Source organism: Vulpes lagopus, chromosome 3, assembly GCF_018345385.1.
Source record: "Vulpes lagopus strain Blue_001 chromosome 3, ASM1834538v1, whole genome shotgun sequence".
Classification (NCBI taxonomy): domain Eukaryota; kingdom Metazoa; phylum Chordata; class Mammalia; order Carnivora; family Canidae; genus Vulpes; species Vulpes lagopus.
Genome location: NC_054826.1, coordinates 27,627,375 through 27,737,254, shown reverse-complemented (window position 1 = coordinate 27,737,254; position 109,880 = coordinate 27,627,375). Strand labels below are relative to the sequence as shown.

Here is a 109,880-nt window from a genome sequence, read left to right as displayed (position 1 = left end):
GAATTGTTTTCTATTTTAGTACAGACTCTTTCTGGACTGTGGAAATTCTCCTACATAATGTAGTGCACATTCACTAAGATAGCTATCTGCAGCACGTGGGAAAACTGAAAGAACAAATGAATGATAACCAATTGTCTGCCTATACAATTCCACGGCGTTTGGCCCTGCCGGAGTGGCCAGCCTCTGATGAAAACACATTTGTGAGGTTCCCAGATGATCTCCCATGACTGTGATAATTGTCACGTGCCTATTTATTTTTCCCTTGAGAAACTGAATGAGTAAAAAAAAAAAAAAAGATCACAACTAAACAAAAGCATATCAATAACAGGAAACTGTTGGTGAGAAATACCCTGATGTTCCTGTAAATTCACGTCACCAGATTCCCCAGGGACAAAGGTGCATGAACTGCATGGGTAAATAATTATGATTTAATACAGAGACCTTGCAATGCTGTTTACAGTAAAACAACAAAAAAGAATTGTTTCTGGAGGCGCAAATAAGCAAATAATAGAAACACATATCAATATAATCAGGAAGTGGTGATGTTATGTCTAGGTCAGCTACTGAAAACAATCTGTAATCTATCAAAGTATCTCCTTTGCAATTGCAAGCAGTAGAAGGTGGGACCTTAAGAGGAAGAATCATCCCCAGGGTGATTAGAAATCAAGGACAAAAATGGAATATCCATCCTGGAGAATTTCTAAAAAGGTTTCTGCTTTGTGATACCTGTCTGTTTGCAGGGTTTTATTCTCATAGATGATAAGAGAGAGAATTACTCCATATTCTCCTTCCTTAAAAGGATTTCCAACTCGAAAGCTATGTCCACTTGGGCGTGCATGCGCGTAGGTGCATGTGTATCCCAACTATGAAAAGAAGGGAGTGGTGGTACTTCAACTGCTCAATTATGTTAGCCTATTTGAGGCCTTGTAACATCTCTTTTTATTATAAATGATGTTTTTCTCGACAAAGATGGGAAACCCACAATATTCTACTTTTCCTCACAATCTACGTATTATAAAAAAGCATGAAGGCATTTGTCTAGTAGCCTGAAGAGAAACCTAACATTTTGCTGGGAGTTTGGTCTTAGGCAAGAAGGGAAAAAGCCAGCAAGGAGTGAAAGTCTGCATAGAATCCACACCTAAAATCTCTCTGCTTTGCTTGGGTAATAGGATAAAACTCTGCAAGTCTCATTCTCAGGGTCTAAGCAATTTTTAAAATTTACCCAGCTATTCAGCCAAGGGTAATTTCACTGTGATGTACTCTGCTACCATTTCTCCATTCTTAAAAGATTCTGTGGTAGGCAGAATAATGAACCCCCAAGGATATCCCATGCTAGTCTCTGGAAAGTGTGACTACATTACACAACAAGACTACCTTACACAACAAGATAGACTTTGCCGATGAGATTAAATTCAAAACCTTGAGGAGGAAAGATTATTCTGGATTATCAGGATGGGTCCAATATAATTACAAGGGTCTAGGATGCTTGTAAGCATCTGAGAAGAAAATGTGACAGTGGAAGCAAGAGAGAAAGATTTTGCAGATGCTGGTTTTGAAGATGGAGGAAGGGACCACAAGCCAAGGAATTTAGGTGGTTTCCAGATGCCAGAAAAGATAAACAGATTCTCCCTTAGGGTCTCCAGAAGAAATGCAGCCCTGCCAACACCTTGATTTTAGTTCAGTAAAGCTCATTTTGGACTTTTCATGTCCCAAATTGTAAAATAATAAGCTTTTGTTGTTATAAGCCAACAGCTAAATTTGTGATATAGCAGCAATAAGAAATTAACATAGATCTAGGGGATCCCTGGGTGGCTCAGCGGTTTGGCACCTGCCTTTGGCCCAGGGTGCGATCCTGGAGTCCTGGGATCGAGTCCCGCGTCCGGGTCCCAGCATGGAGCCTGCTTCTCCCTCTGTCTGTGTCTCTGCCTCTCTCTCTCTCTCTCTCTCTCTCATAAATAAATAAATAAATCTTTTAAAAAAAAGAAATTAACATAGATCTAAACTGTACTTTTTTATGTCTAATGGCAGTAATAGGTCTGTGAAATTATTTCTCAATTTTATAGTTTTAATACTAGATTATAGGCTGCATGTTGGAATCATTTAGGATACTTAAAAAAAAATACAAAGGCCAAGGTTCCATCCCCAGTAACATAGATTTAGTAAATCTGAAATGGAGGTGATACACTGGTATTTTATGGTGCTGGCAGATGATTCTAATAGTCAGCTAAGAATGAGAACACCATTGTTAGAGGGCTACCTCCTTTACATGATCTCTCGGCTCCTTAAACTCAGGGAATGAGGCTTTCACAATACAAATTACAGGATCATTTTACTATTACCAGCGCAGTAAAAAACAAAAACAAAAGCATAGTCAAATTTCTTTGGTCTTTAACGTTACATTTGATTTTCGTCTCCATCTGAACATAGTAGATGACTGGGAAACAAAGCCCCCTCTGTCTCCACTTCTTCCAATTCTTCTGGGTCTCATTTTCTATTCAGAGGCAGTCAAGGATGACTCCCCCAGCCAGAAGCCCTCACAGCAGTAGTCGTGACACTTACGTAAAAGAGGCATTGAGTGGCATGGAGTATATGGCAGGGATGGTGTCTTGGGATCAAGAGAGTGATACACAGAGAAGAGCCCACTCTCCCCTGAGCTTGTGTATTCCATAAGGGAAAGATGGAACTATGGCTTGGATATTCCTATTGGCCCTGTTTCCAATGAACATAATAGTGGAAAGGAACATGAACTGGTGCCAGGCAAACTGTGCTCTAATCCTGGCCTTGACACTTATATTAATAATACCAGCTCCTCCTCATTGACTACAGGCACTGGACTGAGTATTTCACACAGTGATGATCTCGCTCAATCATCAGACATTTACACCTTCATTTTCTTGGTTCAGTTTTCAAAGAATGGACACTAGTGGTCTCTGGGATCCCTGGATGTTTTGGTCATAAGTAAGAGTCGTAATTTGAGATAATTGAAAATGTACATTATGAACTCTCCCAGACGGTAGAATTTTGTATACTCTACCATTCTCTGATTCTATATACCAGTCACCTTCTGACATCTTGTAACAGTAACTGATTTCTGTTGGGTCTTGTAGTTGTTTGGGTTGAGGAAGGAGAGGAAGGAGTTGAAGCAGCTGGCCCATGATCCATTTTCTCCCCATTACCGGAGGTAGAGTGGAAGGAATAGGGGGATGGCCCCAAGGGAAAGAAAAATAAAGCAGGTAACCTCATTGAATCTCTTTGTCAGCACAGTAACTGGAACTCTGGGAAATAACTAATGGCATTTTCTAGGAGGAGAGTCTTTTTCTGTGGATTAGTCTTAACTGGATGTCTTTGGTTTGTTTAGGGAAACATACCTGGGATCTATGGATTATGAAGCACTGTTCCCTGGAGAATGTCTTATAAGCAACACAATTTTCTTGATTATGAAATGGAGGTACATCATAAATTCTTTACTCCCTGTTATGTAAGGTGACCCATTACTGCACTTAGAGACTTTATCTACCCTGGCCAGAAAGTACACTTCTAGTGTGTGAGAAAGGACCTGGGGAGCCACATGGGATAATCCAACCACCCTCTGCTTTGTCTGTTCTTGCTGAATGCTCATATCCTTGAATTATTAATAAAGTTTGATATTGGGTAAGATGTTTGATTCATGTGAATTTGATTTGAAAATCTAATCCTTTGCGTTACCTCAGTCTCCTATTAGACCGTAAGTTCATGGAAGGCCAGAACTATACACAACTGAATGGGCATGGCATTGTGTCTTTAGTACGGTAGCTGCTCAATAAATAAATAGTGAAGGGCCAATAAAATATAGGAATATAAATTTGTACAGAGAAATGATGCACTTGCCAATACTCTATTATCATACCATTCTTTCTCCTCTGGGCATAATGTCTTTTAAATGTAAATGTAGTTCATTTCCACATAAAACTCAACATTTCTTTATATGAGTGCAATGAAAACTGTGAGATGGTCTGGGCTTTTAAGATTTTTTCCACTTAAATTGAATTATGGGGCTCGTAGACATATTTTGAATGCTGCTTGACCATTTTGGTTCATAGCAGGTCATCAATCAATGGTTGTATCTGGTAGTGCCAATTTTGACTTCTCTCAGCTTTAACCACATTCACCATTTGCAGTTCAAATTGATTTCCACAGAGAAAAAGTAGTTTATATCTTTCCCTACTGAACAAAGCAGCTTGTTCAGGCATGGGATCTCCATGTGTTCCATTGTGGTTATAAGTGTAAATAGGAGGGCATATTCCCCTCTTCACATGGGGCAAAAGCCTGTACATATGAGTTTACATGGGTGTTTGGAGTATTTATAGATGCTATGTGCCTGAAAGCGTCTCCACTATGGATGATAACTGTACTCCAAATAATCAACTCTCCTGTCACTCCTTTATACCAAGGACTTCTTTCTTATTTCTCTAGAAGGAGTATCTGTAATCACTCAAGTATAATCTAAAAATGGCAACTTAAAAATACAATGGCTTGTTGGCAGAAGAATAGGTAATGTCTCTTTGGACCTTTCCCTAAAGGCCGACATTTACACAGACTCTGATGCAGGCATTTTTTTCTCGGCAGTGATTCCAGGAATATGGGAGGAGGAAGGGGAGAAGGCCAGACAATGAAGAGAGAAAAGTCATTAAGAATTGTATTAAAGAGAATCACTACTGTTGGCAACTCCAGTTGAAGTTGAAAATCCTGTAAGAAAATTCAAGAAATGCACATTAGGACTATTCCTTTGGGACCAGATGCTTATGCCCTGAGACCCACCCTTTTGTGGCTGAGGGTTTCCTCTGAGGGAGTTTAATCCCTGGACCACCCAGGACACCTGTGCATGAATTAAATAAGCTCCTAAGGCACAGGAGAAAGATCCGAGCAGAGGGTAGCAGGATAGAAGTGCCAGATATGGACATAATGAGCAAGACTGCCCACTGCAACTGCAGGGAAACTCAAGGTGGGGTCTGCCTCATTTGGTTCATCTTGTGATCTAGAACAAAAGTGTGAAAGAACAGAGCAGAGATCGGGTATGAGTTGTTTTGGGGAGAGGAGATGGAATGAGGGAGGGAAATGTGAACAAAGTTGGAATAATAGTCCTCGAAGACAGTTGAAGTGAGTTTTCAAAGTCCACAGCTCTAGCTTAAGAACGCCGGGGAGACAGAAGGAAACTGGAGGACATGCTTCGAAACTGGGGTAGAACCTGTCCTGATCCTCTCAGTCCTTCTGCACTTTGGGGATCCTGTCAACATAATGAGAGAGTAGGGCTGCTCTCCCTGGTCTCATCACTCATCATTAGCCTGCAAGTTCCTCAGCGCTCTCTTCCTTGGACTGTTGGGTATATCTGTGTGGGTGTGAGGCCAAGTGTACAAGACCCACCTTTCCATAGCGTGCTGAGCATGGGCACAGCTGCAAAACTGGCTGCCATTCACAACCCCCTTGCTCTCTGTCACCTAGCTCTTAAACTTTCAGGATGATCTGAGCCCCATAGATGTTTTCTCCCAGCAAGCCTATAGTGTTTTATTTGTACTAATATAGTTTTATTTCATTGTGACTTGTATCTCCTTTCTGTTGGATTCCTGGTTTAGGCTTCTACCCAAATTCTACCCAGGCCTTCACATTCTCCTGCTTAAAATGTAGCTGTGGCCTCGTAATCTGTCTACCTGCCTTCCACTTCCCCTCTTCCAACTTTTCTTACCTACTCTCTACTCCATCAACAGATTAACCTTTTCCTAGCAGATCTCAAATCACTCTACATTCCTGCTCAAAAGTATTTGGTGGCTTTTTTAGTGAAAACCAATCTCAGCACAATTTTCAAGCCTAGAAATCAAGTTTTTTTTTCATAAAATGGCCCCAGCCCAACCATATTATGTTTCCCATTATGTCCTACTGTTAACACCACATTAGAAGTTGCAATAGGCCTCCAGGCTACTTACTCACAGTCTGCAGACTTTGTTCAGTTTGTCTTAAATTACTAATTTAAATTGCTGATTAAGATTGTTAATTATTACTCATTTAAATTACTGATTAAATTACTGCTTGTCTTAAATTACTAATTAATTGTTCACATTTAGACACTGAGGCATTTTGGGGCACCTGAGTGGCACACTTGATTAGGTGACTGACTCTTGGTTTCAGCTCAGGACCTGATCTCAATGTCTTGAGATCAAGCCCTGCATCAGGCTCCTGCTTAGCATGGAATCTTAAAAGACTCTCTCTCCCTTTTCCCCTCTCCTTTGCTCACTCTCTCTCCCAAACAAATAAATCTTAAAAAAAAAAAAAAAAAGAACACATTGAGGTTTCTCTCCCTCTCTCTCTCTCTCTCTCTCAGACACACACACAGATGTAGGTTTCTAGCTTCTGAAACATTGAAAAATCTGGCAATACTAGGTCCATACCTCTGCAAGGCCATCATCAGCTGGATCTTAGTAGTGGCTATCACTTTTAGATCATCAAGAGAACCCCAGCATCTCCCAGGCCCCTACCCACACATGTCACTTGTTTATATAACCTACTAAGCCTCTAAGGGCACTTGTGTCCCCAACTCTAAACATGCCCCAATTCCATGCTCAACTGCTTAATTCCTTGTTCTCCATGTAAGCCCTCACTTTTTGAGCAAATGCTGTCAGTGCTCAGCCCATAACTCCTTGACACTCATCATTGCCTTAGATATCAGTGACTCTCTACAGAAGTCATTGTGACTCTGCTGGAGGGATTCTCTGACTAGGAGCACCATCAGCCTACACAGAGAGCAGGCCTAAAGCCAAAGAGTTGATGCCACCAAGAGCAGCCCACAAGCAATGGCAATGAAAGTGAATGGAAGTGAAAGCCCACTTTTTCACCCTTCAGCAGGTGAGCCTGTGTGGTATGTTCTATGCAGTATGCAGTCTCCCAAGGTTTCCAGGGAGATCAGTGGCCACAGAGGTAACCTGCTCATGGGACTCATTTGAATGGGTTTCTTTCCCTTTCCTCTCTGACTTCCTCTCTTTTCTACTGAGCTTCTTGTGATCACCTCCCAAATTAACCATTGTATTCAAATCCTTGTCTAAAGATTTGCTTCTGGGGGAACCCGGCTAAGGTGCTTTTCTGCACTAACCCTCTGTCACCCTAGTCCTTGCTAGAATGAACCTCTGTTTTCCCTTATTCCACAAACTCCACTCCTTTTCCATACCCCACCATCACTCTGAGTTGGACTCAAATGTTTCCTCAGCCATGAACATTTCCCTGATCCCTTTATTCCCAATTTGCTTTCCCACTTCTTTCTCTGAATCCCACAAAGCACTAGGCTTAATGTTTTTCTAATGGTCCTTTTTTATCTATATCTTCATAACTTGTGTCACTATCCAATTTATTCATTTTGTCAATCATTCCTTATACAATGCTTCATGTCCCCTCTTCCTTAACTGTCTCTTGTTCCAGAGAGTAGTCAGCTCTGTGAGGGCTGGGAGCAGCTCTGTGAGGGCTGGGAGTGCCTTTCATACTGGTACGCCAACTGGATCTTTCCTCATGCTCATTCCAATCTGCCTAGTCTTCAGCTGTGGGATTTCCCTGTGGGCTACTAAGCATGGAAGGCTCATGAACTTTGCTTCATAATGATGCAATCACAACCTAGAAGTGAGGAAAGTGAATCTTTGGCAAATGGAATACAAGAGCCAGTGAATCAACTACCTATCTTTCCTCCCTTGAATCAACTGTCTGTGATGTTATAAGGCTTCTAAGAGGATGATCCAGTGGTATTGCTTATCAGTCTCATTTAATAGCCACTAAATTGGTGACACAGATTGTGCATTGCCTCTTCTTTCTTCCCTGTGAGTCTCCCTTGTCTCTTACTACTGCTCTCCGGGCTTATGCTCCCTAATATTGTAGTAACATAAAGCCTTTGCCTCAAGACTCTGATTTCTGAGTCCTCAGGCTAAGACATCTATCATCTTGTTGACAAATACAGACAGTTCTTTGAGGGAAGGAAAAATGACTAAAGCTCAGTAAGAAAACTGAAACTCCTGGTGTTTTTAACATGCCTTATTCTCACACTCTGTTCCTCAGCTCAGTGGTAGCCTTGGGAGCCACAGCCTGCACACCTGGTACCGGATGGAACAGAATAAAGCCTGAGCTCTTTCAAAGCCTCGTTCCCAAAGAACTGCTACTGTTTGATTTGTCTGGTGGTGCCCCCGGATACCCCAACCACAATACTTCCTTTATTTGACCTGACTTGAGAGCCTCCCTAAGACTAAAAACTTTTCCCTGGGATCATTTTTTGACAACATTTGAGGCTAAGTACAGCTATTTCACAGCTGCCCTGAGATGATGGGTGACAGTTGAGACAAATCATAAACAAAAGCTTAAAAGGACATGTTGAAGAACAAAGTATCCATAGGTGCACTGAAACGCCCCAATGTATTCCTGGAAACCTAGATGACCATGTGCATATGTGGGGCTGTGTGCATACTCATGAGTGACACTTGGAGGCCCCAAGCTCTCACCTCTGGTTGACTCTGAGGCTCTTCCTACATAGGAAGTGAAGTAATCTTCAAGGCAGGGTTGTAAACTCAATGTCCATTGCATGGCCCAACATGTACACAGGGCTCCACAGCAAAGACTGCAAGATTTTATTAGTTCCCTGCATTTAAGAAAATCTCTGTCCGATCATTAGCCAATTATAAAGCTGAGTAGAGACTTCAGTGATAACACATAACAAAAAACATATATTTTACAGAATTAGGAAAAGTCACTGAATAAACAAGAACTATAATAGGCAGCAACAGATGGGGGGGGGGGGGCGGGGAGTGGATCTGATGTCCAGAGTTGTCACATTACATTATTTGAAACATCCAGGTTTCGACAAAATTTCTAAGACATGCAGAGACAAGAAAGCCTGACCCATACACAGAAAAAGAGAAAGAAAAAAAGAAAGAAAGAGCAATCAATTGCAACTCTCCTTTTGAAAGAGGAAGAAAAGCTGGTTGCCCCCCAATTTCAATCTTTTGAGTATCAACCAATTATCTCAGGAAGAGAAAGGGGAAGGTCTCTTCCCTGGAATGCAAGCAAGTGTTTGGCTCCTGAGGAGGTAAGTTTTATTACCCTATGAGTGAGAGCCTATGCCTTTAGATATGATACCCTTTAATTTCCAAAATGTGTCTTTTAACTCAGGTTTTAGTTTCTTTTGCTTGGAAAGTCCTAAGAGCGCAGAAAAGGAAAATATTTCCTCTACCATATCACACTCAGGCCAAGATGAGGGTCACCAAAAGAATGTCTTACAGGACATAATAATTGGATGATCTTACTTCTTGGCTTGCCTCAACAATAACCGGTTATGCCCCTTTTAGCTCAATTAATGCTTGTCAATGATTTGTTAGTGCCTACTTTCACCAGCAAAATCATCCCAGGGTGATGATTAGTTATGCCATCACCTGACCTAAAACCCCACTGGTGCCCTTTACACATGGAAGGATGAAGGAAAGCCAGAGGGAAGGGGATGGAGCCTGTGGGTCCTGACTAATTCGTCAGCTGAGTGAGTCACACATTCACAGACCCTGATGTTTCACTTTACACAGCCAGTATTTCAAACTTGACCCTGTACTTCCATGTCAATTAATAAAATGAGCTGCTCATGAAATAACTGTGCCATTTTGAATGGAATAAGTCACAAAGTAAGGGAAGTCTAAAGTTCAGGAAATTATAGAAGGTAGATAAGCTTCAGCCAAAGACAATAACAAAGGAAATAGCACAAAATAGCATAGAAATGAACCCGCCCTGAATCACAGGTAAGAAGAAAAAAATAGCCCTTGGTCCATTTCAGAGATGTGAGACAGAGGGGAAAAAATGGTCCCAGAAGAGTTTGGCTTTTAGGGAAGCCCAAGAGTCAGTGAGTTTTGACTCTGACCTGTATTTTTCCTCAGGAAACACTTTGATATTAATGATGCAGTGGAGGGATATTAGATTCTTTGTATTATCTGAGCTAAGCTCCGGTGTTGTTGAATCCTGAGGGGCAAGCCTTCTGTTCGTCAGGAGTGGAATGATCTAAAGTTGAGGAGCTTATCCCAAAGCTTTCTTGTCCATGGATTTCCTTCATAGATGCCTAAAGGCTTATTGGGGCAACATCTCTGTGAGGCTCTTACTAATCTTCTTTGCCTCCTGGTTTCTCAAGCATTTTACCCAGACATCTACTGTAGATCGGTCATATTTAATTGTTTATATATAGCATCTACCTCATGCACTTACGGGAACAGGGGCTGGATATTATTCACCATGGTAATATCTCAACATTTGGCCTCAAAATATGTCAAATACAGCTTGTTAAAATGAAACAAAAGTAGTAAAATGATCTTATGCCTCTGTTTCCAGACATTTGTGTGCCTTTGTGCCAGAATGGTGCATCTAAGCCTTTAATGTAGCAATGTCTACCTCACACCTGCTTCCATTAGCAGTCCACCGCTAGGAGATAGTGGCTTAAATTTGCAAGCAAAGAAAGCCTGGAGACGAGACATAAAGAAAAGGAAGACCCAGCTGTTAACTTCTCTCTGTTTGACCTTAGACATTTCTTTAGACATCTGTTTTGGGATAACAAGATAGTGGAGAACTCTGAATCCAGCTATTAGATTCTTTACCCACACATACTCCTTTACCTTTTTATTCAATCACGCATGTGAAACAAGTCCAGAAGTACTAGATGACATGCTGCCACAGAAAGCCATCCAATTTTGTCAATACCTAAAAGATGGAAAATGAGTCACAGAGTTGTTGCTTGGAGGTGAGCCACTCACTCAAGATGACTGGTGTTGGACTGTTGGGATAGCCCAAAATAAATTTACTTGGATTGTTTGTCACAATGAGGAGCCTTCCTGGCCAATGTATCCTGCATGAGATCTCCATTCTGTAGATAGCTTTTTCTGTATGGCAGTGAAAATAGTTGTCACTGCCTCTGGGATGACCTGATTCCAGCAGAAAGAGAGTTTCCTACTCTGTGTCCACATATCAATGCCAAAACAGCTCTAATTATCTCTGATCAATGGCCCTATTCCTTGACCAATTATGGTTTCTAAGGTGATGAAATGGTGTGGTTTAGTGGTTACAAGTATGGATTCTCAAGCCAGACTGTCTGGATTCAAATTAGGCTGTATCATTTTCTATCTGGAATATTTTAGACTGGTTACTTAACCTCCTTATGTCTCCATTTATTCGTATGTAAAATGGGAATAATCAACAATACATTCTGCATTACTGCGAGGAGCAAATGAGTTAATATGTAGAGTTAGAACAGTCCCTAGGAGAGCAAGCACTTACACATTAGCCCAACTGGGTCATCTGTTACTGTGGCTAAGAATGTGTCTATGCTAAGAGATGTTGTAATTGAAACACCAAAAACAGAAATGTATTTGCAGTTTTCAAATTACTTTTTATATCTATTTTCTCATCTGATTCTTGCCTCAGTCTTGCAAAGAGGTCATAGAGGACACAGACCACACAATTAGTAAACAGCAGTGATGAATCATGAACCCAGAACCTAGGAGCTTTCTAAGATACCCTAAGTGATATGGATACCACCAGAGAGGTGGTGAGTACAGGCGCAGGCTGGCCTGAGCAGCTTGATAATGCACTGGATAATACAACACTTTGCAATCTGTGATTTGAAGTAGTTCTCAGGAAATTATTTACTGGATGCTGCAATGCACGTAGCATTCTCTCTACTTCAGGGAGCTGACATGTAGAGGCACTCAGCACCATACTTCCTATCTGCTATGGTGCTCATTGGTTTGATGTTTGGGTGGCTATGGTGTTTGATCTTTGGGGATATTACTCAGTGTTTGTAAGTTTACATAAAGAGTCTCATTAACTCAGTAGCACAAACAGGTTGCAAATACAAAATTATCTGGGCTTACAATATAATCCCTAATTCAAATGAAACTTTGCCATCTCTTTTTTTATGAATCTGAATGTGCTGATTAATATCGTTTCATTTACACATAGTATCAGGAGTCTTTTAGCAAGCCAATATAACTACAAGTTAGAGTCGAGAAGTTGGGCACCTGACACAGATTTGATTCTTTGTTTTTGTTTTGAGTATCAGATTGATTGTCCTTTAGGATACATGAAAACAAATAAACTTAAAATACCAAAAAAGGTTAATATGCTCAGAGTGGGCATTAATTTTGGGCATGAGGAATGGGGAAAGTTGCTTGTAGACAAGGTCTTAAAGCTGTATGATGACAGGAAGTGTGGCAGAGAGTCTACATAAAGAAGCTGTCACTTCCTTCCCTGCTCACACATGCTGCTCCATCCACCAAGAGATGGGGTCCATTTCCCCTTCATTTGAGTATGAGCCAATCTTGTGACTTATGTTGACCAATAGAATGGGCTAAAGAATGCTTAGTTGATTCTAGGCCTACCTTTAAAGATCTCAGCAACTTTTCTTTCCCTCAGGAAGCCAGAAGCCATGCTGTAAAGAAGTGGACTAGATTACCAAAGGAGGAGTGATTGTGGGGAAAGAAGCCACATGAAGGATCACGAAGGTATCATATATGGTCACATGTCTTGTATGTGTAAGTGAAGTCTTGTTGGGCTGTGTAGCCCAGTCTGGCTGCCACCTAGAGGCAGCTGAGTCAGTGACACCAGCCAATGCCTGTGGAGCAGCCAAGCAAGTCCTAACTCAATATCTGACTCACAGGATTGTGAGAAAGAATAAATCATTGTTTTAGCCAGTGTGTACTGAGGTGGTTTGTTACAAGTCATGAGATCTTTCAGAAACGTGGAGTATCCCTCAGTAGCCCCTGAAGGGAACTCAACCTGGTCTATACTCTTGACATGAATTCCAGAATGATGATGAAAGGAAAGTTAATCAACACAGAAAAATGTTTCAGAAGGATAGTAGTACTTTCAAAGATGAAGCCTTAGGAGTTACAGCCTCTGCCCATGTTTCTCTTCTGAAACAGTATCTTCTGATCACTGGATAATGGCATTTGCTGAGTCCACTGAAGTGAATCCAAAAAATCTTCATTCAATTCTATTTAAAAAGTACAGAATAGGCCTCTTCTTTGTACCAAATTCTCTCCTAGGAACTGGAGGCACAGTACTGGACATAGGGACAAGGCCTCTGCTCCAATGGAGCACAGATTCCAATAGAGGAGCCTGAGAAGAAATTACAAATATGGTGTTCTAGAAGGCACAAGGAGCAAAAAGTGGGAAGGTTTCTGTGAGGAAGTCCATTATAGGTTGGTACTGGATGAGGAGTAGAATCTGGCAAGGTGCAGGGGTGAAGGGAGGGAGGCGAAGGGGCAGGCGAGGGCCAGGCAGGGGCAGCAAGAGCAACAGAGACTGTCACCCAGCTGAGGAAGAGTGAGACCCAGCTCTCCAGAGCAGAGGCTGTTGTCACACAGTCTTGCACAGGTTTGCCGCACCGTGTGGCCATTCCATATCCTCCATGTTCTCATTCTCCTTCCAGAATCAAAGCCTATTCAGGAGCTGGAAATGATTGTGTGGGGATATCCTTTCTTTCTAGTTCAGTCCTTTTTCCCTTCCAGATGTAGGTCCTGTCCCAATTCTCTCAGCACCTCAGGTGACTTGGTTTGCCCATTTAGGCGGATCCGTGGGCTCTGTCCACAGTGACCCTATGAGCAGTTGGCTGTTTGGCCTGGTACTTACACTCCCATTGTTTCCCTCAGCTCAGTCTCCTCCTTGAATCAGCACAAGTGGATTCATTCTCATTCTCTCTCTGTCTTTCTCTCTGTCTCTCTCATTCCCTTTACACACACACACAAACACACACACACTGGTGACAGCAATATCTTTTCAAGAGAAGAGTTTGTGCTCTTCTTTTTCTTCATAAACCATTATGGTTCTCCTCTGGAAAGGTCATAGCTCTCTGGAATTTCTTTTCTCCCAGAGTCATCAAACATGAACTCGACCACTTACCCAAGATTATGAATCAATAGGTCACCTTTCTTATCTGAGATTCAGTTTCATCACTTATAAACCAGTAAAGAAAAAAAAAACCTGCCCCTCAGAGTTATGATGAGGAATAAATGGATTCATACTCATGAAAATACTATTCAGATGTTATCTCATCACTCTTTCTGGGCAGGGAATCCAAAGTAGCCTGTGTCTGATGACAGCATGAATCATGTTGGAAAGGTTAAAATAACAACTATGAGGTAACACATCAGGCAGATGGAAGCTGATCTCTGTGAAAAGCAGCTTCAGCCTCAGGCAACAATTCTAGATTAGTTAGTGAACATCTAAATGCTAGGGGCACTGGACAGTATGCTTGCTGGGTGGTCAGAATAGCACCGTACAGACAGTGGGAATTTAATGAATATATTCTGCTTCTGTGGCTGTTGATGATGGTGGCAATGATGATGATCCTATCACAGATCATCACATGTACGGAGACTGGTGCACAGAATTGATGCTGACAATTGCAAAGATTTCGCCTGGTAATGATGCTCCCTGAGGTCTTCTCATGTCTAGATTCAATGATGAGTGGGCAATTATTTTTCACTGGTCTGGCTCTACTCTTTGGCTTTCCAATTTATTGCCTGGCTGCAGAGCTAATCAGCAGATATTTGTAGCGGAGTCTTGCTGCTTGGCTGAACACTAGGCCTGACAGCTGGGTCTGGAGGACCACGGGCAATTAGTCACACAGTTTTCTTTCAATGAACCAATTTTCCAGGGACTCATGATGGGCTGATGTCTTCTGAAATAACCTTGTGGGTTTGGACAGAGGACAATGGGCCCACATTTCATGATTCAAGACACACGACCACCTTGACGGTAAAAAGTTCCAGGCAAATAGCCAGAAGATTTTTAGGAGAAAGCTAGAGGAAACAGGATATCACTGCATCATCAAGTGATACAAACCTGTTGTCTTTTAAATATCTCTGGTGACATTTAAAGCTCCTGGAGAGAGTACATTGAGTTTTCTCTGCCAGGGTACAAGTTAGTGAGCTACTGCTATATTTCAATAAATTAACTCATGCTCTGATGACAGTTCACATCTAGAGGTCAGTTTGATTCCTGCCTTATTTTAAAGTAACTCTTGTTTCTCAAGGGGGTACAGTAGGGCAGCAGTGATAATAAAATAATAATCCCTGTATCAGCCTCCACAAGCAAAGTCACCAGATCCTTAGTTGTGTCTGCTGCCACAGACGGAAAAATAATTCTCTTTTTTTTTCCCCTGGGCATCGGTGATCTGACACGTCATCAGTAATGGTTAATACCTCTCCCTCCTAACTTTTTCACCCTTATTGGGCTTTCCAGTCTCTGGGAGATGAAGCTGCTTTGTACCTTGACCAACAGGTGGTCTAGGAGTCAGTGGATAGGCTTATGTTCCAGCTCAGTGACGTGGCCTTGGGTGTGACCACGCACCCAGCCCCCTGTGCCAAGGTTGGTTCTCTGTTTACATTTTTGCCCTTGGCTGTCTCACAGCTAAAGCTATTAGTCTGCATCAATAATTCAATAGGCATTCAACTAATATTTAGTGACTGCTCACCACATGCCAAGCATCATTCTTAGTGTTTGCTGAAACACACACACACACACACACACACACACACACACACACACACACAGCTTCTAGTGTCAGGAGAGGGATAATAAACAATTAACAGTAATTTAGTAAGCAAAGAAAATATGCAGGATGTCAGAGTGTGATAAGCCCTGGGGAGAAAAAACAAAAAAACAGGGCAAGGAGAGTCAGTTCGGGGTAGGGTTACTGTCACTTGGAAGTGAAGGGTTGCAGGAGGCCTTACCCAGAAAATGACATTTGAGCAAAGTCCTCCAGCAGGCAGGGGAGTGAACCATCGGGATGAGCGGGATGAGCGGAAGGAGAGGCTCTCAGCAGGAGAAGCAGCCCGGACAGAGGCCCAGGCTGTGGGTGGGCCTGGCTGACTTATAGTGTAGACCGGAGGCTGGTGCTGCTGGAGCTGGGTCAGAGGGAATGGGGTGCTGGAGGGCAAGGTCTGAGGGTGATGACAGGGCTTCTGCCCATCAGGTGGGGTCAAGCAGGCTTCTATGAGGATTCGGACTTTTACTCGGAGTGTGGAGGGAGGCCATAGCCAGGCTCTAGCAAAGGCACAAACTGAATGACATCTTAGAAGGATGACGTTGCCTACGGGTCGGGGGTGAGCCGGGGGTGCAAAACCTGAAACAGCCAAACCAGTTCAGAAGCATCTCTGATAATCAGGACCAAAAGCACTGGTGGCCCAGACCAGTTAGTGTGGTATGAGAGGAAATGAAACGAAGTGAAATTCAGGATAGTTTTTAAGTCCCGGCCAGCAGGATGGGCAAACACACATCTCCAGTTGGTTTGTCTCACCACCATCAGCCCCATGATTTTAACTCCATCTGGAATGTCATTGTAATGCTCCAAGTATGTCAGGCCCCAACCCCCTCCCACTCTAACCACCTCTCCTCTGAATATTTTTTTTTCCTGGACCTATATAGAATCAATCACATGTAAGTCTTTCTTGCTTTCACATATACTAGTCGATAATTCTAGATTTTTTTCGGCATCACCATTTGAATCCATACTTCCTTTCCAGCCCTACTGCCATAATTGTAGTTAGACTTCTCTATCTCCCTCTAGAAGATTCAATTCCTCATGTACGGAGTACCAGTGATGGGCAAGGCCCTGCTGGAAATGCAAGGAGGAGTTGGCTGCAATCCCAGCTCTCCAGGTGGCTGGCTAATAATGAGACGAGACCACAGTGAGATGGGAAGCCTCCAACTGGTCCCACAGCAGCACCCACAGGGCTTAGAGCCCAGCCCCCTGATCGGACCAGGGAGGGGAGGGCTTGCACCACCCACAAAGTCTGAGCTTGGGAGGAGGGCTGGAGCCACATCTCATCACTATTCCTCCCCAGCTCTGGCTCAGTGCTTGCTTGGGCTGCAGCTTCAAATCCCACAGCCATTTTCCCAGAAAGACAAGTCTCAGTGTAGTGAAAGGATCATAATCTTTGAATCATATACTCAGAACTTGCATCTCGGTTCTACCACTCTTTCACTCTAGGCCTAAAGGAGTTGCTTAATTCGCTCCAAGCAAGACTCCTGGAGTTTAAAGATAATAAATATATGGGCAGCCCGGGTGGCTCAGCGGTTTAGCGCCACCTTCGGCCCAGGGCGTGAGCCTGGAGTCCAGGGATCGAGTCCAATGAGTCCAGGGATTGAGTCCAATGTCGGGCTCCCTGCATGGAGCCTGCTTCTCCCTCTGCCTGTGTCTCTGCCTCATTCTCTTTCTGTGTCTCTCATGAATGAATAAATAAAAATCTTTAAAAATAAATAAATAAATAAATAAATAATAAAGATAATAAATATGAAGTGGCCATGTTCATGGAGTCAGCATTTGATAAACAATAATGAATATTGGATGCCAGGTTTTCCCCTCTCCTGATTAACCTTTACAATACTATTAGATTCATTTTCCTAAAATACAACTCTTGAGTTGTTATATTACTTGCAGGATAATTTACCTTCAAAGAAAAAGCCTCGAGGGTAGAGAATTTAATATGTGTGTGTTTTAATACTCATTATTGAGGTATAGTTGGTACACAAGGTTCTATTAGTCTCAGGTGTACCACATGGTGATTTGACAATTCTATTCAGTACCCAGTGTTCCCCAGGATAAGTACAGTCATCATCCATTACCATAGAACATTATTACAATATTATTGACTATATTCCCTATGCTTTGTGACTTATTTATGGTGTGTGTGTGTGTGTGTGTGTGTGTGTGTATGACAGTGGAATTTTACTTAGCCATAAAAAAGGATGAGATTTTGCCATTTACAACAACACAGAGGCACCTAAAGGGCATCAGGTAAAGGAAATAAGTCAGCTGGAGAAAGACAAACACCACACAATTCACTTATATATGGAATCTAAAAAACGAAAAGAGACTCATAAATACTGAGTGTGGGGGACTGGGCGAACTAGGTGGAGGAGATAAAGAAGAACTATGGTCCAGTATGTGTGTGTTTTTAAACTTGAATCCATATCTCTTTTCAAGTCTTTAACACCCTCAAGCCTTTTCACTAATAGAGATCAACTTCTTTTTCTTTAAAGACAAGCAAATGGAAGGAAACCTTTTTTTATCTTCTTATTTCTCTTTAGATAACTCAGTAAATTTGAAAACATTAATTATGTGTCTGATATGTTCCTGGGCTGGGCAATAGGAATTATAAAGATAGGGTATTTGTTCCTTGTTTTGGGGGGTCTTATAGTCCAGCAGGGAAAGCTGGATTCATATATGAAATGATTAGAGCAACATAATGGCAGAAGAAAATTTAAGAAATGAAATGATCATTTGGAAAAACAAAGAAAGCACCATGGAAGGCACGGACGTTGCACTGAGCACCAAGGATCGACTAGATTGGGTAAGGTGGGAAGGCAGGGAAAGGAAATTCCAATTGGGATCGATGCTGCCCTATTCCGTTCTCTTTAACAGATATCTCTGTTCTGGTCTACTTCCCTATGGAGTGTCTCATTCTGAAGATTCTGCATGAACACTGATACACTTTCTTGAATTTGAAAATGCACTCTAGAGGCTTCGTATACTCTCTCCCGCGGGAGCCCTCTACAGCAGCTAGTCTGGGAATCTTGGCCTTCTATCTAATTTTCCACTAGTCCCTGCTGAAATAGGACCTGCGACAGGCAGACAGTACCTGATAAGGAAGCCGAGGTCACATAGCAGCTTTTCTTCTCTCTGGGAGTCTTCAAGCCCCCAAGTAAAGCAGTTTTCCCCCATGGAACCCAAACGGTTTCAGTTTCCACTTTAAAATCAGAAGGCTCCTATTATGCAATTTGTTCCCACTATTTTTCTCACTTGCCATTGGAATGTTGATCTTAGGCAACTGTCTCTTCTACAAAAATACACAGGGCATCTTTTAACACAGTATCCCTTTTTATTTCATTTGGCTGGGTAAAGGCAGCTTTGTAAAAGGGAATTTAGAACTTGTCAACTGGATCTTGGTTAATCCCACTTGAGTCTAAAGAGACTAGATTACTGTTTCCCTTCCGTTTCCTAGAAGTGAGACCTAAATTCAGTCTTATTTCATAGAACTCTTTGGATATAGATTGCATCCAAAGACAGCACTTTAAAGTAGCAGAAAGTTCTTTTCTTAAAACCTGATGGCGCCCTCAAGTGGCACATCCCATTTCAAGATCCCAAATCTAATGACAGCCCTTTCAGAAGCTTTGTTCCTTAGAAATTGGAGAGATTATTTTTCTAACAATCAAAATTACCGGATAGGGTTATTAACTTTTAAGATGACTACCCAAATTCTCCCTTATTAGTCGTTGATCCCTGGAGCACTTGAGATATTCCTTGCTACCTGCTGCCACGAGGACAAAACTTTCAGAGGCATACACAGATGCTGCAGAGCATGGTGAACAGTCTCCTGGGAAGGATGAAGTTGTTCCTATAACTAAGAGATTCATGCTCAGCTGATGTTTGAATAACATATTTTACCTAGAAAAAAATAAGTAAGTGCTTTGAAGCTAAGCATAGTGCAGACCTCTTCCTCCTACACATACAATCTCAAGAAGCCACAGTGATTTATACTTTACAGGGTGGCAAATCATGCTTCATTCTTTGGTTTCCGCTGAAGTGTCAGTGGTCAAGTTACTGGTAGGATGAAAGAACCACTCTAGTCATTATTTTTGACGGCTGACTTTGAACATAAAATCTTTGAAGCATTCTAAGTAGACGCTTTCACAGCTTCCCACAGATTGGCCAGTCATCCACCAGACCTCTTCACAACCCCCAGCACAGTAGGAATGAGGCAGCTGATATGAGAGACAGGAAGTCAGGGGCCATGGCTGGACAGTTCAATTTCTGTTGCATGGGTGTTTTATCAGTCACTTGAATAAAAAATTTAGCCCTCTAGAGGCTGGGAAGTACTGCACCGCACCCCCCTCCATCCAACAGGCTGGGTGGTTTGATCAGAAGTCAGCAGAAACCTAGCTTGGCAAATGTGGACATGATCTATGGACTGGGAGAACAAACAGCTCCACTCAACATCAGCCAGAGAAGAACCTAGAATGAGTCTCAGGCTTACACTTGCCCAATAATTTTGGTGTTTTATACACTTCACGTAAGGATCAAAGCAATTACCCAGGGGCTTAAAAACTACAGAAATAAGAAAGAAAAGCTCTAATAAAGCCCCTTCATTGTTTTGAGAATGGATGATCAACTTCAATAGGATGTCATAGAGATTTATGCTCAAGTAAGGATGTTGTCCGTTGGTTTCATAGACACCAGAAGGAGATTGATATTGTTGCTAAGCTCATTAATATTCCTAGGAGAGTAATGAAGATATCACTCTGCTGGTTTGGGGAGTACAAGCCCCCACACTGATTTGGTGTGTTTAGTTGGCACAAAAGATAAAGATGTCCCTGGTTTTCATGCTCCTTTTTTTTTTTTTTGTAAAGATTTTATTTATTTATTCATGAGAGACACAGAAAGAAGCAAATACATAGGCAGAGAGAGAAGCAGGCTCACTGCAAGGAGCCCGGGATCACACATTGAGCCAAAGGCAGATGCTCAACCACTGAGCCACCCAGGTATCCCTTCATGCTCCCTCTTCAGGAAAAGGAACTTTGTACCTTTCTCTTGCCCCACAAAACTATTTCCCTAAAGTTAACAGACTGGGGAATTGAAGGAGTTTCATCATGAGGAGAGAAGCCTCACACTCCATGCTTTTACATAAATTCATGCGCATGGAGGAGACGACAGTACCTGTCAAGGATAGGACTCCCTTCCAGCTCTTCCACTGGCATTGAGCAGACAGTGGGGGAAAGATTGAGACCTGGAGACACACATTGGATTTAGGCTCCTGAGATTCACAATAGACACTGGAGGGTGCTCATGGGACTTAGACTCACCATTAATCACTTCCCTGCAGCACCAGGACTGCAGGACTTCTAGCCATACAGGTGCAGCTCCACATATAACAGGGTTTCTCAACATCTGCAGGCATTACCCAGTTAAACCCTAGATCCAGGGCTTCCAGGCTATGATATAGGTGTTTATCCCACTTTCTGCCTCTGCACCAGCCTATGCTCTCTCTTCAGAGCCTTCTCCTCCAGCTCTGCCAAAAAGTACAGACTTTTAGGAGGTGAGGCATTTTGTCCACTAATTTACACTAAGATTTGTCCTTCATCTTGGAATGCTTCATCACATTGTCATACTGAGGAGTATGTGCATTTGAATTGAGAGAATTGCCTGAAAGAGGGAGTGGTTTAAATGAATCTCTAACAGTAGAATTCCAGGTACCATGGAATCTATAAAACGGGGATATTAATAGTACTTATCTTATAAAGTTATAGTGTGGATTAAATGAGTAAAGCACTTATAACAGCATCTGGCAAAAAGCAAACACTCTCAAAATACTAATTTTTGTTGTTATTATTACTAATTTTTTTTATCAGTCCAAGAGACATGTTAGAAAGAGGTAGGCTAGCTTACAACCTGAACCAACTTCCCATTAAACTATTTTTGTCTCCACAATCTGACCTGCATGCCTTTTCTAGATACCCGGAATAGACTCACCCAGGAGCAGATCTCCATGTGAAAAATTAAGCCACCTTGAAATTGTCCCTCTGGAGTCACTTTTGAATATTCTACCTGGGAATCCAAAAATCATTGAATGAGTGAATAAATAAACTATAGAGAAAAGGGAAACAAAAATTTGAGAAGCACCTACCCTCTGCAAGGTGCCATGAGGCTATCTAAAATATTAGACCTATCTGTGTGCTTTATAGTAACGATGTGGGCACTCAAATCATCAGGAAGCAGCAGAGCGAATGACAGTGGAGGAGCGGTTAAGGCGGACTGTATGGCATGACAGGAGGAGTGACCCCCACACAGCAGTTTGCTGCAGAAGGCATGTGACTGGTTGGGGAAAGAATGCACTGAGACTTTATTTTCGGGCCCTGGGGTGTGATTGTGTAACCAGGAAGCCACGGCCCCTCAATCACAGAATCCCATACCCACCGCAGTGGGAGTTATTCATGTACCATTTGCGCAGGAGCATTTTTAGGATGTGAAACCCCAAACTCACACAAAGACCAAACAGCCTTTTCTGAACCTTCCAGTCATGCATACAGCATTCATGTTCTCTATTGTTTCTGAGAACTGCTCCATGGAGGGTAAATGAACTAAATCACAAGTTTTGCTGAGCCAGAGAAATAGGAGCCTCGTGAAAGTGCACACTGTTGCCTAATGTTCTCTGTTCCTTCCTATTCAAGCGGAGAAGTGTGTTGAAGATCTGTGTGCCTGTGTGCATGTGAGAGAGTGAGAGAGAGAGAAAGAGAGAGAGAAAGAGACAAAGAGAGGAGGGGGAAAGGAGGGAGTTACAAGAGAGAAATAGAGAAACAGAAATTGACAGCTAGTTGCTGTCAAGGAAGGTGAGAGCTACCCATGAGTGAGGGCCTTAAGTGGCAGCACTAGAGTCAATGTCATATTGTCCTTAGATTAATTTATTTTAGAATAACTTGAACTACAACTTTTTTGTACAAGTTCACTGTGAGCTTCATACGAGAGGTGATTAGTAGTTTTTGAAAATCACAGGGTTAGGGGATCCCTGGGTGGCGCAGTGGTTTGGCGTCTGCCTTTGGCCCAGGGCGCGATCCTGGAGACCCGGGATCGAATCCCATGTCGGGCTCCCGGTACATGGAGCCTGCTTCTCCCTCTGCCTGTGTCTCTGCCTCTCTCTCTCTCTGTGACTATCATAAATTTAAAAAAAAAAAAAAAAAGTATTTGAAAATCACAGGGTTATTAGTTATGCAGAATACTAAACAGAAATCTAAACCCCAGAAGTCGATTTCAGGGCACTTAAAGTATTCTTATTGAAATAAAACCTTTTAAAAAGGTTATTTTTAAACCTTTTATTTTAAACCATGCTAATTATTATTATTATTATTAAAAGGTTTTATTTCATGCTAATTATTATTTCATGCATGCTAATTAGCATAAGGGATGTCAGATAATTATGTGTTAAGTTTCATGGTGTGAGATAGAGTTTGATTTGGATTCTCTATAAGACTCGCTGTCCTTGAGGGCAACTGGGGAGCTCAGTGGTTGAGTGTCTGCCTTTGGCTCAGATCATGATCCCGGAGTCCTGGGATTGAGGACTCTGGGCTCCCTGCAGGGAGCCTGCTTCTCCCTTTGCCTGTGTCTCTGCCTCTCTCTCTCTCTCTGTGTGTCTTTCATGAATAAATAAACTAAATCTTTTAAAATTCTTTTTAAAAAGGTTCACTGTCCTTGAATGAACAGTGTTTAAAATTCTGCAAAGCCCAGGATTTTAATAATTGGTTTCCAGATCTAAAATCTCTTTGGACCTCCTTCCGAGGGCTATAAGGAGGGCTTTATCACTGGACTTAACTGTAAAGATGGGTGCCCATTCACCTTGGAACAGGCTTTCATGTGAGGGTGGCTGTGTGACCAGGGCAGACATGGGGCCTCTTCTCCCCTACACAGGCTATGGGACTGAATTGTGACTTTGGGTGGAATTTGTCCCTTTCATTATCCCACCACCTGGTATTGGGTTATGATGAAGGTGGTGTCTATCCACCCTGTACCCCTACTTAGAACCACCGAAAGATCAGCTTCCAATACTTACCAAAAGAGAACCAGACATTTGCTGATGGTCAAATAAATTTACACCCATTTTCACAGTGTAAGCAGCCCTTCGATGGTGGTTCAGGGGACAGGGTGCTGCTCAAGAGTTCTCATTTGAATGTCTCTTGAGAAACCAGGCTTCATGAGGAAGGGGATCCCGCACGTTCTGTGAAGTGAATAATGGAGTGAGTCACCACCAGGAGGATCTCTCCAATCCTAAAAGTTTCAATAAGGAGGCACAGGGCAGCTTTCCCCCAGAACACACACTGTGTGTGGGTCCCAGCTGGCTCCTGGATACTGTTTCATTAGGTGACATTTTCCAAGCACCTGTGGATGCTCTAGCAGAGTACGTGGCCCAGTACAGCAGGTACGGGACCCAGTGCAGCATGACACCTCAGGGCCTTGGTTTTAGAGAGACTTGGCTTTTAGTCCTAACTCTTACTAGTAGACAGAGGGAGATTCGTCGCTCATCTCATAAGTTCTTTAGTCGCATTTCCCCCTAGATATGTGTCTTTCCCTCTTGTGATGTTAAAAACAGAAGCATCGCCCAATTCCTAATAGGAAGGAGAGATGGGAGGGCTAGAAGCTAGAGGAAGGCAGAGAAATGCAGATACATCATGAAGGTGTCACTTGGATTACCTCCTCTCAGTTTCAGCAACTGTTCTGGCACCCATGTGGCCACAAGGGTCTTCGGTGCTGCTGGTATTTTTGGGCTCACCGGGAATCTATTTTGGGCTAAAGGAAGCACCTGCTACCTCCCTGAGTCTCTGGAGCTGACTCTTAGAGGAAATAGAAGAAAATTTTCCACTGACTCCTATCTGTTTAACTTTCTTCCATCATTTTAAGGTCTTGCTCACCAACACTCTGAGAGAACAGTCCTTGAAGTGGCCAAGGCTGATCTCTATTTCCCAATGGGAAATCTCAGCTCCTATCTTCAGCATAGGTTTTCATTATGAGAAGTCATGAAGACAGCAGAGGAACAGAAAGGTCCCATGGGAGCAGGGGCAGGGCTGGCATTTTGGGGTAAGAGGAGGCATACTTCACTGATGTCTAAATTTTTCCTGGGGTCCCTGGGTTCTGCTGCAGAAGGAATTCCTGGCTCTCAAGTATTCTCCCATGAAATCAATAAACTGGCAACTCCAAATTGAAGAAAAGACTTCAAATTCATCCCTTCATCAAATATGTATTGAGTACCTGCTATGTGTCAGCCACTGTTTCAGATCCTCGGGATAGCCCACAGAGATGATGGTGACAAGTGTTGGGGAGCAGTAGCTCTGCAGTGAAGCAGGCTGATTCAGGTCACGTTTATTTATTTATTTTTTAAGACTATCTATTTATTCATAAAAGATGCAGAGAGAGAGGCAGAGATATAGGCAGAGAGAGAAGTAGCTCCCAGCAGGGCGCCTGACTCAATCCCAGGACCCCAAGATCATGCTCTGAGCCAAAGGCAGACACTCAACCACTGAGCCACCCAGGTGTCCCGGGTCATGTTAGAAGGAGAGAATCTGGGATATGAGGAACAGAGACTAATGATGAAGGCTGATTCCTAAGGTTGGACTTGAACCACTGAGTACATGTGGCTTTAGTTACAGAGATGAGGGAGGACCAGGTTTGGGGGCACAAGTGAAGGCTCCTATATTCATCATATTAATTTTGAGATGCCTATTTGATCTCTGAGAGAGGAGGCAAGTAAACTTTCCTTATGCAGCTCCAGGCTGCTATTGCAAAATACCATTGACTGGGTGTCTCACAAGATACACAAGTATTTCTCACATTTCTGGAAGCTGGGAAAGCCCAAGATCAAGGTGCCAGCAGATCTGGAGCCTGATCAGGACTTGCTTTCTGGTTTGCAGACAGCCCTCTTCTATCCACACATGGCTGAGAGCAGAGATAGGAGGACAAGCTTTCAGGTTCTTCATAAGTGCACTAGTCCTATCACGAGGGCTCCACCCTCATGTCCTAAGCAACTCCTCAATTCCCCTCCTCCTAATACCATCACACTGAGGAATAGGATTTCAACACACGAATGGGGCCAGGGGTGGGCACAAGCATTCAGCCCACAGCAAGGCTTTAGGCAACAAGAATAAGGCTGAAACCCAGGGGGAGTTTCAGAACTAGAGATAGGAATTTGGGAGTTATTTCCATGTAATGCTTCAAACCAGGATGGAAAAGAGTTTGCAGAGGGAGAAGAAAAGAGGAGGCAGGGCTGACCTCTGGGGCTTATATTCCTCCTCTCTCAGCACAAGGAACCAGCAAAGGAGGCCATGAAGATGTAACTATGGAAGCAGCAGCCCAACCAGGAGCCTGTGCTGTACAGAAGCCAAGAACGGTCAATGATTCAAGGAGGGAATCATCAACTTGAATGCCCCCAGAGGTAGGATATTATGAGAACAGAGACATGCCGTTGTGTAATCACTGGTGAGCATGATGCAAATAGATGTTGGAGAGCAGGGATGAGGAGGCCAGGTAAGAGTTGGCCAAAGAGTTTCCTTTTACTGTTATAGGAAGGGAGGCGTGTTCAGCTATAGAAACAGGATGAAATTTGGAGTCAGAAGACCAAATCCTAGGATCAAGGATCAGTACTCATGGATGTATTTTGAGCAAATACTGTTCCACATCTCAGCATCAATCTGCAACAATGATGCCTGCTCCACAGGGTTCTGGTTTTTGTTTTTAAATATTAATATCCTTTTTTTACAGCCTTGATCTCAGAAACTGAGCATAGCTTTCCTGCCCAACAAGAATTTTCCCATGTGGGAAACAGGCAACTCCTCTACTTATAACAAGATTTAGTTACTCTCTTAGAATATCTCCCCAATTTGATCATGAGGACTTATCAAAATTCTCTGAAGACAGACATTGTGTTAATACTCTTAGTAACCTACTCATTCATTTATTTATTCACTTAAAAACTCATTATGGCCCAAGAATGGTTATAGACACTGGAGTTGTTGCAATGCCCAAACCAAGTCCCTGCCGCATGGAGTTCACATTATAGCGTGGGAAGACAGACAATAAACAAAGACACATGTATATCAGGTGCAGAGATAGGTGTTATGGAGAAAAATAAAGCAGGTTAAGTGGGATGAGGAGTTATTTTCCAAAGGTGACCAATTAAAGGATGTTTCAGCAGAGACCTGCAGGCAGTGAGGGACTAGCCATGAAGACACAGGAGTATCACAAGCAGAGGAAACGGGGAGTGTCAAGCCCCTGAGGAGGAGATGTACTTAGGGTAATTGTCTAGTGCAGAGTTGACTTTTCCTTATCACTCCACTCCAGACATATCTGGTGTCTTGTTCTTTAGAGCTTCAGGTTTCACAAACTGCTACTTAGGGGAAAGAAACAGAGCTTAGTAAAATGATAGGTTGCTGGAGTTTGACTAGGAAGCATTGTAATCTCTTTAAAAAGCCCACAATTGCCACTCCTTCCATGTGGCCTTTTGATGTTTGCTAATTTAGGGCTACCATATTTCCCATCCTCTGGCGATCCCTAGATTTCCCCTCCCTTGCCAATCTCAAGGTCCCTCTACCTCTGTCCGTGTTTCACAGAAATCCCACATCCCTCCTTTTGCATAAGGGCCACTCTCAGGTAGTGGTAGTTGGGGTCCCTCTTAGTTGTAAAACAAAGTTTTAACTTTGATGTGTTAAGGATCTGGGCTGCCGTATTTGCTGAACTTCTAGGCACTTCCCTCCTTCCTCCTTTCAGCAGTGAAATCTTCATGTAAATTCTAAGGCCATCTCCTTTTCCATAGAGGAGTAAACAAGGGGGAAGGGTGGAAGGTTGGAGGTGAACACATGTTATATGGGCCTTTGTAAATCCCTAAAATCATAAACTTTTGTGGTCTCCTTACTTGTATGTAGGTCACAGAAGCAGTATTGATGGATGTCATTGTCCTCATGCTACTCACTTGTTAGACTTTAAGATCTAATGAACACCTAGCCTTCTACTTCAACTTTTCTACCTAGGAAAGTGCCAACATTGGGTCAATATTATACTTCACCTCCTCTGTATCTGATGCAGAAGTTTGCACTAAGGAGAAAAGAATACAGGCTGATGAAAGATCAGTCTTTCACTCTCTCTCTCTTAAATATATACTGATCCAACTGGGACGCTATATTGATAGAATGGTTACTATAAATAATTAAACCGTGAAAATAGACATATACCAGGACTGTCCTGGACATACCAGGAGTAACATCAATGTACAGACAAGCAATTTTATATTACCAAAGTGATATAGGAAAGTCGAAGGGCATCCATTGTAGAAAGGCTCCACCTTTGCTGTTTTCCTGTTGGGCCCTGTTTACTCATTTTCTATATTTTACCTTGCATCTAGGCAAAAACCACTATGTTTCCACTCAAGGGAGGAAGCAAGAAAGTTAATCATTCTCTGAGTTTCTCCTAAACCCCAAACATCTGATAACATCCAAGAAGAGTTAAGTCCCAAATATATTTCAGGACTTTAGCTTCAAATAAACTCCAGTTAACATTGGCATCAGTGACCCCTACCTTCGAAGATTTATAAAATAACACCTATTGTTCACCTGTCACTCTGATCAGAGTTCACCTATCTCCGATCAGACCCGACCTTCGATTCCTGAAGGAACACGTACCCTGGACCTCCTTCCAGTATAAATCTCTAGCCCCAAGTGACGAAGAGACTCATTCTGCTTTCCTTTCTCAGTCTCCCAGGTACTCCATCTGCTATTCTCTGTCACTCAAGCGATGCACTTTTTCACTTTTCACTTTTTCTGTTTTCACTGTTCACTGAACACTTTTCACTGTTTTCACTTTTCACTGTTTTCATTTTTTCTGGCTCGAGTTTGATTTCTATCCCGCATGAACCCAGGGAGCTTCTTGGCTGGTCCTGTGGGAGCCCTCTCTGGGTCCTTAGCTCCAGCCTGCCTGCATTGAAAGGAAAGGGAATGAGGATCAAACCAAGGATAATTCTAAGCCCTTCTGGCCTGTACTTAGCAGACACCTTTCATCCCATCTCATAGAAAAGATTGAGGCTACCAAGATCAATTCTCCTGCTCTGACCTAGACACTTGCCATATGCCTAAATTCATCTTCCCTTCCTCTCTCTCTCTCTCTCTCTCTCTCTTTTTTTCTTCCCTTCCTCTCTTTTTGTTCAGGACCAATCTGTACTTGTGTCTGGATCCCATTTCCTCCTGCCTCTTCCAGGGCTCACCTCTAGCGTCCTCTCTCCTGGGATCTTCCTTCTCTTCTTTTCGATTTCTCCCCACCTAAGAGCAAGCTCAAGTTCTAAAAAGACCTTTCCTGATATTATGTTCCCTTCATTCCTACTCTTCGGTCAAAACACTTAGAGCGTAAAAAAAAAAAAAAAAAAAAAAAACACTTAGAGCGTGATCCATACATGATGTCCCTTCTTTGTGTCCCATCCACTCAGGGCACTATAATTTCTGTCTCCCACTGAGTTATTAGAACTACGCTCATCAAAATTAGCTTTATCTAAGTGGCCAAAACCACTGGATGGTTTTCATCTTTATCTTACTTGATTTTTTTTTTATGCCTTTAGCACAGTTGAGCATTTGTAATAAACATTCTTGGCTTCTTCAATCCCCTATGCAACTAGAACCCCCCGCCCCCCGCCCTTGGCATCTTTCTCAAACTATTCCTATGTGGTGTCCTCCAGAGTCACTGGTGACTATGAACTATACCAGAGGAAGATATGAAATACTTGGCCATTTCTACTTCCTGCAGGTGGCACCAGAGACATAGGATCACAGGCAGGTGGGAGGAGAAGGGGCTGTGCAAAAGTTGGTATCACTCTTCATTGCTGCCTTGAAAATAGTGCTCTGGATCTGGAGTGGAGGAGCCACGTGGCCTAGGGGTCTCCTTAGGGCAAGTTTATCTTTCAAGGCTCACCAGTTGTGGGTGGAGGTAGGATTGAGTCACATGTATAGCTTGCATAAGGGGGAGGCCAAATGTAGCAGTAAATAGTCTTTGGAAAGCAGAGTTCAACAATTTAAAAATCAATTTTTTTCTTCTAAGATAGCCAAAAATGGTTACTCGTGGTTTCTTATGTTTCTTTAACTAGGGTTACCAGAACACAGCTTTGCATTAGAAATGCAAGTTCGGCAGAAATGTGTCTTCCCTAATGAGGCCTGGTGCCTATTGGTATTGTGTCTGAGTCCCTGGGGCTGTTCAGTGGGGGGTGGTGGCACTCTCTGATTTTCCAGTTGCTGAGAAGTCCACAGGCCTCCTGTGGACATTTAAAGTGGCCATAAACTACCCTGGAGCTTTGGGACTCAGCAACAGGGCTTCCACATGGGGCCTGACTCTACACAGGCCCTGTGGGTGGGTTTGTGGGGAGAGCTTCCCACTTAGAGCTGGCTGTGTGGACCCGTTGTCACTTGGTGGGTAACTTTACATCAAAGCCTGTGGCCTGATGGAGCCTTGATTCTGAATGAAGCTAAGCAGAAAATGGTGTAGTTGGAAGCAGAGGATTTACCACTTGTGGGAAGGTTACAAGAATTCCATTGTGGCTACAGACAAGAGTCAGCTTTGTGTGTTCTGAAAGGCCTCTGTAAAAGTCCATTTGTTCAAGGCAACATGGAATGTCAGAGCTGGCAGGGACCTCAGAGACCAGCTAACCCAACCTTCTTGTTCTTTTTAATATAGGTTTCAAAATGCAGACTGTGGCTGGACCCTTATAATTGCATCCAGTCGCGTGACTTCAAAATTTTTTTACATTCCCTTCGATGTTAAGCTATTTGTTACTGACAGTCAAACAAACAATGCCAGCCAGGTAAAACATGGGGATTTCTGAAGCTAAATTCTTTATACTGACTGCTTCCAGGACATCTCTCATTTCTTTATTAACCCATGGCCAGCTGATTTCTGTCCTCACTCTCTATAAAAACAGTTTTCAAGGCCTTTGGGTACCCCTTCCTCTTGGGTTCTTATGCCATCTCCACTGACCCATGCTTCAGAGTCTACCTCAATAACTAAAAAGGGCCTCTGCTCACCTCATGTTCATCATCTATGGCCTTCTGTTCTAGTTAAAATCCCTTTAGAGGGGTTCTGTTCCTTGCAAGCAAACTAATATGGGGGAGTATTATTTTTTTAATGAAACAAATCCCTGCATCCCTCCACACCCATCTATTTCTTTTTTCCCTTGGTCTCTGTATGTCTTTGAACTGAATCATTCAAGGAGAGGATAGCTCACTTTGCTTAAAGGTAGGAATAGTTAGCAATCCAAAATGCTGCCTCCCATCATATACAAAGCACATTATGTAGATGGTCTCATTTAACCTAGAAATATCCATATGGAAGTAGATACTACACCATGTTCATATTTTTCAAATGATAAAACAGAGGCATATAGGTTAAATAGCTTGCCTTGCTGAGCACTGGAGCTGGGATTTGAACCTCTCACTACTCACCAGCAGAGGTTATAGAACCTACATGAAAAGCTGCCTTCACATGTTATCAAATTGCTGCTCAGATGTGTTATCCTTCTTCTCCCCTCCTTACAGTTACTATTTAAACTTGGGCTAGGGGTTCTTTGACCTCCTGGGCTAAAAAGGGCTGAATGAGCATAGGTCCTGACAGTCAGACTGGCCCAATTCCAGTCTCAAGGTTTCCAAGCCTCCCCTGCCAACTACTGGCAAACATGCCTCAGCTTCCACATTATGAACTGTGGGTTCACTTCTGACGTAGAATCTCCCATAAAGTGTTTATCTTCCTACAACCAAGGAAGAGCAAAAAACATTTGCCCTTTCCCACTTGGAGGAATGTCCCTTCTACTCAGAACAGCTATCCTGAAACAGTCACCTTGGGCTTGGCAGAGCTGTCCTCTGGCCTGGAAGGGAGACTCTGAGTGCGCCCCAGGCTACTATGGTATGTGAGTGTGGCATTAGTTTTGTGGGTTTGGCAAGGTAGGAAGTGACCTCTTGGTTGCTGGAGGTCTTTGGTTTGGCTGGAATCTCTCTGTCCCCCTTATGCAGTTCTGCTCTTTGAGAAATTCAGAATCCTTGACAGAGGTCCTTACTTTCCTCAGGCAGCTTTCTAGAACTCGGAGAATTTAATCTCTGCAGCAAACTAACAAGGTTGCATTTGCCCCTTCTTTCTGTTGACTTCCCAGGAGATTTCAAGCATCCTGAGATGTTCTTTTAAAAGCTGGTGTTCCTGAAGTTAGCAGTGACTTCTCAGAGTCCACCTCATTTCCGAATATCAACCCTGCTGGGGTCACAGTCATTGCCTCAAAGAAATTGGTGCAAATTAGTCACCTTTAAACTAATCTGGGAGTAGGTTCCATGAGAGTTATTAGCCTTCCTGCATAGGCTCCTTAATATGGCAAATACAAATTCCAGTCTACATCTCAGATTTGCAAGAATGATAACTTTATTTTTCAATAATCAAACTCATACTTTTATATCCTATTCCGCTGAGTGACTAGCCTCTATCTTGATCTATGCAGTGTTTCTTCTCAACACCCAGCAGGCTGAGAGGAATAGAGTTTCCTGCCCTGGGAGAGCAGGATAATCAGAGAGAAGCAGTCAGAATGGTGGCATTGATGGATCTAAAGAAAGACAGGGCCCCATGGAAGTAGTACAATCCCTATATGTAGATTTATGAGCCTCAGGAAGATAGTAAAACACCAGGAGAGAAAATGTCTGTGGTGAGTCTTGGCAGCCAAGGCCTTACTCAGCCTTATAATGAGTTCTACACCAGACTGGCTGAGAACATTCAGAATGGCTGGGGAAAAACAGAAGTTTCTGACAGAGCCATTCATGTGGGAGTGAGACTCTTTCTATGGAGCCTCTATGGACTCACATCCAAAGCCCACACGGGGTGATGAATGTCTCAGAAGTCACACCCACAAGGGCACTGAACTGCAGGTAACCCCCACACCTCTTCCTTCAGCTCTCTGTGATGCCTTGGCATGACATATGTCCCACAAGACTTCAGTACAACTTGGGGAGGGAGATGCAGGAGCAAAAATCTCAATTGACTGAGGCACAATTTTGCGTCCACCACAAATTGGGAGGTCAAAAGGGAAAGCTAGTTGAGTTTGGGAAAAATATAGAAATATGATCATTCATGCACACCTGAATTTGTGAAGCTAGAGTTGTATACAAGCTCTAGTAGAGTGTGGATTTATCAAAAGAATTCAAAAGAATCTCATGGAAACAAAATTCTGGAGGTATAGCTGGGCTTCACGGGAATGAGAACGCCACTAGCAGCTACTGCAGGTGGCTCTGACTGTCCCTCATAATCAGCTTTACTCTGGGACATGGTACCAATGTCCCCTCTGCAAAGGCTGAGACAGAGGCAGGTGGCTTTCTCTCTGGACTCCTAATCCCTATTTCTCCATAACATTGGTGGACATGGGGTAGCCCCGGTGGCGCAGCGGTTTAGCGTCACCTGCAGCCCGGGGTGTGATACTGGGGACCCGGGATCGAGTCCCCCGTCAGGCTCCCTGCATGGAGCCTGCTTCTCCCTTTGCCTCTCTCTCTCAATAAATAAATAAATAAATAAATAAATAAATAAATAAATAAACAAATCTTAAAAACAAAACATTGGTGGACATGGGTCTTTGGTTGGTGCTCACTAAGGAGCCATCTCCGAGCCTCGTATTGGCTCTGTGACTGCTATGAAAATCATTGCATCCTTAGTGCCTCCCGGTTGAAAGTTTTGAGAGGGTATCACCTCTGACATTCTTGCCAGTTTGCCAGTGTAATGCCCTTTAGGTCAGGAACCCACCCTGCTTCAAGTCCGTGGGGTCGGAAGGTGAGGAATCAGTAAATCGGACATCAAACCAGTCATCAGAAGTAGATGGGTTGGAAAGTTTCAGAGAAGAGGGTCTTAGGCCCAGAGGCCTGGCCCAATCTCTAATTTCCCTTTGTTAAAATTATTGCTGCACGTGCCTTATATCCCTCTCTACCTTATAACATCTGTGAAAGTAGAAGTTCTGATTCATTTGTGTATGCACCATGACATCTTTGTGTGCCTTTGGCATTTGGGAGAATTCAATGAATATTTGGTGAATGAGTATACATCTCTCTCCTCTTAGCCCTCTATTTCTCTATATTCATTCTCTATTCTTTATACTTTTTTTTCCTAGTGGACAGTGTCCAGGTTAAAACCCAAATAGAATAATTCTCATTGCTGAGGAGTAATAGGTGAGTGCCAGCCAAAATGACTAGATTTGAGTGTGACCCTTATGCAGATGGATTTCCTGACCAGACACTATAAAGAAACATCCTTTGCATCACCATATCTGTAATTGGGCTTTCCCTGACAACTGAACATCTTAATTTCTCATTATTTTAGAGCTGTCTTAACTGCTATGGAAATTGGCTGGAGACCACTTTCAATGTTTGAAGCATTTAAGTGATAGATTACAGCTAATTTAAAGAAGAGGAAGAAGTGGCACTCTGCAGAAGATCACTCCTAGTCTCTTTCTGACACTTGAAATGATTTTTCTAAATTAAAAGCTTCAAGTTTATTAACAATCATTGCCTTTGATTTGAGTAAAGAAATCCAAATATTTCAAGTTTCTCTGTGAGCTAAGTAAAAGAGGTCTATTTAAATGGCAGGGCTGTCCTGATGCCAATGATGACAAATGAGAATCATAAAATTTTGGGCCTGGAGTTTACATTTAATCCAACCCTTCCATTTTATAGGGGAGGACACTGAAATTGTTAATAAGGTTTGTGATTGTCACCCTGCTAGAATCAGAGCTAGAATTCCCACCCACCGGGTCCAGGGTTCTTCAACCTCAAAAAAATCAGAACTGCTATGGGCAGTGGGATAATGCTAGAAATTAATAACATGTTGTGATTTGTGATTTATAGTAAGAAATAAATAATTGTCTTAATTTTTTACTTGTCCTAAAAGTCTTGAAAGTTCCTAGGTGATGAGAATGATAAAATGTATCCCTTTTGTTATGTTAATGAGGTGACTTTTGGAAAGCCCCAGGTAACCCTAAAGCTAGTGGCTGGTTGCCAGGGGAACTGATCATGTGATTAGATGGTAGGACCTTTCAGTCTCAGCCCCAGACCTCCAAGGAGGGGAAGGAAGGCCAGAAATTGAGTTCAATCACTAATGGCCAATGATTTCAGGAATCATGCTTATGTAATGAAGCCTCCACTGAAAACCAAAAGGAAGGGTTTGGAGAGTTTCCAGGTTGGTGAACTGGAACGTTTCCATGTGCCACTGGGCAGGGCCCCAAACTCCACCAGGACAGAAACTCCTTTGTGACCTTGCCTTATATATCTCTTCACCTGCATCTTCATTTCTATAACAAGTTGCAAGTTCAAGGTGATTCCTACAAGTTGATTCTTTCAAGTTCTCTCTGTATAGCTGGGGTACCGGAGTACAAGAGTCCGTGGCCCCAGGGGTCCCAGAAAGACCAGGTTCAGCCACTCACCACTGACAAAATCTGAAGGCAGAGAAATGAGTAGTGGTGAAATCAGAAAGGAATTTATTTCAGTGAGGCCAATGCCGAGAAGACAGTGGATTAGTGTTCCAAAGACAATCTCCAACGGCTGAAAATACTTTCCAGTGTATTTAAGGAAAAATGTGGGACAAAGATCGGGTGGGTTTGCACAGGTGGGCAGTAAAAGTCTGGTTAATCATTGTCTTGGAGTCCATCACAAGGAGTCTTGCTGGCTCAGGGCAGTCCTCACTGTTTGAGGGGGAAGTGTCGGTTGCCATCAGGGAATACTTTGCCCACAGGGTCTTTGGAAGGAGACTCAAATCAATTAGAAAGTTTGAGGTCAAAATGGAGGTAGTTGGAGACCTCTTTCATGTGCACTAAGTAAAACAGTCCCTTCATATCCTTTAACATCTTTTGTAATTGAACAGGTTCAGGATAGGCCCTCCTCCCCAACCCTCCCTCCACCCCATGTGCCATTTTGACATGTAGATTATTTTGAGCTGAAGGCATTCGAGATCCTGCAGGTTCAAGAGATACTTCTGCTTCTCCCTTAACCGCATAGAAGAATCTAAATTGGGCTTTTTTTTCCAGAGTAAGAGTTACAAACAGAGGTAAATTTTATCTGAGTCACCCATCTGTACAGTAGGGCAAACATGTAATTACCAAATATCTGCTTTTCTTATCAGGAATCATGAAATGCATTCCTTTCCTCCGAAATCCCAGACCCCCTACCCCTTTCTCCTTAGTTCAGAATGACAAACACTTCATTTTGCCTGTCTTTGGAATTTTCCGTCTCTATGTGGACTCCGTATATGTAAGCCTATTAATTTGAATTTCTCCTGTTAATCTGTCTCATATCAATTTGATTCTTAGTCCAGTTAGAAGGGCCTTTGAGGGAGCAGGAATTCTTATTTCCCAACATAATAAACCAGAATTTAGTGAGTAAACCCATTTCCTGAGTCCTGTGAGCCACTCTAGCAAATTAATTGATCCCGAGTAGGGGGTCATGGGAGTCTCTGATTTATAACCAGTCAGAAGGTCACGTAGCAATCTGGACCTGTGATTGGCATCTTTAGTGGATGGCAGTCTTGTGTGACTGAGCCTTTAACCTGTGGAATCTCATGTAGCTAGTGCCAGAATTGAGTCCAGCTGAACCCAGCTGGTGTCAGAGTATGCCTGGTGGTGGGGGAAAAAAAAAAAAACCACATGTTGACATCGGTATCAGAATTGTTACATGGATAGCATGAACAGTCTTATCAGTATATATGGCTAAGCTCATGGAAGGAAAATGAGACAGTCCTCCATCCTGAAGGAAAGATAAAAATGACTCATTTTCAGGACTGTGTATCTCTCCAGGGATGCTCAGAAATTAGCCAGAGAAGCCCAGCGGACCTGCCTGGGCCCCAAGGTGGAATGAACCAGTCACCGCGCTCAACAATCAATCCTCACGAGCTAGGTAAACCACACAACCACTAACTAGTACCCAAGCTGGGATCTTCACTCGGATCTCTTAAAGTACCAAGCCTGGGCTCTTAAGCAGAGGTGACATTTGAGTAGAGTCTCCTTGGTGCACACCGGGGCCTCTCTGGGGAATCTTGCTCTGCACCACCCGTATTTTAAATGTCTGTGAATACCTGAGCCTGCCAGGAGAAATTCTGCATGCCTGGACCAGTCTGAGCTGAACTGGCCTTTCAGCCCCAGGCCGACTTATATGATCAACTTCATCTCCAGCTCTTTGGCAGGATAGTGCCAGCCAGGTGGGGTGGCAAAAAGTAGGGTGCAGTTCCCCTAGAGAAGTAGGATAAAGCTGCTAGGAGCATGGGGGGGGGGTACTGTTGAGCAGATGAAATGTGTCTGCTCAAGATTCAACAAATTACAGATTGCTGACAAAAAAGTCAAAGTTGGATTCTACGCTTAAAAAACAAAACAAAACTATTACAGAACTAAAAAAGGGAAAGGAAGGGGATATGAAGTCATCCTTAATTTTATTAGGAACAAAGTATCACTAGCATTGATTGCCCATGTAGCACATTCCTTGGCATTTTATTTTGTCAAACACCAGTGTTGCAGAGAACACAGCCAGGGAAACTCACCCGGCAGGGAAGTCCATCTAGAAGGCCCTTGGCTCTTATTGATCAAACCCTGTTGTTGCCGGATCCTGCTCAAGTCCACGTTACCAGAAACCTCATACCCGAGTGGAGGCTCTTCCTGTCTCGGAGCATGCGTGCGCCCCTAATCAGAAGGTGTGTATCTGCACACGACTCCTGGGCCTCGATTCATTCCTCTGATAGAGCCTCCAAAAAATTCAATGAAGAAACTTGAGGGATCGTCCTTTAAATACAAATGAGGTTCACATTTGATAAGGAATGATGGTGCCATCTTATCACCTCCCACTCTTGGTCGTTCATCCACCCCGCATTTGCTGGTGCCGACGCGCCAGGTGTACATTGAAGATACAGCAATAAGCCCAACAACCAGCCCCCCGCCCTCCTGGATGGAGCTCAGTCGGGGCCGGGGAACCCGCTGCCTCAAGGCCCAGGTAGGGTCCCACCCCCTCCAGCAATCCTTCCCCGGCCTTCCTGGGTCACCGTCTCCGGCCAGCACATCTCACCCTACCGGCTGGGCGGGGACCACCCACCCCCCGCCCTGGGCGCCGGGCCCCGCGCCCCGCGCCCCGCTCCCGCCCGGTTTGGTAGGCGGCCCCGGAGGAAGCCCGGCCCCGGCTGGCGCTGGCGGCGCTGGCGGCCGCGGGGAGCAGACGGCTCTCCCCGCCCCGGCCCAGCCCCCGCGCAGGCGTCGGGCTGTGGGCGGGGCAGTGGGCGGGGCAGTGGGCGGGGCCGCGGGCGCAGACGGCTCTCCCGGCCCAGTCCCCGCGCGGGCGTCCGGCCCGTGGGCGTGGCCTCGGAGCGGGCAGTGGGCGGGGCCTCGGGGGCGGGGCGGTGGGCGGGCCCGAGGGGCGGGGCTACGGGCGGGGCCGCGGGGCGGAGGCGGGCCGGCGCAGGTGGCTGGGCGGCCGCCGGGGAGCGAGCGCGGGCGCCGGGCCGCCGCGGCGGGATGGGGCGGCTCGGGGCCCGCCGCCTCGTCCTGCTCGCCGCCTGCCTGGGGCTCTGCGGGGCGCGCGGGGCGCTCGGAGGTACGCGCCTGCCTTCCCCGTCCCGGGCCCCTCCCCGGCCGCGCGGCGCCCGCCAGCGGAGGGTGGGGGGGCCGGGACCCCGGGGCTCGGGGAAGCCGCGCGGCGACCGGAAGGGACCCCAGGCCGGGCGTTCCTGGGCTGGGCGGCGGGAGGAGACGGCTCTGCCCTGCGCGGGGGTGGGCGCCGCCTCGGGAAGCTTCCAGCTCCCGGCCCCCTCCCCGCGCGGCGCGGCCCGCCAGGTCCGGGGAGCCCCGGGGAGCCCGGGGGTGGGCCTGCCCCCGAAGGCCGCGCGGCCCTCGCCGCCCATCGGGGTTTCAGAGTTGGGCTCTTGGTCGCGCTCGGGCGGGCGGAGGAACGCGAGCGGCCGGCCTCCCTGCTGAGCCGTGCACCCTGCCCTCCCGGGCCCGGGGACGGGTACTCGGCTGCGCCCGACCCGCCGGCCTTCGGGGCCTTAAACTGGTCCCGGGACTTCTCGGGTCCGGGCCTGGCCTGTGTTCTCCAAGTACCGCCACAAGCCCACCCACATTTTCTGATTTATTGGGAATGGCGCTTTCCAAAAGTCGAGGATTACTAATAAAAGCATACTTAATTGTGTACGACTCTTTACAGAGTCCTGCACGTGGGCCTTCTCGTCCTCTGTGGCTCCTTGAAATTTAATTTAGTTCAATTAAAGACTTCCTTTGATGCTTTTTTTTTTGTTTTAAGATAAAACATTCTTAATCAACGGCCTTATATCTCTTTGTAGGATTCGGATTAAATCCTGAACACTTATTTACTTCATTTTAGGCATAGAGTAGACAGTGCCATTGCGGCCTACACCGCCTGATTTCACCAGGAGCCTGAGTAATGTTGCAGCCACGATGGCATCTGTAGTATGGACACTTGACTCTTAGCCCAGCTGCTCAGGGTCTTACTGCAGTTCCCCCAGCTCTGCTGCCACCCTGCCGTATGTGGGCCCTTCCTAGCTCTTTCTCCTGATTCCTTCCTGGCCGGAAGGGTCGATTAGGCCGGGAACTGCAGGTCTGGGGCTTTGATGTGGCTTTGAGAGAGAAGATTCCAGTTGCAGAACAGGGAGATCTGGGAGCACAGTGAATGGTACTGATTGGGTGGTGATCCATGATGGACCAGCAATCCAGTAGTGCTCAGTATAGGGTGATGGCAAGTCCAGAACCTTAGAGTCAGAAGGACTAGGGCTTCGACCTGGGTGCTGTCATATGTTCTCAGAGTGGCTTTGGGAAAGTGACTTTTCCCTATCTAGTCTTAAATCTGTAGAATTGAAATAATAACTTCTGCAGAGAGGCTTGAATACAATAACTGTATAAGACTTCCTTACAGCCAGACAACTACGCAGTAGTGCTCATTTCCCTCCTTTTCTACTCATTAGCCTCTCTCCTCGTCATCTGTGCAATTACCTTGGGTATGAGGCTAAGAAGCCTATGGATTAGATACTTCTCATTGAGGGGTCCAGGATGTGGATAGGGAAGGTTTCTTGGATAAAGAATTCCATGGCATACATAGCAGATCCCCCTTATCCATGAGAGATACGCTCCAAGACCCCCAGTGGATGCCTGAAATCACAGATAGTACCAAACCCTATATGTACTATGTTTTTTTTTTACTATACTACATACTATAATAAAGTCTATTTTGTAAATTAGGCATAATAAGAGATCAACAACAATAAAATAGGACAATTATAAAAATGTACTATATTAAAAGTTATATGAATGTGGTCTCACTCTCTCAAGATACCTCATACTGCATTCATCCTTCTCATTGTGCTGTGAGATGGGAAAGGGTCTATGTGATGAGATGAACCAGGCAAATGGCGTAGGCATTGTGACGTAGCTTTGGGCTGCTATTACTCTTCTAAAGATAGGTCAGAAGGAGGATCATCTGTTTCTGGACAATGATTGACCATAGGTAACTGAAATCATAGATAAGGAAAAACTACAGTACTTTTAACATATATACTGTTCCTCACCCATGGCTCTTTTTTTTTTTTTTTAAGATTTATTCATTTATTCATGACAGACACAGAGAGAGAGAGAGAGAGAGGCAAAGACAAAGGCAGAGAAGAAAGCAGGCTTCCCTCAGGGAGCCTGATGCGGGACTCAATCCCGGATCCTGGGATCACCACCTGAGCCAAAGGCAGGCTCCCAACTGCTGAGCCACCCAGATGTCCCACCCATGGCTCTAATTGCAACACAAATATTGGATGCTGAGGTCTTATCAAAAGCTACTTTGGGACGCTTTGAAGAATATCTTCTTGACTAGCTAGATGTGTTATCTGATTTTAGTTTTCTTTCTTCCTTGGATGATTCAGGCTGTTGCTTTGAATAAATCTAATTGTCAAGCATAGGTGAACTCTGTTCTTGGTGTTTGAGGGACATCGGGTGATGTGTCCTCAGCTTGGAGAGTCTCACCAAACAGGGAGCCACTTTGCCTGGTAAACAGATCCTGTCTCAATAAGAATATCCTTAGCATACACCCTCCGCACATCCCTATTTGCAAATCAAATATCAATACTACTATCACTAACCACTTTCTCAAGGTACAACATGTACTTAGCACTAGACCCATGTTGTCCATAGTTCAATGTCTCATTTTTGGCTCCCTTCTTATCAGATCCCATTAGAATATTATTGCTTTGACCTTGTACCAGCGCTGATGAAAAGCCTGAACAGGAAGAGAAGTGCCAGCACTTCCAGTTCCTTTTGCATTTACTGGTCCTCGCATTATTTCTATGTATTTTTAAGCTATGGCTGATTTGCAGGAATTTGAAAAAGCAATGGATCCTGTAAGAGAGGATTTGTTTAGTTAAGGTGAGATAACACAACTGTAAACCCCGTTGGCCAGGCAGATCCATGCGTGGTGTGTCACTGAATGGGAAAGACAGTTCTACAACCTTCTGGGTTGTAGAATTCGCACTGCTCCCTTGGGGCGACTTGTGTACCTAGCAGGTGAGACACATGGCTGGGCTCACATGGGCGACTGAGGCAGGATGCCCATCAATCTGTAAATTAGAGAAGAATAAAGAATTCTTATTTTTTTAGATTCTTATTTTTTTAGATGAAGGTAACCTGTGAATTTGTAATATTTTCTCCTGACTCCACAGTGAATGTCTTGGCACCCCACTTTGCCATTTCTGTTTTTTTTTTTCCACTTTGCCATTTCTACCTGAAGCTGTGATGCCCAAACCCAAATGCTCACCATGGCCAGTGTGTCATGGTGAGCCAAGCAACAGCTGGTGTGGCAGGAGCTGCCAATGAGTGGTGGACCCCGGAGCTGGGACATCCAACCCCACTCATGGCTGCTGTGCTATGGGTATCAATAGGTCCCAGGATGGCCCGATCAGCTGACTCATGTGGGGAAGCCCAGAAGTTCAGGTGTTTGATTAAAATCTCCTTTCTTTAAAATATCTTAATTTAATATTTTTATTATATTAGAAATAGAGCTGCACCTGCCTTACAAACTCAACCAAACTCATAACCTCTGCTTCTGGGGACTTTCCCAGTGCTACGGCTTTATTCGGCTCCATCTTCCCAGCACTTAGTACAGTACCTACAAATGACAGGTGCTCAATCAATCCGAGCACCTGAAGGACAGAACACAGTTGGGGACCAGAGAAGACAGAATGACAGCTCCCCAGGGAAGTTCACATCGTGATTCCCAAAATAGACTATGTTGCTTTACATGGCAAAAGGGACTTTGCAGCTGTGATCCAATTAAGGATTTTGAGATGAGGGATTACATGGGATCATCTGTGTGGGCCCTAAGCAAACACGAAGTGTTAAAAAAGGGAGAAAATCTGCTGGAAGCAGAGGTTGGAGTGACATGATTGCTGGCGGGGGCCACAAGCCAAGAAATGTGGCAGTCTCTTACAAGTTACAAAAGGCCAGGAAACAGATTCTCCCCTCCAGCTGCCAGGAAAAAAACACAGCCCTGCAGACACCTTGATTTTAGCTCAGCAAGACCTATTTTTGGACTACTAGCCTCCAGAATTGTACAGCAGTAAATCTGTGTCATATGAAGCCATTACATTTGCGGTAATTTGGTGCAGCAGCAATAGGGGTTAAGAGTGGGAGAGTAAACAGATTTGCACAAGGGCCACATGTGTCCAAGATAGGACATAGGTACTATGTCATGAAGAGGGAGTTTTCAGCTCAGTCAGTACCCAGCTAGGGACTAGGGCTGATTCCCCGCTTCATTCCAGGGGTGCTATGGGAAGCTACAGAGTCCACAGGAATAGCTCCCGCTGGAGTGATGCGGGACACAGTCTACTTGACCCTATGCAGCAGGCATGAGGTAGAGAATGCCCCACCAGGAGAAGCTTGGTAAGTGCTGCTTTGCCCTTTGCCACCTGAGCAGTTGGCATGGCATGTTTGGAGGATGAATGAATGAAAAGTGAGAAGGTGTTGGGTCCTGTTCTATAAGAAGAGTAGAAGAGTTGCAGGGCCACAGATCACTTGGGTCCCACCTAGAAACCCAAGACAGGCATCTTCATGGTGGCCCTGGGCCCACTACCAGTCCTTTCCCGCCCTCCTACAGTGCCAGCAACACATTTAACAGAGATGTGGTGCCAGAGGCCCCTGTGGTCCCCCAGCCCACTAAACAACAGCCCATCCCTGCAGCCATGGAGCAGACACCTCCTCACTCATTGACTTTGTGTCCCAACTTCTATGTTAGTGGACCTGAGGTTTGTGGGAGAGACTCTTAGAGTTTCCCTCATTGGGGTTTGCTTCTAATGGACAAAGGAGGTTGGGCCTCTCGGGCAGGTTAGGTGTTTGTGCTGAGTTATTCCATACCTGGAAGTTTTCTTTCTCAGAGTGTTCTGGATGGTTAGCTATCTCTTGAATAAATGTTTGATTTGGTTTGGTTTGATAAAGCATGCAACGTCAGTGCCACAGTTAAATACTATAGATATTCCTCAGAGCAGATTTGTGAAGTAAAAATGTGGCTTTCCTTTCCAAGTGCTGTGACTCCACTCACATGGTCAGCATGAGGAAGGGCTGCTTTATAATGCTGGCCCTCCTCCTAGCACCTCGTCTTAGACCTTTATATGATGCCAATGCGGTAGCAGAGAAGTTCGTTTTTGTGGTTTTATATTTTAACTTTTAAAATAAGCTTCTATGCTTATGATATATCGTCTGTAGAATACATTTCAAAGAAACGCAATGCATAAAAGGTACAGCGTAAAATTGTTGATAATGGGGCAGCCTGGGTGGCTCAGCGGTTTAGCACCGCCTTTGGCCCAGGGGCTGATTCTGGAGACCCAGGATCGAGTACCATGTCAGGCTCCCTGCATGGAGCCTGCTTCTCTCTCTGCCTCTTCTCTCTCTCTCTCTCTCTCTGTCTCTCATGAATAAATGAATAAAATCTTTAAAAAAAAAATTGCCGACAGTGTTATATTATGAAAAGGCAGCTGTAGTTTCCCAGGAAAGCAAACAGTTCCGAAATCTCTTTCTTGGGAATACTTTCCTAATTACTTTCTATCTCACTCTTGCTTTGCCCTCACACAGTCACCAGGCCAATCTTTCTAAAATCCAGAACTGATGTGTCTTCTCCCAACTAAAAACTGTATCTTCCCCATTGTGTGAAGAAGGAGATGCAACCTTTTTGAAGTGGTTTGTAAGACTCCCCTGCCCCTGTCAGTCGGTCCCTGACCATGAGGATCCAGTGGGCCAGTCAGCCATTTTCTCCCCAAACGTTCATTGAAAATCTCTAGTCATATATGTGCCAACAGAACAAAGCAAAACAAAACGAAGCTTCCCTCCTAGGAACCCTCTCTCCATAAGTGGATACCTAGCCAGAAACCTGGAAATTCATCTAGATTGCCCCTGTGTCTTCCTCTTCTCCCTCCTAGACAGTCCAGCTTTTAAAATCTGTTGAACCCACCCACCTACTTCTTCCCCTGCCTGCCTCCCTCATTGGGTGCCTCCTATGTGCCAGACACTCTTGTAGGTGCCAAGGATTGAGCAGAGACCAAGACTAGTAAAGCCTCCTGCCCTCAAAACCTCACATTCTCTTTGGGATGGTATGGGAGTGGAGCTGGATAATAATCCAGGAAACAAAGAAGGAAGGTAACTGGAGCTGACAATAAGGCCCTTGAAAGTTTAAACTGAAAGTTCAGGGAAGGCCTTTCAGCCCTCTGACCATTTGTCCCCTGCCCCCTCATACCTCTGCAGCTGCCACCCTACCCTCGCTGCTCCCCCCTCACACTGTGCTTGGCCAGACTGGACCTTTGGTTTCCTTGCCTCCTATCTCCCCTCATTTTTTCTCCTCTTGCTCTTTCCTATTCCTCACTGGGTCTTTCTGGAAGCCCCTCAGTCCATCCCCCTTGACCTGGCTGAGTCCCTCTGTAGTGCTCTCTGTTTCCCAGGTACTAAGCCACTGTAGTTGCTTGATTGGCTGTCTATGTCCTTCACCTTTGAATCCTTATATCTGTGGTATATTTGGTATATTTGTGGACAGCATAAGTACATGTAGGGTGGGCCACTGAAATCTGCTAGAGAGAGACACTTGATAGGCACAGTGCTCCTTCTTGCATACCCCCGCAGGGCCCCAAACAAGCTACTGTTGTAACAACTTTCTAACAGTGCCTGGATCAGGCATACTCTTCTTTTTGATCAGCTTTCTCTTCTGATAGACTGGAAGGCCCCTTAGTCTCAGTAATTTCTTACCTCCAACTCCTGATAGTACCTGGCACATAGTAGGTGCTCAGTAAGCCATAAACCAAAATACCCCCAAACAAGGAAAACCAAAATCAAACAAAATAAAATCCAAGGAGATGTAGTTTGGAAAAAGAAATGTGAACCATTTCTAAGGTAGATAAAATGAGTCCATTAATCACCCCCGTGGGAGAAATTATAGAGGAATAGAAATGCTTACTTTCCCTGAAAAGTCTTTTACCTACCTTATTGCCAAACTTGGCTTCCATTCAATCATTTCACCTTTTTACATGAGCACATAAAACCAGGACGTTGCTCTGATTTCTGTTCACCTTGGCTTGCCCTACCCATGTAATACTGAAATTACACCTTTTCCTTTGCTGCAGGTGGAGATCACCTTTCTTTTTCTAGGACCCAGTTTTTCTTGTGCTTCGATTCGCTTCTTACTGTTATTTTGAGGTGCTTCACTAGGAGCCATAAAAGTTGAGGTCAGTTTGGAGATGTGTGAGGACATAACTGGTCGTAGGCTGTCACACCGGAACCTGCTTCCTTGTTTGTTCCCTGAGGCAATGGAAATTTCTAGCCACCAGCTGATCCTGGAATTGATTTAGTGCCAGGGAGGTGAACTGTGGGAAAATATAATATTACTTAGTCATTCTCAGCAGTAGATTTAATGATTTAGAAAACATTTCCTGGTTTTGAGAGCTTAACAATACAGCCTCTACGTCTGTCAAAAATCAGAGTGGGGGGTATTCAGTAACCGGAAGGCCAGGAGAATACATACACTACATAGGATTTGTAAAGACTTGTTTCGTCTTTCTGACCTAATGGCTACATTCTCGTTTTACCGAATTATTAATGGTAGTTTTTAACTAGAGAAGCATGCTTATACCTACGTGAGAAAGTTTGTAGAGATCATATTCATCTCTGTATCAGCTTCTTGTCTTGGTGAAAACACAGGATCGGAGGTGGGGAATGCTTGGTTTTTGTCTTAGCTCTGTTTTGAACTAACTGTTGATGGTACATGAGTCCGTAAGCCTCCCTAGGCCTGAGTTTACTCAACTATAAAGTGAGGGCCTCCTAGGTTCATATAGTTTGGTTCAAAAAATGCTTGTTTGCTACTGCTACTCATCTTAGATTGGGTTCCCTAAGGAAAGTGGCATAGGCAAGGATTCTTGTGCAAATAAATTGCTGAGTGAGGTGACCAGGAGAGAGCTGGAAGGAAGGAGAGAAGCATGATACCAAACAAAGATCTAGTTTTAGCTGATCTATTCTCAGTCTGATCCCAGAGAAAACTCTAGAATATGAATGGCAACACAGAGCTCTACACATTTTAAATGTCTGTCTCAATCAGTCATTGGTTATAGGTTCCCCTCTAGGGCAGGGGGTGTAACTTCACTGAAATTCCTGGATAACACAGTGAAACAGCTGAAGGATGGGTATACCAGCTTGTTAAAAGGGATCTCAGTGGGCTACCAACAGAACCTATTAGGCACCTGTGGCCAGGCACTGTGCTAGGTATTGGAGAGGGAAAGATTAAAAAAAGAGAGAGAGATGGTTCCTTATCATAGGAAACTCATGGAATAGTCCAGGAGATAGATGAATAAGCAAGTAAGTTCAGTACAACATGGTGAATGCTGGAATAAAAGAATATTCAGAGTGTTGTAGGAATTCAGGAAGGATTCAGGAAGCAGAATCTAAGATGGAGATAATCATGCTGGAGCTTTATTGAGGATTGTTCTTAGGATCAACATTTGCTCTCAGACGCAGATATTATACTCCTGGAGACCCAGCAGGAGGTGTTTAAAGATCTATAATTTTAAGACCTTTAGAAGTAAAAATCTTTCTTTTGAAGTCTTGGAGGATAGAACCTCACTCCAGAAAAGTATTGCTTCTGAGCTAGTGATTCAATTGTACCTCCGTAAGGTTGTCCCAACACTCTGTCAGGTCCTATCATATATAATAGATGTAATATATGTTAGGACATTGGATCCTATGATCTTAGGTCCATTACTACACCTTCCTTGGATAAAGGGCATGTCTTTGGTTGGTGTGATGTTATTTGGCCTCCTTTATTAGTGGATTAAACACTCCATGAGCTCTTCATATAGGGGTTCTATCTGAGGCAACAAAGTCAAATATATACCCAGAATATGTGTTTATTTTATTTTTTGAAATGAACACTGACTGGCCTTTCTGAGGAAGGATTTCACTGAAGTCAGCTCAACATGAAGTGGACAGTTGGCCTCTCTTCAAGGGATAGTAGCATGTTGGGCATTCAGCAGTAGCAGTAGCTAGGAAAGCCTTGGCAAGAGGGAGCCCAGACTATTGGTTGCATATATAGTTTCAACACTGCCATCATGGCTACCTCTTTGTACCAACATATGGGGCGTAGATGACAGAGGCTGGCTGATGTAAACAGACCAAGTCACTCTATCTGCCTGGTTGTTTGACGCATATTCTGTGGTAGATGTTTTCTGGTGGGCATTAACATGCAGTATAAAGATCTTCCCACTTCCTGTGTCAATCCCAGACCTCCATATTCCTACTTTTTCAATCTTTTGCCTCCTAGGTTCTTGACCATCTGGCCAGGCCATTTGCTGCTCTCTATCAGCCTTCATTTATTTGAACCTCAGTCCACTTCTCTCTGTGCGCAAAGTGGATGGTTAAGGTGTTCTACCCAAAGTTCTTCTATCTGCTGGGAGGACTTTTTCTTACTAGTGTTTTCCATGACCACCACTAAGAGGAGCTATGGTGCAGCTGGAGTCTATTTTCATCATGAAGCCATATGATGAAGCTGACTCATCTATGAGCCATGCTCAGGTGTTTTGTTTCTCCATCAGCTGGTACCACAGGATTCGCCCATGCAGCCATATGCATGAGCTGAGGAAAGGTGCTGGCATAAAAATGGTAATGACATGGGGCTCGGGGCTACCATCTTGCGCACTTGCTTGTGCCTTCTGGTCCTATTTATGTTCAATCCTGAAGTACCACTTTCATCTTTTTCATCCATCTGTCATGGTAATCTGTTGTGTCTGTCTCACAGTGGGTTGTTGCAATTTCTGTGCATCCAGGAGCCACTTTAGCAGAGAGTTCACACCATTTCTGGTAGTCTTTGCCAGAGTGTTCTATCCTATATCCTTGGAGAGTGATCCCAAACCTATAGACTCTTTCTTATCCAACGTCATGCTTTGCCCCTTGATCAGCTATCCTGAGTCATATGTGTACTCTGGCAGCTACAGGTAGTAGAATACACATGGAGAGGTCCTGTGGCTACAGTAGGCTCTAGTCCTTTACCACCCGTATCAAGCCCCACATGTCCTCACACAGGTTGTGACTTACTTTTGGTTTTGGTCTAGCGGCCAGGAGGCCAGGTGAAGAGATGGGGATGTATCTTCAGAGGTCAAATGCTGCTTGTGGGGAGAATCCTCTGCCACCTCTTAAGCAAGGGGCATGCCAGCCTTCGTAGGGGAATAGGCCACTTCTGTAGGCTAAGAGGGTTCAGAGGGATCTAGGGACCCAAGGTATTTGAACGCATCAACCTAGATGTCTCTAATTCCTTATGTCAAGGATCCATTCTTTCCCAACCAGGGCCTTAGCTTTGTCAGAGCAAGCCTAACAAAGATGGGACTTTAACTCTATTTGTAGTTGACTAGTCTAATGATTAATTCCTGGATAGGAGTCTTATCTTCCACTGGCTTCCGGCTGTAGGAAAGGAAGACTATATGCTACCAGGCAAGCCCTCTTGCTTTTATACTTAGCTTGTAATTGTCAACTAATCTCGCCTAGCTTTTCCTTATCTTTTTTCAAAGCTTCATTCAAATTTAGCAATACACACCCAGTTCCATAGTCCTCATAGCTGCTATTTGCCCTGTATTTTTCATAGCTTGATCTTTGTTGGCTGGCTAATGTGTTCCCTTCTGCTTTTATACCAGTTCACCACCAGTGGTTTGGGATTATCCCTGTGACAGGGCAAGAAGCAGGATTTGGGTACATGGAAAAGTAGACTTCCAATTCAGTTTCAACAGAAGCCTCGACCACTTTCTGAGAGTTCTGAGGAGAAACTGGCCCATCAAAGCTGTTTTGAATTGGGGCAAGAGAACACTGAGCTTTTGTTCCCTGACATTGAATCTGTGGGATACTTCAGGAACCATTTGTGGCCTTGGGCAAGGCAGTTTTCCTCAGCAGGATCAATCCCTGAAGGGAGATGACACTCTAAAGTGGGATTGTCATTGTGTCATAAATTTACTAATTTATACTCCTTTTGAAAATTTTTCCCTAGCATCTTTTTATGGTGAAAGCTATGTGGAGCTCAACATCATAGAAGTTTCATCTGAGTTATCTCTTCAATTAAAATTTCAAACCAGCAAACCACAGGGATTACTTTTTCTTGCAGCTGGAAAGAATGACTACTGTATAATAGAACTGCTATCAGGAAACTTACGGGTAAGATTTTCTTAAATCTTTAAAAATGTGTAAATATTCAATTACTAGAGGAAAAACCATGAGAGAGAGAGAGAACAAAATCGCTATCCATTTGATTAGTGTTATTTTATTAGAATAAAATCACATGCCATGTGAAAAGTTGGGATCTCCTCCAATTTTACCAGCATGCCTGAAATATTCTGACTCCGAATTTTTAAACCTCATTGATGTAGTCCATACATTATGTGGAAAGTGGTTTCAAGTCCAAGTTTCTCTCTCTCTCTCTCTCTCTCTCTCTGTGGGTGGCCCTGTTTTTGCAATAAAATGCTATGAGATGAGATTGATTAATTGTGATTCTTCCTCTTTCAGGTGAGGGTGAATTTTGGTGCAGGCGAACAAGTACTCCTTTCTGAGCAAAGACTTCGTATGGATGACCTGGTTTGGCACTTAGTGGAACTGTACTGTTTTAAAAACAGTATCTCTCTGGTTATCGACAAACATTATGAGACAACTGGCCAGATCGCTGGTGGGATGCACAATTTGCACTTTCAACATGGAATCTATATAGCAGGCCATGGTGGACTTGATGTCGCTTACCTAGATGGAGAGCTCCCCAATTTCCGCGGGTGTATGGAGGATGTGGTATTTAACCAGAGGGAGATCCTTGCATCCCTTAGATCTTACCCTAGTTTTAAGAAGGTTTATGAGGTGTCACTAGGATGCAGTGATGAATTTTTTGCCGGGGAGGATGAAGCCATCAATTTCTTTAGCTCCAGATCCTATGTCACCTTCCCAGAATGGAGGGTGCAAGGGGAAGGGCTGTTGGAATTTGCTTTGCAGACTGCAACTCCACAAGCTTTGCTTTTATTTCAGTCAGGAAGAGAAGGAAATTTTGTTGCTTTGGAAATAGTTAATGGTCTGTTGAAGGCTCACGTAGGAAGGAGCAAGAGTAATACCCAGCTCTCTTCTTTTAGCTTAGTTAGTGACAACAAGTGGCATGTTATTCAACTCAAATTCACTGGAGGGTATCTGGACCTGATGGTGGATGAGCAAGTGGTAAGAACACCGCTGCCTTTGCAAAGCAAGTCATTTGTCTCAGAAGGCCCCCTCTTTGTGGGAGGTCTTGATAACCGTAAGGGAGAAGAAGTTAAGAAGTTGGAACTGGCCTCCGTGCCCAGGAAAGCTGCTCGAGGAATCTCTTTCAAAGGGTGCTTAAGAGGCTTGGAGGTCAACTCAGAAAAGAAAGCATTGAAGAGTGCCCTTGTGTCCAAAGATATAGCTGTTGGGTGTAAAGTGCAGAGTAGTGATAATGAAAACCCTTTCATTACGACAACAGAATACCTGCATCCATCAGAAGTTCCCCTTTCCACTGTAGTCCCTGAGGCAAGCAAGCCTTTTATTCACCATGCGAGTAGCTATTTCTTGAGTCTGAATAACTTGGAGGTCCAAGAAGGTGGGCGAGCCTTTCTGGAACAAAGGCATATGAAAGTGGATGTGGCATCCGAAGATTTGGGTATCCATCATTCTCAAATACTATTTAAAATAGAGGAAATGCCCCTGCATGGGTTCCTTCAAATCGATGTTTCCCCTGCGCTGGGAATGGAGAAGGCTTTTACTATGTTAGATTTGGGGCAAGGAAAAGTTTGGTATGTCCATGATGGTTCAGAAGAACCTAGGGATTTTTTCACATTTTCAGTCTCTTCCAACAGCAAGAAGGAAATGCCATTACGTCTGCAAGGACATGTGCCATATGTGTTTAACATTACTGTCCTTCCAGTGAATGATCCCCCGTACCTGAAGCTCCCTGAAGGAAACATGCTTCTCCTGTTTGAGAATTCTAAGAAACGACTGACTCCGAATATCATACATGTGTCAGACCCTGACACAGATCCTTTGAGTCTTAGTTTCTCTGTGCTTGGCAACTTCAATTTAGATGCTGGGTTTTTAGAAAACACCAATCATCCTGGGAAAGCCATCAATAGTTTTACGCATGGGGATTTAAGAGATGGCAACATTTTCTATGTGCACAGAGGTCATCGGAACTCCCGGATCCTTCTGCGAGCAAGCGATGGAGAGCTGGTTAGCAATACGGTAGTGTTACGGGTCATGGCTGTTCCTTGGGACTTTGAAGTGGTCATTAGAACCGGTGCAGTCGTCCAGCAGGGTGGCGCGGTTCTGATTACACAGAGTGACTTGTCGGTGGAGGTTAATGGTGAACCCCACGAGATGGAGACCCGCTATGCTATCACTCATCCACCCCAATTTGGCCAGATTCAGCGGCAGGGATCAAGTGGTGAATGGAAACAAGTTAGTACCTTTTCTCAGCATTCCATCAATCGGGGTCGGGTCCGGTACCATAGTACATTTAGAGGATTACAGCTAGAAAATATTACAGATCACTTTAAATTTAAAGTTAACATAGAAGGAAAAATCAGTGAAGAGCTGATGTTTCCTATTACCGTCCACTGGCTTAAGTTTATACTTCTGAAAAATGTTCCTCTCAAGGTCAATAAAATAAGCAGACAAATACTGAACTCTGATCATTTGCAGGCTGTGACAGAGGGTGTGGACGTAACTCAGAGAGAACTGCATTTTAAGTTACTGACCCCACCTAAGAAAGGAAAATTGCTAGTTGGCAATACAATTCTAAAAACAAACTCCATCTTCAGCCAACAAAACATTTCAGACTCTAAGATAAGTTATGAGCCACAGGAGAGGCTCAGGGAAGACACACAAGATACCTTTAGGTTCTTGATTGTTGTGAAGCACATAGAATCAAAAGATTATACTTTCAGAATAAACTTTGAAGCAAATAAGACACGCATTATTGTAACTAACAAAGGATTATTTGTAAAAGAAGGAGAAGAGAAATTAATTACAAAATCAGAATTATTTGCTCAAACACTGGACAATCGGACCTTCCAATATAAAATCATCAGGAGTCCTCAACATGGAAAGCTGAAACTGGTTAACTTCTCAGATCCTCTGGGAAGTCATGACAGTATCACTGAGTTCACTGATCAAGACTTAGAGGGTGAGCGACTGATGTATGTCCATGATGACTCCGAGACTCAGTATGATGAATTCCTCCTTGTGGCCTCCACTGCAGGACCAGGCCAGGAAGGAGTGGTCAGGCATCTTGACACAGAACATTTATCCATAGAAATCAAAGTTGCCATTTCTGTAGAGTTAAGGAATGATGAGAAACCAGTGCGTGTGGTAGATAAGGTCTTTCATGTCGTGAGGAATGGCCAGCGCCTACTGACCCTGGCAGATCTCTGTTACCATGACCCAGACTCAGATTTTGATGATGGGCAGTTGCTCTACACCCGACGGGGCATCCCAAATGGGGACTTGGTGAGAGCCAGTGATCCCACTCAGAAACTCTACCAGTTCAGGCAAGATGACCTGCGCGAAGGGCGAGTGCTCTTCAGGCATAAGGGTGCCGACTCCGCCCGCTTTGTGCTGTTTGTGACAGATGGTGTCCATTACACATCATCCCTTCTTGAGGTCACTGTGTCAGACCCTTCCATCCAGATAGCCAACAACACGGGCCTGGTTGTACAAAGAGGAGAGGGCAGCAGCCTCACAGCATCTAACCTCAGTGTTACCACAAACCAAGATGTTAGAACAGACCATGAGATTGAATTCCACATGCTGCAGCCCCCAAAGCATGGCAGAGTGCTGGTCAACCACTCAGTGTCCCACACATTTTCCCAGCATGACCTGAAGCAAGGACATGTGATTTATAGGCATGATGGCAGTGGCAACTCCGATATGTTCAACCTGAGAGTGAAAGTTAAAGAGATCTATGTAGAAGTGAGCGTCTACGTACAAGTGTACTCAGAAAGTCACCAACATCACACCCAAATTCTGCTCATCAAGACCCTTGTAGTTGAAGAAGGAAAACCAGTAAAACTGAGTCGAGGAAGACTCCAGGTAGGTAGTTGTCCAAGTATTCTTTCCCTCCCAGAGTAATCTGCATCTAAGAGCTATTTTTGTGTTGATTTTACTTTGGTATTGAGAATTACTTTTTTCTAAATGTAAATGCCATCGAAAAGAAAAGCTGGAAGGTTTCATGATTTCGACACTGCTAATTTCCCTATAGTTGGTAATGGAATATAAGTAATACTAAGCCTTATGTTAAAGCCGACTACACCCCAGCACACAAGTAAATATGTTTGTTTAGTGTAGGATGAACTGGGAATGAGGAGATGATGCACATATTATAGCAAATTAAGAGATATTTACTTTTTTATCATTTTTTATAGAAATACTGTCAATATTTCATTTGATCTAAGTTACATTTGTTGTGATAAAGCAGGGTATAAAAATTTAGAGCAACTTAATCATAATCATAAAAAGGATCCCTAAAACAGCAGAGGATGCTGTCTTACACAGTTAATTTCCTTAGCTCTGAATATGGCGTCATTTTGTTTCCTAAAATTGATGGATAAAATTGACCCAGACCAGTGGAATGCCAGGGGGGAGACCTTACACCAGAAGCTACCTGGTTTCCTGAGGCTCCTACTTAGAAACTTCCAGCAGGCAAACCTTTGCTGTTCACAGTTAGAAGAGAGTGTTCATTTTAGGGTAATCCTGTACAGGGTATGTAAACTGTGATTCATGACAACTGGCCACAAATATGGGCTATGCTGAATCTACCCTCAGGACTACAAAGGAGTTTACTTGTTTGCTGAATGCAGCCAATAACACTGAGAAGAAATTAACTCAAATCAGGAGCAGTTTACTAAATGAGTTTGTCTAAGGAAATGAGGGGCTTACCAATATTTCTCAATTCTTTTTTAGGAACTTGGAGAGTTTATGTTTCACCACAAGGGGGCATGTGTAGGTCAGTGACTATAAATCAGTTACAATGACAGTTTTGACATGGATTTTGCTGAATCAATAAATTAAATATATTATTGAAATACTGAGCTAGTTAAAATGGAAGAGGAAAAACTTTCCTATAAAGTCTTGCAATTTTAGTGATTCAGCTTCTGCTTCTTCAACCATCTTTTATTCTTTCTTCTTATACCATTTTGTTTCTTTCACTTCATCTTGCTGAGTCCTGGGTGTCTTGCTGCTGTGAATAATGCCTTGTTAACGCATTAGTAGCTATTCAAGTGTTGTTGACCCTTACTTTTCTTTGCAACCGTGGCTGAATGCAAATATTGACATGGTCACCAGGCTAAATGCAAATATTGACATAGTCACCAGAACAGACCCTGGCTGAAACTCTGAATCAACCCTGATTGTAACTTAAGCCATTTGTAGATGTTAATAGAGAACAATTTGGTTCATCAAGGGTCTTGACTCTTCCAACTGTTGACATGTTCTTCTTTTTGTGTCTGTGTGCTGTGTATGTGAACTCAAGGCTGTCCACGAAGATAATATTCCTTCAGAGGCAATGTTCACCGTCAGAATTCCGCCAATGCATGGATACCTCCAGAAATCTTTACCAGAAGAAGGCAGCTTGGGTGGAGATGCAAAGTCCCCTCTGACTTTTACACAACAGGATATTGATGATGGGGATATCTTTTATGTTCAGACAGTTCCTGGCCAACAACAGGACCGTTTTTTACTGGATGTGGTGAATGGTTTCCAAGCTGTGAATGGAATTGAGATCTTAGTGGATATTGTCCCTAAGCAGATTCCTCTGGAGGTACAAAATTTCACAGTCCAAGAAGGTGGCTCCAAAACACTTCTGGAGGACTATCTCAAAATTCCAAACAAATATTTTGAGGGAGTTGACTGTGAATTTGTTCTCCTCAAACCACCAAAACATGGTTATGTTGAAAATTCTAATTTTCCAAGAGTAAAGCTAATGAAGTTTACCAGGAAACAGGTAATAATTCTCAGTTAATACTTTTGGGTATGTGGGATAAGAGAAAAAAAGTGCGATTTATTATTTACATTAGTGGACTGAGGAGTGATGAGACTTGAAAGGGTATCTAGTTTAACCTTTTAATAGATGCTAGAAGCCCCTTTTATGGTAATTCCATAAAGAGATCACCTAGCCATTGCTTAAATATATTCAGTGATAGAGAATTCACTACTTCATGCAATGGGTACTTCCAGTTCTAAAATACTTCAACTGCTAGAAAGTTCTTTCTGTTGCCCTGAAGTCTGCCACTTAGACACTTCTCCAAAGTCCTGGTTCACAGAACAAGTCATACCTCCTTTTCTAAAAGCTCTTTAAATATTTGAAAGAAAAAGTTATCAAGTTCCCTTGGATTATAACTTCTTTAGGTTAAACATCTCTAGGTTCTCCTACTTTTGCTCACGTCATAGATATCTAGCCTCTGCATCATCCTAGCTGCCCATTGCTAGAGGAGCTCCACACTTCACTGTCCCACTCAGAATGTTACACCTAATATTTAACACAGACACACTTTAGTCATTAGTGGATTTACTCATTTATTCATTCCATTAGTCAATCAACAGATGCCATGCTCCTTGTAAACATAGTGATATCAGTGGCTAAATGGCCCAGGCCCTACAATCAAGCACTGGATACAACTTCCAATCTAATGTTCAGTGTAAAATAACCAATCAACTCTAGGCTGCTATCATATTTCTTTGCTTTGGGCTAGGTTGGTATTATTTTGAGACTTAGCTTTCTTATCATGAATAAAAGAATGATTTCTATTACTTTCTAGGTATTGAAAGTAACTTGCTACCATTTACTTTATAAGCTCCAAGGAATATGCACTCTTCAGGTTGGAAGCCATTACCAACCACCTGGCATCTCTGGGTATCTTTGTTCAGTTAGCTGTAAACCTATGTGGGCTGCTTTATTTTGCTTGTAAGGATTTCATCTTAAAAATGGACTTGAATCGATTTGCTAAGCCCTTCTTCTGTTCAAGTTGCTGTGCAAGGTCGCCATGATAAGGAGCCATATTCCTTGCCCTTAGGAGATCTTGGCCTAGGGCAAGGGCCAAGAGAGAAGAGCAAGTGAACAGGGCGGGGGATGGGGGGTGGATTAGGCACACAAGCTTTAATATTAGTTCACCCTTCTGTTGCTTCACAGAGCATTCTCACAGTGGTGCTAAGAAGTGCAGAGTTGGCACATCTGACTCTAATTAAAGAGAATAGGGAAGACCTCACAGAGGGAATAACGTTTTAGCAAGATTTGAGGAAAGAAAGAGCAGGAAGGTAACAGAGAAGAAACAGAAAAGAAAAAAGCAACATGAGCAAAGGAACAGCATGACCAAGGATATAAAGGCATTAAAGTGAATGGGTTTGGGGCCTGGGAAATAGCCCACAAGACTTGCAGGTGGGCTTAGGAGCCATAGTAAGAACTAGGGCCAGACTGTGGAGAGTCTTGAATTATATGTTGAGAGGGTTAGACTGAACCAGGGGGCATTAGGGAGCTGTTGGGAGAAGCAGGGTATCCTTAGGGCAGGAAACAACCTTGGAAATCAGTGCTTTTCTACTGGGGACTCAGGTAAGGTGATCCTTTAGTGACTTCCTATAGGCATCTCTTCATCATGGCTTCCATCTGAAAGGTGGGACAAACCATCCAAGATGACTACTTGCTCCGGGGCAAGTTCAGTTCAATACTGTTTACCTCAGATACGCTAGGTAAGAGACTGAGCACTAAATTTTAGTCCTGTCCTGGTCAATTTATTGTTGATTGTGCTTTATGAGAAGTGTGCATTTAGAATGGTTGCTTGAAATCTGTATGTCAAGTATATGTATTCCCTCAAGGATCCATGTTATTGTGTAGCCTTATTCACAGTTAAGGTCATGTGTCCCTGCTCTTCCAGATGACCCCTTTACACTTTCTCTTCCTATATGACTAAGGTCTCCAGGTTTTGAGACATCATTGTTTACACGTAAAGTGGCACTAACCCCTAACAACTAGTAGCCTTAGTGTTCAGTGGCTTGAGGAGCCCTTGGCCATGTTTGCCATTCATTCATTCAGCAAATAGTTTTTGAGTATCTATTATGTGCCAGGCATGCCAGCTTTAGGTACTGGAGATACAGTGGTGAACAAACCCAGCAATAATCTGTGCCCTGATGCCCAGGTAGGAGAAAGAAGGAGGCAGAGAGAGGCAACAGATAAAATAAGTGAAATAAATGGCATGTTGAGTGAAGATTTAGTGCCATGGAGAAAAAATAAAGCAAGAAAGGGAGCTGGGAAGCGCTGGGGCCTTCAGTGATGTGTATGTGTGTGTTCAGTTTCAAATCAAGTGGTCGGGGGAGGTCCCATGGAGAAGGCAGCTTCTGAGCAGACACCTGGAGGAAGCAATGGATGGGTGAGCCACGTAGACCTGGAGGGAGAGCATTTAGGCAGAGAGAAGAGCAAGTGAACAGCTGTGTGGGGAGCAACAAGGGGTTTAGTGTGACTGGACTGCATGCTATGGGAGGAGAGCTGTACATGAGGTTTGGGAGGTCCAGCACGGGAGGGACTTCAACTTCACCTTTGACCCTGAGTGAGATGGGGAGCAAGGAGAGAGGGAGAAGGTGGGTAGAGGGATGACACAGTGTGCCCCGAACATGATTGGTGATAGGGGACTGAGTACTTTTCAATCTTTCAAGATTTTCTACAAATCTGTTACATCTTTTCATTTTAAGTCAGCAGACATTTTTCTAGTGTTAGAAGTCTAGGAACAGGCAAATTCCCACCAAATCTTCTCTTTGCCTTGATATTAATGCATATTAAAAGGCATGTAATTTGGGGGAGTGCCGCTCCTTTGAAAAAATTATGTATTTCTCCAGGAAAGATATTGAGGAGGCAACTTGTATTAAATACTATGTTCCTAAGGCATTTTAGGCACAAATTCCCTCATTTTTTTTTTTTTATCAATACCATCTTCTGCATTTATTTTCAAGTAGCTTAAAACAGCATGTTTCAGAACTTGTGGTTAGGCCTATGGTCTGGAATTCCTCTGCTCACAGAACTCCAAAGAAATTCTCAGCACCTGTGTACAAATGGCCACAATTTTCCCTTGAGACTCTTCGTGAACTTTTCAACTCTTGTCAGAAACACCTCTGAGAGATCAAAAGTATTTGCTCAAAGGAAGTGCACCATAGGAACCGGCAAAGTTGAACTGTTAAAATTTTTGGCAGTATTTTATCAAAACAAACACAACCCCAGAGGCTTTTTCAGAAGTTCAACTACTCCTGTTGGGCTTTGGAAGTTCTCTGCCATTTTATGTTTGGGTCACAGACTCACTGAAGCCAAGTTCCCTTCTAGCTTTAAAATTCTCTTGGTCTCTAATTATGATCCTGTGCTCTTCAGTATTTTCTATCACAACCTTAAAGACATGAAAGGCATTCTGATCAAATTTGTGGCTATTACAAATCCAAGAGGAATAGTTAATTCACTTGATGACCATTTCAGAACAAAAATTAGAAAATGAAATCTAACAGGGATAAAAGTAAATGTTTGCATTTGGGTTATTACAGTAAGGGAAATCTGCTTTGATAGAAAATTTGATTTTGACATATATCATTATGTCTACCGAGATGTATGGTAGTTATGGATATCATCTGTCATGAGATGCACCAAAAAATTATTCCGTTCTGAAGGAGGAGGAATAGGATTAGGACATAGCATATAGTCTCTCATACAAAGAACAGTTAGGGAATAATGCATGCTTAGTTCAGAAAAGATAAGTCTGGAGAAACTTCATAGTTCCCCTGGTCCAGATGTCTCCAAACAACAGAAGTTGAGCAAGTGGGTAGAAGCTTCAGAGCTAAACCTAAAATTCTGAATTGTCTAACAAAGTAATCCACAACTTCAAAAATTAGTCACTGTAAATAAACAAGTAGAGTCTAACTTTTAGTGGATAATCTTCCTTTGGAAGAACAGCTGGGTTGTATCACTTACCTACAGCACATTTTAGTATTAGAGTTAGTCTTTGACTCAGGTCTCCTGATTACCAGTGCAATGGTCTCTTTCCTGCCCTATGTGCTGTGTCACTCCATTTCTCCTTAAACTTATTCCTAGGATGGGCATCACTTCATAAAAACTATCCCGTCCATCACAATTTCCACTCTGATGGTCAGAATCAAACCTCACAGGATAAATACATGCTTCTGTGTTTTAGAGAGACATTAAAATTAGGATTATAGCAATTTATTCATGTTTTAAAATCACATTTCAGTAAGTTGGTGATTTTTGTTGCTGGTGGTTATAGGTGGAAAATGAATTGATTTATTATGTGCATGATGATAGTGAGGAGCTTCTCGACAATTTCACCGTCTTTGCAAATAGCTCAGAGCTTGGAAAACAGAGCTTGCCCCAAACTCTTTTTGTAACTGTGGAATCGGTAAATGATGAGGCTCCAGTAATAACAGTCAACAAAATCCTTCAGGTAAGTGCTCTGTGCTTTTGGATTTATCATAAAAACATTAGGGCTACCAATTTGATTTTCTTTTATATTATTTCTAATGTTAAATAATAAGACATATGATTATGTATGTATGGTTAACATATTCCTACTGGTTTTAAATAAATGTTAGTTGTTACCAGGGCATTCTGTTGGATAACTGTTGGGAGATGATGAATCCCAATGAGTTACTGTTGTGTTATATTTCGTGAGTGGGTGTCATTCACACTATATTCCCCGAGGCATGGCCTTTTCTAGTTAGGGTGGGAAGGGAGAATCAGCTTCCCAGTATTGAATGTGTGACCTTGGGCAAGTTATTTAATCCTTCAGTGTGCTCTCATCAAGAGGATGGGAAATGGAGACAGAGTTGTGAGTAGTAAGAGATAAAATGATGTAAAACTCTCCCACAGTTCCTGAAATGTGGTTGGGATTCAATAAATGGTAGCATGATTACCGAAAAACTCTAAGGCTATGCTAGTAATAGTGTTTTTTTTTTTAAAACCTCACTATACAATCATGTGACAGTATTTTTGCTGTATCTGGGAACTTCCATCACCCTTCACTCTTTTTGAAAATCCCCTGGGGGTGCGTCTTAGGCACTCATAGATAAATATGTTTTGGCTGTCACATGGTGTCCACCATTTGGCTCCTGTCCTGATCTGGCGCCCTAAAGCAATGTTTGCTGCTTGATGCACAGAAGTTCTTCTGCTTCTGGCTCTTATGGCAGGCACCATTTCCTCCTACACCAGCACTACCAATGTCAATGCTAGTGAACTCATTTGTGCCGGTTTACGCTGAAGTATCCCAAAGTTTTCATTCAGCAGGTTTTCTTGGTCTTAAATCACTCCTTACTGTCCCTTCTCCTAAAGAGTTGGGCATGAATTTGTTGTTCTGGCCCAGAGAATAAAATTATGGCTATTAAAATAGTAAGTGCTCAAAAAATAATTGTTAGCTATCGTTGTGTGCCAGTAACACTCTAAGGGCTTATAATTCACTGAGATATGTGCTACCATTTCCCTCGTTGGACAGATGAGGAGATTGCATGACAGCTGAATGACAGGCTGAGGACAGACAGAGTGACAGCACAGGAGCCTGATGGCCTGTTCATGCCTCTTTTCATACTATTCAGCAATGACAGACACATAGTAAACAAGAAATATTTGTTGAAGGGATGAGCAAATGAAAAGATAAACTGTCAAGACCCCCAATAGTGGCTCATCTTTCAGAGACCAGGTGTGTGCCTTGGCTCTTTCTTCCTTTAGTACAGCTGCATTTCCAAAAGGATCCTTGGCCCCTTGCACATTTAAGCCCCTAGGGAACTCATTCGTTAGGTATGCCCAGACATGGGCATCTGAAGGTGTTCACTTTGAAATTTGGCAGAGACAGATCTTCCCACATATGTATTTGACAACTTCTGCCTTCTTTATGCCACTTGTGAGAGTAAATAGTTAATAATAAATTCTTTAGAAGTTCAGAGGAAATTAGGTAGTCAGAAGAGATGTGGAAGAGGTGAACATGAATAGAGCTCATCGGGGGCTAATCTAACTAGACAATTTTATGTTGTTAAACATGTAAACATGCTGGGTTTTAAAAAAATCTGTTCTTATTTGCTCAAAATAATTGGATTTAGGAATAGCCTTTTTAGTGCTTTGTGTCATTTCACAGCTTGGTTCATTATTCAGCCTCTATATTTTAGGTGAAAAACCAGTGGTGTTTATACCTTCAGAACTCATCACTTTATCTTTAGTTTACTCTACAGTCACTCTCTGGGAATGGGATGTTCTAACTGGTCACATTTGTAGGCCTACAGGTTCTTGTTGTGTTCATATCTACTGAGCTCATTCTCAGCAAAGCGATCAGAGAACTAGGTTGCTGGCTAGAGTGAGGGATCAGAGGGGTCAATGATTATTCAGCATAGTTATAAACATTTATGTTTATTATGTGCTTATGGAGTACTATCCTGAGCATCTTCCAGAAGTGGTATCATTTTCACAACCCTACAAAGCAACTGCTGTTATTAATGTGCTCATTAAATGGGAGCACTGAGGCCCAGAGCAGCACCAACGGAAGGTGTAGAAAGTCTGTCTCACCACCCACCACACCACATAGAGTGTGGTGGGTGGTGAGACAGCATCCATCCATGTGACCACTCTGCATCCATGTGATCAGAGGCATCTATCCATGTGACCACTCTGCATCCATGTGATCAGAGGCTGTCTTTATTAGGAAGAAAAAAAAAACCCCAAAGCTGTTGTGTCTCTTGCTCCTGCTAAAGTGGATTTCATGGAATAGGTCCACAGCAGTTGTATTGACACAAATGTATTCACCCAACAACCTCAGCAGAGGATTTCGGCATTTTGCTGTATGGTGCAAAACTGCACGATGAGAAAGATTCAGGGGAGGGTCCCAAATTCCAGACAGATACAGGAGAAGATGTGGAGCTGGCTGAGGAAGCAGAAGACCAGAAAATAAAGTAGGGAACTCTTAGGCTTCCTTCTGCAAAGGATCGAAGCCCTATTGTGGGTTTGGCTTTCATTTCTCAGATGCCATTAATTATAAGATGCATCATCAGTTTAATAATAGCTTTATTATATTGAAATATTCCTGTCAATTTAAGATATTCAGAACATTGAGTTGTGAGAGGAAAAACGTGTATACTGGTCTTTATCTCTGTCTTCCCTTTAAATGAGGGAAATACAGTCTCTGCCAAGAACCTTGAGCTTGCTCAGGTAGTTGATCCACATACTCTCCCCACTATCCTTGATTCCAGAGGGCTTCTCTCAAGAAAAAAAGGAAGATTTGCTGGGGGGGAAGGGCCATTTCCTTTATGCTTGCCTTCTTTCCTGGGAAGCCTGGGTCCAGGCCAGGAGGGTGCAACTTCCCAGTTTCAGTGGATGCGGCCATTTGACTCTGGCTCTTTCTGAGTTTATTCATTTATTTATCTTGTAAGTCCCTCATTCTTTGCCTTAAAAGTTTTAAATTAAAGGTAGAAGACCGGAGTTCAAGGTTTGTAAATTGCCCAGCTTAAGCAAAATTTCTCTGAACATCGTCTTCAACAGCAAAACCATGCTTGAGTTGTGGATTGGTGTATGTGTGTGTGTGTGTGTGTGTGTGTGTGTATGTAAAGAGATAGATGATAGATAGATAGATAGATAGATAGATAGATAGATAGATAGTTGTATTTATTATGAGGAATTGGCTCATGTGATTATGGAGGTGTGCAAGTTCCAAGATCTATAGGGTTAGTCAGCAGGCTAGAGACCCAGGAGAGCCAATGGTTTAGTTCCCATATGAAGATCAATAAGAAGAGCTGATGTCCCAGTTCAAAGGCAGTCAGACAGAAGAGAATTCTCTTTATTTGCAGGAGGATCAGAGTTTTGTTGTTGTTGTTGTTCTACTTAGGCCTTCAACTAATGTATGGGGCTCACCTACGTGAGAGAGAGTAATCTCCTTTACTCAGTCAACTGATTTAAATATTAATCTTATCCAAAAACATTCTCATAAGAATACCCAGGATAATGTTTAACCAAATATATGGGTACCCATGGCCTAGACAACTTGACACATAAAATTAACCACCATAGTCTTGAGATTCTATGCTGTCTTTGACTTTTCAAACAGAATTTTCTCAAGACCTTCAGATTATCCTATATGACCACCCACTCTCTTTTCTTGTCATCAGAGCTTCAAGCAAGTGGCAAGAAGGATTATCTCAGTCTACTTGGGAAAAAGCAATTGGGAACATAGACGGTAGACCAGCTGATAGCATCTCAGACTCTGGATAGGAGTTCAAAGGCAGATACCTGAATGCTAACCATTCTATGCTAGCATTTCAAATATATTTCTTTCTGCTGAAGTACTTTAAACAACATTTCATTAAGCCAGAGAACTTGTGGCTGGCTGGTCTCCAGAGTCATTCAGTGGTACAGGAAACCATTTCCGTCATGACAGACTGGGGTTAGATCAACTCTGGCGAATCCTTTGCATTTTACTCTAAAATATATTCTACTGAGTACTTTTGTATTCAAGCATCACCAGAAATTTTCGTGCATACCAGATCAAATGTATTTGTGTCCACAAGGGGGCTTCATTTTCCTGTTTTTTGACTTTGGCTTCCAACACTGTGCGTTTTGTTTTGTTGTTGTCTTTTATACCAAAAATAGAATCATTTGTTTATTTCTGATAACCACTTGTCATCACTAAAAAGAGCTTCAAGAACTAGGGGCAGTGGAAGAATTAAAGCAGCAGAGCTTGAGTCTTTGACAGAAGGCCCAGAAGGGACAGATAGTGGGATAGTAACTATAAACATTTCACATCCCTCATATGAGACTCAAAACAAAGGTCTGGGTTTTTAAACATTAGAAGCATAGTTAGGATTCTATTGGATTATAATTAGGTTTCTAAATCCCATTGACCTTCTGTTTAAGTTAAAGGCAAATTTTTAAAAATGTGTTCCAATTAATGGGCTATTTTTTTTTTTTTCAGATATCTAATCCTTAAACCCTTATTTCTTGGGCTTTGGATTACTTTTAATTCTGCACTCAAGTTTGGGACCTTTGTTTTTCTTTTCCCCATCTATCTGAAGTTGCTATTACCAATGACTGGGCATTAAATCAATTCTCCCCCAAAGCAGCAGGGCTGTTCATTGAACTAAATTTGGTTTGAGTGGAAATAAAGACCTGAAGTTACAAGGTCTTGTTTTGAGTGGCAGGTTTTCCACTTGGTTTGAAAGATGGTATATTCCAGAGGCAAGAGGGGGCAAAAGCAGAGTTGCACAGAAGAGTAGCTGCAGTGGAAAACATGCTTTATCCAGCTTTTGTGTGCACGGTACTGGAAAAAATGAGTATCTACGAGTCACGAGAAGAGAATGGCAGTACATTTCCAAATCAGCTTGAGTTCTTAAAGAAAGGAAAATGAGATAAATGGATAGATTTTAAAATGTAAAAAGTGAAAAAGTAGAATCAAGGCCTTGGAATTGTGTTAAATAGTCCAATTGTATATTTTAGAAACACTGTAGCCTTGCCATGGATTAACTGAAAACCAAAACCTTATAATTTGAACATTAGGTTGATTAGCATTTCTGGTACCTATTAAAAAAACCGATGTCCTTAGAGTTTAAGGCTGAAAAATCATTAATGGCCGTATTCCAAAAGCCAAAATATAGGAGCATCCACCGAGAATACAATCATGAAATTCACTCCAAATTATGGAGAGATGCTGTGAGATGAACATGTTAATTAACAGTACATGTTACAGAATGGCTCCAATAATGGTAATCATGATACTCAAAATGACTTTTAAGTAATATTTAAAAAATCATATTTATCTTCAGAACCAAATCTGATGAAGAAGATGGATAACATAGAGCTAGTATTTATTGAATTCCTACTAATGCCAGGTGAAGCTTGTTCTAAGTACTTTACACATGTTAAATCATTCATTATACATAATAATTCTATCATTCCTAGTTTACTAATGAGGAAATTAAGGCTCAGGGAAATTAAGAAATGTGTCCAAGGTTTCATTGCTAATGTGGTGTATCATGCCTCATATGAAAATGTAGGAATCTTAATGCATTTTCCGATATTCCTTTCTCAAATTCTGTTTAGTTATTAGATAATGGGTGAGCATGAATTAAGATATTTCACAAACTCCCTATGTTTCTAAGAAAACAGCCTCTTAGACCGGAGAGATATCTATTAAATCACTGAGGACTGAATTTCTAAACAAGTTGGTAACAAGCATAGATGTTAAGGCTCTAGTCAGAGAGCAAAGAATGACATAAGCTGAAAAATATGCATGGTGTTTCTATAGGGAAGACATTTATAAATACAGATAGAAATGTGAAAATTTAGGTAGTGATAATGCCACCCATTTTTAGTTAGTGAAATACCATGTGACTGTATGACTATAGAAACTGAAAACAGCCTTATTCCATCAAATGTGATTTGATGTCTAAATAAGCATTTTCATCTCAACACATTCACAACTGAACTCCTGATCTTCTCAGATCCACCCTCTCTGCAGCTCTCCTCATTTCAGTCGATGGTAACTCTGTCTTTTTAGGTGTTGAGGTCCCAACCATGGAGTCATCTTTTTCCTTTCCTTCTTCCACACCTCACCCAGAATTTGACCACTTCTTACCACCTCAACAGTTTCCAGCCACTCTCTTCTTTCATCTCTCTCCAGGATTATTGTAGTCACTTCCTAACTGGTCTTCCTGCTTCTATCTCTGCCTTCCCATGGTTTATTCTTGATACAGAAGCCACAGGGCTTTGTTAAGACCAAGCCTCCTCACCTAAAGCTTTATGATGATTCCCCATTGCACTTAAGTAAAAACCAAAGTTCTTACATTGGCCATGAAGATGCTGCAGGATTTGACTTTTCATTACATTTTTGACTCATCTTCTTTTCCTTCTTATCTTACTTGCTCTGCTCCTGCCGTACTGACTTCTTGCTGCTCTTCAAACTCCCACCTTAGGGCTGTTCCCTCTCCCTGGATGTTCTTTCCCCAGATATCCACGTGGCCCCTCCTTCACCACCTCCTGATTTTTCTCCAGATGAGCCTCTGATTTACATTCTTCCACTCCTGAGTCCCTTATTTAGCTTTATTTTTTTAGTGCCCATAACCTTCTAACTGACTACATAGTTCATTTCTTTATTATGCCTTTGTTTCTTCCCTGTACTCCTTCATCCCCTCCTGCTGGAACGCAGGCTCCATGAGAATAGGACTCTGTTTTGTTCACTGATGGATTGCAAACACCTAGAACATTGCCTGGAACATAGTAGATGCTCAATAAATGATGAATTGTGGAACTAGGATATTTAGGCAAGGTAAATAGATCTTTAAATGTAATTGGAAAATAGAGACTATTACTCAGAAATAATTGCAGATGAGCTATCAGCACAGCAGACCTTGCAAGGCCATAGACACCAGATATGTGTTTTCCTGCAAGATTGGTAAAATAAAGGAAAATTTTTAAAATGTGCAATGTGTATTTTCCCTCAAATACTTAAAAGGTGATGAAATCATTACTTCTTAAAACAATGAATAGAAATCCTTAAATCAACCCCCTGAGGTAGTTTCTACAATGATCTGATATTCCATGTAGAGTCTATTCTTATGCTTCCATGCTTAGCATGGGCCAGGCATACAGAAGGTGGTTAGTTACCATCAGCTTTTATTGTTATTATACTTTATTAAAAATGCACTTTAAATCATTACTTTTGAATAAATAATTATGAGCATTATTTCTTATTGGGACCTCATAAACCTCATAAATTAAACAAACACTACAGCATGCCCTGAATTTCATCTGGTATTTAACTATATGCCTGTTTTGAATTAAGAATCCTCATGTTTTAAACACTCTGGTGAATTGCTTTAGGTTCTAAATCTCTGTGCAAGAGGCCAGAGTAGCATAGCTCTCAGGTTTGCTGATATGATATGATTGGAATTGGTCTTTGCAAAATCTGTGCTTCTTTCCTTTTTTAAGGTGTGGGCTAATTCTGTCACTGAGATTACCAGAGGTGACCTCTGTGCAGAAGATAAGGACTCTTCCCCGCAGGACCTCACCTACTGGGTCACTCCACCCAGCAACGGGCATTTGGCTCTCCAGTCCTTTCCTGGCCAAAGCATCCAGAACTTCACCCAGGCTCAAATCAACAAGGGCCAGCTCATATTTGTACACACTGGTATGTCATGGAGAAAAGTAACAAGAAACTAAAATGTGTTTCAGAGGTTAACATGATCATCAAAACTAGTAGTTGCTGACTTGAAAACCACAAGCCATCAAAAAGCTTTCTGGGGTCTGTAATTTTTTTTTAAGTGGCATGTTGTAGTCAGGCTAATGATAGCAAACATCTGAGAGTACCTATAACTCGCACATGGCTTACTCACATGGCCATGTAAGGTCTATGCTCAAGTGTAACGTTCCCAGAGAGCCTTTTCCTGACCACTCATTAAAACAGCATCTCTTCTCTCTCCCTCTGCATCCCTTATGGACTTCCCACCGCTGTAGTATGGATTGCTTTGTTTGTTTGTTGTCTGTCTTCCATACTAGACTGTACAAGAGCAGGATCTTTGTTTTGTTTGCTCTGGTATCCTCAGCACCTCAAAGAGTGACGAGAACAAGTAGGTGCTTAATAAAAATGTGTTGAAAGAAGGAAATAATTCTGAGTACCTTTTATGTGCCAGGTCATGTTCCAGATGCTAGGGGTACTTGAGTGAACAAAACAAGCATATTTATTAAACACATGAATGCATGAATAAACAAATGAATGAATATAGCTGTGATTCTAAGAGACTCTGTCATTAGAAGGCTTTTTTTTTTCTTCCTTCTGTTAATCAGTAAGCCAAAGAGCTACTGTAAACCTGAGGAAGGGGTGATCTAGTCTGGCTTTGTTTCTGGGCTGCCCCTGTCTCTGGACAGAGAAGGGAAGGAACCCATTCCCAGGCTGCAGGGGCGGATGGGAGGGTGCATGTGCCAGGGGGCATGAGGGGAAAGCAAGGAGGCATAGCTGGTCAGCCATTTTTATTAACTTCTTTGAAAATATAGTAAAGAAAATGAAGATTAAAAAATCTTCTCAATTCAAATCTAGTGATTTCCTGATATCTTTGCAGTTGATGCAAAGAATCCCCAAATAATTTGAAAATAATTCACTATGTGAATGCTCTCAGCTAGTGATTCCAACTTGTGGCCTGGGGACTTGCAGGGTTAATTTTATTGCAGTGAGATACTAAATCTACCCACATATCTACTGAAGCCTTGTTTCTAGACTAGATGATCTTTTCCATGGATGTATGTCCTCATTTTCTAAATGTGTACACATGTGCTGATTAATAAAACACAATTCATTTAAAGAGGATTTAAAGAGGTACTGAATTAATAGGAAGTTTCCTCCAATTATGTGTGGTTTTGATTATTAGATATCAACAATCCAAGTATTATTAGATGAGGGCCTAGAAGGGTTTTTATTTTTTGAAGGATTATCCTATTTTCAAAATGGAGAGAACTGCTCTGAAGACTCCCCCCAAGGAGAGTTTCAGATTTCTACAGTGATGCAGTTTGCAAGAAAAAGGAATCCTCGCTCAGGCACATGCTGGCACCAGGGGAGGTGCAGTCACATGACTCAATTTCTGTTACACACATTTACTCTGCAGAAGTCCTCTGAGCCACGTGAAGCAATGATCCCATTTTAGAGATGAAGAAACTGAGGCTCAAAACGATGTAAGCTATGCTGACCCTAAAGCTGGGCTTTCTCCATGGGCTGCCCCCCCACTGAAGTATAAAGCAGGTTACAGAAGTACACTTATTATTTGTGGGACTAAAATGAAAATTAGCTCTCTGGATTTATTTGTCAACTACCAGGTCCATGTTCAGTTTTGGCTGGTAGAGAAAATAATTTCACCTAAAAAAGGCAGGAAAGAGAGTTAAAGACAAGCTCTTTGAGAGTCAATCGATTACATTTTCTAAATGGCTGTAGAGGCAGTAATGGCTCTCAGAGTGTCTGGAGTCCCACCACAGATGAGGCTGTTGCTGAGACCAGCTGGTTCTCCTTGCTGCATCTGTCCATCACGAGCCCCAAACAAAGGCCTACATTTAATTAGTCTCCCTGACCATTTATATTTGCAAAGTGCTCTACCGTTAATCTAATTCATTTTTCACCTAACAACCTAAATAGGTTGATAAGGCCAAGATGTGGGAGTCTGTGTGATTGAAGGCTGCCCTTTGCAAAGTACTGTCAGAAAGATCTGAGGTTGTGCAACAGAAAATCTACAGGTCTCCCCTACTTTCATGTTTCCCTCCTTTCTTCTCTTTAGTCATAGTGTGACAGTGTGGGCATTTCCAGGCTTTTATTCTAGGATGTATTTTGATAGGATTCCTTTTGATTCAGTTTCCCCACTATTTCTGGATTCATGAAATGTTGAAAGTGCCTAGTGGCAGAAAGCATTCTCTCCCTAATTTCATGTTTCATTAAATACAACTTTCAAAGTGCTATTTCTAGTAAAAACAAGCAAGCAGACAAAATTTGATTGTGGGACCCTGTTCGAAATTAGGCAGACTCAGAATTTACTCTCTCTCTTTTTTTAAAAGAAAACGATGACTTTTGAGTGCATCGGGAAAATGTTTTAAAGTCTGTAATCTTTTTTTGTGAGGACTCGGAACTCTGGGCGTGTGTAGATAACAGAAACTGGAGAGGCTGTCAAGCCATCGACCAGTCTTTTATTAAATTGTGTTATTAAGGGAGTACTTGTACGTAATTGCAAAGTCTGACCCTGCCTTCTTTGTTTCTTGCCACATGTCCCTGAGGGCAACAAAGAGGACATTTCTACCCATTACATGATGCAAAGACCTGTGGGCCTCCAGATTTACTGCTGGCTGAACATTTTCAAAGGGCGATGGGAATGCGAACATCAGGCTCTCTACATTGTGAGCTTGCCTGGTGCTTTGTGAGTCAGACTGGTAAAGTACTCCTGGGAACAGGATCGATAGGGGGCCCGTCTCAATTTCTGTTACACACATAAGTTAATTTATAACTTTATTGATATCACGAATCCTATGACAGAAGTGTGAAAGTACAATTTTCTTCTAGCCGGAATTTAACAAAAGCCGGCCTGGATCTTTCCCTACTTTTTATCACCTCAGCAGAAAACAGCTAGTTCGAGTTCAGTGAATAATTAGAAATTATTTGGAGGCAGGGGCTAAGTGTTATTTACTTCCCTCCTGTTTTTGTTTTTGTTTTTTTAAGATTTCATTTATTTATTTGAGAGAGAAAAAGAGAACATGAATTGGGGGGTTTGGGGAGAGGGAGAAGCAGACTCCCCATTGAGCAGGGAGCCCAATAAGATGTGGGGCTCAATCCCAGGATTCTGAGATCATGACCTGAGCAGAAGGCAGATGCTTAACTGACTGAGCCACAAGACACCCCAACTTCCCCCTAGTTTTGGTTTTTGGTATTATTAAGTAAGCACAATCAATATTTCAGAAATGGTATATGTGTGCGTGTTTGTGTTTGTGTGTGTGTACACACACCACATGCATGTGTTACATTTGCTGGTGTAAATTGATTCCAAAATAATAAAATGCAGGTGATGTATATGTTTAAAAATATTTTTAAAAATTTTTTGCAGGTAATGTCTTTGCTTTCTTTTATTAGGTCACAAGGAGGGGGAAAGGGGGTTGGGAAGAGCATGCATTTTAGACCTTTATTAACGTTCTTTTAACTTCACATGCTGGCGGTGCTTGGTTTGGTGAGCTCAGTGACTCTATTAACACATTCTCCAGTTGATAGGTGTTGTTCTGCAGGGGGATCAGGTAGGTGGGAGAGAGGGCAAAAATGGGTGGTTTCTGCAGAACACCCCAAGTGACCAGAGTGTAATTCTTCTTTTGAAGGAGCCATGTCAGGAGGCTTTAATTTTCAGGTTACTGATGGTTTGAACTTTGCACCACGACAAATTTTTAGCATCACTGCTCGAGCCCTGACTCTTAGCTTAGAAGTAAACCGAGGATTGAGCATCTTTCCAGGTAAGATTTTAACTTGACTGCATTTGGGGAGAAGTGGTTTTCAATTTATTTAGAAAGTTCTACCTGCATGGTAAAAAGTATCATCGTTTCCTATAGAGTGATCCTAACAACAGTTACAAAGTCCCAGAAAGAGTCCTCTCTGCAGGAATTCAGCAAAAGCAAGGCTGGCTCTGTCCACCCGCCCCTTTTCCCTCCCTTGTTCATCCAGAGAGGGTGTGCTGGTAAAGAGCCATGGGACAGGAGTCCTCACAGCAGCCATGATCCATGTGCACTTTTCCCCTACTCTCTCCAAGGGTCCTTGATGAAGCAAGGAGAGCCAGGTTCTGCAGTGATCGTCTAGATCTTGGAATTTCTTTTTCTGAATATAAAAACCCTGTGCATCAGGGGCTGTGAGGGATTTCATTGAGTGCTGGCCCTTAGAACCCTGAAGCCTCTGGACTGTTGGTTACCAAGAATCTCAGCTTGGCTGAGATGGAAAAATCAAAGTGAGCATTGCTGGCTCAATACCCTCCTTGCAGGGATAGGGAAAAATTTACCCAATGGCAGAGGTAATAAAAAAGAATGACAAACATTTAAGCTTGTTATTTAGAAAAAAAATGTACTGAGGTAGACCAAACAGAAAATAATAAAATTTATGTTACAGTTAAAAAAAAAAGGGGTCTTTACAGAGTGACTTGTTTACTTGATATGCATTACCAGTAAAACATAGATGGAGAGAGATAGTAATAACTTAATGAGTTATGGTTATTCTGTGGTCACTCAGGCCAGTTACTCGCAACCAGGAAGCTTCTAAAAATAGCCATGTCTGAGCCTCACCTTACCGCAGTTGAACGCGAGCCTCTGCAATAGGGGCTGGCCATCATTATATTTTTTTAAGTTCCAGGTGGTTCTGAAATACAGCCAGGATTGAGATCCATGGGACTGGGCATGGTACTAGTCTTTTATTAGTGACACGTATGTGAGGGAGGTGATATATTTACAGGAAGCTGGCAGGATTTGTGGTTTAGAAAGATGATGTCATTTGGCTGTATGATCGGTAAATGGTGGATAAAGCTCACATACTTCTAAGGAAGACCTAGAGAAAAGTCATTGTAACTTTAACAGAAACATAGTTTTTTTTGTTGTTGTTTTTTGGTTTTTGTTTTTTTAGGAGAAATGTTGCCATTCTTAGTTGCCTTAAGCACTTGAGTTCAAGAAAAGAAATCTTATTAAAATCCAATTAAAGATACATTAACCCAGATTCTTCTACTCCAAAATCTTTTTATATTCCATAATTTGTCTCTGGGAATAGCTGTGATGTTTCCATCGATTTCTGTAAGGCAACGAGGGTGCCATTTAGTGTTTAAAAATAAGCAAATTACTATACCCTAGTAATCTGAAAAATGTAGTAATCTACTGGAAAAAAATGTTCTTAAAATCAGAGTAAATCTGGTTCCTGCAAAAGATAAAATACTTTCCATCTATTCTGGCTAAACTTTGGTATAGTAATTCTTGACAGTTGTGTTAGATTGAAGGGGAGTTATAGCCACTGCAGCTTAGAAGTTTTGTGTTTCTGGCATCTCTTTTACTGAATATTAGTTTAGCAAGAAAAATATATGAAAATGGCCCAAATTCTCTTGTCACCTTTGTGGAACTATGCAAAATATATAGTTTTAATAGCCCTCTGTTTAGTATTTGGACCCAGCCCCAAGTGTGCGGTTCCTTTTCCCTACCAAAATGCACTCCACCCATCCTGACCTGGCCCCACTGGCTCTGCGAATCCTGCACCAGAACTTGCGTGTTATCCTCACACAAAGCAAGGGCTCCTTTTTCCAAGCTTCCCCCTAACTAGCACCTGAGGTCTGTTATTCTTGGTTTCCATGTTGGCCTCCATCCCCAGGCTGTGACTTATTTCCAGCTCCAGTTTCTGGCCAGTAGGAAGGAAGATGGATTTTCTTTCTTTTCTTTTCTTTTTTTAAGATTTTATTTATTTGACAGAGAGAGAGAGAGCATGAGCAGGAGGAGGAGCAGAGGCAGAGGCAGAGGGAGAATGGGAGGCAGAGGCTCCCAATGGGTAGGGAGCCTGATGTGGGGCTCGATCCCAGGACCCTAAGATTATGACCTGAGCTGAAGGCAGACACTGAACTGACAGAGCCACCCAGGTGCCCCGGAAGATGAATTTTCATGTACATTTCCATTATGTGGCTGTTAGGGCTGATAAAATATCCATTTGGGTGGGTGTGGAAATGACTACTGCAGAATCACAGATTTTAGAGTTGGAATGGACCTTATGGGTCGCTCGGTCCAGTTGTCCTCGGTGTTTTGCTTATCCTAATGTCCCAAGTGGTGGGGGCCCCACTCTGTTCTGCATCAGAAGTCCCCAATGTGGGTGTGATTCTGATGACCACATCTCCTCCTCTCTCCAGGGACACAAGTGAGCCTTGCTCAGCTGGCTTCTACAGTAGCCACTGGAGGATGTTGGTCCCTGCTGCTGTGTAAAGTTGTGGGGGGATGATAACAGATGCCCCACTCTCCATTTTCCCTCAGGACCGCCCCCTCCCCATCATGACAGGTCCTGCGGGGAGTAGGCTCTGAGTGACCTCTGCCTCCCTCATCTATTAGGTGGTACTTTGGCTGAGAGGGAAGGGGGGCACAGAGTCTGACTCCAGGTGTCAGCTGTCAGCTACTGTGGCTCTTGCACACTCCAGTTGATCTATTTGTTCTGAAATACCAGGGAAACCGTATTGCTTTTTATAGAACAATAGATTTTATAGAACCATAATAGCAGGAAATCTATTCCTGTTATAGAATGGACATCCAGATACTATTAATAACTGTGTTTTTATTGTGTTTTACATTTTCATTTACTGCATTGGATTGTTTTAAGGATTTAAATGAAATAATGTATATTCAAGTAAGTTGCATCATCCCTATTTGGCATGATGCAACGTTGATAGAAAACACGGGCTCAGACAGCTTCAGAGTCATATAACTAACAGGAATCATAAGCCCCAAGACCAAGTGCCAATTCCAACTCCAACCTCAAATCTTGTGCTGGAATCATAGCAGCTTCTCTCCTTTATGGACATGCCTGTGTTCCAGGGCTGTCTCAATTTAGAATACCAGTTCTCTGACAATGCAGCCATCATCTTTATTTTGTCTCCTTGATATTATTGATGGATTGATATATACAACCAGGAAAATATGCATAGCAGTTTAATAAACAGCAATGATGGTGTAGAAATTTTGTATGTTTTTCACTCTCTTGGAGTAGGAAAATATTGCAACCCAGCATCAGTCAACTTTTGTTTTTACTCACACTGATCCCATACCAGTTGGACTTTTTCCACCAGCCTGGCAGACTTTGGCCGGGCTGTTTTGCCTTCCTCGTGGACTTAGTCTTAAAAAGTGGCCCTGACTTGAGACCTGGAAGAATTTGTAGGGTGAGCCAAAATACTTAGAAGAATACTTAACGGGTGGATATTTTAAGGTTAACCAGAGCTTCTGCGCCCTGCCAAACCTGAAAGTCATTTTTTAACTCAAGTTATTTTAAAGTAGGAAGGACTGCAGTTCTAAATGAACTCTTTTTGTGTGTGAACTAGGAAAATAATGTCTACTCAATGTATATTTTCATTTTGTTATTGTGTGTGTATATATATATGTATCCATAAATGCACATACACACATATGTGCACACAGATACACACACCTTCGTTCTACTTCTTCCTGCAAAATTTATTCCCCAGGAAATTTTATAACCAGTTTTTCACCTTGAATGCTACCATCAGATGGGTTTATTTATCTTTAGTTGTGACATGTTAGAACATATTGTGGCCTTAGGACCTAGTTTTCCTGCATATCCAAATGGTACTTGGCTCTTTTACAAAAAATGTTGAGGAGGGGTTGACCTTGAGAGACAAGCTAGTCTAGAATATAAGCTTACACAGTAGCTGATCAGTGAAGGGTATTCAGAGCCGACTGTGTCACTTCAATCCCCTTGGGGTTCAGGCATGCTATAGAGGGAATCACATCTCACTGATGGGCCATCTGTCCTTTGTGGTGGGAATTGAGGGAGACAAGAAGCAGAAGGAAATCACAGTGTGTTGTTAGAGTTTAGAGCAGAGATTTATAAAACCTTTTAGTTGGCTAGTCTTGCAACACTGATTTGAATACTGTTAAGACTTAGTGGGAGATAAGACCTGTGAGAAAAGATTGTCGATGCTTAAGGAAAAACTTAAAGGCTTACTAATTGGGGAATCAAGAGACTTATCCTCAAGAGTACACTAACCATGCAAAACATATGCTAAGGATCCAGTGAGTGGTATAGACTGGGTGAGCCACACAAGTTTGGGGCAGGGTGGGGCATAATTTCCCATAGACTGCAACAGTCAGCAAGAGCTTGTTGGCCAGGCAGGTCTTGAGCTGTCCTTGCAGAACCAATAGCAATTCAATAATGGTGACAAAGAGGGGTGAGCATACCAGATAATACAGTATGGCTGCAGTGGTAAGGACCAGGGAAGAGGTTTGGCAGCATGTTCAGCAGGTGGAGAGGAAAATCTATTAGATTGGTTGAATGATTCATCACGTTTCCTAGCTCAGTTATCCTTCCAGCCCTGAGCTTAAAGTAGTACGGTATAGACAATGTAGTGTCAACTTTAAAAATACACATTTAGGAGTCAGGGAGACCTACATTTGACCATTAGGCAAATTGTTTAACATCTCTGAGACTTGCTATCCCTTCTTAGTGAGGAAACAAATCTGCATTTGTTAGGATTATCATGATATCCAAAAGGAATGGCAAGACTCTCTGTGCTGTTTCCTAGTGTATCTCTACTCCTCATTAGGACTTGTCACCGACCAACACTTGATAATGTCCATTGAAGAAATGAGCAAAGCCTCCTATGCTAGTGACCCTGAAACTCTTGCTGTCATGGAGGTGATTGTTTTTCATGAAACAAACATAATAGGATATAAGTATGTTTGAGAAATGCTGTATTTAAAAGAAGAATAAAGTAGATTTCTTTACTCCAGGACTTAGAGTCTTTAACATGCTGATTTGCTTTTCAAATCTCCAAGAGGTGCATATGGAGTGAGGGCTTGCCAAACAGATATGGTTATGAGCCCTTTTATTAACACACTCCTTGTAGGATGGTTATTTTATGGATATACAGTTAGGTGGCACCTTAGAGAAACCCTTCGTAAATTAAGTGCCTGGAGCTTAGTGATGAAACTATAAATGCTTGGATAAACTGAAGTGGGTTGGGGGGGAAATGATGTTTGGCTTTCTGTGAATTGGCCTAAACGATAAAAGATACTCATCAGGCAGCTACAGCTTGGAGCCAGCTTGTCTTGTTGACTTAGCATGCCCAGATGACTGATGAATAGGACTTAAACCCTAGAAACCCTCCTAGGTTAAATAGCCGGACAAGGGAATGAGGGGTTGGTGTACCCTGACTGAGGAAAAAAAGCACTTTTGGCCTGGAACATCTCTGGTCAGTCCTCTCCCCCAAAAGGCTAGGACAAATTAAATGATATTATTCTATTTTTTAAAAAAGATTTTATTTATTTATTCATGAAAGACACACAAAGAGAGAGGGAAGCAGAGACACAGGCAGAGGGAGCAGGCTCCATGCAGGGAGCCCAATATGGGACTCGATCCCGGGACCCCAGGATCACACCCTGGGCCAAAGGCAGGAGCTAAACCGCTGAGCCACCCAAGGTTCCCTAAATTATATTATTCTAAAGAAAGAGTCCCTCCCATCCCCTACCTGCCAAAGGTAGCCCTGGACAGGGAGGAATAAGTGAGAAGTTAGAGTCCTTTATAAGAAGGAAATAAGAAGGCATAGTGGGACAAGGTCTAAAAAAAGCTGAAGATAGAGAAATTTGGATGTCCAAAGAGTGCATACATAAAAACATGATTCACCTGACAGGATGAGGGAGCCCTACGTTGGCAGGTAACAAAGAATGGGTGTTAGTTTTGACTTTATGTAACACTGGCTGAGGGTACAGAATAATTCCCCTTGGCCTCCCCAGGTGACCTTGGATCCTGGGCCCCCAGCTCCAGAAGCTGAAAGAGGGCTGTGACATGTTATTGTATTTTATAATATTCGCAACCTGCAGGGGATTGGGGGAGGGGAAAACACTGATCCTTCACCACAGAGCAGTTGAGAACCACTGCTCTAACCCACATGTCCCCAACCCTCTCTAGCTTTTCGTTGCCACATTTGGTGGCATTAGCACACAGACTCATGTGTTCCTGGTTCTTCCTTCCTTGGCATTTGCACAACCCCTTCCCTCCCCACAATGTCCTTGTGACCTGCCTATCTGGGGTCCCCTGGAGATGTTTCATGCTTGCTTAAGAGCCACAGTGTCCTCCAGATGCCCACAGATGGGCACTCCATGGAGCACCTGCAGCTACATCAGGTCAGGGTGAGTTTGTCCTCCCAGGGCGGGGCACTGTCCCCTGTTCTTTCAGGGCACACAGCCAGTTCCCCTTCCTGCACTCTGAGCCAAGTCCAGTGCCACACACACTGGCATTGCCTCTTTTCTCTGGGGATCAGTGGGCCATCCAGGACTGGGCAGGGACTGAAGAACCCATCTTATCTGATTTTCCTCCTTCATCTCCAGCTCCAGGAGCAAATCACATCCTTAAATAGATGCCTTGGGGATCACCAGCCCCTCCCAGCACAATTTCGAGTTAGAGCTAGCCAGTCCCCAAATGTTATCATGTGTCTTCCAGAATTTTCAAGGGTCTATAAGAACATTTTGTTAACCGGCAGCCTTCATATGCTTCATACTTAAGTGCGTGTTTTAATCTTCATTTAGGTTCCATGAAACCCCTTTCATCTGGTGACCTGAGAGCTGTGACCAATGACGCAGACAGCAAAGGAAACAGAACTGTAACTTTTACGGTTATAAGTGCCCCTAGACTGGGGAGGTTGGTGCGAGTAAATTCTGATAACAGCACAGAGGATGTTTCCGTGTTCACACAGAATCTGGTGAGTCCTGACATCCGTGGGCAGGGCTGGGTGGCCCTGCAGGGTGGCCCCTTACTTGTCCTCATCCTGCTAAGCCCAGCTGACGTGCCCCTTTGCCCAGGCAATGACTCATTTCAGCTGTGCTGGTTTTCAAACCAGACACTTTGCAGTGAGCACAGGATGACACAATTGTCAGAAAACTCTAAGCAAATTCGAACTCTGGGTCTAATAAGTGAAAAAGAATCCTTTTATCATGAAGACAGATTTAAAAGGAAACCCACATTATAAGGAAAAGGAGGGAAACTGAGTGGGGAAAAATTAAAGAGGGAGACAAACCATGAGAGACTCCTAACTCTGGGAAACAAAGGGTTGCGGAAGGGGAGGAGGGTAAGGGATGGGGTAACTGGGTGAACACTTCTTGGGATGAGCACTGAGTGTTATACTATCTGTTGGCAAGTTGAATTTAAATAAAAATATTAAAAACAAAAAAATTTAAAAAAAAAATAAAAGGAAACCCAAAGCCAAGGTGCAGGAGTAAATCCTGCAGGATATGTCTGGGTACATTTAGATTTAATATGTAAAGTTATATACATTATTTAGCATAGTATAGTTATGTATATATATACACATAACTCTGTATGTGTGTGTGTATTTAATGTGTATCCAGAACCATCTGTTTTAGACTTCACTAGCGTTTTACCACCACCACCACCATCCACATATCTTTTTATTTAAATGGATAAGCCTTCAAGCCTTTTGATATATATATATTTTTTTTCTTTTGCATCCTAGGAATGTGACTGGCTGGGTTTGTTTGCTTACATGTGATTTCATTTTTCTAGAAAGTCTGTGTTCCCAAATGATCTTTTTGGGATCATATTCAAAAATTCTTAGTTCTAATTCTAATTAATTCTAATTCTTGCTTGCCATTCAGCCTTCTTTTTCCATTCTTAAACAGTGTGTACATGGATTTGATTGATGATTTGGCTGTGGCTTTACATTTTAAGGAATAAAAAACATTCCAAAGTCAAGTTTAGAAGAAATAGCAAGAGTGAACCACATGTCTGCCTTTGACCTTCAAGCCATTTCTCTCCTATGTGATGTAGCAAAGCTGAATTTGGCTTTTGCCTTGCAATTAATTGCGTTTGTCTGTGATGCCTTTAAGGGACCAGATCATGAGGCTAGCAAAAGCTCTGAATGTAGCACTGAAAAGAGGAAGTATGAATTCTCTAGTTTACAGATGCACTCTGGAAGGAAGAAAAAATAAATTAGGATGAAAACTATTTTCTGTGAGAAGTTTAGTGTGCCCAAGGGCATCAAAACCTGTCCAGAGTCAGTGTGCATTTTGGATAATGACAAGAATGATATCAGCTCTATAAAGATGCCTTGGCTCTGACCCTAGTTCTTTAAAAAACAAAACAAAACAAACAAAACCCCACTTTTTTCTAAGAAGGTGATCATTTCAAGGATTAGTTTCCACTGCAAACATATAATATTTTAGATGAATATGATCTAACTAAGCTTTAGTGAATATGGTAGCCAGGATCTACTAGTTTATGCTGCAGTTACCAACAACTCCCAAACCTCAATGGCTTAAGATAACAAAAGTTGATTTTTCACTTATACTGTATATGGGCTGTGGAGAGGCTATGGGTCTGCTCTATATCTTGCCTTCATTCCAGGACCCAAGGTCAAAGGACAGCCCCTCTCTTGGGCACTGGCTGTTTTTGCAGCAGAGGAAAAAGAATTGAGGTTAGAACCACATGATGACTCTTAGAGTTTGTGCTCAGATGTGCCATGTATCATTTATGCTCACATCTCATTGACTAAAGAAAGTCACGTGAGCAAGTCTGCTGTCAGTGGAGTGGGGAAGGACACTCATCTCACAGACAGGAGACCCTGAATAATTGGAACCATGGAACAATCTACCACAGTGAGCTAGCCTGGTAATCTGAACACTCTTTGTAATACATTTTCCTCTGAAAACAAACCACTTCTATAATACCACACAATTATAAACAGGAATTAAGACCCCAAACTAGGGTGCTTGGATGGCTCAGTTGGTGAAGCATCTGCCTTCAGCTCAGGTCACGATCCCAGAGTCCTGGGATTGAGTCCTGCATCAGGTTCCCTGCTCAGTGGGGAATCTACTCCCCTCCCCTCTCTAATCCTTCCAGTGTTCATGCTTGCTTTTTTTTTTTTCCCTCTCTCTCTGTCTCAAATAAATAAATAAAATCTTTAAAACCCCAAACTAGTTATAAGGCTCTAGGGCAGGCAATAAAAGTCTTGAGTGATTAAAATCCAATTATCTTAAGATTTTATTTTTCCTCTCATTATTCCTTCCACCTTAAGAACCAGGAGGCAAGTGTCAAGAAAATGTATTAGCAATGGCAGGTATTGGCTGGGCGAGTGAGGTGTTAGGTTGGAGCTCAGGGCTGGAAGAGACCTGCAGAGGGGTGTCTGGGATCAGGATCCTTGGGCCCAACTGTTGGTCTTTCCTGTGGAGATAGGGGGAGGCTGGTTTGAAAGTGCAGGCTGAGCAGTGCCACAAATCAGGTGTGGTGTAGAAGGAGGTCCATCCTTCTCGAATGGACCAGGTTTGTGGCTCTTCTCAACACACAGGGCCTTTCTCCTACAAGGCCAGAAGCCACCATACCAGCAGCCCAGCCTAGTGCTTTTGTCTCAAAGGACAAAGGCAAGCTTCTTTTATTATCACAAGGCACCAGACTGTATATCAGACCTTTTATGAAATTACACTCCTGGACGTGACAAGTCCTGTGTCTTAAAGCATCATCTAAGATATAGTTAGAGTCTGTAGATATTCAGCTCAGTAGCCCACACTCTCCTCTATGCCTGTGGTGTGAGTGTGAAGCCAACACCTCACTTAGGAATCAGGAGCCCTGTTGCTGCTCCTTGATCTCCTGCTGACTGCTGGTGGCTCAGGACAAGTCCCTTGGCCTCTAAAATCAGACCTGGATTAGCTCTGTGAGTTAGAGCAAGTTACATATCTTTTAAGCCCCAGTTTTCTAATCTGTAAAATGAGGAAAACAGTAGTAATGATAATTGAAGCCATTTTGAACATTCACCATGTCCCAAGTGCTGTCTTAAACTTTCTTCTTTACTACTCATCATCTTACAGGCTGGGAACCTAAAGCACAGGAAAGCTAAGCAACCTGCCCACAGCTACACAACTCAGGGGCAGCAGAATCTGGATTTGAACCTAGGGCCTCTGATGCCAAGTCATGCTCCTATCTACCAGGCTTTCCTTTCTTCTAGGAGCTTGTGTATGGATTAACATGGATAATGGATGCAAAATGCCTAGCACATTGCTCCCCATGCAGCATGAACTAAATGCTAGCTAAGGCTGCTGATACTATCTTTTTGTTCTTAGAAATGTGAGAGGTTCCTTTCCTCTCCCAGTAGCCAAAAGACTGGTTTCACAGGAGAAAGCAATTTTTCTGGGACACCAGAATTGGCTGCCATGTTTATCCTAATGTGCTACAGTGATTTAATGAATGGAAATGAGGTCATTAGAAGAGAATGACATTTGCCTGCCACCCCATAACCCAATTACTGTTTCCCTTTGGGGAAAAGCCCCTGGTGTTCTGGAACATACTTCCCTTAGTGATGATGAGAGCAGGGGGCTGATGAAACGTCGGGTCCTCATGCCTGGGGTGAAGCATTTCGACCTTGAGCAGAACATAGGCTGGGAGGCAGAATGAGGCCCCAGGGCTAGGGGCGAGGAGGCTCCAAAGATCCCATCCCAGCGGCCAGAGCGAGGAGGACCCACTGAAAAGACTCTTCCCTAGAGCAGCTGCTGTGGTGACCTTTTGCAGGATATATTTTGCAATATGTGTTTGACTAAATGCCTCTGAATAAATGTCATTGAAATACCCTAACTACCCCTCCACTTTAGTAGTCATAAAACACATCAATAATGTGAGGAGAGGAAAGAGTATGCTGAGAAAACTCTGTAAAGCTAGAAACCAAGTGCTAACTCTGACTGTTTCCGTGTGTGTGTGTGTGTCTCTGAGTATGAAAATAACATGTGCTTCTTGTCAAAATAAAATTAGAAAAGATTAAAGCAGTGCATTTATTTTTTTTGTTTTTTTTAAGCAGTGCATTTATATTGGAGAAAAACGGTATCATCAATAAATTCAGTACAACCGACATTAATCTGAAGACATTCCGATCGTGTTTAGCTTGTGTGTTCAAAAACACAGTTTTATTTGTGACTTGGGAAGAGAAAGAAGCTTATTATTTATTTTCCTAGCTTTCCCATTTCCAGATCTTCTCTCCTTTTTCATATGCAAATGGAATGTAAATCTTTTCCTAAAATCTGCAATTTTATGGCCTCCTGTCTGAATAGAACCCTGGTTGCCATTTCTTTAGGGCTCGGATTTACTACCCAGCAGCTCCAGAACAATTTGGGACATAAAAGAAGTGGTAGAGGCAGACTTTGGAGGTGATGAAGATAATCAAAACCTTTTCTCCGGAATTACTTAACGAAGACATTTATTGAGCATGTACTACGTGCTTTGATCAGCCCTCTTCAGTCTGGTTGGTGGAAAGAGATATGACTCAGGCAGGAATCAAGTTCAATTTTAGGAGTTGGAACTATTCAGCCATGTTCATGTAATCAAATGGCTTTGAATGCTTTTTGGCATTCTACACCAGTTTTCCTAAACTCAGATATTTCTAATTTCAGTTAGACAATGACCTAAGTGTCCAACTGGGAGGATGTTTTAGGCAGTTGATGGTTGAGTTTGCTTTCACACCTTTACCTTAAAAGATGAAATTGTTTCCAGCCCTCTACCACCCTCAGTGGGGAGGCAAAGCCATTGTATCATTTTGCACATAACCCATACCTTTTCTTACTTTTTTTGATGGATAAAGAAAAATGACCATTTAAATCATTGACTCTAGATGGTTATAGCTTGTGAGAGAAACCTAGATACTCCATCATGCTTAATATCATACACTGGCAAAATAATTGTAGGAATGCATTTGTTATGTTATAGCTCAAAATATTTTCTTATCTCAGAATAAATTCACTATTTTTTAAACCATCCCACATCAACCTACCAAGATCGTCAAGTAACATTCTTGTTTCTCACAATCATATCCCATCTCCCTAAATGGGAAAAGCTAAATCATGAAATTTGTGCTGAAAATCTTATACCCTAAATAAATAAACACATGCAGACACAGAGAAGGTGAATCATCAAATTTATGAAATGAGAACTTTTACATATTGAGACTTATCATTCATTTCAGAAGAATGTGTGAACAAAGTATGATTTGAATTCCATAAAGCACTCCAAGTAGAGCACAGGGCTAATTGAGTGATTTCCATTCCAGTGAATGTTTAGATCATTTGGAATCATTAAAAAGCAAAGTGTTCTGGTTTTGAGGTTTCTGATGTCTGGCCTTTTTGCTTTTCCATAAAGCCAGTAACTGCATTTAAGCCACTGTGCCATTGTGGAGGGAAGACCATCCATCTTCGTTAATGTTACTGCAACACAACAAACCCAGCTTTCCAGGGCCACACTTAGAAAATAATACAATGCATTCTACGCTGTGAATTTTGTCCAGTTACCTCTTCTCCTGGAGTCTAAGTTTGTTGCTCAAGGTAACACTGACATTTTAAGAAATTGCAAGCACATTTCCCATAGGATAGAAATTAATTTATTACAACTTAATGGAGAGCAAATGGGATCATTAAACTTGGGCCCTTTCATTTTCTAAGCAGAGAAGGATCAGTGTTTTTGTGTGAATGATCACATTTGCCCTCCTTGTCCCCCCTCCCCCTCAATTTCTTAGGGTCTCTTCAGTAGCAAGCTCCGTGGCAACTAGACTCAGTAGTCATTTTGGACATTTCTTACCAGTGTTTCATTTTGGCAATTTTGGTTTTGCAGTTGCAGCTCACTGAATTATGTGCATATTTTCCATGTGTAGAAATATTCAGTTGTCATTTACTCACCTAGTCATTGTTCAGACTGGAATTTGGCTCATGGGTCCTGGCCCAAAGGGTTTGAATAACCAGAATGTTTCTTTTTTCTTAGAACTTTTGGCTTTCTTTGAAAAAGCAGGTACAACTAATTCCCATTTCCATGAGAGTGGTTTATCTTTTCTCTTTGTATTAATTTCCTATGGCTGCTCTAATAACTTGCCACAAACTGGTGGCTGAATGCAACAGAAATGTATTTTCTCATAATTCTAGAGGCCAGAAGTTGGGACTCCATTTTCACTAGGCTGAAATCTAGGTGTCAGCAGGGTTGTTCTCCCTCTGGAGGCTCTAAGGGGGAATTCCTTCCTTGCCTTTTGAAGCTTCTGGTAGCTGCCAGCATTTCTTAGTATGTGCCTTTATCATTCCAATCTCTGTCTCTATAGTTGCTTTCCTTTATCCTCTTTCATTTGTGTGGAATATCCCTCTGCCTTCCTCTGGTAGGGATGTCTGTGATCACACTTAAAGCCCCCCGGATAGCCCAGGGTAATTTCCAATATCAGGATCTTTAATCAGATCTGCCAAGGCTTTGACAAAGAAGGTAATATTCACAGGTTCAAGGGATTTGGATCTGATATTGGGGAAGGGGGCATTTTGGCCGTCTACAAAACAGCAAGATGTCCCGTACTACCTCCTGCTGTTTCCTAATAAATCACCTTTTCTATGATCTCATTTGGTAGTTTTATTAAAGGTTTCCCTGCTTGTAATGGCATAAAGCCCATGAGAATCAATGTTTACTTCTATAAAAATGTGAACTTGGACTTTTCTGTCGAGTAGGGTTATAGATGGCTATATTGCTAGGCCCTTTAAAAGATTTCTGATCTAGCATTTTTATGTGGAGATTGACTCCATCATGGAGGAGCATGGGTAGTATTTGGACCTGGTTTTCAGTTGCCCATTTCTAGGAAGAGATTTCCAAGAAGCACCATTTAGGAACTTAGGCCTTCTAAAATACCTTTTCTATCCATTTCCATTAAGGAGAATCTTTTCTAAGACTTAACCCAGTTTCACTTTATTTAGCATTATACCTGGGTACCCTTTAAGCTGTCACTACCTGGGCTGGCTGGCCCAGACTTCTGACCTCTTCTGGGAACCTTGAGTCCTCCAGCCCCGGCTGCTTTCTGTACTGATGGTACCAGTCCTGGTAAAAGTAAGAAAGGGCATGTAAAAAGGAGTCATTTATCTGAACTTATCTTTCAGGAGCACAGGACCTTATTGTCTTCCAAATCTTAGTTTATAGGACTTTTTGGTTAACCCATATGGAACCTTTACCTTTTTGAATTTTTTGGCTTTCTTCAGTCTTCTTTCTCCATGAATAATATCTGCCTAAGATAGAGTTTCTGGCCAGCTCTGGTTCCCTTGCTTCTTCTGGACAATAATTGTCCTGTGTAGAGACTGGGACCTTTAACAAAGCCATCATGTTGTGGAGAATCAAGTGACTGGACTGCTTATCTCCCTGTCTCTCTCCCTTTTTCACCTGACTCCAAGATAATTTGATTACTCTCTTCTCCAGTGGGAATTTCAAAGCTGTGATTGACTTTTAAGCCCCACCATGGGAGAGATCAGTGTAAAAGACTTATGCTCTGATTTTCTTAGCTGAATTTGACAATTTTATTCTCTTAACACTCAGTCTTGTCCACGTGTACTTTTGTGAATCTACAGTATCTACACGGTTTTAGGGAAAAAAGTATCAGATTCCATGTCATGGCTGACTCCAAGCTTGGTGTATCAGAGCTCCCACTTCACCCCTGGGTTCATCCAAGGCACTCATAATGACTCTTTGTAATATTTCAATGTTTAAGAATTTTATCTTGACAAAAAGAGAGTGAGAGAAAAAACTATATCTTGCCCACCCCCACAAAAATATCTGAAGAACACTGAGATTTGTGTAAAATCATGCAGTCAAACAATGAGAAACTTTAAAAATGCCTTCAGGGGACACCTGGATGGCTCAGCGGTTGAGCGGTTGGCTCAGAGTGTGATCCTGGAGTCCTGGGATCCAGTCTCACATCGGGCTTCCTGCATGGAGCCTGCTTCTCCCTCTGCCTATGTCTCTGCTTCTCTCTGTGTGTCTCTCATGAATAAATAAATAAAATATATTTTTTAAATGCCTTCAGGTTTAAAAAGCTTAGCTTGAATAAAATGGACATCTGCCAGTCACCTTGGGGCCAGAAAGGAATTACCTTCAGCCTTGATCCAGGTGGAAGCTCCTTTCCCCCTCAATCTACCTTCTTTTTTCTAAGGTCCTATGAGACATTTGTACCTGATATACAATGACAATAGTATAAAAGAAAATATACAATACATTTTCTCTTTAACTTTACTTTTGTAATAAATACAGCATATAAAATGACCTCTTTCTTTGAATGCTTACAAGCTCTGGCCAATAGTGATTGTGTCCTAGCCAGGCCAGACCACAAAATGGCATTTGTCTTCCCTAGCTATACCTACCAACTGACTTTTAGCATTACTAAACTCCTTGAAGTTGGAGCACATAATCTTGTGAATTTCTTAGTTGCCTAGAATCTCATTGAGCTTTCCATAATGAAGGAACAGTGCAGTAGGAAAAACATGAATTCTGGAGTTACATGGGACTAGATTAAAAACTGAGCTCTCCCATTCATTGGCTATGAGTGAATTATTTACATTTTCTGAACCTCAGGGTTTTTTTTTTTTTTTAAATCTGTCAAGTGTATATAATAAGGCCCCTAAAGTAAAATGAGTTACATAAAATGCCTTGCAGAGTGTCTGGCACATATTTAGGGCTCAGCAAAAGGTATTGGTTGTGTTTTTGTTAAATCAATGGGTAAGAAATGTCTTGGATTGCCTTATTCCTACAGCTTCATGATATAAACATACTTTATAATTAAATTTTGTAAAGCACTTTTTAAGTAACTTATTCATTAAACAAATATTTATTGAAATGTCAAGTATAGGATGGTGAACTAATACTTATTTACAAAGCAACTGGAAGTAAGCTTCTAGAGTATGTGCCAAAATTCCAGCCTAACTATTTCTTGGTTTTATAAGAAAAGATTTATTTTATTAGGCATATTCTAGAAATTTCTAATTGCTTAATATTTTCATGCCATGATCCTTTTAAAAAATAAGTATAGCCTTCCATCTTAACTGGAATCCTCTGATGTCCTAATAAGGAATTGATTAGTGAGGACTTAGATGCTTTCCTAAAAGACTTAGAAATGCCCAGGGTTTGAACATTAATATGGCAAAAGACTAATTAGGTTAAATGCATATTTACAAGTGAGATGTTATTCTGTATTTTAATGCAGAAATGGAGGGTCAGGGAGATTAAATGACTGGCATAAAAGCCACAGAACTGGCTTTTTATAAAACACCTTTTCTCAAATTTCACAAGTTGTTTCAATGAATATCCTCTGGAAGAATATCCTAAAGAAAAAAATCCACAGCATAAAACAGGATTTAGTTTTCAGGTGTCATTGGTCTGCTTTAACCTGAAAGCATCCTGCAGTCACACTGACTTTTGTGACGTGGCCATTTTTTGAGGAGAACAGGCCAGTCATTTATAGAATGTTCCTCAGCTTGGTTTTATTGGACATTTCATCACAGTCTTATTCAGGTTGTGCATTTTGGCAGGTCTGACATGAGAGATGCTGAGCTCTCCTCCAGCCTCAAGTCAGGAAGCACTGATGCTCACTCCACCCTGTCACTGATGATGTCTCCATTTAGTCAGGTGCTATCTTTCAGGTTTCTCCTTGGCAAACTTACTATTTTCCTTTTCTCAATTAAGTATTTTGTGAGGGAATACTTTGAAACTATTTAACTACTCTGTTTTTCATCACAACTAAAGTAAGCAATCATTTTAGGATTCTTACCTGTGAAATATTTATTACCGGTGTGATTGACAAATGGTGATTTTTCTCATTCTGTTTTTCCTTCCACATTTACTAGCTGGAATTCTGCAAAATTTAATTTTCTTTTAAAAAAATTTTTATTTATTTATTTAAGAGAGTGATTGAGAGAGCACAAGGCGGGGGAGGGGCAGAGTGAGAGGGAGAAGCAGACTCCCTGCTAAGCAGGAAGCCTAATGTGGTGCTTAATTGATCCCAGGACTCGGAGATCATGACCTGAGCCAAAGGCAGCCACTTAACTGACTGAGCCACCCAGGCGGCCCCAAATTTTAATATATAATGACATTCCAAAAAGACTCCATCTGTAAAAGAGAAAATATCTGGGCTAATCTAAATCCATGGGAAATAAAAACCTCTTCTCTCCTCTCTCCATAATCTCTGAGCCCAGGTATCCAGTAAGTGGCTTATCTATCTATATTTAATGCAGTAGAAATATGCAGAGCTGTTGGAAATTGTTCTAGGGCCACTTTCTATTTGAGGTAACAAAATTCCTAATCCTGTCTGAGATCCTTTTCTTCTGAGGTTTACCTTACACTTTTTCCCTTAAAGTCTTGGTCTTGTTCTCCCTTTATCAGCCCTCTCTAACCACGCACACAAACACACACACAGACACACACACACACACACACCTTAGAACCTGGTCTTATTTTATTATTTTTTTCAAGTAGGCTCCATGCCCAGTATGGAGCCCCACTTGGGGCTAAAACTCATGACTCTAAGACCTGAGCTGAAATGTAAAAAAAAAAAAAAAAGATGCTCAACTGATGGAGCCACCCAAGTGCCCCTAGAACCTGATTCTTAAAGCTCTCTTTCTTTAAACATTAAAGACTCTATTCACCTAAAAGCTCCTTCAGGGCATGGCTGCCAAGTTGACATTCCACAGACACACTCATTCCCTTTTGCTTCTAGCTCAGCACTTTCAATTATGTACTGTTTAGTCTTGAAGCTCAGACACTCAAGATGAATCTAATTTGATTCTCTCACTCTCCAGCATAAAATGAGTCAATAAGGTATTCACAATTTCTCACTTTTGTAATGACTTCAAAAACAGAACTTATAGCAGACCTCTCTTTCAGGAGTCTTCCAAAGTACACAGCTATGATCAGGGCTCCTTTCCAATTAATTTCCTTCAGATTTCTGACTTTCATCTCAACTGTTCTCATCTTTGAGAAGCATTCTTTCCCTGAGACAATTACTATTCATCCTGTAGACATCAGAAGATCCTTAGATTATTCCAATAATTATATTTTTCAGAGAAGTTAATTTTTACTTAACCCAAAGAAGCAAAGGACAAGATTGGCTGCTTTCAAGAAAATTTTTCCTTTTAATCAGTAGACTATGTTACTTTTAATATTAAGAAGCTGGATGTCTCTTGTCTTATAATATTATGCCTCTCTCAAGCAGAATGGGAACCTTTGGAAACCATTCTCCAATCCAAAATCCATGGCACAGTTATTTATTTCTAGGAAGAGGAATACATTTATGATGAATATTTTATCGTAAATCTTTAGCTGAGAATAGAAATAGTATAACTGCTAAATAAAACTGACTTATTTCCCAGAAACTTCTAGAGCATCAAGTTACTAGTCAGTACCAGAAATTATCTTTGGGGAAACCAATTTTTTATGAATGACCTTGCTTCTTTATGAAGAAATGTGGAGAAACGATACTTTCTTCTTCCCATTTAAAATCCCCAAATGACAGCATTTCCTTGCCTTACCCTTGAATAGGAAAGGAACAAAAAACTTGCCAACAGCTTTTGGACACTGTGGAAATAGGAAGCTCATATTTTGTAAAGCTCACTAGATCAGAAGCTTTTCTAGAACTCTGATTCTAGGCTTATCCATTGTACCAGTATTGAGCCAGAGTGATACATCACCAAACTTTTGTTAGTTAATACAATATTTCCAAATACTGACTGATGAAATAGACTCAACTGCTCTGTAAATTATATGATAATTTATTCTAGGCATTTTTGACGGACACAGATACCTTGAAAAAACCTACCTCTAAGTTCAGATACTATAATAGAAGGCAGGTCAGAGAAAGATGTAACCTACAGGAATGAAAAGATTAGATATTTTTTTCTCTAGCCTTCTCTTCTGTGGTTCGAGATTGAGAACTTTCAATCACTGTTGTTAGAGAAAGGACTACTCATATGGTATCTGGACAACAAAATACTGGGTGAAGCCCATCTCCATCAGTTGAGCTAGAAAAGACATTCATTGGCAAGAGACATCAGGGACTTAGATCAAATCTTGAAAAATACCCTAAGCAAGATGGGGAAATTTGAACATCAATGAGAATAACAACTGCAATGGAATGAAGTACATCATATGCTAAAACTCATAAGTTTATAATGATCCCAAAACAAAACAAAAACCAATGGGTATATTTGGATCATGGAGCCAGGGGACTAATTTTTCCAAAAATTAGTATAAAGAGAAAGAATCAAGTACTTATCCTGTCTTTTCTGCATACACTGTACTTCAGTTTAGCCAAATAGCTGATGAGGGAAAATTCTTCTTTGTAGAAGGATTCCAGAAAAGAATGAAGAAGAAATGATTAAAAATATCAATGCCTTGCCACTGCAAAAAATAAGGAACTTAAGCAGTCATCTCAATGACTCTGTAAAACTATCAGATGATAAGGGTGATGGGGAACTTAAAAATAGATGGATCAATGTGGCAGAACTCGAATTCACCTATTAATCCTAACATTTTCAAAAAAGGAGCAGCCTTGCAATGAGATGCAGAGGAAATATATAATATAACCTGAAAAACATTTTTAAAAAAACCTAAATCTGATTCTTATTACATTTCTAGATTTAACTCCTAGTGTATTGGAAATATAGAGGGCAGAGGAACATGTTAAACAATACCATTGGGATTCAAGCAGCAAAATCTAGAATATAGGAAGCTCTATAAGACAAATGACCCAATATCTTCAATAAATAAATCACAAGAAAAAAATTACGAGAAAGGGAACCTACAGACTAAGAGATACCTATGAGAAGCATCAAACAAATGTGACATGGGGACTTCTAAAGATCCTGACTCAAACAAAGCAACTATGTCAAAAAACAAACAAACAAACAAACAAAAAACCCTCACATATACTAGGTCATCGGAGATACTTAAATACTAATTGGATATTTGATGATATTAAGTAATTATTGATAATATTTATATGTGATAATGATATTGTGATTATATTTTTAAAAGAGCCATCTTTGGAGCACCTAGGTGGCTCAGTGGTTGAGCATCAGTTTAGGTCATAATCCCAGGGTCCTGGGATAGAGTCCCACATCAGGCTCCCCACAGGGGACCTGCTTCTCCTTCTGTTTATTTATTTATTTTTTCTCCCTCTGTTTATGTCTCCACCTCTCTCTCTGAGTCTCTCATAAATAAATAAAGTCTTTTTTTAAAAAGAGCCATCTTTGTCAGTATTTACTATAACATTTACAGATAAAATGGTGTTTGGTTGGCTTCAAAATATGCTGTTGAGCAGAATGTGGGTAGGAGTATTATATGAAATAGGATTGGTTATAAGTTGATAGTTTTTAAAATTATCAGACAGGCAAATGAAGGTTCATTATATACTTTCTAAACTATACGTACCATAGCCTTCATCATCTCAAAATCATTGTGCTTTTCTTTCTCTGATAAATAAACTATTTTTGCAATAGAACACTGAAGTTTGACAAACTTAAGTTACCACATTGTTAGTGTTCTTGTGTTTGCATAGATATGTGCACAATTTGGGCAGGAGAATAAACCCTGAAAAGACTTGTATCTTCTTCAGTTAGGATACGTGTTGTCCTCCTATTATCCCTGAAGCCAGGGGCTGATTTTTCTTCCTGTCTATACAGGTCAGTGAACAGCTCATATTATACCAACATGTGGACCGTGAAAACACTGGCTGGACTGCAGAAGACTCTTTCACGTTTACGACATCCTCTCCGCCAGCAGCTCTAAGCCCTGAGGAGTTTCATATTACTATTTCATATGAAGTTACAGAACCAGGTCGGCAGAGTCGTCTGCTTGCAAATACAGGTAAAGCCATCAAAAGACATGGGTCAGTGGCTTATCTATAATTATTAAAGTAGGGACAATTTGGAAGTAAGTATTCCTTGATTAATTGGAAATGCCACGATATCATAACAATGCCACGATAGCAACCTTTGAAATAAAACTTATTTGGTTATAAAATTTATTTCTTTATATGTGCTCTTTCTCTGGGCCTCTTCGCTTTCCTCTCATAAGCTTTAATAGTAGTAGTTGGGGGAAAGATGAAAAATTAGCTCTAAAGAATTTCACTTGGAGACTTTACCATGCCTATGACTGAAAACCACCTATAGAAAATGAAAATAACAAATAAGTCAAGTTCCTTCATGAAAAGGGATATTGAAAGCTGCACCTGTTTCCATGGCAAGAGGAAGTCCAGTAGTAGGTAAGTTAAGAAATTAACATTCTATGGATGAATCTCAGGATTTTGAAATGCTCTTGCCTGAAATATTGATTTAATAGTTAGGATATGTATACTTAAAATATAATTTGTTATATGCTGTGGGTGGGTAACAGTGCTAATTCAGGTCCTTGAACAACCAAGACGTTTATAGTAATCCATTGGGATATGGAAATTTGAGAGAGAAAGAGCTTTATAGGTGTCATCCCAAAGTTCTAATGAAATGCCACTTTGTTCTTTATATTTACACTTTTACAGGAGCTTTTGTCAAGGAGGGAGGCAAAGTTCTCATTGACCAATCTAATTTAGATGCTTCCAACCTCTTACTGAAGTTGCCCAAATCTCAGCGATCTTCCTATGAAATCTGGTTCCAGGTTATATCTCTTCCTCATCATGGAACCATTATCGTTGGAGAGAGGAATATTACCAAAGGAAAACCCAATTTCTCCCAGTATATAGTTAATAAATTTGGAATCATATACCTTCATGATGACTCTGAATCACTGGCTGATAATTTTACTTTTGCCGTTTGGCCAAAACAAAAGAGCAAGTCCACCACCAAGCCGGAGACTGACTTCCTTGAAGAGATGTTTAACATCACTATCTCTCCTGTTAATGACCAGGCGCCAGAAATAAAGACAAAAGGGCTTCGGTTGAAAGTTCTGCAGGGAAATAGTTTGGTTGTAGGACCTGAAAACCTAAGAGTGGAAGATCTAGACAGCCCTCCAGAGGAGATCAGATATATGATCATCCGTAATCCTAATAATGGCTTTTTGGCAATGACTCACCATCCAGACATACCTATTCACCATTTCACGCAAGCCGACATTGATAACTCTCAGGTATGGTTTGTACAAGATGGAAGCCCATCCTCAGGTGTGTTTTACTTTAGTGTGACCGATGGCCAACACCGCCCACTCTATAAGCTCTTCCACCTGGATGTCATCCCCATCTCCATCACCCTTGTGAACCTCACTGACCTACTTCTCCCACAAGGCCAGACAACTGTCCCCATCACCAATATTCACTTGTCAGCAACGACCAATGGGAGAAGCCCCCAAATCACTTACAAGATGACATGGCCCCTCCAACATGGGCATCTGCTCATTGAAAACCAGATGGTCATCAGCTTTGGGCAGGAAGATCTGTATTCAGGGAGACTATTTTACCATATGACAAATCTCACTGCCTCAGAGGACCAGCTATATTTCTCACTATTTACATCAGAAAGCAACTTGACTGGACAAATGCTGAACATCAGAGTGCAGCCTTTACTGTGCGTTATGTCAAACCTGACAGTTACCAACAGAGAGGTTTATCATCTGAAAAGAAAGGACCTTGATGCTACTGAGCTTGCTAATAGGACTAACAGTGATCCCAAATTTGAAGTGATAGCATCCCCTGCTCATGGAAGACTTGTACGAAGAGTAGGCCAAGGCATGGTAATAGAAAACACTACTCTATTCACTCAGAGCGACATTGACCAAGGGTTGTTGATGCTTCATCCATATGCCAACCTAACAGGCATCGATATGCTAAATGACTCCTTCACCTTCTTGCTCAAGGCAGACCATGTACAGCCAGCAATAGGTTATCTTCCCTTCACCATAGTGCCACCTGACACCCTCTGTCTGCAAACCTTTACCCCTGATGTTTCTTTATTGGCTACTTCAGATAATCTTGTGACTTCAGATCATTCTCAAGAGAAGCCCATGGTTTCCTCGGGACCCACAGCAAAGACAGAAACTCTGGGGAAGCTGACCCAGACCATGCAGCAGGAAGCAGATCCATGGGGACAACACCATGGTGAAGAGCCTACTCTGGATGGCAAGACTTCTCTAACCAGGGTCATTTGGCCACCAGACACCACCAGTGCCAGTCCTGGGGCACCCACCAAGCCCAGGGAGAATAGTTATCCTCTAATGGTCATTGTACCCTTGGCTATGGTGGTCTTCCTGCTGATAGTAACTGCAGTGGCCTTGTGGGTCTGGCTGCTGGGCCAGAAGGTAGAAAAGACAAAACCTCTTATCAAGCCCCAGACCAGTCTGGAACCTACAACCCCAAGTCCTAGGCCAGAAAGGAGCATAACTGTACCCACTGTCACAGTGACACCCCTTCTAAAAAGCTCCAGCAGTCCCCCAGTCAGTCTTTTCAGGGACCCACAAAGTGAGCAAATAGCTTCTCCAGCTACTGAGCCAGTGGAGAAATGTGCTCCTTGGGAGACATGGATGAATCTGGATCCTGATATGGTCAACCTCTGCCGACAAACCAACCCAACACTGAAGCACAACCAGTATTGGGTGTAGACTAAGTGCTCTTGTCCTTGACTGACCACTTACTGTACTGGGATAGACACAGAAATGTTGGGATGTGATACAAAGGCAAAGATGTTGGTTGGATCAACTGAGAAAAGTCTGGCCCTGCCAGTCACTCAGTGCTCAGTTATGGCCCCATGGCTAGAGGTGGACGAGTGTTTATTGTAACTCATACAACACTCATCTGATGGGCTCTCCACAATGAACTTTGCCTCCTTCTGGACCTGACTCTGAGTATAAGATTTTGTCAATTTTTGAACCCTTTATCAAGGTGCTACCAAACATGCTGGTCCAACTAGGAGCAGCAGTATTAACTTGGGTGCTAGAATTAATGGAGGAAGGCTTTGAATATTTTTCAGTAAGGATTCACTCTCTCTAAGTGAGTCAGCAAGAAAATATAGGAATTGTATCAGCAAGCAGAAAAGGTAACTTATCAAATCAGCAAGTTTGCTTCTTGTGTATTTCTGTAATGTCTTTTCCTCCGTGGAGTCTCTAGACTTGACTTCCCATGGCAGGAAATGGTGCTCTAGATAGTAGGACAATCTGACTCCCTTTGAAAGCATTCACTGAGCATATTGTGTTTCCTCAAGAGGCTTTGTCTATTCTGATTTGCAAAAACACATGTGTAGTACAAATATGATTTGAAACCTTAATGAATAGAAAAGTCTGTTAAATGTTTTGTGATGCCTCAATTTGGCTTAACTTTATAATGAATTGAAAAAAATGGCAAATTTGTATTTGACTTCTCTGGTTGAGCCTACTATTGGCAGATTCAAGCTTCAGTTTCTATAGTTGTAAAATGAAGATACCAGAACTAATATTAGTTAAGAGTGCTTTGGGTTGCAAATCACGAGACATTTGCTATGAATGGTTTAGATTGGGGATTGGCAAACTTTATCCATTCAGGGCCACGTAGTAAATATTTTAGACTTTGAGGGTCCCATATGTCTGTTTATTTTTAACAACCTTTGTTTCTTAACAACCTTTTAAAAATATAAAAAACAATTCCCAGTTCCTGCATTTGACCTGTAAATCACAGTTTGCCAACTATTGATTTGGCTAAACAATAAAAGTGTTGAATTATTTCAGCTAATAAGCAGCCTGAGGTGGACATTCCAAGGCTGATTCAGTGCTTCAAAGATGTCATCAAGCACTGAAGCCCTTTTGTTCCTTCTGCCCTACCTTCCTCAAGCTGTTGTGCATTTCATTTTTTTTTGTTTGTTTGTTTGTTTTGCTTAGTTCCTTGGGATTATGAGGGGCTGCTAATGTTCCTAGCAGTACCATCACATTCAAAGACAGACATTCTAGTGGGGAAAAAAAACAGATATGGCAAAAAGACTTTTTTTTAGAGAGGATCTTATTATCTTATTTATTTATTTATTTTTTAATCTTGTAAGGGGAGGCCTTCTCAAACATTTCCCCCTTTTATGTCTCAATCTAGAATGGGGAAATGGACAAAAGGGAATGGAATTCTCATGACTAATGATCTCTCCTGGGGCTGGGAGAAGATTCTGCTATGTCAGAGATCAGTGGATGAGCCCACCATATAGTTACAATAGGATTTGCTAAAATAGTCTTCAAATATGAAATACTTGGGAAATAAGAATTTTGATCTTTCAAATGGATGTCTACTTTAATGTCTCCTTTTCATATTTTAATGATTTTCTAAAAGCCAGTGGCTAGTGTTTCTAGGGTGGAAGGAAGAATTGCCCCTGGAAGGGGGCCATTTGGCAGGGTCTGAAGACATTTTTGGTTTTCACAACAGGTGCAGTTGGCATCCAACAAACAAAACTGGAGGGAAGACTCATTTCTTTATATTCCTTGATAAAAGAAAAGATTTTACCTTGTACTAACAGGTGGAATACATCAGGAGACAATAAAAGAAGGGAGGTAGGATATTTACAAAGGTAAAGATGAGGTTGAGGTCAAAGGGTCCCCAGAAGTCGAATGCCTCTGATAATGTTCCATGTGGACAAGAATTTTTTCTCATCCTTTCCCTTTTCTGCTCCTCTAGGTTGCTTTTCTGTCCCAACCCAGTTTTAACTGCTCTTTGTGGAAACAGACTTCATAATCTGAAATATGAAATAATCTGAAATATGAAAGCATAGCATACTTGGGCCTAGAAATAACTACCCATGTACTAGATCCCTGGCTCTAACGCTATGGACAGCTGGTACTAAGGAAAACTTCTCTTCTCCCTAAAGTGATTTTTTTTCCTGTCTTTCTGTATTCCTGAGTTATATGTAGCCCCTTTTAAGTGTTTTCGTACTTGACCCTTTTAGAAAGGAGGAGGACTGAGAATCTTAACCCAAGGTTGATTTGATCACTAGATCACTATGCAACTCAAAATTATTCTTAAGCTTGTTCTAAGCAGCAGAGTATTCTGAAGGAACAGAATAGCAGTGTGTACTTGAGTCTGCACGCAGAAAGGTAAGGTTAAGGAACATCTTTGCATCCAGTAAGAGGATTTTGTTTTTTCTTAGCTGGGCAAGGAGAATGCCTGTTCTTTGTGGAAGAGCCAGATATAGTTGGCTCTATGACCAGGTTGGCCTCTTCCTTGCTTTGACTATAAGATCTGTGAAGTTAAGATTACCAGCCTGGCCAAACAAAAAAGTCCAATTTCCCCTTCTCTTTTTCCTTTTAATTCTGCAACTTTATACAAATAAAATTAGTGTCTGTGTTGGAATGAAACAGACACTGATGCTTTGAAATGATAATGCACATTGTGAGTGTGCGTGCTAGAGCAGGAACATCAGCATGAGATCCAGATGTCAAAACTCAGTAATTAGTTGAGTAATTAATATAGAACTTGGGAAGTTTTCTTCCAGAACATCTAGAATATTCTTCTGATTTACAGATGGATTCAATTAAAAAAAAATGCCTACCATTTGGTGCTGGCTCAAATATAAAACTAAACAAAAAGCTTTGGCAAATCCTTGTTTAGTGTTGAAAATTAAAGTTTTGGGAATTGAAAATCAATTTGAAATGGTTTCTCCCATACACAGAGCTACAACTGCATAGTCTCTGTCATAATGAATTCAGTACCACTTAACAGGTGGCCAGACCATTAATAAGTGGATACCAAAGGTTAATGTCAGAAGAATGGCTGATTTTTGCTTAAAAGAAAGTATACCTTGGGATGGGCTGGGAGTGAAGGGTCTAACACTTTTCCATATCTGTAGGCATTGACAAATTCTAATCTTTCAGGGACCCTGGTCAAACACCTGGTGCGCTTCCTTAGAGTCCTTCATTAATTAGGTGGTGTGGGACAGGTGCTATCCCTACTCTCTGGTTTTTCAGATTTCCAGGACTGTAGTACAGACACATGTGGAGGGTGGATGTAGGTAATGGAAGGTGATGGAACAAATCAGATGATATTCCCTAAGTTTGACAATGGGACTGTGCTATGCACCTCTTGTATGTTTCAGTAGCATTGTTATCAATAATGAGTTTGATGTTGGCCATGTATAGGGACAGATGTCGGGTTGAAAGTGGGCATGGAGTCTACTGTGAGGCATACTCAGTGATGGAACCTTTGGCTTGGAAGCTGAAGAACACCACTGGCTGCTTGACAGAGGCCTGGAAGAGGCTACATTCTCATAACGATTGGCCAACATTTATTAGGCACCTACTGTATGTGAGCAGTACTAGATACTATTCCTAGATACTGAAGATGCAAGATGTGGTCCTGAAAGAATCTTTCTGGTCTGTTTCCTCTAGTGGGTTCTTCCAGAATCACACAGGGAGTGCCAGGAGAGAGGATGGTATAGGAAAAGATGTACAAAAAGAACTAGAGGTCAAGAAAGGGCTTTGTGTTTTCACTTGAAGCGCTTTTAAGCCAGTACTGCCCATCCAGCAGTATAGTGAGAATGAGGGAGCTTGCTGACCCACTAAGCACCACCTGGTACCATCTGTCTCTCTAGGTGCCCCACCAGGCCCAGTGACACTGCATCTGCTTTGGACCCTGGCTCTCGGCTTCTAAGCGGTGTGGCTTTGAGTAACATATTCAGCATCTCTGAATTTCAGTTTCCTCGGCCAAAAATTGGGGATAATATTAGCACCTACCTACCTGTTTGGGTTTTGTTAGGATTTAGTGATGTTAATATCATCATCATCATCATCATCGCCATTGTCATCATTCATCTTCATCTTTGTACAATGTTCTCAGTGCATCAGGCACTATACTAACTGCCACAAAAAATTGTCTTACCTACAGTTTTAATGCATTTTAAAAGAATTACTGGGTTCTTTAAAGGGTGCCTCAGTGGCAGGCTGAGACCTCAAACTCTTGGTTTCAGCTTCACATCATGATCCTAAGGGTTGTGAGATTGAGCTCTACATCAGGCTCCAAGCTCAGAATGGAGTCTGCTTGTCCCTCTCTCTCTGCTTCTCCCACTCATGCTTTTTCTCTCTCTAAAATAAGTAAATCTAAAAAAAAAAAAAAGTAAATCTTTTAATTAATTAATTAATTAAAGAACTAGTACATTAAATCACTTAAGTAAACCAGAGGCTATTCATATTCTACCCGAAGCAGCAGGTTACTGGTAGTAGAATTTCAGTGGGTGATTTAAGGATAGATGACGTATTCTTTAGAGGAGCTTCCCAAATGCTCATGTTCCACTGGGCAGGGAATCTTTCCCCTTCGTCCTTGGATGGAGCTTTGGCAAGAAAATGGATGAAAGAAAGAGCATGCCAGGAACACTTGCAAGGGCCAGCCCGGAGCTCAGGGGTTTTGATGGTTCTCTATCTTATATGGGGTGCTGAACTTATGATGAAAAACCCTGCTTTGTTCTCTTCCTGTCCCAACAGGTTCAAAACCCTACATCAATCAGGCCTTTGATTTTAAACCTATATCCCTTCTCCCACCTCCCATCCCATTATTCTCAGTCATTCATAGACCAGTGATTTTCTTTTTAAGTCCAGGACAAGGATTGCCACTTAAAAATATTAATATCATACCTTACCAAAGGTAAGGTACCTTACCAAAATAAAAAGTGCTATTTACCATCACTATAATTTCATTTCTTAAGGAAAAAGTCTTATAATAAAGAACCTTATGGGGGAAAAAATAAACAGCTTTATGAAAAATTTTCTCCTTTGCCCAGATTTGACCATGGCTTGGAAAAACTCAGCACACACCAGCAGAGTCACGAACCCCCATTGAGGCTTCACTTATAGTTACGTGGCCAGAGCTGACGGAGAGACAGGGAAGAGAGCTCCTCGATGTTGGTGTTTCTTCGGAAGATGTGGTCAGGTGTCCCTGGGATGTGTGTGTGTCTGTGTGTCTGTGTGTCTGTGTGTGTGAGGTGAGATGAGGTGAGGCATGGGGATGAGGAGTAACTTGCTATTTAAGAGTCCAGACAAGGCCAGCTCCTGGGCATATGCAACCAGTGCAGCCACACAGGGCTCAGGAGGACTCTGGGCTTGGCTTAAGGCTCTGCTGTAACCATCTTGAAATTCCAATAATTTTTTAACAAAGCGCTCACATTTTTATGCCTCACTGGGCCCTGCTAATTCTGTAGCTGATCCTGAGATGTCACAGAACCTAGTGGATGATTGCATCAGACATCTCTTAAGCATTGCTTCAAATTCTCTCAACTTGGCTTCTTCCTCCAGCTACGACTGTGGCTACCAGTTCTGAGCATATGTACAGCTGCCAATGAATGTACAGTGTTCCCCAAGTCCCTTTGTCCCCATGCCTGTGGGAACCTGTGCTTGCACAACCCAGAAGTGAGAGTTACTTCCCCACTTACTGCCCTTACCCAGCAGCAAAGAGAAGCTGAGGAATAAATACTTCTTTTTTTCAACCCAGGGGTAAACAGTTCTAAGATGCATTCTGTGAGGCTTCTCAGAATGTCCTAAAGATTAAAGACAAATCAAGACAAATCACATGGTTGTGTGGACATTCTTCCTCCCTATGTATTAACCCTCGCTCCTGTTCCCACTCACAGATGAGCCTTTGCTGTTAAGGAAACCCAGGCTAGGACAATAGGCTAAAATCTAATTCTCCTTGTATCATGTGCGCTGGGACTATGAGCCCTGCTGCTAGGGGTCCACTGCCTCATGGTTCTTGCAGGACCTTTAGGAACAGTTAATTCTGGGTTACTTACCTTGAGGCCTGCACCCAGTGGGATCCCTTTGGTCACACAGCCCAGGTCTACTGGGACACTGCTGTCTGCTGGGAGCCAGGAGGCCTTGTAGTAGTGGCACACCCTAACCCGAGGCTGTTTTGGGATCAACCAAAGAGGAGCCAGGGCTTTACCAAACCACCATCTAGTTAAAAATCTCATGCTTCATTGTAGGTTCTCTGCTGGTTGTGTTGGGTTTAAAAAACAATAACTCATTAACCACAACTTTTAGCAAGACCAAATTTACTGCATTTTGTAATATTTGAGAAATGGTCTGCATTTCATTTCAGCACTGCTCATGGCTCCTCAAAGTAAAGACTACCTCCGCGCTTGTTTTGGTAAGGCTTTATTGAAATATTATTTACATACCAAATAATCCACTCAGGATGTACAATTCAATAGTTTTTAGTATTTTCATGGAGCTGTGCAATCATGTACATGGCCATTTGTACATCTTCTTTAAAGAAATGTCTATTTTTTAAATTTAAATTCAATTTGCCAACATATAGTATAACATTCAGTTATACTGAATGTCATCTGAAGGTCATCACATCACCTGCTCTGCTTAATGCCTGTCACCCAGTTACCCCATCCCCCCACCCACCTCCATTTCTACAACCCTTTGTTTGTTTCCCAGAGTCAGGAGTCTCTCATGGTATGTCTTGCTCTCTAATTTTTCTTCACTCAGTTCCCCCCTTCCTTTATGGTCCCTTTCACTATTTCTTACATTATTCATATGAGTGAAAGGAAACATCTATTGAGATCCTTTGTCCATCTTAAAAATTGAGTTATTTGCTGTAAGAGTTATTTACATATCATGGATAGTAATCCTTGTCAGATATGATACTCAAAATTTTTCTCCCATTTTGTGGGTTGTCCTTTCACTTTTTTGTTGATGTCCTATAAAACACAGACCATTTTAATTGTGATGTCTATCTATTTTTTTCTCTTGTTACTTGTATTTTTGGTCTTGTATCTAAGAAACCAACTCCTAATCCAAAGTCATAAAAATGTAGGTCTCCACTTTCTTTTAAGACTTTATAGCTTTAGGTATAAAATTCTCTCTTTGATTCATTTTAAGTTAATTTTAATATATGGTGTCTATGGTATGAAGTAGGAGCCCAAGATCGTTCTATTGTGTGTGGCTAATTAGTTGTCTCAAGACTGTTTGTTGAAAAGACTGTTCTTTCTCCCATTTAATTGTCTTTACTCCTGTATCAAAAATGAGTTGACCATAAATGTGAGAAATTATTTCTGTGCTGTCAGTTCTATTCCATTGATTATCTATATATGTATCATATATCACATTTATGTCATATATATATTACATGTAATATATATACACACACATACACACACACACACACAGTCATACCAGTACCACTTTATTTTGATTACTGTAACTTTGCAGTAACTTTTGAAATTGGGAAGTGAGTTCTCCAGCCTTGTTCTTCTTTCTCAAGATAGCTTTGGCTGTTCTGGGCTCCTTTAATTTCCATACAAACTTTAAAATCAGCTTGTCAATTTCTGCAAGGAAGGCAGCAAAGATTTTGAAAGAGATTGCATTGAATCTGTAGATAAATTTGAGGACTACTGTATCTTTTTTAAAAAATTATTCATTCATTTATTTATTTTCAGTATAGTTAACATACAGTGTTGTATTAGTTTCAGGTGTACGATACTGTGACTCAACAATTCTATACATTACTCAGTGCTCATCATGATATGCATATTCTTTAATTCCCATCAGCTATTTCACCTACCTTCCATCTGGCAACCATAAGTTTGTTCTCTGTATTTTAGAGTCTATTTTTTGGTTTGTCTCTTTTTTCCTTTCTTCATTTGTTTTGTTTCTTAAATTCCACATATGAGTGAAATGACATGGCATTTGTCTTTCTCTGACTGACTTATTTCATTTAGCATTATACCCCCTAGGTCCATCTATGTCATTGCAAATGATGAGATTTTGTTCATTTTATGGTTGAGTAATGGTGAGTCTTCTGGTCCATGAATATGGGATGTCTTTTCATTTATTTAGGTCTTTTTAAAATTTTTCCCCTAATAATGTTTTGTTGTTTTCAGTGTACAAGTCGTGCATTTCTTTTGTTAAATTTATTTCTAAATATTTCGTTCTTGGTGATGCTATTGTAAATTGAATTATTTTCTTAATTTTTGTTTTGTTTACTGCTAGTGTACAGAAATACGACTGATCTTTGTATATTGATTTTGTAACCTGCAAGTTTGTAGCAGCATTTTTATTTTGTTTCTTAGTGGATTCTTCAGGATTTTCTATGTACAAGATTATTTCAGTTGCAAATACAGATAGTTTTATTTCCTTCTTTCTAAACTAGATCCTTTTTATTTCATTTTCTTTCCTAATTACCCTTGCTAGAATCTCCAGTACAATGTTGAATAGGAGTGGTGAGAATGGACTTCCTTGTCTTGTTCTTGATCTTAGGGAGAAAGCTTCACTGTCTTGTCATTAGGTTATTGCTAATTGTAGGTTTTTTTGTGGATGCCTTTTATCAGGTTAAGGACATCTCCTTCTGTTCTTAGTTTGTTGAGTGTTTTCATCAGGAAAGGAATTGAGTTTTGTCACATTTTTTTCCTGAATCTATTGAGATGATCATGTGGTTCTGTACTTTATTCTACTGGTATGATATATTACATTAATTGATTTTTTTTTTTTAGATATTTAACCAACCAATCTTGCTTGGTCATAGTATATAATCTTTTATATATGTTGCTGGATTCAGTTTGCTAATGTTTTTTGAAGATTTTGCATTCTGTTAGCACTCTTGTTATAAGCTTCTCATTTCAGGGGAATGAGCTCAAAGAGAAGAATGTATATTGAATGGAAATCAAACAAGTTTTATCTGAGAAGGTTTTTTTTTTAAAGATTTTATTTATTTATTTGAAAGAGAGGGGAGTGAGAGAGAGCACAAGCTGGAGGAGGGGCAAGGGGAGAGGGAAAAGCAGATTCCGCACTGAATAAGGAGCCTGGTGCAGGACTCAATCCCAGGACCTTGGGATCATGACCTGACCTGAAGGCAGATGCTTAACCAACTGAGCCAACCAGGTACCCTAGGAAGGTTGGCTTTATTGTGGAATGGAAATAGAATGAGTTGGGGCATTTGAAATGTTTGAACCTGTAAAGAGAAGCAGAAATATTTCATCTTGGTTTTGTGCACAGATCATATTTGGAAAGATAACTGGCATTTGAGTAGGCCTCTGGGACAGGAAAATCCACTAGAACTATACTGGAGAAGTTGACCATGCATTGTTCCACCTTAGGAGGCTATGTCTGCTGCTGGCCCTATCCCAGCTCACCCCAGATGATTGTTGAAGTTTAGGTCATTCCAGCAAGTGGGAAGAGCCAGAGGGATCATACAAGCTTTGTTTCCTTTGAAGATGGATATCCAAGCATCACAGGATGTTAAAAGGGAAGATTTGACAAAAACACCAAGTCAAGAGATGCCACAGCTGGATGTAAAAGGCTTTGCTATGCTAAAATATTTTCAAAAGAAATGACAGAAAACAGGCCAGATGACTCTTAAACTCCTCCTCCACATTCTTGGTGGAAGAGTCAGGAATTGGAAACAGGTAAAGAAGAATTTTAGAGCAGTTGTTTTGTTTGTTTGTTTTTGTGTGTTGTTTTGTTTTGTTTTGTTTTTGTCATGAGTCCTACCCCTTTTCTTCCTTTAAGAAAAGGGATGGAAGTGTCTGAACTTTTAACTTAAGCTTAGGGAAAGGGGCTTCAAGAGATCTACATTGAGCTTAATATATGTTCCCTGCACCTGAGGAGCACAGAATAGTCTAAAGTGTGAGTTGTTCCTGGAGATTCAATGAAACAGTTGTTTTGATGATACAATGAAGAGATACCCATGACAGGAGGGAGGTGAGCCCTTCCAGAGTCTGTCAGGTCAATACATGAGTGACTAGAAGTGGATCCAGAGAGCAAGCTGGCATAAGGTCATCTTAGGGCCAATCAAGAGGGTGGCCTAGAGACTTAAGACTTAAGCAGAGAGAGAAGCTGAGGAACTCCTAGATTTCTAGAAAATGAGGGGGGAAAGGAAGTGACCAGCCAGGAACACTTGCATTTTGCCCTGCCAAGGAATTGCAGTTAAGAGGGAAACGAACTAGGGGTGGTGGAAGGGGAGGAGGGCGGGTGGTGGAGGGGAATGGGTGACGGGCACTGAGGTAGACACTTGACGGGATGAGCACTGGGTGTTTTTCTGTATGTTGGTAAATTTAACACCAATAAAAATTAATTAAAAAAAAAAAAGAGATCTCCAAAAATCTTTGAAGAGCCATGTCAAATTCATGAGAAAAGTCACTTTAGGCTTGTGCAAAAACAGAGATTACAAATTCTGACTTTACAGGTAAGTAGGAACGTTTCCTGGAGAGGCTGAAACATGATTAGTCAGAAGAAGAGATGTGAGAGAAGAGCTACCCTTTTCTTCCTTGACTTGAGGCCCAAATCAGAGGAGGGGAAGAAGGCTCAACTTAGAAGCAAATTTGAAATTTTGACTAATATATAAGGCTGACATTTTAATGCTAATCTGAAATTGTAATTTGTGACTTGAAATGACCCTAGAATTGTGTGTATGGCCCAAGAGTGACTAGAAAATTCTTGAGAACTTCCCATACCTGACTGAAAACATAGTAGACACGGACCCGCATAGTTGATTGAAAGGGTCAGTGGAAGACAAAAATAAAGTTGTTTTCTTCTTATACTTTATGTACTGTTTGTTCAACATAACTTTTTTGTGAGAATGATGAATTTCTGTTTATCAGAATCTCACCTCCACTACAGGGCTGAGTGCTGAATGCTGTTTAATTTTATTCCAAATCTGATTTCACTACAATACTGCCTGTCTACCTTCTTCTTCCTCCAAAAGGCCTTGTCTGATCGCTCCAGTTAGAAGATCTCAGTCCCTTAATGGACATTTATCCTTCTTTCTGGCTGTTAAGCATACTTATGACTGGGAAATCTCCTATTTTTTGAGGTAGAGCTCTCTCTTCCAGATACAGAAGCTGAAATGTCAGATACTCAAGTCCCAACCTTCCTGCAGCTAGCGTGCAAACATAGCCACCCCTGGGAGGAAGCAGGTGCTGTCCCAAGTCCACCAGCTTTCCTGCTTAACACACTGTGACACCTGATGGTAGCAGAAGTGACATCTAGTTTCGAAGGCAGCGATGACAGATAAGGGCCCAGTTTGTGGTGTTGGTGGTGAAGCCTGTAGTGTCTGCACCCAGCATGGGCTACATAGTCTTTGTTGGTCCAGTTCTTTGGGCCAAACACTGTGGGTCTGGCAACAGTTCCTGGCTCTGTAGCCACCATAACTGGTCCTCTGGTACTCCTGGAGATTCAGTGAACTTCTCAGTTGTCTTTTTTTTTTCCTTAAATAATTATAAATTTTCAAAAAAAGTTACAGAGATAGTACAGAGAGTCCTCATGAATCCTCATCCAGCTTCTCCTTATGTTAATATCTTATATAACCGTGATACATTTATCAAAATTAAGAAACTACCATTGGGTGTGGCATTATTATCTAAGCTACATACTTCATTTGGATTTCACCAGCTTTTCCACTAATGTCTCCTTTCAATTTTTCCAGGATACAAATCAGGATATCACTTTGTCATTGGTTGTCATGTCTTTTCTGTCTCCCCTCATCTGTGACAATGGCTTATAGTCTTTCTTTGTTTTCTAAGAGGACTGATCAGTTATTTATCAAATGTCCCTCTAGTTGGACTTATTGGGTTTTTTTTTTTCATTTTTTTGACAGGAGTTAGGAATTTCAAAGCAAAAATACCACAGAAGTTAAGTGTCTTTTCCCTTCAAGGGGTCACTATCAGAGGGTACATGAAATCTACATGACTTGTCACTGGCAATGTTCACCTTGATCAATGGTTATAGTGTCATCTGCCAGGTTTCTCCACTCTAGAGTCATTATTTTTCCCCCTTTTTTTAAAAGATTTTATTTATTTATTTATTCATGAGAGACACACAGAGAGAGGCAGAGACACAGGCAGAGGGAGAAGCAGGCTCCATGCAGGGAGCCCGATGTGGGACTCGATCCCGGCCCTGGGCCGAAGGCAGATGCTCAACCACTGAGCCACCCAGGCATCCCTATTTTTCCTCTTTTTATTCTATTTGTTAGAAGGGAGTCACCAAGTGCAGCCCACACTTAAGAGGAGGGAAGTTAAGTTCTATTGACTGAAGGAGGAAGATCTTCATATATTATGTGGAATTCTTCTGAAAGGAAGATTCGTCCTTTCTCCTCCATCTATGTATTTATTCATTTCTCAATCAAGCACAACAATAGAGCATTTGTTAGTAAATTTCGGGGAAAATTTCTTAGAGTCCAATGGCAGGAAGGAATAGCCAGCATGACAGAGTTTGCACAGATATTAGAAGCCGAGACAAGAGACCACATGGAGAAAACAAGAAAGATGTTCTCTGCGGTCTGCTCTGTTATATCAGCAATGAACTGGCTTCTGCCGCAAAGCACTTAGTTTTACTTTCCTCATGGCTTCAAATAGCCGAAGCCTCTAGAAGGCCTAAGTCTCTCCCTGCTGCCCGTGCCGTGTGACTGTTGCTGTATGGCATAACATCATTTGATGACAACTGGGGGTTACCTGGCTCCAATTCTCAAGAGGAAGAAACTTGTTTTCTCAGCCTAGCCTATGGATGCATTGCTCCTGGGCCGGGTGTCTGCTGGAATGCAGTTAGCTGTGGCTGTGATGGGGTGGGGTTGCCATCAGCAGCCCCCTCTGCATCAGCGCTCCAAGAACTAGTCCATTCTAAAAGGAGGAATGTGGCAGGCAGGTGATGCAAAATGCTCCTACTGCACTTGCCTTCAGCTCTTCCCAGAACATGGGTTCTTCAGCTAAAATGGCATCAGGCTTGCATTCATTTCCAGTCTACACACCAGCTTTTCTGCTTAACACACCGTACTCTCTGGCAATCCTCTCCATTCTCTAATACTTTGGAGTTTCTGCTGAAATTTTTTTTTTTTAAGGTTTTATTTATTTGAGAGAAAGAACACTAGCAGGGGGTGGGATGGGTAAGGCAAAGGGAGGGAGAGAAGCAAACTCCCTGCTGAGCTGAGACCTCCCCTCCTCACCCTTGCAGGGCTTGATCTCAGGACCCCGAGATCATGACCCAAGCTGAAGGCAGACGCTTAATCAACTGAGCCATGTCGGTACCTCCGTAAATTATGTTAAGTAGATAAAACAGAGCTACTGTTTTACTGAAGCATGGGGGGTTATCCTGTCACTCTCCCCTTCCTCGCCCTCCCTCTGGTGGCTTCCAGAACACAGTTTAAGGCAGGCAGAACCAATAAATGATTTACTTCTCTTGATCTCAGTTTTCAAGTTGAAGAATGAAAAGTCACTGCTTTCATACAACCTTCTCTTCCCTGAGAGAATATGGAGGGACCCTGGGAGATGCAGAGTCCCTATGCCCAAAAGCATCATAAAGCTGAATTGGGTGATAGAGGCTTCAGGGTCCCAGGAGGGACACCAAACTACCATCTATCTCATCATGGACTCTACAGAGACGTGGGCAGGATTCAGAAAAAATAACAAGTATGGCTCCATATCCCCAGAGCTTGCAGCCTTAGGGAGCCATCTCTACCCCACAGACAGAAAGGACAAAAGAAAAGAGTGGTTCCAGGAGTTGGAGAACACATGGCAGTCTGGCTGTGGCCTCCAGGGGATAGAAGTGGACAACCTTCTAGAGTAGGAGGAGGAAGCTGGACAATCAATGCCCAGTCCACCTCCTCCCTCTGATCTCCTTCCAGGGGCTTCCATCCACTGACCCCAACCAGAAGCCGGAGGGCCTGGTTGCCCTTGATTCAGCCCTTGGGGAGCAGCCTCTCAAGACAGCAGGGTGGAGAGGGTGGAAAATGGATCTGAAAGAAACACAAGAAAATTCTTGAGCACAAAGTCAGATGGTTTGTGGTTGAGCCTGGCCTTGACCCCCTTTCCTGACTTATATCATCATTCTCCTTCGTCCCTTCATCTTGCCTTCTTCTCATTGTCTCCTATCTATCAGCACTCAGGGCAGGCACTTCCAAGCTTTTCATGTCATGGATGAAGAAGCAGCTTAGTTTTGCAGACTTTGTAAGGCCTCGTTTTGGACTGCATTTCACATACTCTCCCACAGTGAAAGACCTGGGCTTTCGATCCTGCTTTTCTTGGGTTTCTGCCCAGCTCCAGAGGCCACAAGTCGATGTTATGGCCTCTTGATCCTACCCCGATGGACTTACTTCTCCATAGAGTGCTTTGCCGAGAAACCTCTCCCGATGAGCACAGGAAAGCCCCCAGTGATTTTTGTTGTTCTGCAATGGAAAAAGAAGCCTCAAATTACTTTCTGAGTAAATGAAGTTTGCATTTTTCCTGGAAAGAGTTTTCTTCTCTGAGGCTGCTGTTGCCACGGTCAATTGAAAACTAGGAAGCTGCTTTCAGAAATGCTCGCCCAAGCTGTGGAATGTAATTGAAAACAACTGTTTTATTGAAACACGTAGGGAGGGAGTGGGGACATCACGGTTCCGAGAGGAGGGGAGTATGGTAGTTGGGTCAGGACAGTGAGAGAGAAAGGGCTTATTGGTTAGAGGAAAGGCAAATAATCTGAGGTTTCCACGTAGAATAAATTTCCATCTGACCTGCCCTGACGACAAAATAGATTGTGGATGAGAAACGCTGGATGGCTTTCTAGAGTGACAACATAGCCAGGCGTCCGAAGGTGAGTCCAGAGCAAGACTGGAACTCTAGTGTCTTTAGAGCACGTCAATTTGAGACAGGCATTTCCACTTCCCACTGTAAAGAAGAGACAGGGAGGCTAGTTCACAAAGCCACAGGGGATAGTTCCCAGAAGACACAGAGATAGCGTCTGAGCTTTCAAAAGGAAAGTTCCCATGAATTTTTCAGGGATTGTCTCATTTTGACAAAGAAGACTAGAATAATCA

General features: G+C 42.1%; 1 protein-coding gene across 3 annotated transcripts; it reads left to right on the top strand.

Annotated features, from left to right (window-relative positions):
* The first annotated feature begins 38,058 nt into the window (after positions 1–38,058).
* LOC121486867 (chondroitin sulfate proteoglycan 4-like) lies at positions 38,059–105,636 on the top strand. 3 transcript variants are annotated; one of them, XM_041748242.1, is made up of 11 exons: positions 38,103–38,172; positions 42,389–42,509; positions 49,126–49,289; positions 49,638–53,207; positions 54,646–55,116; positions 59,420–59,596; positions 67,108–67,306; positions 71,008–71,139; positions 77,944–78,116; positions 91,864–92,047; positions 92,718–105,636. In XM_041748242.1, exons 2-11 carry the CDS (start codon positions 42,488–42,490, stop codon positions 94,763–94,765), a joined length of 7,140 nt encoding a protein of 2,379 aa, XP_041604176.1. In that variant the 5' UTR covers positions 38,103–38,172; positions 42,389–42,487; the 3' UTR covers positions 94,766–105,636. The 3 variants fall into 3 exon arrangements, with proteins under 3 accessions (XP_041604175.1, XP_041604177.1, XP_041604176.1); XM_041748241.1 differs by lacking the exon at positions 42,389–42,509 and having other exon boundaries at positions 38,059–38,172; XM_041748243.1 differs by lacking the exons at positions 42,389–42,509; positions 59,420–59,596 and having other exon boundaries at positions 38,059–38,172.
* The last annotated feature ends 4,244 nt before the right edge of the window (positions 105,637–109,880 follow it).

Bases quoted from the DNA above. Each gene is read 5' to 3' on its own strand.
- LOC121486867 (XM_041748241.1), top strand. From the start codon at position 38,094: ATGGGGCGGCTCGGGGCCCGCCGCCTCGTCCTGCTCGCCGCCTGCCTG. The intron at 55,117-59,419 runs GTAATAATTCTC...TGGTGGTTATAG, and splicing joins TGAAGTTTACCAGGAAACAG to GTGGAAAATGAATTGATTTA. The intron at 59,597-67,107 runs GTAAGTGCTCTG...TCCTTTTTTAAG, and splicing joins CAGTCAACAAAATCCTTCAG to GTGTGGGCTAATTCTGTCAC.